The 144179-nt window shown below is 43.4% G+C and overlaps 2 protein-coding genes and 1 non-coding gene across 11 annotated transcripts; 2 read left to right on the forward strand and 1 right to left on the reverse strand.

The window, feature by feature from the left end:
• The first annotated feature begins 11959 nt into the window (after nt 1–11959).
• Rprd1a (regulation of nuclear pre-mRNA domain containing 1A) lies at nt 11960–63055 on the forward strand. Of its 8 annotated transcripts, XR_004768372.1 has the most exons (9): nt 11962–12205; nt 34872–35001; nt 39379–39485; nt 39565–39662; nt 41041–41167; nt 41275–41450; nt 59627–59822; nt 61485–61573; nt 62381–63055. XR_004768372.1 is itself a non-coding variant. In XM_027400582.2 (8 exons), exons 1-7 carry the CDS (start codon nt 12055–12057, stop codon nt 59774–59776), a joined length of 939 nt encoding a protein of 312 aa, XP_027256383.1. In that variant the 5' UTR covers nt 11962–12054; the 3' UTR covers nt 59777–59822; nt 60120–63055. The 8 variants fall into 8 exon arrangements, 6 of the variants coding, with proteins under 6 accessions (XP_027256387.1, XP_027256386.1, XP_027256383.1 ...); XR_003482274.2 differs by having other exon boundaries at nt 59627–61573; XM_027400582.2 differs by having other exon boundaries at nt 60120–63055.
• A 5145-nt stretch (nt 63056–68200) lies between these two features.
• C2H18orf21 (chromosome 2 C18orf21 homolog) lies at nt 68201–75344 on the reverse strand. 2 transcript variants are annotated; one of them, XM_027400579.2, is made up of 5 exons: nt 75203–75340; nt 75092–75114; nt 73508–73707; nt 70367–70566; nt 68201–68780 (listed from the first exon to the last, which is right to left on the reverse strand). In XM_027400579.2, exons 1-5 carry the CDS (start codon nt 75277–75279, stop codon nt 68627–68629), a joined length of 654 nt encoding a protein of 217 aa, XP_027256380.1. In that variant the 5' UTR covers nt 75280–75340; the 3' UTR covers nt 68201–68626. The 2 variants fall into 2 exon arrangements, with proteins under 2 accessions (XP_027256380.1, XP_027256381.1); XM_027400580.2 differs by lacking the exon at nt 70367–70566 and having other exon boundaries at nt 75203–75344.
• Nucleotides 75345–110696: 35352 nt separating this feature from the next.
• Mir187 (microRNA mir-187) lies at nt 110697–110776 on the forward strand. The gene has a single exon (NR_105148.1). It is a non-coding gene; the product is annotated as a microRNA mir-187 (primary transcript).
• The last annotated feature ends 33403 nt before the right edge of the window (nt 110777–144179 follow it).

A 144179-nucleotide genomic window follows, 5' to 3' on the forward strand; every position in this document is an offset into this window, starting at 1 on the left:
ATAGAAATTCAATCTTTCTGCAATGAGGAAGTATGTACAGTAGGGGGAGCCATAGAAAAGTGACTATGAAGGCCACTCATAGGCTCTGAATACTCTGTATAGATGATTCTTGTGGGGACATTCTAGGAAGTGGGCCTTTGTTGTTTATATACTGACACGGCTTGCATGTGTTCTTTCTTAGATAAGACCTAGTGAAATTATCATCTTAAAAATATTTATTTGGGGGCTGAAGAGATAGCTCAGCAATTAAGAGCATGTGTTGCTCTTGCAAAGGATCCCATTCAGTTCTCAGCACTCACACAGTGGCTCACAACTGTCTGAAGCTCCAGTTCCAGCGGGTCTGATGCCTTCTTCTGGCCTTCAGGGGCACTGTACTAATGTAAGACACATATATCCAGGTGAAAAGCCCATGTGTGTAAAGTTACTAATTTATGCATGTGCTTTGCCTGCATGAACATGGGTAAACCACGTGCATACCTGGTGTTAGGAATTGAACCTGGGTCCTCTGCAAGAACAACAAGTGCTCTTACAGCTGAACTATCTCTCAAGACCTTTGTATTTTTTTTTTTTTTTTGTATCGCTTTTTGAAGATCATGGTATGGTCTTGTCTGGTGTAGGCGTTCTATGAAAGGGTTTTCATCAGGAAAATGCCGTGGTCTCTCTGAATACAAGGGCAACTTTTTCTCTGGTGGAGATGGATTCCTTACTTATTCAACACTGTGACTAAATACCTGACAAGCTACTAAGAGAGGAGGGATTTTTTTTCTGACTCATAGTTGGGAGGAATGCTGTCCATTACCATGGGAAATGCCAGCCAGAGCCCCACCGTCAGTGGGGGTCAATCAGAGGGTATGTCAGAGTCTCCTTTTTAGTCTTTTTTCTCCCTTTGTAGCGACAAGGCATAGACTTTTTTTCCTTTTGGTATTGTATTTTTTTCTTTTGTATTGTGGTAAATTATGGCTAACATAAAATTTGTTAGTCCTTTTTAAATGTAGAACTCAGTGGCAATAAATACACTTCAATGTTGCACAACCTCCACTACTGTTTATGGGGAGAGCTCTTCTGTCATCCCAAACAGAAACTCTGCACCTATTAATTATAAGTCCTTCTTTCCCTCCCATTTTTTCTGTCTCTGTTACGTGATATCTGACTTATTTCACTTAGTGTGATGTTTTCAAGGTTCATCCGTGTTGTAACATCAAGCCATTTTCTTTAATGTGTACATTCTTCATTTAGCTTATCCTCTCGTGTGCCAACAACACGGCTCTTTTAATTACTTTATTTATTTATTTAGGGTGTGGGTATGCATGCATGGCACAGCACTCATTGGAGGACAACTTGTTGGATTGTCAGTTCTCTGCTTCCACCATGTAGAGTCTAGGATTGAATTCAGGACCTCAGGCTTAGCATCAGGAGCCTTTACTCACCAAGCCATCTCACCAACCCAAATAAATATAAAAGAGAAGTCTCTTGGGATGAAAGAGGTGGCTCAGTGATAAGCGTCCATTGTGAAAATGTAAGGATTTAGATCTCCGAAACCTGTGTACATTGAGACACAGTGAAGAACTTCTGTAATCACAACACTTCTACAGTGAGATGAGAGGTGGAGACAGGATAGTCTCTGGAAGCTGGAGGGAAACTTAAACCGGACTATGCAGCAACAAGCCGGAGATCCTGTCTCAAGGTGGAAGGTGAGGTAGCAGCACTTGAGGTTGTCCCCCTGACCTCTGTATGTGTGACATAGTGCCTGTGTATACACAAGAGAAACATACACCCACTCACACACTCACACATACATTCTCTCTCACACACACCCTCTCTCTCACACAACACACCCTCATATACACTCTCATACACTCACACATATACCCTCACATACACACATACTCTCTCTTTCACTTTCTCTCTCTCTCTCTCTCTCTCTCTCTCTCACACACACACACACACACACACACACACACCACACACACACACACAGAGAGAGAGAGAGAGAGAGAGAGAGAGAATTATAAAAGGAAACTCTGAGTATGTGAGCTGTATCAATATTCTTTGAATAATTGTGTTAGTCTTTACATATTTTCAAGGTAGATATGCACTACTGCTGTCCCTTCAGTCACCTAGTCAGGCTCTCCAGATTTCAGCCTTGGAACTTTTAAGACCTAGAGATAAGAGAAGGGGCTTCATACATATTGTTTGGATATTTTATGGATGGAAGAAGTGGAAAGGGGTTTGGGGAAATGGAGAAATGGGTTGCTGCTAGAGGCTCAGGAATGGCTTCTGGAGCTGTGGGCTGTAGAATTATGAGAACTACATGCTTTTAGGGACAACTGTATCAGTTCTGTCATAAGCAGGGGCGGGTGACTGGGGAGAGAATTGGTCACTTTTGTGTACAAAACTAGAAGGTAAAAGTTGGTGTAAGGAAGTCCAGGTAAAGGAGTTGCAACCATTCCTACTTGGGTTAGGATGATGTTACCAGTTTCTGTTTTGAAAGCTGAGTTCAGAACAGTTGCAGAATGAACTTGCCTACTGTTTATATCCTTCAAGGACACATTTTGTTAGGGGTACTCCAGCCTGGCTGGGGCAACCAGTGCTAATTTTTTGCTCCCTCAGATCATTGTCAGGGGTCCAATTGTCAGAAGTTTGTGTAGAAAACATGTTACTCAACTAAAGTCTCGTGCCATGATCCTTTTGTTGGCATGTGGACTGTCAGTCACCTAGTATCACCCTGGGTGTGCCACAGCATTTGTACAAACAGGGGACCCAACCAAAGGACCTCATCTCCATTTTCTGTTTCCTGGGACTTAGTAATACTGAAGACTCTGGAGACACTTTGGAGATAGAAAGCACTGCAGATTTCTTTCTTTTTCTTTGTGGGGGTGGTTTTTGAGACGGGGTTTCTCTTCATAGCCCTAGCTGTCCTGGAAGACCATCTGTAGACCAGGCTGGCCTTGAATTCATAGAGATCCACTTGCCTCTGCTTCCCAAGTACTGGGATTAAAGGCATGCACCATCAATGCCCCATGCGATTTTTTTTTAATACAATGGCACCTGTTTCATCTTTTTTTAAAAAAAAAAGAAGATTTATTGGCTGGGTGTTGGTGGCACACACCTTTAATCCCAGCACTCGGGAGGCAGAGGCAGAGGCAGGCAGATCTCTGTGAGTTCGAGGCCAGCCTGGTCTCCAGAGCAAGCACCAGGATAGGCTCCAAAGCTACACAGAGAAACTCTATCTTGAAAAACCAAAAAAAAAAAAAAAGATTTATTTGTAATATTTACTGTGTGTAAGTATGTGTGTGGATATGTGATACGTGCTTGTGCTTGGGCATGCAGGTGCCTGAGAAGATCTGAAGAGGGTATCAGATCATTTCCTGGAGCCAGAAATAAAAGCTGGTTATGAGCTTGTTGCTGGGGGTTCTGGGAACTGAACTCACCTTCTGCAAGAGCAGTATGCACGCTTGGCTGATTGGTTATTTCTCCTGCCTCATTCACAAGCCCCATCTTTAGACACCAATATTTTATCAACACCCTGGAATCCTCCATCATTTAAGTGTATAGCCACACTTGCTGACATACTTTCCGCTGTGGCTCCACTCTGATCCCCTCTAGAAGTAGAGGCTCCTGGTTTAAGGGCCTGATTAAATGACTGGTGATGACCTTGACAGTGCATACCTACTGATGCTCAGGCTAAACTGCTTTCTCCAATTTATTGTATCAGTGCATTATCAAAACAGAGGAGAGCCAAAGACTTAAAGACCAATTTATTCTTAGAATATTGCTATATTGAAAATAGTAAGATTATTTTTTTAATTTCAAGTCTCTCTCTCTTTCTTTTGGTTTTTTGAGAACAGGGTTTCTCTGTGTAGCTTTGTAGACCAAGCTGGCCTTGAACTCACAGAGATCTGCCAGCCTCTGCCTCCCAACTGCTGGGATTAAAGGTGTGCGCCACTGCTGCCCGGGTAATTCCAAGTTTTTAATTTAAATTTAATTCATAAAATATACAACATATGATATCATCTGACAAGGATATTTAAACCTGGAAACCTGTAATTGTATCTCCTATGGGTTCTTAACTTGTAGTGTTTGTTGATGGGGATGTCCTTCTGTATATATGTTTCTCTTATTGGTTGATGAATAAAACACTGTTTGGCTAACAGCCAGGCAGAAAGCATAGGCAGGGCTACCAGACTAGGAGAAGGCTGGGGAGAGTAAGGAGTAACAGGTCCGGACCCTTCTCCGGTAAGATAAGACCATGCAGAAATACTTAGATTAATAGAAATGGGTTAATAATTAAGAGAGAGCTAGCCAATAAGAAGCCTAAGCCATCAGCTAACAGCTTTATAATTAATATAGCATCTGTGTTTATTTGGGGTGAAGGGTGGTGGTACCTGCCTGGACAGAAACCTCCATCTTCAGTTTGTAAATGAACATTTGTGTGATTCTTTAACTCTAGAAAGTACAAAATCACTGAAGCATTTGTTTTTTAATGAAAAGAAACATTTACTGTGTGTATGAGTGTGTGAGTGTTAAGTGTAATGTGTGTTAGTGTAGTGTGTGTGAAAACCCTTTCCGTGGGTTTCAGAGAGTAAGCTCAGGCTCGCATCGTCTGTTAGCAAGCACTTTTACCTGCGAAGCCATCTCACCAGTTCCAGGGACTGAACTGCAGTTCAGGGGCAAATGTCTTTACTAGATGAGGCATCTCATTGCCCACCCCCAAGCCTGAATTTATACATTACTTAATTTGAAAATATTGAACTTACTTTGGCTTACCAGTTTCTTTTTTCGTCTCCTTTCTTATTTTTGTTATTTATATGAATAGCTTCTCATGTGTCCCAAGTCATCCTTCAACTCTCTATGGAGCCAAAGCTGACCTTGAAAGATTCTCCTACCTCCATTTTCTAGCGCTGGAATTACAAACATGTACCACCATGCCCAGCATATGTGTTGCTGGGGGTTGAACCCAGGGCTTCTTGCATGCTAGGTACAGTACCTTGTGTTTATTTAAATGAAAATGGCCCCCCATGGGCCATAGGGAGTGGCCGTATTAGAAGGTGTGGACTTGTTGGAGGAAGTGTATCACTAGGAGTGGGTTTTGGAGTTTCAGAAGTCCAAGCCAGGACCAATGGCTCTCTTTCTTCCTGCTGACTGCTAATCCAAATATAGAACTCTCAGCTCCTTCTCTAGCACCCTGTCTTCCTGTGTTCTGCCATGCTTCCTGTCATACCAATAATGGACTAAACCTCTGAACTGTAAGCCAGCCCCAGTTAAACGTTTTCCTTTATAAGAGTTGCCTTGGCCATGGTATCTCTTCACAGCAATAGAAACCCTAAGACATACCTCTCTTCTCTTTTATTTATATTAGTAAAAAAAGATTCCTCATAGTAATTTTGGATTAATGAAAATTTGAAGAATGTGGCTGGAGATACAGCTCAGCGATCTATACTATAACATGCATGAAGCCCTGTGTTCAAAACCCAGCACCCAATAAATAAATAAGTATAACTGATAACATTGGAAATAAACTTACTTTTCCTATTAACTTCTTTCTCCTGATTTGTACTGAGGCAAAATTCACATAATGGGGAATTACTCATTTCACTTTAATTTTTAATTTTTTTCCCTGAGACAGGGTTTCTCTGTGTAGCTTTGGAATTTTTAATTTTTGAGTTAACCATCTGTATACATACAAGCCACTGGTTTTAGTACATCAATACTCCAATGCCGTCATCAACTCTATCTAGTTTTAGAATATTTCCATCACTCCAAAATGAAACATCCATAAAATAGTCACCCATTCCCCAATCCCTATGGCAACCTCTTTCTATTTCTGGCCTAGCCTTTCTGGATATTTCATATAAATGGAATCACAAAATATACAGTCTTTTGTATCTGCATTCTTTTAGTTGGAATTATGTTTTTTGTTTTGTTTTGAAACAAAGTCCATCAGTGGTGGTGCATGTCTTTGATCCCAGCACTCAGGAGGCAGAGGCAGGCAGATCTCTGTGAGTTCGAGGTCAGCCTGGTCTACAAAGTGAGTTTCAGGACAGCCAGAACTGTTTGACAGAGAAACCCTGTCTCGAAAAACCAAAAAAAAAAAAAAAAAAAAAAAAAAAAAAAGTCTGAAGGTTGACTTGCTAAGGTGTTGCACGCCTTTAATCCCAGCACTCAGGAGGTAGAGGCAGGAGGATCTCTGTGAGTTTGAGGCCTGCCTGGTTTATAGAGCTAGTTCCAGGACATCCAGGGTTGTTACACAGAGAAATCCTGTCTCGAAAAACAAAACAAACAAAGAAAAAATCCTAACAAAACAAATAAACAAAAAAGCAAAACAAAAACAAAACAAAAAACCCCACATACACACAAAACAAAAACAACAACAACAAAACGGTGCCTGAGTAATCTTCTCTGGGATACCCTACAACACCAGAGAGATCATTTTACTTCTTCCTTTCTAATTGTGATTAAGAGACAAAAATATAGCACACCCCTTTAATCTCAGCACTCAGAGGGCAGAGAGGCAGGCAGATCTCTGTGAGTTCAAGACCACCCTGGACTACATAGAGTTCTAGAACAGTCAGGGAGAGAAAGGAGAGAGGGGGGAATAAAAATAAATAATTAAGTATGGGATACATATAATTATTATAACAGATTTTGTAAAAACAGAAGTAAGTAACGATGTTTCTAAGTATGGCTCCAGCAGACTGCAGCAGAAGCAGGTACTTCTTTGCAGAATACACTGGGAGTTTAGGGCAGTCACAGATGAGTCAGACTTAGGACCAAGAGAGACAGAAGGTTCAAAGACAGCAAAATCCAGCTGGCAAGAAAGCATGCACCAGTACCTAACAAGGCATACAAGTCACTGGACAACACAGGTAGAAAAGAAATTGTACATGTTAGGTCAGAAGGGAAGAAAAGAAGGTGGAGTAAGATGGTTTGCAAAGTTGAGGAAGGTCTGCAGTAAGAAAAGAGAGATATGGAGTCCCCAGTGAACACAGGGATTGAGAGATGCAAAGAGAGTAGCATTAAAGATCCATGAAGGTCTCTGAAGGTCTATAGGTTTAAACTCAGACTATGTTAAGGACTAAAAACTAGGTCAAAGGAACTGGATGAAGAGAAGGGCATGCCAGGAAGACAATGAAGACTGTGGATATAGGAGAGGACACAGCAAAATAGGTGGAAGGAGAATCCCCTCTTAAGCTCTTGCAAAGCTGCAAGATGTCATACTATGAAAAATGGGATAACTGTGCTTATAACTAATCAGATTTAAAACATTTATGTTGTTCTTCTTGACACAGAGTCTTACTCTAAATCCCAGGCCAGCCTTGAACTCTCCATGTTGCTTATGCTGGCCTTGAACTTTCAGTAGTCTCTAAGCCTGAGCCTGCCAAGTGCCAAGAGAACAACCACACCTGGCTACCAAACAGATTATAAACAACATGTTGAGCACATGGTTCTTTGTTGTTGGTTTATTTGAGACAGGAATTCTTGCAGTTCAGGCTGGCCTCCAACCATCTATTTAGCCACAATGACCTTGAACTCTAATCCTCCTGATTTCATTTCCTGAATGCAAGGATATAGGCATGCACGACTATACTACATTTAGCTTTGTTAGAGTTCTAGAGCCACTGTGATTCTCAAAAGATGCTTTAGGAATTTCTATGTTCTTTTTGTTTGTTTGTTTGTTTTGAGACAGGGTTTCTCTGTAGCTTTTGGAGCCTGTCCTGCAACTTGCTCTGTAGACCAGGCTGACCTCAAATTCACAGAGATCCACCTCCCTCTACCTCCTGAGTGCTGGGATTAAAGACTCACAGTACTACCACCCAGATGAAAGTTTATTATATCAATGTTCAGAACATGGCAATGCCCTCTTTTGTTTCCTATGCTACTAAAATGTCCTGGATTGAGTCTGAGATCACCAAAGAAAACAGAAAAAAATGAAGTTCTGGAGATTGAACTCAGAGTCTAGTGCATTACAAAGCATACCTGGGGCTGGGGATATAGCTTAGTTGGTAGAGTGCTAGCCTAGTTTTCACAAAGCCCTGGGTTTAATCCTAAGCACTATACCCATATCAAGTTCAAGACCACCCTAAGAGACAAGAGAGTCTGTGTCTTGGTTAGGGTTTCTATCACAGTGAAGAGACACCATGACCACAGCAACTCTTATAAAGGAAAACATTTAATTGAGGTGGTAGATTACAATTCAGAGGTTCAGCCCACTACCATCATAGTAAGGAGTATGGCAGCATGCAGGCAGACATGGTGCTAGAGCTGAGAGTCCTTACATATTGTTTCAAAGACAACAGGAAGAGAACTGTCTCACTGGGTGTAGCTTGAGCATAGGAGACCTCAAAGCCCACCCCTACAGTGACACACTTCCTCTATTGAGGCCACACCTATTCAAACAGGGTCACACCTCCCATTAATGCCACTCCCTTTGAGGACCATTTTCTTTCAAACCACAACACTCTGTTTTCAGAAACAACATCAAACCACCAGTCTAGTGAGATGGCTCAGCAGGTAAGGGCACATCCTATATAAGCTGGATAACCCAACTTCAATCTCTGGAACTCAGATAAAGGTGTCAGAAGAAAACCAACACCACAGAGTTGTTTTCTGACCACCACCTATCTGTGCATGCTCCCCACATCATACACACATACTGTAGAAATAATACAAACCCCACATCTTACTGAGCCAGATCTATATACAGACCCACTTAAATTAATAATACCATGTAAGTAATGCATAAACCTATTAGTGTGGTAAGGATGAAACTATAAAAGCGGGTTAAGGGTCCAACTTGGATCCTTTCTAAATTCAACTGTGGAATATGTTGTTTTTTCTTACAGACCATCTGTTACATTTAAGTACTTCTCAATTCATATAAAATACGTACTAAAAAAAACAAACAAACCAGGGTGTGGGGGTGTGTTTTTTTTTTTTTTTTCTGTCAGCTTAGCAGCCACAGCTGAGCCTACTAATAACTTTAACTACCATCTGCATCCTGTGGTTCTGAAGTCAGCACCCTGCTGGCACTGGCTCATCTGCCAAAGGTAGGTTTTAACTAAGTCTCTATTGTTTTGTTTACCAATAGAGACTTGGTAGTCAGATGTTGGGGTGAAAACCTTCTAGATCAGAGAAATGGAGAAGCAACCAGCTGACTTTCCTTTTTGGCCAGAGACCCAGCAAGAGAATCATCTCTCCACTTGTCCCAAGGCCTTGAATTCCTACTCCTTCCTCTGTGAATCTCTATCCATATTCTTGGCCACTCCATCCACTCTGTGGCCAATTCCTGTTAACTAGTTGCTACTCTGCCCACTGGTCCAAGGTTAATTTTATTAACACAGTCTTGAAGTTTCACGGTGCAATCAAATAACCCAAAACAGTGGTTCACACCTTTGATCTAGCTCCCAGAAGGCAGAGACAGATGGAATCAAAGCTAGTCTGTTCTAGGTAGCACGTTTCAGGATAGCCAGGGATTCATAATGAGATCCTATCTCAAAAAAGAAAACAATAAAAAAGTGTTAAATTGTGATTTTGTTTTCATAACTTAAAAGAAACAAAAAGATCCACTCTCTCAGTCTTTCAAATTGTTATGTGTACGTTGCTATGTGTACACTTCACAGTTTAGTGATTTACCTACTGTGCCAAAGTTCAACTGTTCCGAGGAACAGAAGGGCTTGAACATTTGGCTCTTGGTGATGATCACTGTTGCTCTGGCTGCTCTGCTGTTGGCAACAGTCATTAAAAGCACTGAGGATGTATTTTTTCGATAGTTGTCACATTTCCAGTGAATTGTCTTTCTCTTTTTTTAAAAAATGGAATTCTCGGTCTTAAATCTGATATAAAACAGCTGATAATAAACTTTGCTGCTGAGGCTGAAGATGTTGCACAGAAATGTTGGCCACCTTTCTGAAGGTAAGAAAAGTGCTAGCACCCATTCCTTCTTCAGAGAGTTTTGCAGAAGCATGGATCCCACCTGCATGCATGTGGCCAGGCTACATACACACCCCATACAGCATACACACAACGCCCATATATACAACATACACAAAGCACACACACACACACACACACACACACACACACACACACACACACACAAACATGGGAACAGGGGCCAGGCATGGTGGCACAGGCCTTTAATCCCAGCACTTGGGAGGCAGAGGAAGGTGCATCTCTGGGAGTTCGAGGCCAGCCTGGTCGACAAAGTGAATTCCAAGACAGCCTGGGCTGTTACACAGAAACCCTTTCTCAAACACTTCCACAAAAAACAAAACACCCCCCACCCTACAAACACATGGTGAACAGCTTGGTGACTATAACTCATGTAGTCATAGCCTTCAGAGTTTGAGTGCTCTTACATCAGGAAGGTCATGACCCTCTGCTTCTGGTGGCACACTGTGGCCTCCTTTTGCACACTCTTCCCTGGGAACAGGAATAATTTTTAGGAGATGGGCAGTTACCATTGAGGACACAAAGTACCTTTCAGTTCCTAGGCTTCTGGAATTCAAAACACACCTGAAGTAGCAGGAAAAGCAAGTACTGATGATGGGGCTTGGCCTAGGCAGGTCTCACAACAATGATGACTGGTGTACACAGTCTTGAATGTTAACAACCACACTCAGTTGGCAACAGCTGAGTTTGGAAAAGAAAAACAGCCAAACCTTGTTGACCCCTTGGGTGAGTTATATTAGCTGTTGTTTTGATTTTTTTAAAGTATTTATTTTATTTTTATGTATTGAGCATATATGCATGCATACAGATGTCTAGGCAGCCAGAAAAGGGTGCAGGGTTCCCTGAAGTTGGGGTTACAAGTGGTTGTGACTCGCCCTATGTGGGTGCTGGAAATTGAAATCAGGTCCTCTGAAAGAGCAATAAACAATCTTAATACTGAGTCATCTCTCCAGTCCCCTGCCCCTGCCCCCGGTTTTAAGACAGGGTCTCACTATCCAAAGTTTCAAATTTGCCTGGTGGTCAAAGCTGAGCTTCATTTCTGATTCTTCTGCTCCCAGTTTCCAAGCCTTGAGATTGCAGCAGCAGCCCAGGTTGGTTTTTTGTTGTTGTTGTTTTGTTTTGTTTTGTTTTTTCTTTTTTCGAGATAGGGTTTCTCTGTAGTTTTGGAGCCTGTCCTGGAACTGGCTCTCTAGACTAGGCTGGCCTCATTGAACTCACAGAGATCCACCGGTCTCTGCCTCCCGGGTGCTGGGATTAAAGGAGTGTGCCACCACCGCCCCGGCCAGGTGTTTTTAATGTTGTGTTGGGGAAGAAGCACAGGAAGAACTTACTGCAAGCACCTGCCAGGCTGTGAGTTCTAGGTCAGCCTGGTCTACAAAGCTACACAAAGAAACCCAGTCTTGAAAAAGAACTTCCCGCATGCTAGGCTGCTAGGCCTATATAATTACCGAACTGAGGTTTGAGCCCAAGCCTCATGTACGCTGGGCAAGCAGTGTACCGCTGAGATGCACCCCCAGTTTGTTTTTAGACAGGGTCACACTATAGTACCTACGCGGAACCCCAACACTTGGCTGTTGTTACCACCAGGACTATGCGATATTTAATGTAATCTATCGTGCAAATTGTCCTCTAAAGTGGCTGCACCAATTTACATCAATGTATAAGCCTACTCAGAGATCTGTCATCACTGTTAGAGCAGCAGAGCAGTTTCCCCTAGAAACAAGGACTCAGAAAGCCAGAACGGCTGGCCAGAGGCCTGGCCACGCCCCAGGAGGCCCGCCCCGCCCCGCCCCGCTCCGCCCCGCCCCCTTCCCCCTCACTCGCATAGTTCCTGTCTCTTCCGCTCGGTTCCTCCCTTCCACTCCCGCCTCCGGGTGGCGTCTCCTTTCCCAGGGTGAGCAGCGCGAGGGGCGGGGCCGACGCATGACGTCACTGCCGGCCGGGCGCCATCTTGCTAGTTTGCGGCCGGCCTCGGACTCGGGGGTGGCGGTGGTGAGGGCGTGGGGAAGGGTGGGGTGTGGGGGCGAGGCGGCGACGAGGGCGGCGACACTCTCCTCCCCTCGGCTCCACGGCGTGGGACGGCGCGAACGTGGTTTCGGAGGGATGTCCGCCTTCTCTGAGGCGGCGCTGGAGAAGAAGCTGTCCGAGTTGAGCAACTCGCAGCAGAGCGTGCAGACCCTGTCCCTGTGGCTCATCCACCATCGCAAACACTCGCGGCCCATCGTCACGGTGTGGGAGCGGGAGCTACGCAAAGGTGAGCGGCCGGTCCTGTGCTGGGCTACCTACCGGTCCAGGGTCCTAGCTTCCCACCCCGAACTCCCCGCGCCGGCTTCCTCAGTTCCGCCCAGGCTCCCTAGTTTTTACTGGCAATTCGGTCCGGGCTCCCTGGTTCCCCGCGCCGCCTGCCTGCCTGCCTGCCTGCCTGCCTGCCTGCCTGCCTGCCTGCCTGCGACCTACCCCAGGTTCCCGGTGATCCAGTCCGGGCTTCCCTGATTCCGCGCCCTGTCCCAGGCTCCCCGCTTTCCACTCCGGGCTCCTAGCATCTCGCGCCGAACCCCAGCTTCCCGGATCCCGCATCCTTTCCCGCGCTCCCGGCCTCTTGCCCCCGGCACTCCGTGAACCATTCCGACTCCCTGGTACTCCGCTTTTAGCCCTGGCTCTGTGCGTCCCACCCGCGCTCTCCTGAGTCCCCGCCGCGGCTCGCGAGTACTTTCCCGGGGTCTGCGGGCCGGGGGAGTAGTGTGTCCCGCTCTTCGTTCACCACGCCTCCTGCAGAACCTGCGCTTGGTCCGCAGTGACAGATTAGAAAGTGTAAATTATCAGAAAGTCCCACAACCAAGCATTCGATCAGTATCTGAGAGGTTTGGGCCCAGCACCCGGTTAGTGCCTGAAACTCACGCAGTCGGCGTTTTTCTCACCCTGTAGTTTTTCATGGAGGATAGAAGGAAAAATTCAGTAAGTTGAAAGGAAAAAAAAAAAAAGTAGGGTTGGGAGTTGTACGCTTTCTATGGTATATCAGTTTGCTCATGTCTAATAGAGGTATAGCAGTTTTTGAACCGCGCGTTTAAAGACAGGAGATGCCAAGTAAAGAGCCTTGGTAGAAAAGAGAATCTCGGCCGGCAAATTTCTTTTAGGTTTTGGATTTTAGATGCCTTACCTGAAAAATGACAGTAACCTAAGGACTCTTTAGTTCAGCATCTTTATTTTACAAAATATTTAATAGTGATACCAAAAGCCAAGTCATCTTTTTCCGCTCTCTGACACTCGAAAATTTAGTTCATTCCTGCTGAGTAACTTTATCTGTAAAGACCTATTTTGTGTTAGATCCACAGAAAATAAAATATTGGTGGCCCAGTGTGGTGCCACACACCTTTAATCTTAGCACATGGGAAGCAGAGGAAGTTCCATGTCATCCTGGTCTACCTAAGAGAGTTCCAAGTCAGCCAGGGCTACATAACATAGTGAGATACTGTCTTTTTTCTTTTCTTTCTTTGTTTTTCAAAACAGGGTTTCTCTGTGTAGCTTTGGATCCTCTCCTGGCACTCAGTTTGTAGACCAGACTGGCCTGGAACTCAGGGAGATCTGCCTGCCTCTGCCTCCCAAATGCTGGGGCATCAAAGGCATGCGCCACCACTACCTGGCTGAGATCCTGTCTTTTTTATTGGCTTAATCTGAATTGTACCTTAATTCTCTTTTTTTTTTTTTTTTTTTTTTTTGGTTTTTCGAGACAGGGTTTCTCTGTGTAGGTTTGGAACCTATCCTGGCACTCGCTCTGGAGACCAGGCTGGCCTCGAACTCACACAGATCCGCCTGCCTCTGCCTCCTGAGTGCTGGGATTAAAGGCATGTGCCACCAACGCCTGGCCTCTACCTTAATTCTTAAGTCATTGAATAGAGTAGCACTGCTCTTTATTGTTTCAGACATCTGCATAGATTTCATATAAAGTGTCTGGGCTTTCACTTTTTTTGTGTGTGTGTGGGTTGTGTGTGTGTTTTTCCAGACAAGGTTTCTCTGAGTATCCTTGCTGTCTTGGAACTCTGTAGACTAGGCTGGCCCTCACATTCAGAGATCAGCCTGCCTCTGTCTCGAGAGTGGTGTTATTAAAAGTGTGCAACGCGGCCCCCCTCCCCCCCCCCCGTAACTTTTCTTCATTAATTAATAAAATTAGTTTTATGTGCATGATTGTTTGCCTTAGTTATGTATGTTCTCTTCTTGCTGTGCCTGGTACCCACAGATGCCAAAAGAGGTCCTGTGTTCAATTCCCTGCAATTACATGGTGGCTCACAACTAGCTATAATGGTGCCCTATGCAGGCAGAATACTGTATACATAATAAATAATAAATCTTTAAAAAAAAAAAAAAGAGGGCATTGTGTTCCCTGGAACTGTAGTTAACAAGTAGATATGGCTAGACATTGGTATTGGGAACTGAACCCAGGCCCTCTGTGGGAGCAGCAAGTACTCTTAACATAACCATCTCTTCAGCTCCCTTTCTTGTTAAACTTAGTGTGGGGAGAACCCCTACAGAGCTGTATCTGGCTTGAATCTGGAATATTGACACCTAGCTTTAATCTGCCTTTTGTCTTCAGTGCCTTCTGTTTGAAATATGTAAATCATGTCAGAGAGTTTCCCAGAGGTGCAAAGCCTATACAAAACTTGGTTGGGAAATACCCGACAAACAATGATAGTCCTTGATCCAGAATTTGCATTTGACATTGTCCCATTGAAAGATTTAGATAAGATGTTTGGGTATATGGAAATGGACTTGCGAAAGCTGTGAATTGGATAATAATAATAATAAAAAATCCCTGGGCTAAGGCAGAGTGTCTCAGCCTGGGAGAGGCAGAGTCCCCCTGCTACTGGAAAGGCTAAAATCATCCTCAAGGTTCCTCTGCATCTTCTTTCCACAGAGTGAACCCACACCCGTTCTACAACACATACTGTCTGTGTGTTTGTGTGTACTTACTTGCACATGGGTGCCTGTGGAGGTCAGATTGTATTCTGTGTTTGCTGTGGTTAAGAAGATAGCAATTCTTAAAAGAAATTGAGCTACTACTCTGATTTTCAGTGTGATTATTTGGATTGGCTTTCAGTGAGGGTTTCAGCTCAGGGGATCAAAAGCTTTGAGAAGCTCAGCAGTGGTGGCACATGGCTTTAGTTCCAGCACTTGGGAGGCAGAGGATCTCCATGAGTTTGAGACCAGCCTGGTCTACATACTGAGTTCCAGAACAGTCAGGACTCTGCAGAGGGACCCTATCTCAAAAAAAAAAAAACAAAAACAAAAACAAAACAAAAAAACAAAACAAAAAAACCCAAAAAGTCTTGAGAAACACTAATAGTGGGAACTTGGAAAGTAGCTGTGAATTTTGAGAAGTCAGAAATGTCAAAGTCAGCAATGAACTTATGGACAGGCAGGAAAGCATTTACAAACACATGCAACTAATACAGTGTCAAACAACGGTTGGGCACTCCTGATACAGAGCTATGTGAAACAGCATAACTGAATTAAGGAACAACCAAATCTTCAGTAAAACAGTTAGGGTACACACAGACCAATTTGCCATTTAGAAAAGTTAGAAAACTCTCAAGCCTAGTGTTTACACAACTTACAGTTACAACAAATGCATATATATCTCTGGTTCTGGTGATTCTTACCTATAATTCCAACTTGGAGGCTAAGGCAGGCGAATTAAAGTTCAACTCTAGTCTGGGCTATATAGATAGATCTTGCCTCAAAACAACCACCTCAACAAAACAAAAGTTATGTGAAAAGCAGTGGTTGAACACTGTATTCTAGGATAATGATTACCATAGGCAAAAAAGGAAGGAATGAGATCTGTGCTAGGTAATGTTCAGTTTATAAAGAAGACAGTGGTGCAGGTGTGTGGGCAGGTGCTAAGATTGTAAGGAGTAGAGCTCAGGAATGCCCCTACATGATGAAATGCTTTATATATACTTAGAAAAAAAAATGACATGTAGATAGATGTTCTGAATGGCAGTGAAGACAGTACTGGTGGTGGTAAGCTTTTGCTTCTGCACGGATCTCACAGTGGTTTGGATCACAGGTGATTTAGTAGGGCCTCAACTGAGTACTCTTCCACTTCCCTGTGGATTTTGCTCATCAGCTTTAGGATCTTTATCCCTCTCACACCATGATCATGTACTAGGAAACTCACTCTATATTGGTTGTAAGTGGGGTGTGGTGGTGAGATATGTATGATAATGGGCTCCTTTGCATTTTCTTATTTCAGTTTTTGTTTGTTTTAGCTCAACTGATTGCCTTTTGATGAAAGTTCTTACGTATTTGTTGAATTTGTATTCATTGATAATGTTTTGGATTAGTAAGAAATAGCATAATATAAAATAAGTACTGCATATTACCTGCTCTAATATGTTTGGTTTTAAAACATTTGCTTTGAAAACAACAAAATAATATATAGGCCTTGAAGAGATTCTGTTATAATTGACAGTTTTCTATGTTGTGTGATACTGTCACTTATTTCTATTTTGGAGTTAGGAATGAACAACTTTTCACTGAAGTTTCATAGTTAAAAAGAATTGATGGGCCAGATTGTGGTCGCACTTGCCTCTAATACTGGGGAAGCAGGAAGATCTCCGAAGTATGAGGCCAGTCTGGTCTACAGATGGAGTTCCAGGACAGCCAGGGCTACTTAGAGAAACTATGTTTCAAACAAACAAAACAACAACAAAAAAGAATTGATGTTCTCAAATCAATACAAATTGTATCTTTGAAGATAATTGTTGAATTGTAGCTGCCTAACTTTTTCCCCATTTTCATAGATTTTTTTTTCACATCCCCTTTGAGGGATTTTTTTTGGATGGAAAATTTAAATTATCAGTTGGTAGGCCAATCAAGAAAAACAAATCATGAAACATGTCAAATAAATATAAATATGTAGTTGTCTCCCAGCTTTAGCAGATAATCTTTGCTAACACCTAAAACATGTTAGCTTCTTTTTTCTTCATCTTTTAAACTACATTTATTAAGTATTTAAAATTACTAAATTGATATCATGCTAAATGATTTTCATAAAATGTTTTGATGAAAGTATGGTTCCTGAAAGGATATTAGGAAGAGGAGTGACTGTGATGCTGTGAGTAGAGTTCAGGCCTTTTAATTGTAAATGAGTGAGCACTCTACCTCTGAACTAGCTCAGCCCCTGCAGATCTTTAAATGCCTTAATGGGAAATGAATTCTCATGTTTGTTTCTGAATTCATCCTGTTACATCACACATCTCACACTGAATGTGTGTGAGAGGAGGAGGAAAAGCTACAGGACTGAATGTGTGTGAGAGGAGGAGGAAAAGCTACAGGATAATTGCATTATTGTAGCGGTAGTTCTGGTTACATGGACCCTCAGGAGATGGTTTTAAGGATCCCAGGGGATCCGCAGACTATTTTCTGAGGAATATTTATATTTCCTGTAAATTGGTAGTCAGATAAGGAGCAGAAGATGCGTCACTATAGTAAGCAGACGTGCTTCTTCTGAAATACCAGTTCATTCCTCTACTTTGTAATATAATCTTTAGGTTTTCTTCCCTGTGATGTACATTTTTTAAGAATGGCGATTTCTGTTGTTATTGTTCCTAGTTGAGCAAGTTACCTTTAATTTCTAATAAAAATAAATGTACTCTTACATTGAACAAGCATTTATAGGTTTAAAAAAATCAGAGGAAAGGGCCTGTAAAATGGTCAGTGTATAAAAAAGTGTTGCCAAGCCTGATGATTAGAGTTCTATTCCTGCTACCTACATGGTGCTACCTCCGACCTCCCTATGCAAACCGAAGAATACACATGCCATGTAGGTACACACTTACTATGTGTAAAAATATAAAGGAAATTTCATATGTTTGTATGCATGGATGTGAGTGCAACCTATATTCATGTACATTTCGATGCCAGAGGTTGTGGATGGTGTCTTTCCTCAGAAACCAGCTACCTTGTTTTTTGAGATAGTGTCCCTTATCCAGGGCTTACTTATTAGGCTAAATTGGCTACCCAGTGTGCCCCAGGGGTCTCCTGGCTGTGCCTCCTCATCACTGTGATGATTGCCTGACTTTTATGGGTTGAATTCAGATTATGCACCAGGTATAAGCCATTTTGCAGCACAAGATGTTTTTGTTTGTTGTTTTAGTAAAATGAATATTCATTTGATATGTACAAGTAGATCTGATGCTTTATTCAGGAAAAAGTTATTGCATTCCTCTTAATGAACTAAGATGATTTAGCAGTTAAAATGCCACAACTGTTGTGGATGTAAGTTTCTGTACTTCTTGGTCCCACACAGTTTAGTTCACACACAGAGGCTTTTTATTAATTATAAACTGTTTGGCCTAGTACTGTTCTCTGTCCCTGTTTTGATTTCCTGCTAAATCCTGTCTGTGCATTGGCAGAAACAGCTTTATTCATCAACCAATAAGAGAAACATGTATTCACAGCATATAGAAGGACATCCCCCATTAACCTTTCTTTTCATGGAACTTACATGGAAGCCAGGGAAGTGGATTCTGCTACTGAGTAACTGCACAGTGGACCTAACTTAGTTTAAGAAATTGGGAAGACTTTTAAAGTTTATTATTACTTTACAGTTTGTTGGCGAGTATAATTTGCTAGAAACTGTACTAAGAATACAATTTTTTCTAATGCAATTATCTTTTTATTTTAGAAATAATCTTGTTTTACATATCAATCCCCCCATTCCCTCGACTTTCTATCCTCCCATGTCCCCACTGACCCCCCCCAACCCACTCCCACCTACTCCCCAAGGATAGTGAGGCCTTCCACATGAGATCATCAAAGTCTGTCACATCATTTGGGGGAGGGCCAAGAATACAGATTTTTATAGCTGATTTAATTATTTGTTTTCTTAAGTTGCCAGGAGTCAAACTCAGAGCTTTGCATGTACTAGGCAAGTGCTTTGCCTCTGAGCTGTGGCTTCAGCTGCTCTGATTATTTGAATGTGGGTATTTGCTATGCCATTTTCATGGGACATTTCTAATTCTTAATTTCTGTTTTGGAGATAGGAAGGGAAGTAGATTCTTAGATAACCTTTCTTGGCTTCTCACTGTTCTGCCCTGTGGGTCAGTGTTCTCAAGAACTGCTGTACACTCTGATTCCATGGCTACAGGGCATCTGTCATGCACTGCTCCAGCTCCACAGCTCTTTTTTTTTTTTCAGCATTTTCTTGTGTGTTCTTGTTTTTCTGTATTAACCATTGAATTATCTTACTAGTTGCAAGAAAAAAACATTTTGGTATTTGGGAGGGCATCATTTCAGTCTACTACTGTCTTAAAGACAGTTAACATCTTTGTGATGGCAATTTTACTCTGATAACTGTAGTCTTATTCTACATGTATGGTTATTACACATGGTTGTCAAACTTGTTCACTATCCTCCCTCCCTCACTGTCTTCCTTGTGAAAAAAAGACTTAACTGAAAAACACAACTGATTTTTTTTTTCAGTTAAGAAAATGGTCTATATTGTTAAATGTTTGTCCTATGGCACTTTGGTCCAGTTTAGGGAACATAGTTCTGATGTAGAGACAGTTTAAGTAAAACTCAGCATTTCACCCTTCATCTTTAGTGTTTGCAAGCATCATAAGTAATACTAGCTTTGGTCCTACATTGTGATTTTAAGTTTACTTACTTCTTAATTACTTATAGTAGGGTGTTAGGTAACTAGGCCAGCTTTGACTTACTTGCTGAGTAACTGAGGAAGACCTTGGCTTCTTGATTCTCCTGTCTTCCTCTCCAGCAATTTTATAGATTATTCTTCAAAACAAATTTAGTTTGAGTAGTCAAGAACTGTATTCCAGCCAAACTACCAGATCATCCAGTTTTCTTAGCAGTATATTGTAAAGTATTTTGTTGTTGTTTGGCTGGTTTTTTGAGGTAAGAGTCTTGCTGAAATGTGGCCCTGTGTATGTAGCTCATGGTGGCACCTGACTTCTGAGTTTTGCCCATCCTTATGCTACAGTCTTCCCAGCACCTGGTACAAGGTAGTATCTTTTTCGTTTTTGGTGGAAGGAGGTCTCCTTACATTTTTTTTTTTTTTTAAAGATTTACTTATATGTGAGTATTTTGCCTGCATGTATCTATGCATCACGTGTGTGCTTGGTGCCCATGAAGAGGGTGTTTGATCCCCTGGAACTGGAGTTATGAATGGTTGTGAAGCCACCATGTGGGTTCAGGGAACAGATCCCCAGTCCTGCAAGAGCATATGCTCTTACCCACTGAGACATCCTTCAAGTCCCTAGGTAGTGCTTTCCCCCACTTTTCAACTCTAATAGAAATATCTGCTGCTCAACCTGAGTCTACAGCCTACAGCTTTCAGAACACTGTTGGCACTCCTGATTCTCAGGGATTCAACTAGAGTTATGATTTTGGCGATCTGGGGGAAGTAACAGCCTTTGTAATCCCATGAGCTGATTTCTCATAATAAATATCTATGTCTTTCTCTGAACACATACTATGTGTTGGGTCTGTATTCCTTAGTGTTACTCTGACTCAGTTGCCTGGGCATTTTACATAAATTAGAGAAAATCATAGAATAGAAAGTGGTGGTGGTTCAGATGTGAGGGGAGGAAGGAAATGGGGAATGAATGCTTAATGGATGTGACGGGAGGAACTGAAAATGTATTGGAACTACATAGGTAATGGTTATATAATCTCATAAATATGCTAAGTGCTCCTGAATAATTGTCTGCCTTAATATGATTATTTTGTTAAGTGAGTTTCATCTTAACAAAAATAATACTACCACTTTGCACATTTTGTGTATACTTGTATGTTCTTTCTCTTTCCTGTTTCTTCTGTTTCCCAGCTTTCATTCTCTGTTGACATCTCCTCTCTGCAGTTTGCAGTTTTCCTCTGTAACAGCCAGCTTTGTTTTGATACCAGTTTTCTTCAGTAGCATCTAAAAATAAATCTGTTGTTGTACAACTATCCCTCCCTTTATGTAGTTGTCTTTACAATTTACATCTTTCTGTATTGGGTATTATCTTAGATAGCATTTCTATTCCTAAGAAGAGACCCCATGACTGGCAATTCTTAAAAAGGAAAGCATTTGATTGGGCTGGCTTACAGTTCAGAGGTTTAGTTCATTATCATCATTTTGAGACATGGTGTCATGTCCGAAGACATGGTGCTGGAGAAGGAGCTGAGAGTTCTACATCTTGATCCAAAGGGCAGTGGAAGTGAAGTGAGACACTGGACATTACTTCAATATATATAATATATATATATATATATATATATATATATATATATACATACAGTGACACACTTCCTCCAACAAGGCCACACCTACTCCAACAAAGCCACACCTCCTGATAGTGCCACTGCCTATGAGCTTATGGGGGGCAATTGTATTCAAACTACCCCAGGCACCAATGAATAAATGTCTACTTTTTTCTTGTATTTTGATGTTTTCAAGTATGATGTTGCTTGTAAAAGCATTCTGAAAGGAGAGACACAAGTTCAAGGTTAGCCTTGCCTACATGATGAGATGCACTCATACTTACCAACCAAGTAAAATACCCTCGGCAGCATGGTGCTTGGTCCACAGAACGAGTTCCAAGACAGTCAGAGCTACACAAAGAAACCGTGTCTTAAATAATAATTAAAAGAAGCCCATGGTTTCAGAGGTCTCATCTGTGATCAGTAGCTCCATTGCTTTTGGACCCAACATAAGGCAGATTATCAGGGCAAGGACCATGTATGTAGTAGAGCAAAGATTGGTTCGTAGTGGCTGGAAGTAAAAAGAGCACATAAGTGACTGGCCAAGGGCAAAGTATACTCTCTAAGCCTAACCTGGTTCATCCAATTAGGCCTGTAAGTGTAAATCAGCGAGTGCACTGACCCTCTCTGTTCCATAGAGGGTGCTGTCCATTCTTAGTCTTAAAGACACACACAGTAAGAGGCCACTGAGAAAGCTCAATAGATAAAGGCACTTGCCCAGCCTGACAACCTCAGTTTGAGCCCTTGAACTCACATGATGCAAGGAGTAAACTGACTCCTCATTGTCCTGACCTCCAAACCTGTGCCTCTCTTTATCCCGCTCCTCCCCAAGCAAATAACTGGGAGCCAAGGTAACTGGAGAGGAGAAGGGTTGGAAAGAGATTACAGGAAGGGATTGGATGGATTTAGAAATAAAATTAAATTAGCTACGTCAGTGACTGGGCCATCTTGAGCCATGTAACAGTTACAAACCAAAAATACAGTAATACTGGCTTTTGTGTTTGCTTTCATACTTACCCTTACTGTTGAGTATTATTTCTTAGGACTTTCAATAGTATCTAGTGTTTTTCAGATCAGCCTTAAAGAGTCCTTTTAGTATTAATTATGAAAGCGTGTTCTTAGCTTAGGTTTGTCCCAATAGCTCTTACAACTTAAATTAAACCAAATTTTTTTTTCTTTTGATTTTTGAGATGGTTTCTCTGTGGCTTTGGAGGCAGTCCTGGAACTCACTCTGTAGACCAGGCTGGTCTTGAACTCACAGAGATCCACCTGCCTCTGCCTCCTGAGTGCTGGGATTAAAGGCGTGCACCACCACCACTGCCCAATCCAAATCTTTTGTTCTTTTACGTGGCTTGGTTACTTTTATTCTATACTTCCCATCCTGCTTCCTTTCCATCTGGCTTGCCGCTCTGTTTTTCTTCTTCCCCAAGACCTCTCTGTCCCCAGAAGTCCCACTTAACCTCTTCCTGCCTAGCTATTGGTCATTCATCTTTTTGTTAAACCAATTGCAGTGACACATCTTCACAGATTGTAAAGGAATATTCTGCAGCAGTCTTAGGCTTTCCTTCTACTTTAAGGGGCAGTCTTCTGGGGGCTGGAGAATGGCGAAGTACTCAAGACCACTGGCTATTCCTTCAGAGGATGGGGTTCAATTCTCAGCACCCATAGAGCAGCTCACAACTGTCTGTATCTCCAGTTCCAGGAGATTTGGTCTCCAGGCACTAGGCACCCAAGTGGTGTAGACATCCATGCAAACAAAACACCATACAAGCAAAAAATAAGATCTATTTTAAGGGTTGTTTCATAGATCAGGCTGTCCCTAAACTCATGGTAATCCGACCACAGGCTCCTATGTGCTGGGATTATAGGCAGGAACAACTGTGCCCAACCAAAATTGGTTAATAGAGTCACCATTCCAATCAGCTTCAGGACTTTGCTGAAACATGCCCATTGTTTCTGATGAGAAATTGGCTTTTAGTTGCCTTGTATAGAGAGCAGTCATTTCTCACTGCTTTTCAGACCTCACTCATTGTTGTCACCCCACAGTTTGAGTCTCTGTGTAGGTCTTTTTGAGTTTATCATAACTACTTTGAATTCACGAAGAGGGGTTTGTGGATTCTCATTTTTATTCACATTTCAGTTTTCAACCATTACAGCAGTCCCACTCACCCATGGGGCATGCGTTCCAACGCCTATCCCTTGGCTCCCCAAATCACAGGTAGCACTGAATCCTGTGCTCAATAATGTTTCCCCCTTAAACATAAACACACACAGATTTAATGGATTTTCCATCTTAGCAAAGTAGATGTAAGGAACTGTGCTCATAATTTACCCTTTAAGGTGTCACAGCAAAACTAGCACAAGTTTCTTTTTTCCTTAATAGCTCAGGAGTAGAAGATTTGTCCTTACTGCTAACTATAGTAATTTGAGGATTTTTTTTTCTTATTAAGTGGAGGGTATCATTTTCCTAGTTCTTTTTTTTTTTTTTTTTTTTTTTTTTTTTTTGGTGTTTGAGACAGGGTTTCTCTGTGTAGCTTTGGAGCCTATCCTGCCACTCTCTGGAGACCAGGCTGGCCTTGAACTCACAGAGATCTGCCTGCCTCTGCCTCCCGAGTGCTGGGATTAAAGGCGTGCGCCACCACTGCCCAGCTGTGTTGAATTTCTTATTGCTGGAAGACTGAGCCTTTTGCCAAATTTTTTTTTTATAATGGCTCAGTAGACATTTTATAAGTATGTATTAGATGAATTATTGATTGGATCACAGAAAATAAAAGGAGAGTGCACAGTATTTTGCTTTTCATTTTAAAAGTGAAGCCCCCACTAGGAACTTGTGACCTCTTCAGAGAATGACATCCTTGAATAGTTCCTAGTACTGATGGCCTTTCCTCCTTCTTGGCCACTCATGCTAGAGAATTTTCAGTTTGCTTCCATAGTAGTGCATACCTGTAATCCCATCACTAGGGAGGCAGAGTGAGGGGAATTTGTTCTGTCTAGCTCAGGGCTAGCCTGGTCTGCATTATGAGTTCTGGGCTAGCCAGAGCTAGGAGTTTTCAGTTGCATTGATCATTTCCAAGAGTGGGTTTAGTTTTAATCAGTCCCTTTCTCCTTTTCAATTTAATTGATCTCTTTACTATTTCTTCCCTTCTGCTTGCTTAGGTTTATTTTGTGGTGCCCCCATGCCTTCCTTGATTTTGGAACTCTGAGCTTGCATTATTGATCTGAGACATCTTTTCTGCAGTGTGCATTTATGGTGTTCAGTTTCCTTTTTGGCACTACTTCACTTGTGTCCCATAGGTTTGAAATGTATTTTTAAGCATATTTTCATGCATTTTTATGATGGCTGCTTTAAGGCTTTTTGTCAAATGATTCTCATATCTTCTTGGTGTTGGTATGTATTGATTATTGTGTTCCCCCCCCCCCCATTTGAGAGCTTGTGTCTAGTGTGGTGCATAGAAACTGATTCACTGCCAGTTGTCACCAGCATTTGGGAAACAGAAATACCACTCCAAGTTCAAAAGAACAATGAGAACCTGTCTCAGAAAACAAAAGATAAAAAACACCCCCTGCCCCAAGTTGATTCATATTTTGTTTTGTTTTTGAGACCCAGTTTCACTGTGTAGCCCTGGCTGTCCTGGAACTCATTGTATAGACCAGGCTGGCCCTGAATTCACAGAGATCTTCCCTGCCTTTGCCCCCCACTCCACTGGGTTTGAAGGTAAATGCCACTACATCTGGCTTTGATTCATAGATGGTACTTACTGCATGATGTTAGAAAACTCTCACTCTTACTCAGTCTTGTTTTAGTTGGATCTCAGACACAGCACATCTTAGGAGGGAGGTATGGTGTCTGTTGGCCAGTCACTAGGTCTTCACTGACCTCACAGGGAAGAAGGGAATGGATACATTGCTTGTTACTAGTGAGCTTTTGTGAGAGTCGGTCTCTAGTGACACACTCCTCCTGGCAAGTGCTGCTCTCTTGATAGGGAGGGGTGGGGGTTGTCCATCCAGTTCCCCATTTTGCCTTCTCTAATGCTGCTGTGACAGGGCTGCAGGACTTTGTGTTAGGGCCCTGTAAAGGCAGAAGTATTTCCCATTTGACCTTTGATGTTGGAATGTGGCTATGGGTTTGTTCTGTGGTGTTTGGCAGGAGTGTGGCAGTAATTGAGTCTGGAGAGATAGTTCAGTGATTCAGAGCACTGGCTGCTCTTCGAGGTCTTGTGCCATTCCCAGCACCTGCATGGTAGCTGGTAACTCCAGTTCCAGGAGATCCAGTGCCCTCTTCAGGCCTTTGTGGACACCAGGCATACATGTAGCATACACATGTACTTGCAAACACCCCTTCCCCACATATACACACACAAAGTTTTCTGTTTTGCTTGATGAGTTTGAGGCCAGCCTGGTCTACAGAGCAAGTTCCAGGACAGGCTCCAAAGCTACAGAGAAGCCCTGTCGTGAGAGGAGGGAGGGGGAGGGAGGAGAGGGGAGAGAGACAGAGACACAGATTTCTAAAAAGTTAATGTGGTTCACTAGGCAAAGCACCAAGGATAAGAGCATCTCCAAAGCCATAGAGAACCCTGCCTCGAATAAATAAATAAGTAAATAAATAAATAAATAAATATTAAATAAAGAGGTCAATATAGTGATTTCCAAATTAATTTGTAAATACAGAGAAATCTTTAAGAATTTTTTTTTTTACTATTTTTACTATTTTTTACTATTATTATTAAAGACAGGGTTTTTTTTTTATAGCCCAGACTGCCCTTGATTCTTGAGTTGTGGTTGTGTTGCCTAAGCCTCCTGGTTACTGGAATTATGGGATACAAGACTTGCTTAGGAATTGTGTGTGTGTGTGTGTGGGGGGGGTAATGTAGGTCAGAGGAACATGTGGAATCTGTTTTCTTTTGCCATGTAGGTTCTGTAATTGAATTCCAGTTGTCATATTCAGTGACCAGCACTCTTCCACATTGCTCCATCTTGTTGTTCTTTTAAGCAAGAAATTTAGAACTAATCCTAAAGATATTGGGAAAAGCAGACTTGGAAGCAAGAGCCTAGGTCATTTTGAAGGGAAGCCAGTGATGGAGGTAGTACCCATTGTAAGTTTCTGGGCAGACTATAAACAGGTCTACAGAATGGAACAGAACAGTGAAGAGAATACTTGTTGCACGGAAGGCTTTTGTCCCTGCATGAATTAAAAGCAGTTGTGCAAGCATGAAAGAATGTATACTACTTGGTGTGTCAAATGATTTTTCTAAATAGGCTATCAGCCAATATTCCTGTAGGAAATAGATTTAGCTGCATAAATCTCTTAAAGTTTATGTGTATAGAAAATGTCAAATTTCAATTTTAAACAACAGCTCCAGAGAAGATATCTAAATATAAATTAATAAGAAAAGCAAACATCGACATTTCACTTCCTGTTGCCTGCAAATCAAGATGTAGAATTTTCAACAACCTCTCTAGCATCTCTCCAGGCACCATGTCTGTCTGAGTCACTATGCCTCCCTCCATGACAATAAATGGACTAAACCTCTGAAACTGTAAAACAAAAAAAAGAAAGAAAGAAAAAAAGAAAAGCAAACAACTCAGCTGAAACCAAGGCAACATGATAGGAATAGGAAGTTCACCAAAAAGGGAATATAAACATTTTAAGAACTCAGCCTTGAAGGGTGGTAGTGGCACATACCTTTAATCCCAGCAGAGACAAATGGATCTCTGGGAGTTTGAGGCCAGCCAGGTCTATCTGCATAGCAAGTTAGGACAGCCAGGACTACATAGAGAGATTCTGTCTTAAAAAAAGCTGGGGGATGGGGGGTCGGGACGGGTTGCATACACAAAAAAGTTGTGGCTTGATACTTTGTGAACACCATACAGTTTCAGAAATACCTTTTTTTCTCCCCCCCTCCCTCCTCCCTCCTCCTCCCTCCCTCCCTCCCTCCTCCTTCTTTTTTTCTTGAGATAGGCTCTCATGTAATCAGGGCTGGCCTCCAACTCATTGTATAGTCAAGTATGACCTTGAACATAGATTCTCCTGCCCCTACCTCCAAAATGCTGGGATTACAGAGATTACAAGTGGGACCACTACTTCCTGGTTTATGGGGTGCTGGGGATTGAACCCAAAGTTTGTACCTGGTAGGCAAGTATGTCCAGCTGAGCAATAACTTCAGCTCAGCCCTGTAGAGCACAGCCTTGGTTTCAGCATTAGTGACATGTGTCTTCTCTATTTCATGCCTATGGCTTCTCCATTTTGCTATTTGCTTCTTCCCCCTGGTTATTTAAAGCAATTATCATTATCAGATGCAGAGCCATTTTATCATAAAGGGTATAAACATACATTACACTTTGAATGCAAACAACCATGGGGGGCAATCATATCTAACAAAATTAACCAGGATTCTTTGCGCTCGCTTGTGCGCTCTCTCTCTCTCTCTCTCTCTCTCTCTCTCTCTCTCTCTCTCTCTTGTGCCCCACTGAGCCATCATCATAATGATGAGCTCCATAACTGATAATCTTAACTTAGTCTATGCTTAGTATCTCAGGTTCCCCTTGGGGATATCTTGAAAGTAGAAACCACACATGGATTTTGGTTGACATATCTTTTCTTCACTTTACTGCCCCCCCCCTTTAATTTTGAAACAGGATTTCACTATATAGCCCTAGCTAATCTGGAACTTGCTACATACATCAGTCTAACTTCAAACTCAAAAGATCTGCCTGCTTGCGCCTCTTCAGTGCTGTGGGTTTTAAGGCATGCAACCACCATGCCTGGCATCCTTCCCTTGTTTGTTTTAAATTCCATGCTGTTTATGTGCTGAAAAGATTGTGCCCTGTGTGCTGTAGAAGAATTTCTCTCATGACTGTCTTTGGCTAGTCATGTAGATATGTGTTTGTAATTCCTTCACTTTTGAGACAGGCAGTAGAGTCAGAGGGTGTTCTAGGCATACCCCACATAAGGGCTCTATCTAAGCTAGCTAGGGCTACATAGTGAGACCTTGCCTTAAAAGAAGGTATAGGCCTCAGACTGGTGGTGCGTCAGTATCATATGAGAACTGTGGAAATGGATATTTTTGGGATTTACCCCAGACAGAAGCTAGGTAGGACCAACAGTTTGTATATAGTAAGCCTTCTAGGTGACTCTGGGTATACTTATGTTTGGATACCTGATCTGCAAAATACTTACTCTTCATCAACCATTGGTTCTCTGAAATATAATTCATACGGGGGGGGGGGTGTGTGTGTGACCACAACAGGAGCTGGAGAGATGATGGCTCAGTGGCTAAGAGTACTGACTGCTTTTCCAGAGGACCTGGGTTCAATTCGAAGCACCTACATGGCAGGTCACAACTGTAACTCCAGTTCCAGTGAATCTGAAACCCTTATGCAGACATACTGCAGGCAAAACACCAATGCATATGAAATAAAAATATATCATAAAAAGAAAAACCAAATAATAAATTTAAAAAACAACAGAATAAATAGTATTTTGGCAGCCCCCCAACCCCAGTATTGGGGCCCAGTCTGTGACAGTTGCCTTTCTTATTACTGCCATAGAATTCCTCATATTAGCAATACTTGAGGAAAGTTGTTTTTGTCTGTGGTGCTTTGTCCCATTGTTTTGGCCCTCAGATGAAGCAGAACATCATGGCAGTGAAGAGAAGACCTTTTCTTCTGTGTAAGCACCGCTCTGGAGAGCAAAGGAATTGCTACAGGTGGTTAAGGTAGGCAATTAGAGTGAAGGAGAGAAACCCCAGCTCCAGCTTGAATGTCCTCTTCTTTTGTGGCCTTTTGCAGTATTCTTAGTGTCCAGTTGTAACCCGCAACTACTGTGACATGAGACTGTAGAAAATCCACTTAAAAGGAAAGGCACAACACTTGGCAAGTGGAGGCAAGAAACTTCAAGTTTCAGGTCGACCTGATATGCATAGCAAGGCCTTGTCTCATAACACCAAAACCAAAAGTGGAGGAGGGATTTTCTTTTACTCATGGTTCAGTCCATGGTTGGGTGGCTCCTTTGGTTTTGGAACTGTGGAGAAGCAGTCTTGTGGTGAATGTGAGGTAGCAAACTTGCTTGCCTCATAGCTGTTAGGAAGCAAGGAGGGGGAAGGAAGGAAGCTTGCCTCCAGTGACCTTCTTCCATTGAGACCTCTGCCTTCTGAAGTTTCTACCACCTCCAAGCCGTACCACCATTTCTATACCTGAGCCTTTGAGCAGTATAGCAGATGCAAGTGATAATACCAACCTTTCCTGTTTAAGCTTTCCTTAAGAAAGGTGTATCTGTGTGCACTGCCCACCACCCACTTGCTGTGGAGCTTAGACTTTTATTAGTCTGGTATTTTCTTTTTAAAATGGCACAGCATTTTTATTTATTTTCATGTGTGTGTGTGGTGCGAGTGCATGCATGTGGGTTTGTGCAAGTCAGATTTGAAAGTCTTTTATTCCTAGGGCCTGGTGCAAAATGGTATGTGAATATGCCTGTGAATATGGTAAATACTAAATAATTACCTGAGTTAATGAAGGAAGAAATGGCATGAAATCATCATCATTTATAATTAATCCTTTAGCAAAATTCATTCAGAAACCTAATTAAATTGAACTTAAGATTAGAAGATTTGAATTAGGAGTAGTGGCATGCAGATCTCTGTAAGTGCTAGTTCTGGGTTAGCCAGAGCTGCACAGTGAGACCCTGTCTCCGAAAACAAACAAACTAAGATTTAAAGTATACCTATGTAATCTTATTCTTGTCCGTAGCAGTTCAGTTTGTCAGGGAGAAAAATATTGGAGATTAAACCCAGGGCTTCAGCATGTGGATTTGTGCTAGACAAATGCTTACCTTGAGTCACTCACTCCCTTAACTCTAGTAGTGGTTGTTAATGTTTTTTGTTTGTTCTGTTTTTTTTGAGACAGGTTTCTATAGCTCAGATTGGTCTCACTCTTGCTGTTTAGTGGACAGGTCTTGAATTGCAGATGGTTGTGCCATCTACTGCCTAACAACTAGGGTTATAGGTCCACATTACCTCACTTGACTTAATAGAACTTTAAAAAAAATAATCACTACGTTTATGTACTGGGCATATCCCACCTGTGGAGGTCCAGGGATAACTGAAAGATGTCAACTTACTCCTTTACCACGAGGGTCCTGGGGAATCAAACTTGGGTAGTCAGGCTTGTCAGCAGTTGTCTTTACCTGTTGACCAGTCCTGCTAAAGGGTCCAGTCTTACCTGTTGACCTAGTATAGTTTTTTTTTTTTTTTTTTTTTTTTCCTGTTGCCTCAAACTTTTTGACTGTGAGATTACAAAGCATGGCAATGGCAAACCTTTCTTTGTGATAATGACTTTTCTCCTGATCTTCTCTAAGACCTAAAGTGTGCACTCTGTGTGTGTGTTTGTGTGTGTGTACAGACTCTAAGAAGAGTCTATACTTCTATATATATCCAGTGCAGCCTAAGATATACCTCAGGGAAATAAGTGGAGTGTACACTGATAGTACTTCATGATAGGAATATTAAAAGGCACTTACTTGGCTTAGACTTTATTGATAGAAATGTAACAATACATAGATACAATGGGGTTGTAATGTTTATGATTGCTTTCATGTTGGTGTGATTGTATTTATGGAGAGAAGAAATAAAGGAAAGAATAGCTTGCATTTTATTGTTGGGTTTATAATCTGCCAGTGTGTGTAGTTTGCAAAAACTCGTAACTGATGAATAGGGCAGGAAAGGTGGTTTTTGTTTTGGTGTCAGTCATGGTCCCTGGCACACAGCAAACATTAAATAAAAATTGTTTAAATTGAATGGAAGATGTGGAAACTAGGTATTTATCATCAGGGAATTTTGTGAACCCCAGGAGCTTAGGAACTGACTAGGTCAGACTCATGGCCTAACCTGAAGATCCACCTTAGAGGTGTTTCTTTAGGGAGTTAGGAATTTGAGACTGAAACCCAGGTACTAATGCATGCTAGACAAGTTGTCTACTATTGAGCTGAACCCCTAGTCTTTTTGCAGCAGCCTTCCAAGTGTTACTAGGCCTGTGTGAAAGTGTTAATGGCTGTTATTTTAAAAACTGTCTGAATTAATCTGTAAATAATTTTTGTGGATTTCTCCCAGTATTGCATTGTTGTGATTTTTGTTTTTGTGTCGTTGTCCCCTGCCCCCTTGGAGACAGGATTTCTCTGTGACAGCTCTGGCTGTCTTTGAATTCAGTTTGTAGACTAGGCTGGCCTAGAACTCAAGTAGATCTGCCTGCCTCTGCCTCCCAGGTGCTGGGATTAAAGGCGTGCGCCACCACTGACTCATTTCTTTCTTAGTTCTTTAATTGTTTTGGAAACGAGGGGGTCTATGCATTCATTCCAAAGGATTTTTAATCTGTTAGTCATAGGATATTAGATCTGGAACAGAGGTGGGCAAGAAGTGGCTATTTAGGGAGTTAAAGATAGCTAAAAGATAACATGTCATTGTTAGTCTCTGGACCTGCAACTTTCCAACCCCTACATAGCACCCCTTCGTAGACAGCTTCTATCCAGGATTTTTTTTTTTTTTTTTTTTTTTTTTTTTTTTTTTTTTTTTTTTTTTTTTTGGCTTTTCGAGACAGGGTTTCTCTGTGGCTTTGGAGGCTGTCCTGGAACTAGCTCTTGTAGACCAGGCTGGTCTCGAACTCACAGAGATCCATCTGGCTCTGCCTCCAAGTGCTGGAATTAAAGGTATGCAGTGCACGGCCACCGCCCAGCACCTTTCCAGGAATTCTTGTTCTCAGTTATCCAACCAATTCATACTCTTTCTCTCTCTTTGTCTCTGTCTCTCTTTCCCTCCTTTCTCTTCCCTCTTTCTGTATCCCTCTACTTTTCTCTTTACCTGTCTCCCTACAAGTTCTCATGCATACCAAGTAAGTGTTCCTCCATGGAGCTGTATTCCCAGTCCTTGAACTCTTCAGCTTGTGAACCTGGAATATCTCACTGTAAATGATACCCTTTGATTCTGAGCCTTAGCAACTTTGCCCTCTATCTGTCTCTGTGGCTGACTTTGGTACTGCACATAAGGAGAAGAAGAGTACTTATCTGTTTATGACTGAATGCTTCCACTTGGCATGATGTCCTCAGAGTTTATCTATGTTGTAGATTGTCAAGAGTTTTCTTCCTTTGTCAGGGTGAATAGCATTCAGAAGGGGTGAACAGCACATTTCGTCTGTTAAGGAACTTGTAGGATGTTAGATCGTGGCTGTTTTCATGCCTACCTCTTTCACTATGAGTAAATGGTCTTTTTTTTATATTTCTTTGCTCATTTAATAAATAGCTATAACAATTCCTTACATTATTTGGATTAAATTAAATAACATACATTAAAAGTTCAAAGAATGTTGTCATAGCTAAGAAAAGAAGGCCTGGGGGTGTGGCTCAGTGGTTAAGAGTGCTGGCTGTTCTTCTGAAGGTTCTGAGTTCAATTTTCAGCACTCACATGGTGGCTCACAACCATCTATAACTGGAATTTGATGTCCTCTTGGTGTGCAAATACCCATGTATATAAAATACATAAATAAATAAGAAAGGACCCCATTTATTGGCTCAAGCTCCCATTCAAAAGTACTCTAGGCAGTCTCTCATTTAGATAAGAAAAAAAAATAGTTTTGATTTGGTGGGGGGTACTGGGAGGAGAGGAGAGAGAGGACTGAAAAAATAAAAATAAATAAATAAATTGGTGGGGATTGGACATGGTAGTACATGTCTTTAATCTGAATGCTCGGGAAGCAGAGGCAGGAGGATCTCTGAATTCAAAGTCAGCCTGGTCTACATAGCAGAATCCAGGACTGCCAGGATTATATAGAGAGACACTGTCAATTTGGGCTGGAGAGGTAGCTCAGTGGTTAAGAACACTTGTTGTTCTCCGGGAGGACCTGAGCTCACTTGGGGCAACTCACAACTAACTGTAACTCCAGCCCCAGGGTATCTGACCTCTATATGCCTGCACACACATCACATGCACTCATACAGATAACATGCATATATATATATATATATATATACACACATAAATAAAACAAAACCTTCAAAAATAATTTGATGGGAGAAAAAGTGAATTTGATAACTACCAGCCTTTTACATGAGTGGGACTGAGAGAATGCCCATAACTAAAAGGAGAAGGCAGAATACTGGGAATTATGTTCCCTTATGCCCTTATGTTCCTCCTTGCAGAGGGGGTCTTGATGTATTCACTGGCCATATCATGTAACCAGACAAGAAACTCAATGAACTAGATATTGGTAATTGTTAGTGCTATTTTTACCTTGGTCCACACCAGCAATCTTTTCTTTTTTAAAGTATGAACTGTTTGGCCTATTGCTTGGGCCTATTACTAACAAGCTCTTACAACTTATATTAACCCATAATTCTTATCTATGGGTAGCCATGTGGCCTGGTACATTTTCCTAGTGAGGCATTCTTATCTTGCTTCATCTGCATCTGCTGCAACTCACTCTCCCCCCAGCAACTTTTAAAATCAGGAAAAAGTGCATGCAGCAATTAGAACAGGTAGAAGGCTGAAGAATGGTGTGACTCAGCTTAGAGTCTAACCTTCCATCTCTGTATTTTATTGTGTAGTAGTAGAAGGCTGGATTTCCAGTTCTGTCTTAAAGGTGTGAATTGAAAAGTGGTGTTTGAATATGACTGCTTAAATTTACAGAACTAGTCAGTGTAGTTTGAAGATATTGCCTGAAATCTGGTGTTCCATAGCCATCACAGGTGTGCTGCTTTTGAGTGTACTTGTGTTACACTTAGTGCTTCACACTAAATTCTGGTGGAACCATACTTGAACACTAAATTTTCCTTCTGCTTGTAATTCTTTTCATTGCTGAGGATTGAATCACATGCCAGAGCCTGTTTCTGAACCTAGCTACCCTGTATGAATTTTGAGTCATGTTTAATACCACTATGCAGTGATATAGTAAATGGTAAAAACAGACTGTGACCACAGTCAGTAATTGAAATCTTGGGGCTTCCCTAGAAGGATGAGTCTACCACAGAGTATAGCAAGTAGGAGGATATTTAATCAAGATAGACTCAGTGATTCAAGGTCTTGTAATATAAAGAAGAAAAATCTAACCTTTTGGTCTTCCCAATGTTTAAATGGCAAATACTGATTACATAAGGTGAACATACATAATTGAGTGCTGTGTCTTGCAACCTATATTATAATTTGAATTTTGCTGTTTTACAATAACTTAATGGTTTTGAGTCCATTTAAACAATTAAATTCAACTCAAGATTTAAAATACTATCTTAGTAATGTGAATCTTCACCATCTTATTAAATAGCCATATTCAGGTTTTTGTAAAGCTTAATACATGATAGATTCTCAGAGATGTAGTTTTGTGTATGTATGAGGATTTCTATACATAAAATTTATTTAGCTTGGTGAGACCAGGATTGAAGGATACAAGTGGCCCAGGTGCCATGATAAGCCTGCAAGTGGACAGCAAGATCCATCCCTGACTTCTGTGTGCCTTAGATTCTATTTTTCCCAAACATGACTGACCTTCAGAAGTGGTAGAGTGACTGCCCTGGTGTGGCAGGTGAATTTGTGAGAGAAGCTGGAGCTGTTCCGTGGGAAGAAAGTTTGTCTACGTTCAGTGAGGATTTTAGGTGTCTTAATTTTTTTCCTTTTCTAATTTTTTAGCCAAACCCAACAGGAAGCTTACTTTTCTCTACCTGGCCAATGATGTCATTCAGAACAGCAAAAGGAAGGGACCAGAGTTCACAAAAGATTTTGCACCAGTCATAGTGGAGGCATTCAAGCATGTTTCAAGGTAGGATCTGTACATAAGGTAAGGCTTAGAATCAGCAAGAAAAAAGGGGATGCATTTGTTTGAAGCTTTCCTTTACAATTTGATGGTTCTTTGCTTCTGTGAGAATTTGAGTTGCCACTGAGGGGCATTTGAAATATTTGAATCAGGGCTTTTCTGTAAGAGACCAGAAGGCCTGCTGTATTAGGATGAACATCACTGAGAGTAAAGGAAGGAACTGAACTGAAGATGCATACTTGTAGAACTCCATCTTATGTTTTATATTTCTGGGTTTATTTAGTATCACAATGTTGTTATGGTTTTCGCGTGCGTGCGTGCGTGCGTTTCCTAACATTTTTAATGTTAGAAATATGCTTTAGAAATCAAGAATATGGGGCTGGAGAGATGGCTCAGCAGTTAAGGGCACTAGCTGCTCTTCCAGAGGACCTAGGTTCAATTCCCAGCACCTACTTGGCGGCTCACAACTGCCTATAACTGAAGTTTCAGTGGATCTGACACCTCCATACAGGTATACATGCAGACAAAACACCAATGCACATAAAAAAAAATCAAAGAAAAGAAATAAAGAATATGTAAGACAATCATAAACTTTTCATGCCTTTTCTTTAGGTACTTTTGTGTGTGGAATCTTAGCTTATGTACTCTAAATATTTCTATTTCATTTATTTCTGTGTATGTACATATGAAGATAAAGTTAGTTCTTTGCTCTATAAAGTCGGGTCCTGGGGATTGGACTCAAGTCCCTAAGTTTGTGAGACAAATAAACGCCTATATCTACTGAGTCATCTGGCTGGCCTATCTAATATCCTTATTTTCAAATGTTATATTCTGGTATGCAGTAGATTTACTGGGCAAGCAGTGCTGAATAGGGTAGTAAACCAGACTGAACTTTGGCTTACGATGGTACGTGGTGATCACATACATTAAGAGCTTTAGGGTGAAAGACTCCATGTCAGGTGTTGCTGTTAAATATCTTGTGCCCTGCACACCTTGCTGTCTACCCTGTACCAGGTGTGCTGCTTAGAGCTAAGTGCTGCACTTTCTTCTGTGGCCACATTCTTTTCTTGCCTTTGTTGGTTTTGTTTCTGCACTAAGTTTGATTGTTGTCCATACTAGAACAACTTAGGTTCCTACTTTTTTTTTTTTTTAAGACAGGATGTCACTATGTAGCCCTGGCTGGCCTGGAATTCACTGTGTAGACTGACTAGCCTTGAACTCAGAGATCTCTTCATCTCTGCCTCTGCCTTCTGACTGTGAAGAACAAAGGCCTGGCTCAGTCGAGACTTTTTTCTCTATTTTAGAGCCATATGCCCAGTTACTTATTTCTACTTAAGTGTCTCAGACTCACTGTCTAATTTGTACTATGTCTTTGTTCCTTCTCTCAGTGAATAGCAGATCCATCTGTCTTGATCCCATGCAAGAGATGGGTGTCATTTACACTTCCTTCTCCCTCACTGCATACTCCATGGAGGACATGGCCTGCTGGGTGCCATTTTCCTGTCTAGTTACTATAATATCTTTTCTTGATAATTGCAGGAGCCACTCCCCTAGTGTGACTTACTCCTCTGGGGAAGCTGTAGGCAGAGTGGCTGAGTACTCACACCACCACTTGTGTGAGCAAGACTTAGGGTGCTCCTTTCTGGTACTGCCATCTGCCTCTCTAGACTCCTGTATGTTTTCCAGCCTGTAGTTTGCATTGTAAACCAATAGACATTTTTTTTATGTTCTTTGTACTTTGGTTGGTTGGTTGGTTGTTTTTTTTTTTTTTTTTTTTTTTTTTCCCCCCAAGACAGGGTTTCTTTGTGTATCTTTGGCTTTCCTGAAACTACCTCTGTAGAGCAGGCTGGCCTTGAACTCACAGAGATCCACCTGCCTCTGCCTTACAAGTGCTGAGATTAAAGGCTTGCACCACCACAGCCCAACAAAATAAATAAATGTTTTGTTTTTCAAGACAGGGCCTCTCTTTGTAGTCCTGTCTGTTCTAAAACTCCCACTGTAGATACTTTTATTTTTCAGATAGGATCTCATATATCCCAATCATGCCCTGAACTTGATATGTAGCCAAGAAGGACTGAATTTGTCTTTATTTTCATTTTTGATGGCGAATTTCTTATCCTCCTGCCTGTCGCTCCCAAGTGCTGCTGGAATTACAGGCATGTACCAGCACGCCTGGTTTATGTGGTGCTGAGATCAAGCCCAAGGTTTCATGCATACTAGGCAAGTACTCTACTGACTGAGCTACACTCCCAGCCCCTATTTTATGCTTTTATATATATTCCTTTCTAGAATTTAATAGACTCTATATTAACCCCATACTGTGTGGTAAACTCTGAATATACAGTAATAAGAAACATGGTGTCTGTTTAATTGGTCTTTGATTTGGAGTATATTAAAAGTTATAATAGCTAGACAGATGAATGGGTGTATATTGTAATGACAGATGGCAGGTGGACTAAAGAAACAGGAAGTAAAGAAAGAATAAGAGGGTATGGAGATGTTGAGCTATATGAAGGGGCAAAGAACTCTTTGGGAGGATAGTTCTGAACCAATGCCTAAAGCAGGGGTTCTAAGCCCTTGGGTTGTGACCCCTTTGGCAAACCTCTTGTCTCTGAAAATATAAACACTGTGGTTCATAATAGTAGCAAAATTACAGTTATGAAGTAGCAACGAAAATAACTATGGTTGGGGTCACTGCAACATGAGAAACTATATTAAAGGTTTGCAGTGTTAGGAGGGTTGAAAGCCATTGGCTTAAAAGATGAAATGGATCATTTGTCTAAGGGGAAAAGTATTAAGCAGTATTCCTTTACCCTGTGAGAGTGTGTCACCCAATAGCTAGGCAGGAGGTATAGAAGGGACTTCTGGACAGAGAGAGCTCTGGGAAGAAGAAGGTGGAGACACCAGGAGATGCAGAGCAAGCAGGTTGGGTAGTACAAAGATGAGGTAATAAAAGCCATGAGGCAGAAAGTAAATTAGTAGAAAAAGGTTAATTTAAGTTCTAAGAGCTAGTTAGAAACAAGCCTAAGCTGAGACTGAGCTTCATAATTAATAATAAATCTGTGTGTCATTTTTTTGTGAGCTTGTCGCCCCAAAAGAAAAATTTGCCCCCAAAAAAGATTTTAGGAAGAGTGGACAGTAGTGTTCTGGGAAAGTTTGAAGATCACCAAGGAGATTAGAATGAGAGAAAGTGTTGGGGCATGTGGAGAGTTTGCCAGAAGCAGAGGCTGTGGGACTATGGCTCAGGCTGAGGATTTGGGTTTCAGAAAGGGTTGAGAAGAACTTGCTAATTTGGCATAGAGTGGGTTACTTTTTAAAGTGAAGGAGTTGAATGAACTCCTTCATTGGCAATGAATGAACAATATTATGAAAACTAGGCAAGGGGCTAGAGTGATGGCTCAGTAGTTAGGATCATGTACAGTTCTTGTGGAGGACCTGGGCTAGTTTCTCAACTCTCACATGGGACGCTCACAACTGTCCGTACCTTCAATTCCAGGTTATTACACACACACACACACACACACACACACACACACACACACACACACACACACACACACACACACCCCCAAAACCAACCAAACAAAAAAACCCCAACAAAACCCAGGTGCAGAAGAAAGTGGCTAATGGTTGAAAGTCACCCATGTCCCATTTCCCTGTAAGGCCAAGCCAGTCTTTAGATTTTTTTTTTTTTTTTAAAGATTTTATTTATTTATTTATTTATTTATTTATTTATTTATTTATATGTGCAGTCTTCTTCCTGCAGGCCAGCAGAGGGCACCAGATCTCATTCAAGGTGGTTGTGAGCCACCATGTCGTTGCTGGGAATTGAACTCAGGACCTCTGGAAGAACAGTCAGTGCTCTTAACTGCTGAGCCATCTCTCCAGCCCTAGATTTGCTTTTATTTCTCAGTTAGTACTCTAATCTCTAACTGGACTGTATCTCTAAGGGTGCTTTCTGCAGCACCATGTTCTCATTCATAGAGCTGTAAAAACTTCTGAGCCAAAGTGAGTGGTAGGGTCAGCAAATTTAAAAAGTGCCCTGGAACCATCTTCGTTCAGCTCCTTTCACTTGGGAGCATCATTATTGTAAGCCCCTAGTGTCTGCTCCTAAAACTGTGGCAGTTAAAACCATTTTGATTTACTATTCTATTACTGAGTGCCTCCCCTCCCAGGGTTTCTCTGTAGTTGTTACTGAGTTCTTAAGGGAAGCAAGGACAGTTTCTCCATCGCACCTTGGCTGAGATGCTGGTATTGGTGCCCAGCATGCCTGAATAGGTAGCTCTTCCCCAGGGGCCGGGATCTGGTCCTGTTACTTTGTGGTAACACTCACTATATATTTTTATTGCCAGTGTTTCATTAATTATCATTTTTTTAATTTAGTGAAACTGATGAAAGTTGTAAGAAGCACCTTGGCAGAGTACTGTCTATTTGGGAAGAGCGATCTGTGTATGAAAACGATGTGTTAGAACAACTTAAGCACGCTCTCTGTAAGTACAGGGTCTTGGTCTCTTTCTTTGGTCCTTCAGGAAAACACATCTTTCCTAAAACTTCATGTTTTTAAATCAGATGGAGATAAGAAGACGAGGAAGCGGACTTATGAACAAATAAAGGTGGATGAGAATGAAAATTGTTCCTCTCTAGGGTCCCCAAGTGAACCACCGCAGGTAAAAATCCAAGATAGCTGTGGGATTTTTACTCCATGTGACCTCCAGGCTTTGATAATTTCAGTGTCTGGGGTACAAGAAAGACATTAATCTTTCTCACATTGCTGGTTAGCAAATTGCTTTTGTTTGAAGGGGTGTGTGTGTATGTGTGAGTGTGAGTGATTTTTGTTATTTTAGTTGTGCATGTGTCTGTAGCATGAATACATAAATGACCCAGAGATTGATATTGGAGTTCAAGCTTCAAGCTGAATATCAGAAAAGCAAAGCAGCTGGGCACTAGCTTCTTACCTCTACCTCTGGCTGAATGGGCTGTTTCTGTCTCCAGGAGCTCTCACCAAGCCTTAGACTGTAACTTTTCCTCAGCATGGCTGGAGAATTAATGCCTATCTTTGACCGTGCTTCTGTCTTGCATACTTCCCTAATGTTGGGAATAAAGGTGTGAGCTATAATTCTTTTAGACTGATTTACTCTTGTGTAGATCTGGATGGCCTTGGACTCACAGAGATCTGTGTATCTCTTAATCCTGAGTTCTAGGATTAAAGGGGTGTACCACCTTCCATTTTCTGGCTGCTGAGATTAAAGGTGTGTGCCTGGCTTCTATGGTCAGTGGCTGACTTTACTTTTCTGAATCATCAGTCAAGCTTTAATAAATCATAAATAATATATCACTACATGTGTCTGTGGTTACGTGTGTATATGAGTACCCATGGAGTCCGGATGTGTTTGTTTCCCTGGGCTGGAGTTAGAGCAGTTATAGGCTACCTACCCATCATGGTCCTGAGAACTGAACTCTTCTGCAAGAGCAGTTTGTGCTCTTAACTGCTGAATTGTATTTCTTGTATAGGGAATGAATTTCTAATAGCTGAGGATGATTAGACGCAGTAAAACATCAACTACTTAAAGAGTTTATTTTTGAAATAAAACGCGACCAACACATTTGTTACATGACTTGAACTAAAATTCTGTCCTTAGATATGAGCATTGTTTCCTTTAAATATTTTTTATTTTCAAACATGTAAAAATGATTGTTAAGACTTATCCACAGTTAAGCTCTTAACCTGAGAACCCAGGTTTGATTTGGTCCCAGCACCTATTAGGTGACTTACTACTATCTGTAACTCCAGTTCCATGGGGATCCGGCACCCTTTTCTGACCTCTGGGACACCAAGTGAGATCATGTTGCAGACAGACATACATGGAAACACATGAAAAATCTAGTCTCAAATATATTTTTTAAAAAGATGTCTTGAGAAATGAATGTTGCAGAACTTTTGCTAGTGAATACTTTATAAGGACTAGGCATATGAAAAAGGTGTCAAGTTCTCTATATTTGTTAGAACTTTATTTCTTTTTGTTCTGAATTGTGTAATTTTTTTAGACTCTCGACCTTGTTAGAGCATTACAAGATTTAGAAAATGCAGCCTCAGGTGATGCAGCAGTTCATCAAAGGATAGCTTCCTTGCCTGTTGAAGTTCAAGAAGTGTCCCTGCTTGAGAAAATAACAGGTAAGAAAAGAAAGTGAGGTCTACGGTATTGTTTGGGAGGCAGGGCGTGGGAGTGGCTTGTTATGGTTTTGTTGTGTATTAATTGTATTACCCTGTGCTCTTCCTAGATAAAGAATCTGGAGAAAGGCTTTCTAAAATGGTAGAGGATGCTTGTATGTTGCTGGCAGATTATAATGGCAGACTGGCGGCAGAAATAGATGATAGAAAACAACTCACTCGAATGTTAGCAGATTTTCTTCGCTGTCAAAAGGAAGCCCTTGCAGAGAAAGAACATAAATTGGAAGTGCGTAACCTTTTCCTTCTTTAGTGCATATTTATTTAATTTACTAAACTTTAATGTATCTGTGAATCTTAGAGTTCTTGCATCATGGACTATTTTAGGCCCAGGTAAGCTGCTTCTTACTGTCAGTTTTCCCCTGCAGACTGTTGAAGTAAACCTGGAATTTTGGTCTTAGCAGAATTTGTTACATTCTAAATTATGTATGTGAAATTTTCATGTATAGTAGAAATTTAAATCCTTTAAGCACAAACATAATAGGAAAGTAACAATTCTAATAAGTCTTGTGTTAGTGGAAACAAATTATTTGATTTATTGAATTCCTATTCTTAGCGCATACTGTCTTTTAAGTCTATCATTAAGTATTCAAGTTATTCTCTCCACCTCTAATTCTCACACTTAACATATTCCACCACATCCACACTCTCTGGTCTTACACAACACTGTTCTGGAAAAGGTTGTTGATGGGTTAGGTATGGTTGTTACTGTTGGTGATGATTCTGGGCCCCAGGAGATAATAAAGAAGCAATCTCATTTATTTTAAGCAGAGTAGCCATTGTCAGCATAGGAGAGAGCTGTGTTTGGCTTTAAAAGACTATTCCATCAGCTAGTTCTTATTTGGGTTGTCCTTAATTTCAGTACCATGTGAAGATATCCTGTTTGAGTCCCTTTAGTTACAGTCACTCTAAATTTGTGTGTCATAGTACTGCCTCTTAAGTTTATTTATTATTATTAAATTCTTGGCTCAGGAGTTTCTCAATAAGTCCCAGGTGGTGCTATTGGAGTTCTGAGTGAGCTCCTTGATTATTCCGAATCCCAAATTCTTAGCTCTTAATTTTACACTGTCCTTTTTCAGTTTGCTCTCTCTCTGTTCACATAAATTTGCTCAGTTATTGGTTCTTTGTTCTGTCCTTGAAGAGGTTGCCCACTTGAAATGGAAAAGATCAGTGGAATTTCTTAGAACATGAATTTGGTAGTTCACTTAACCTGTTTGTGATGTTGTAGTGGTCTTCAGTCTTAATATATCCTTACTTGTTTCATGTTTGCAGCACTAAGGGTGAGTATGTCAACAGTTTTTGTCTCCAGCCTTTTGGTACAGTTTCTTTAACTTCTGTCGAGCTTCTATTGCAGGTATTGGACATGGCGTATCTTCTAAAGATGTCATCATCATTAGCATATTCTTCCGGCTAAAAATAAACATCAAACTCCAAAGCCTGTATTGTCTCATGTTTTTGAAAATTGAAGAACAAAGCTTTATTATTCTATTTATACCTGCTTTCTCACTTTTGGTGTTGACTATCATTGGTTTCAAAAATAGAATTTATATTTGACATATAACTGTTGAAAATAGATCACTGCCCCTGCCCCATTTGCTGATGCTTTCTAGCCATATTTCCTAGTTAATAGTCATACACAGAGCTGATGATGGTAATGGTAACATTTGCCGTGTCTCGGGGGTACTGTTCTAGGCACTTCACATAATCACTTCATTCAATCTTACTCAGCAGGGTACATTATTATCCATACTTTATATTCATGGAAGTAAGATGCAGGGAGATAAAGTAGTTCCCATGTTTTCACAAAGCACTATTGGATTGTTTAGAACCCCGACAATGCCTCCAGCATCAGTGTGTTCACTCCAGAGCCATGTTGGCTTCCTGTTCTTATAGAAATATGATGCCTCTTTGGCAAAATCAAAAGTCCTTTTCTCCAACTCTTTGTAATCCTTCCCTTTCCAATTAATCACTGGCTTGAAATAAAGGGAGCTTGATTGGTGTTCATCACGACTGAATTTTATATTGAAAAAGCCACCTCAATTATGAGAACATTTTTTGTTTGTTTTGTTTTGTTTTAATCTTTTTTTTTTCTTTTTTTTTTTTCAAGACCTGGTTTCTCTGTGTAGCCCTGGTTGTCCTAGAACTCACTTTGTAAACCAGGCTGGCCTTGAACTTAGAAATACTTCTGCCTCTGCATCCTGAGTTCTGGGATTAAAGATGTATGCCATCATGCCCAGCTCATGATCATACTTTTAAACATTGTTTTCCTAAACTAGGAAGTTATATAGCAAGAACTTACTGGAAATTGTCATTGAGAAGTAAGCCCTTTTTTTGTCATATGATGTAACAATATTTAGACAAGCTTTGTATTAGTATGTAGCATCATCACCTTGAAATAGAGACTGAGGACTGAAAGTTTGTTTTGTATCAGCTGTACTGTCTCTTAAACTGGTTTAAGTATTGATGTCACTAATCACCTTTGTTAGAAAATGGAACCAAAGTATCAGTTTAAGAAGTGCTCGTTTAGTGCCTTGAAAGGCACTATTAAAACATTGAAATCAGTGAAATCATGAAGTGCGTCTAACAGTTTTGGTAAGCCCTTTTGATTAGTAAACAGATAATAGACTATTAATCTAGGCTGTTGCACTTGCCCGTAATCCTAGTACTAGTGAGGCTGAGGCAAGGAGATCTGAGATTAAGGGCAGCTTGGGCTATATAGCAATAATCTGACAGGTGGGAAATGGACTGATGGTTAGATGGATAGATAGATTAGATAGATAGGGGCAGGAGAGATGGCTCAGCGATTAAGAGCACTGGTTGTCTTTCAGAGCACCTGGGTTCAATTCCCAGCACCCACATGGCAGCTCACAACTGTAACTCCAGTTTTAGGGAATCTGAAACCCTCACAGACAAAACACCAATGCACATAAGAAAAAATTAGATTTATTTGATCTGGAACCTTGAACCTCCTGCCTCAGCCTTCCTAGTGCTGGGATTGCATGTGTCTGCCACCATAGGATGACTGAAAGTGACACTTCCATTTGATGTGTTGGAGAGGAAGCAATGCACAGATGAGAAATTCTTCTACATCAACCCCGATTGCTTAGTTTCTATGGGATATAATATAGTTATGGAAAGAATCATGCTTTTATAAAGTCAGTGCTTGCTGCCTTTAGTCTGAGCACTCTAGAGGCAGAAGCAAGCAAATCTCCCAGTTCGAGGCCATTCTGGTTTACAGAGCAAGTTCCAGTACACCACCAGTACAGCTAGGGCTACACGGAGTCTAAAAGAGAACCAGAATAAACAAATACATAATGTCAGTGTTTGGTAATCTTTTCAGACAAAAGTGCTTATTTGTTAAGTGAGGTAGACAAAAGCCATCAATCAGGCTTGCTGGCAGTAAGTCTAGCTGAGTGAATCTTGAATTCCGGGTTCAGTGAGAGACCCTTTCTTAAAGTAGAGAGCAATGGAGGAATACACCTGACTGTTGACCTTTGTTTTTTCACATGCATTTGCTTTGTATGTGTAGAACAGTGGGTCCAGATTTGAGTAGTGTCTTTGAAGGATTGGTGTTCAGTAGGATAGAGTGGGGTTCACACTGAAGGTCTCATTCATGCTAGGCATGTGTTCTCCCACTGAGCTACTTTCCAAGCCAGGCTCTTAAAGCCCACAATGTGAGGGTATCTTTTTGTGATTTCACCCATACTGAGTTTTTAGTGATTGCTTTATTTTTCCTACAATTCTTTGTATCTTTTGACCAGTCTTAAGTTCTGATTTTATGTCTTTACTTGTCTTTGCCTATGTAGATATAGACATGTTTAAAATAGCTTTCTCTATATATAACCATAACGATCCTTTGATGTTTTATATTATTTCTGAATAATTTTATTGGAATTTGTTTTGCATGTAATATAGAGATGTAATAAATTGAAATTGATAATTAATTGTCCCTTTACAGGATAGGACATATATAGTGGCTCATGTCTTAATCTTAGTACACTGTAGACTGAAGCAGGAAAAGCATGAGTTTGAGGCCATACTGGTCTGTGCTACATAGTGAGATTCTGCCCCAACCTCCCCTAAAACCCCAGATTAATGACTTCTTTACTAGTGTTGTGAAATGTCATTTACGCCTAGCTTAATTGCATACTGACCTGTAAGTTTTACATTTAATTATGCAGATTATGACTTTGATTGCTTTCTAATACTGTTCATGTTTGTCATTTCAACTAATGGTTATTGTGTGTATGAAATTTTATTTTTTCTCATTATTTTCATAGTTTGTATTTTAATTGCGAGTGCTCGTTCCTTTGTCATGTTATGGGTAATTTTTCCCCTGTCATTTATACCTAAGATAAAGTTTAACTTACAAGGTAGATATAGTAAGGAATTAATAATAGTATAATAATAGGCATATGAAATGTGGTTTCTCTCCTCATGTCTCGGTTTGCTATAAGTAAAACTGGTGGGCCATGGTGACTGAGGATGGCTGACACTGGAGAAAAGCCAGAACAAGACTTCTTACTAGAAAGACCTCAGTTCAGGCTATACAGTGGCTAGAAGTTTGGCTTAGTAATTTGAACAAAGGAGAAAATGGACACTTTTTTTTATATTGTGTTCCTATTTTGTCTGTGATGGCAGGAGTAGAGTGAGCAGTGCTGAGGCTGAAAAGAAGACAGTGCCAAGTGCCCAATGGGCTGGAATTCCCCTCTGTCCCTTACTGACGGAGTGGAGAGCTTGTGCTGTCTGCAGAGACAAGGGACAAGAGTCCTTAGTTGGTCAGCTCTACCTAGAGTTTGTTAACTGTAGCAGCTGAGGGCTCTTAGGAGTAAGATGAATTCAAAGTAGGTTGGAACCACAATGAAGAAGACACCTGAATTTCCATGAAGAGAGGATTACAAAAGTTCAAAGCATGGGAAGGAGCCCTGGTGCTGGCTGTACTCTTGGTTGCTGAGTGAACTAGAGAAGGAAGGTGGGCAGGACTTCTAAATAGTATGCTGACCGTGGTGGTCTTGAGTTGCCCCGGTAGGAACAGTGAAGTGTTGGATGGATTCTTTCTTGCTCTGATGTACAGGCTGGCCTCCCTGTTGCTGGTCTTACAAGTATGCAGCACCATGCCTGCTCGAGGTGAAGTTTTGTTAATACTGTAAAGGTAGTTTGTGTTCATAGTTTTGCACTCATTGCTAAAGGCATAGATGTTACCCACATTCCATTATTCCTTAACTTTTAACAAGTTTTGAAGGATGAGATTGTTATACCCACAGCTTTTTTGTATGCTGTCTTCTTTTGTACATTTACTGCAAACATTTCCATATAATTATTACCCCCCCCCCCTTGCCTTTTGGTTTTTGGGATGACAGCCTAAACTTTGTCCATGCCAACTAAGCTCTCTGCCTCTACTCTTAACTTGATTACCAAGTTGTAGCCTGTTACAGAATAATACTTAACTATCTACCTACTTGTTTCTTTTGTTTTTTGAGACAAGGTTTTTCTGTGTAACCTTGACTATTATAGAACTAGCTCTAACCGGGCTGGCCTTGAATTCACAGAGATCTGCCTGCCTCTGCCTCTGCCTCTGCCTCCTGAGTGCTAGGATTAAAGGTGTTCACCACTACCGCCTGTTTTTTTCAGTTTCTTACTGTTGAAAACTTAGCTTAAATAACATTTTTGCATGTCTATTACGTTTAACTTCTTGCTGTTGGAAAATATTGCTATGAATCCCTTCCAAGTTAAATCTTTGCTTCTTTGCGATAGTTTTAAGTTCTTATGAGGAAAAAAAGGCCAGCAGGTACATGTTTTTTACATGTGTGCATACCATGGGGCAAAATCAGCTGCTGTTTGCCAAGCACTGTTGACCTGGTGTTTTTGAGACAGACAGGGTCATTCAATAGCCTTGTACTCGCCATGTAGGCTAGGCTGGTTGGTGCTTCTGGAACTCTTCCTTTTGCAGAGCTGATGCTCTTCACCCAGGAAATAAATTTTCTGTGTTTTCCTTTTATTTAGATACCAGGGCCATGGTCTGTGACCTTGACTACTAGAATATTGAAATGTTTGTCTAATTTGCATTACAACGTCTAGGTCCATCCTTGCTATACTTTCTGTCAAAAACAATCTGGTTCTTTTTATTGTTCTTTAAAGGATCAGTTTTCAAATTTTCTATTGTTTCATTGGTTGTCTTGAAAAGTTATTCTGGGCAGAGCCAGGCAGATCTCTGAGTTGAAGGCCAGTCGTGGTCTACATAAGAAAGGGAGAGGTTGGGGAGAAGAAGAAAGAAGAGTTATTCTGAGCGAGGCAGGTGGGTCTCTCTGAGTTTCAGGCCAACCTGGTCTACAGATCGAGTGCCAGGATAGGCTCCAAAGCTACACAGAGAAACCCAGTTATTCTGGTTAACTATGTCAAAATTCTCTTCAGTAAAGAGTAGCTTTCTTGAGCAGCGCTTTCCACCCTGCATCAGAGGCTGGAGTTTTTATTGTGCACACACCAGGATGTGGGACCTGTGTTGGTTTTGAAGGCTTGTTCTTTTTGCAGGAAGACCTTGGTTGAATTTTAGTGTTTCTTCTGATTTACTTAGAGTTTTTCATTATATTTATATTACATACATTAAATGTTCTGAATTGTTACTCCACCTTGCTCATCTTTTCTCCTGTTTTAAGCATTTCTAGAATGTTTTTCCTCAATATTCTGTCGCTGTTGCTTTTTTGTTTGCTTTGTTCTTCTCGAATGCAGTCTTTGCTTGTCTAATGTTGTTAGTGGTGGTGGCTGTGTCATCATCCACACTTTGTTGTTCATTGAGGTAAGATTTCCCTCTATAGTACAGGCTGGCCTGAAACCTAAGGGCTTCCTGTCTCAGTCTTCTAAGTACTGGAATTGCAGGCATTTCCCAACATGCCCACATTAGAATTGAGTAGAGATGGTTTTATCTGATTGTTTTAGATCTTTGTTGAAGAAAGGGATTAACTATCACAGGTGCTTAACTGGTTTGCAAATTGTTACTTAGGATGAGTGGAGAGGGAATCAGAAGCCAGGAGATCCATTTCAAGACTGGATTTCTGGACTCACTTAGACCTGGCTAGAAGTGGATTTTCCCAGTGCTTGTTGACTGTTGTCTAGTATGTCTGTTGTTATGGTCTGTGATTTTTTTTTTTTTAACCTTGCTTTGGGAAGCCCCAGGAAACACAAGCTTCTTTTTAAAATGACTTGAAAGTAAGTTAGCAAAGATTATGAATGTTTGCAATGACTGAATGTTCATGCCGTCAGAGCGTGGCAAAGACCACAGCATTGTTAGACTTGTTCAGCCTGAATATAAAATACTGTTTAATTCTCTTCTGTGTATTTCTATGAATGTCAATATGTGCTTCTTGCTTAAAGCCTTACCTCCCCTTCTCTCCCCTTCCTTCCCTCCCCTCCCATTCTTGATTTTCCTGGAACTCACTATGTATACCAAGCTGGCCTTGAATTCATAGAGATCCATCTGCCTCTGTCTCCTAAGTACCACTTTTACTTTACTAATCCATGGATTGAAGGATTAGGGAATTCAACCTCTTATCCTTTTATTTATTTATTTATTTATTTATTTATTTATTTATTTATTTTAGACAGGGTTTCTCTGTAGCTTTGGAGCCTATCCTGGTACTCTATAGACCAGGCTGGCCTCAAACTCACAGAGATCCGCCTGCCTCTGCCTCCGAGTGATGGCATTAAAGGCGTGCACCATCAACGCCTGGCTGGAATTCAACCTTTTAAAGTATATGGTTGATAGACAAGTTATGACCTTTGAGGAAAAAAAATCTGAGGATAATTTAAGTAAGCAAAGTAAATTTACAAAATATGTAATGAATCTTTCTGTTCTTTAGAGAATATTCAGACAAATTCCAATTAACAAACAAATCTTTTTTGTGATATAAATAATTTACACCAATTTTTTCTCCTAGGCACTGATACTTTTTAAAAAAAGTTTTGTTAAGAGTTTTATAACAATTTTTCATACATGTATATAGTTATTCTGATTATACTCATCCCTGTTACCCCTCTTTTCCCTTCTCACACTAAAGAATGTATGTCTCCCCTGGCAGCAATTAACTGGGCACTGAGTTGGTTGTAGCATGTATGAGGCCTTGGGATTGGTCAATGGGTTATATAAGGGTGTGTGGGGAGAAAAAAATGTTATGCCCTAACTAGTTAGTGTTCATCACAAAACACCATAGGTGCTATGTCTGAGAAATCTCTCTCTCTCTCTCTCTTTTTTAATTATCAAAAGAGTATTGAAGAATTCTAGACAAGGCAAGAAAGAATAAAAGCAACAGCATTGAAGTCATAATGTCTATTATATAAGGTCATGAAGCAACAAAGTGAGACACTTGGTTGGGGTTGTAGTTTAAATTTAATGTGTTAAGCCAGTGCTTTACCTGTTAACAGGATACAGTTGTAAAAAATGTTTAGAAATAGCTGGCAAGATGGCTTAGTGGGTGAGGTGATTGCTGTCAGACCTCATGACCTGGTGGAAAGGAGAGAACTGACTCCTCAAATTGTCTTCTAATCTCCAGAAGTGTATATACACAATACAGTAAAGAAAATACTTAACCAGCTGGGTGGTGGTGGCACACACCTTTAATCCCAGCACTTGGGAGGCAGAGACAGGCGGATCTCTGTGAGCTGTAGGCCAGCCTGGTCTACAAAGTGAGTTCCAGGACAGCCTCCAAAGCCACAGAGAAACCCTTGCTCGAACCCCCCCCCCAAAAAAAATGTGTATAAAACAGAATTGGGAGACCAATGAGATGACTCAGCAAGTAAAGATAACTTGCTTCCACTCCTGACCTGAGTTTGATCCCCAGAACCCATGTGGAGGAAGGCAAGAGTCAATTCCTTCAAGTTGTCCTATGACCTCTGTACTCATGCCTGGTACACACATGCCCCCATGGATGGATGGATGGATGGATGGATGGTTAGATGGATGGATGGTTAGATGGATGGATGGTTAGATAGATGGATGGTTAGATGGATGGATGGTTAGATGATGGTTAGATGATTGGGCTGGGAGTGTAGTGTAGCTTGTTAGAGTGGCTGGCATGGATGAAGCCTTGAGTTTGATCCCCAACATCAATATCTGTAATCCCAGCACTAAGGAGGCAGAGGCAGGAGGATCAGAAGCTCCAGGCCATGCTTAGCTACATAATGAGTTGGAGGCCAGCCTGAAGTGTATGAGACCACTCTAAATATGGTGTGCCAGCATTTGTGGTACACAGGATTGCATGGGGGAGGGGAGACTTAAACTACAGATTTCTTTACAACTTGGCTTTTAAGTCCTTAAGTATTTAAGGTATAAATTTAAGGTATAATAAGTAAATTACAAAATCTAGATAATGTAGTTTAAATGTGTCCCCTTGGAGCTAAAGAAGAGTAAAATTTAACAGGGAGAAGGTCAGGTTTGGAAGGATTTTTTAAATGTTTCTGGGTGCTGATATTGATGGCCATGCCGATTCTTGAGTCTGCCAAACAGAAGATGTGTAGATATCATTTCTTGATTCTCTTTGAATCCATGAAACCTTGCATTTGTATTACTAGAATTTTTTTGTTTCTGAATCCCATCCATTTCATTCTACATCTACCTTATTTTCCTGTAGTGTGGTACGTAGTATCAGCAGCTGAAAGTCAGTGTGAAGGGGCCAGCCTTTGCCACTGACGGTGTTGGCTTTCTGTCTTTCACAAGTGTCAGCACTTGAATCACTCAATAGAGCCCGTTGTACCAAACTGAAATGGGGATTGTAGAATGCAGACTTGAGAGGAACAGGAAGCTGTTTGATTTACTGTAGTAAAGTGAGCTTGTGCAGAAGTGGGGCGTGGTCATTTTGAAGTTTGGTAGTAGAACTAGGATGAGGCAAGGGAACAAAACAATGACAGTGATAACAGACAGTGTAGTTTCTTCTGTAGACATGTTGTGTCTTTAGCAGTAGGGTTTTACAATCTGGTTCTAGTGGACAACCAAAGGTGATGGCAATAGTTTTTGGTTTTTGAGGTGCTCTCGGCCAAAATTCATGGGGAGGTATCACAGGGCTGGCTGAGATAAAGTGTGAACCACTTAAACAGTAATGATTAGACACTTAAGGCCAGCCTAATGATGTTGAGAGTAATATAATCTCATAGATAGAATTTGGTCAGACTTACTGGCCTATAGTCTCTGTAGAACAGCCCAATAATCTCATGTTTCAGGTCATGGTGAGGAGACCTAACTGCTGTGGAATGAAGTCTGTTCCAAGCATCTGTGAGTCTTATTCCAACATAGGTAATATGTGTAGGAGTCTGTAGGCGTAATCAGAATTTATATGTCACAATGCAGAACTAAGGAGAAGCTGATTGTGATAGAACTTCAGTGTTTATTGTGCCACAGTGTTAATTCCATCTCCAAGCAACATCAGAAGGATATTATCAAATAATTAGAAAAAGGAGATAAGTAGTTTTTGTTATTACCAACAGTTTTGAAAAATGCATGTATGCATACATGTTTGCTTACAGGTAAGTTGCTTAGAACTGCCTCTGAAAACTTACCCAAGATTAATTAATTTGACCCATGTTTAAGATGTGCTATTTAGGGGCTGGAGAGATGGCTCAGTGGTTAAGAGCACTGGCTGTTCTTCCAGAGGTCCTGAGTTGGATTCCCAGCAACCATATGGTGACTCACAACCATCTGTAATGAGATCTGGTCCCCTCTTCTGGCCTTCAGGGGTACATGCAGACAGAACACCGTATACATAATCTTTTAAAACAAGATTTGTTATGTAGTACGAATATCAAGTAAGGGAAAGCTGTGATCAAATGTAACTATTAGATGTAGCTAGGATGGTGTTGAGCTGAACTATTAAACATAGTATACTACATTAGCAACATGAATAAACTGTCCACAGTTTATCTGGAGACAGGGCCAGGTCACCAGAGGAAGTATAAACAGTGCCTTAGAGTAAAGCACTAGGAGAGAGAGTTGGGGACTGAAGAGGGCATGTATGGGTACTTTATGGGAAGAGTAGAGTTTGGTTTATTTCCATGGGCAATACTATTAGTGTTAGGTTTTTGTTGTAACACTTACATCTCCTTCAACCTTAAATAGCCTAATTCCCATGAGGTTAACATAGTACTTAACACCCAAGTGTGTTTGCTTCAGTGTTGCCTAGTACATCGTTTCAATGTCAATTAAAAGAAAAACAAAAAAGCAAAACACACTAATCACTAAAAGACAAAGCAAGCATCATAACCAAACTCAGCCTGTGACCACTCTTTCAGTGACTTGGCCAGGAATTTAACAAATGATTGATATGCTAAGGGTTCTAAGGGGTAAAGCAGACACCATGGCAAATAGGGCAGGCAATGTAAGAGAGGTGAAAATGCCCCATAGAAAAACATGATAAAAGAAAAAGTTTACCTAGTTCTTTCAACGGGCACCTAACTCAGGAGAAGATAGCCATGGGTAATTGGGAGCTTGTGATAGGACGGTGAGAATTTCCTAAAGAAGCAGAGTAGGAAATGAACAGGAAGACAAAATAAAACCCATAAATATTATGTCCAAGGATAGAGACTTGTTTTTTCCCTGGAATCCCAGAAGAGAGAAGCAGAAGAAATGTGAAGCCATATAATGTTTCCCAGAATTGAGTGGTAGAAACCACACTCCCGATCTAGGGAAACTAGAAGGTCATGTGAGATTAAGGAAACAAAATGGAGTCTAAACCTAGGAAATCCTGCTCACATCACAGAATACAACCAGAGGGGAAAACACCTGCAGTGCAAGAAAGAGTTGTAATGGACTTAAGAGTTGTGCAGGCAAGACGGTGGAATCTAATGAGTAATGATGCCCAGTCAGGAAAGCGTTGTTGCAACAAGTGTTGAAAAACTCACTAACCAGGGACTTTATACCAAAAGACATGTGAAAGCAAAGACAAGTTTGCTTTTAGAGGTGATGGAACGATGGGATTAAGTAGCAAGGACGTGGGAAAAGTGGGGTTTAGTGTTGACATAAGTGGAATCTATATGACTGACTCTAAGGACAGCTTTATGCAAAAATTCCCTCTTCATGATTATCTCTGGTATCAACCTATGGAGGATACAACAGAGATGTAGTATAGAGCATTATACAAAATTTTTATTCCAGACATGAGCCCAGACTTCCCTTTCTGACATCCTTGTTAAAATCTGTGGAACAAGATTCCATAGGACATCCCATTTAGATGTCATACTATATGACAGAAAATGTACTAAGGGAGAGGCTAAAGAGACACAAAAATAAAAGAAAGCTAACAAATGTCAGCTTCATTTAGTCATCGGTATGTGTAGAAGCAGGCCATTTCTTTAAGTTGCATCTTGCTTTTGAGGATGCCTGGATACTGAAGAAGTGTCAGTATGCTGCCTGTCAGCTCCTGGAATGCCAGCACCTGTATCCTCTACCCTAAGGGTAAAACTGACTTCCCAATAGATTGGGCTTTCTAGAGCCCTAGACACCATTTCTGGGTGAACTAGCCCCTGGCCACCCTTTTTATTCATTTTTTTTTTCTGTTACTTTATGTCTATATAGCAGAAACTGGTGACCGTACTACTGAAAAAAGCCAAAGGTATTTAATGACAGGCTTATTGGTCCAAGTCACAGTTGTCTCCTTGGATCTTGAATTGGGAATCATGACTGCTTATCCCTTTTGAGTGATCCTGTAGATGGTTTTCAGTTTGATTAACATTCAGAATATCCATCAAATTAATTCCAGGATTCAAGAAACAGGTCGGCATAGTGGGCAAGCCTAAGTTCTGAACCAGTCTATAGGTTTGAACCTTTCTTTCTTTCTTTTTTTTTTTTTTTTCCTTTCCATTTTTCTGGTGACTTTGGTTTTTAATGGTTGTGAACATTCCCCATCAGGTTGTGGCTTAGTTTTATCATCTGTAATATGTAGTCTCTACCCTAGAGATTAAATAGACTGTTTAGAATAATGACTGGCATTTTTGGTTTGTGTTAGAGTGTGCTAGATGAAATATCTTGAATTCACAAAATTTAAGTGATCAGATATCAGTTTAATGCATACACAGAAACTTACAGAGATGAACTGCTTGGATATTTATGTAGATGTAACTTGTGAAATTCTGTGGAAATACTATTACAGTTTCTCCATTTTTTTTGACAGTAATGCTAGGATGCCACTGTTCTCAAAGAGGATAGATGTTGATGTTGGCTATTGCCTATCTAGTCATGTATACTTAGAGAACCCTGGAGAGAGCTGTAGCAAAAGGGAGGGAGGGACTTATCTAAGCCTGTTTTCATAGCATTCTAAAATCAGCTTAAGTTGCTACCAACAAGTCATAAAACCAGCTTACAGGAATCAGTCTTGGAGGTTCCTGGTTTGGTGTACTATTTTTTATGACACAGCAGAACGGTCCCAAGAAGTGAGTGGGACTTTTAATAGGCAGGTCCTTCTAGTTTCTGAGACTTCTTGGAGTCTGGCAGATGCAGTGGAAACTCTCCACCTTTTGTTTTTATATTTATTTATTTATTTATTTATTTTGGTTTTTTTTTCGAGACAGGGTTTCTCTGTGGCTTTGGAGGCTAGCCTGGAACTAGCTCTTGTAGACCAGGCTGGTCTCGAACTCACAGAGATCCCTCTGCCTCCCAAGTGCTGGTATTAAAGGCGTGCGCCACCACCGCCCGGCAAGAGAACAGCGTGCTATTTTTACAAAATTATAATTTCACATGTCAATCCCTTCTCCCTCTTTAGTTTTTTTTTTTTTTTTTTGGTTTTTCGAGACAGGGTTTCTCTGTGGCTTTGGAGGCTGTCCTGGAACTAGCTCTTGTAGACCAGGCTGGTCTTGAACTCACAGAGATCCACCTGCCTCTGCCTCCCGAGTGCTGGGATTAAAGGCGTGAGCCATCAACACCCGGCTTGGTTTTTGTTTTTTTAAGATGTTTTTTATATAGTTAGGTTTTGAAACCAGATATCACTAGTTCAGGCCAGCTTCAACTGACAGTCCTGCCTCATTCCTCCCAAGTTCTGAAAGCACAGGCATGTGCCACTATACCCAGTTCTCTTCTGGGTTTTTTTGCTTGTTTTTTGTCACAATTGTGTATGAAGAGGGAGGGCAGGAGTAGGAGCATCTTCAAGAAAAAAATTAATAAATGTAGAAGTTTAAAAATATTTAAAGCTTCCTGGCAGTGGTGGTGCACACCTTTAATCCCAGTGTTGGGAGACAGAGGCAGGCAGATCTCTGAGTTTGAGGCCGGCTTGGTCCACAGATTTAGTTCCAAGACAGCCAAGGCTACAGAGAAACCCTGTCTTAAACAACAACAACAACAAAACCCTTTAAATCAGTAAGAGTTTTAAAACAACTATATGAGGCCTAAAATAACATCTTTATTTCCCTCTTAAGGTAGGGTCTCCAGAACTCTGTAGCTTAGACTGGCCTGGTACTCACTGATAGACCAGGCTAATTTTGAATTTTAGACTCCTTTGCCTTGCCTTCCTAGTGCTAGGATTATAGTGTGCATGACCACACCCAGTCTGGGAAGTTTAGTCTCCTAGATCAGTGGTTCTCAGCCTGGGGGTGCCCTAAGTAAGACCATTGGAAAACAGATATTTACATTGTAATTCATAACAATAGCAAAATTATAGCTATGAAGTAGCAGTGAAAATTTTATGGCTGGGATCACCATAGCAAGGGGAACTGTATTAAAGGGTCTAACTGCTTGTTTCAAGCTAGTTCAGTTGCTACTGCAGAATGATAATAGCACTTCATGATTTGACAGTTGAAGGCTATTAAGCATCATGGATCTTTATAAGAGGTGCCCTTATTTTCTAAAGAAAGCATGGGTAATCAGAGGTAGCCCTTGTTCAAAGTCATGCAGGCAGAAGATGAAGGAGGCAGCAGTTTATCCCAAGTCTCTTGGCTTCATGACGCAATGCTCTGCTTGTTACCATAAGAAAACTGTCCTCCCAGTACAGATATGAAGCTTAGAAACAGCCCTGTAGTATTTAGGGTTAAATGAATGAGCTTTGAAAAGTGAACACAACACATAGGAAGTCAGCTGAGGCTGGAGTAAGCAATGTTGGTGGCGGTATTTGATCAAAGATCTAGTTAAGGCTGACCGAATCATCTAAGGTACGGGTGTTTCCCCACCACCACCTTTAGCACTAGGCTTGAGTTTAGGCCTTCAGCATGATAGAAACTGTTCTAAACCTGAACCCTAACTCAGTGTTAAAGCATTGCAAGGTGAGGGCTCCTGCTGTCAAAGATGACAGACATATTTAATTGCATGGGTGGAAGGATCGTCCAGCCCTCAGCCCTTTGTTTGAGATGGAGACTATGTAGCTCTGTCTATCCTGGAACTCTACATAGACCAGGCAGTCCTCAAACTCAGATCCTACTGCCTCTACCTATTTGCTGGGATTAAAGGTGTGTACCATACCTGGTTTATGGGTAAGATTTTTAAGGCTGGAGGACATGGATTGAATCAGTGCACATGAGCTTTGTATGAAAGTGGAACTGAAAGGACTGCAAGCTCAAAGGTTGTGGGGATGAGTAGGCTGGGGTGGGAAACGTGGGCCTTTGTGAATGAGCAGACCGGTGGAGACTGAGAGATTAAGTTAGGAGTACCCATTGTATGGGCTGCCTGAGGTTTCAACCCTGTTCATCTTACTATGGGCTGAAACCCAGATTAGCACACGATTGCTTAGGTTTTATTTCTTACAGTGGAGCTTTTTTAGTGAGTTAGATAGGTGAAGTAAATAGTGGTATATGCTGTTTTTGATAAAGACATAAAGGATGGCACAGTCAATTTGACAGATAGTGATTTAAAATTGGGAAAAATGTTATGAGGAAGTTGCCTAAGGTTCTGAAAAAGCCAGTATCTTTTCAAAACTAAATGTCTTGTGTGTATGCACGAATTTGTGTGCCATGTTGCATGTGTGAGGTCGAAGAACAATGTGAAACAAACTGGTTATGTTAGTAGGTAGAGGATTATTTTCAGTTTTGATTAAAGATTTAAATGCCCGGGGTTACAAAAACCTCAGAATGTCAAATGCAAAAGTGTCAGCATTATTGCCTGTCTCATCCTTAACCCTTATTTTCACACACACATCTTATGTGAAACATGTATACTAGTTTATAGTGTTATGTTATACTCAGTCTTCCTGCCTATCTATCTGAGACAGTGTTCTTACTTTATTGCTCATTGTGTACACCAGGTTGGTCTTGAATTCACAGATATCACCTGCTATCACTTCCTGGGTTCAGGGACTAAACATGCCACTATACCTGCCAGGTGGTAGTGGCTCACCCCTTAATCCCAGCACTCGGGAGGCAGAGACAGGCACAGGTGGATCTTTATGAGTGGTCTACAAAGTAAGTTCCAGGATAGACTCTAACGCTACAGAGAAACCCTGTCTCAAAACAAACAAACAAATAAGGAAAACTACCCCCCCAAAAAAACTAGCTACCTAATAAATAAAATAGGATAAAGTGGAAAAGAGTAGCATTTGTAGAGAAAAGGATTTAAATTCTTTTTCTTAGGTTGAGGTCACTCCGCGGGTTGGAGCCTAGGCTTCACAGTGAAATTATCTTAGAAACAGCAAGGTGTTTTGTTCACTGTACTTCTCTCCTTTTTCAGATGTTTTACCTGTTACTGATGAGTGAACCCAGGGCTTTGTACATGCTAGGCAAGCACTCTACCACTGAGGTATACCCTCAATAACCTCCAAAATTGATGTATAAAAGTACAGTTAGAAATCTATACCCCTACTTCTTAATGTTTTGTGTACCATGGTGAGATGCACCTTTGATATTGTAAGACTGCCCCTGACAAGTAAGGACTTAGCCCTTGAGACTGTAGGGCCCTTGAAATGTTTATTAGTGCAATTTGGCATCATAATTGGTTGGAAAGGCTGCAAAGTTGATACCTCTAGTGTTTGTGGCTATCTGGTGCTTTATAGCTCATGTGCCCAGTTCCCTTAGACCCTTGCTCACCTCATTTCCTTAGAACTGTGGCTTATAGTAATCTGACAACCCCTCTGCCCTTCCAGGTAATTCTACTTCTACAGAAGAGGCTTAGAAGTACCAAGACTGCTCCCTGGTTGATACTATTTTAGGCATCAGAATTACAAGGAAGTGACTCACAATTTGGGAGACTTATAAAATTCAAATGGGAGCTGGGTGTTGGGGGCACACGCCTTTAATCCCAGCACTCAGGAGGCAGAGGCAGGTGGATCTCTGTGAGTTTGAGACCAGCCTGTTCTACAAGAACTAGTTCCAGGACAGTCTCCAAAGCCACAGAGAAACCCTGTCTCAAAAAAACAGAAAAATAAAAGAAAAGTCAATTTCTCTTTAGAAATCCCTAATGAGATTGAGGTGTGCAGCCTGCACTGAGATAAGCTGAAGAAGGAGGGTTCTACATACCCCCTGTGGCCTCATCTCTTTTGGCTAAAAGAATGTGGAAATTTCCACATGCTCTCCTGCAGGGGCATTTAACCGATGGTCTTGAGCATTCAGAGAAATACCGTCTGCAGACAGTGGGCTCTTCCTGCTAAACTAGAGATGATCTTGATTGACTTTTGGTCTCTCATTCCTTGGGGTATTGGTTGCCAGACTTTTTAAACCTGTTTTTTTTTTTTTGTGCTTTTGGTGCCCCCATTTGGTAAACTCTATAACCCGTTTGAAGTTAAATGTTTTGAAATACAAAGAAGGAAATGCATACCATTACAAATGTTGTAAGTTGCATTCAAATGTGGCTATCAGAATTTCAAAGTGTGTATAATAATGTATTACTTATTAGTAACAGTGGGAATATGGTCATGACCTTAATTTTAAAGCAGTAATAAATGAAGATAGTAAGAAAAGATGCTAGGGGTTAGGATTGTAGCTCTATTAGTAGAGTGTTTGCCTAGTGTACACAACCCCAGATTCTTTCTCCAGTACCACATAAACTGGGTGTGGTCATGCATGACTATCATCCCAGTACTCAGGAGGTAGAGACAGCAAACTCAGAGATGCAAGGTCATCATCCTCAGCTACATACTGGATCAAGGCCAGCCTTGTTTACATGAAATTACTTCAAACCTACCATCACCGACAGAACTATAATGTATTATGAAGCAGCTAGTTTGTGTTGGAGAAAAAGTCCCAGCAGTAACAAAAACCACTGAAATTTCAGTTTACGAAAACATACCTATTATTTAATACAAAGTAGCATGTTTCATTATGATGTTTTCATGCATGTATAGAATATACTTTTATTCAACCCCTCTACTACTTATGTAGCTCTTTTGACGAAAACTCAAAGTGTAATGATCTTTTATTTGGAATTAACTGAATAATACATTCTCTCTGCAGGGAATCAGTAGAAGACTAGATTGCCTTTTCAACATGAAAGCTAACAAGAGTGGTTTGTTATTGCAGGAATATAAGCGCAAGTTAGCCAGAGTTTCCCTGGTTCGCAAAGAACTCAGAGCCCGGATCCAGAGCCTGCCAGACTTATCTCGATTGCCCAATGTCACTGGCAGTCACATGCACCTGCCCTTTGCTGGGGACATCTACAGTGAAGATTGACGGCCAGTCTCCTCCAAGGCCAGGACTTTACCAGACATGGAGACAGGTTAGGTGAATAGTCCTGTAGAGTTATTTTTGTACATTGTTGAGAGAATGGTACTAACACAAGAAGTAACAAGGAATTATAAAAAGGTTTAAATGTTGGTTTGTTTACTATTTTATTAGTGAGTTAACATGACTTAGTTAAAAATAAGTAATTTCTGTGTATTAATGAGCTTAAAATTGTGATTATTTTCAAAAGATCTTTTTGTAAGTTTTGTTGTTTGATCCAAGGCCATGTGAAAAATTCCATGTTTCTATTTCTTCATGTATTTTCAATTGTTTTTCTTTATTTTTTTTTCAGTATCTAATCACTGTACACTATCTAATTCCTAATGAGAAGAACCGATCAAGAGCTGATGTGAAACTATTATGGTATCGCTAGGACTTGATTATAGCAGAGACTAAATGTTGCAGCCTCACCTTTACCGTTCTTACCACCCAAACATTGGTTCTGTGTGTCCTCATGCCTTTGAGTTTTTATTCCCTAGAGGTCAGTAACTTAACAATAGACATGGATGCCATGTGGAAGGTCAAATTAAAACCTATAGAGTGTTTCCCCATAGCACCTCAGTAATTCCATCCCAAATGCCAATCCAGAAGAAAAGGCCTGTTAAATAGACTCCCTTGAATACACTGTAGAACTAAGTGCATCTAATGCTTTGAGAGTGTTGTAAGTTTTGACACCCTACTCAGAGGCCAAGTACAGCTGACTGCTTCTGTCAGGTCAGTCATCTTACATCATTGGTTCCTTTAACAAAACACCAGCTGTGGGGAGTAAAGGAAACGTCAGACAGTGACATGCTTATTCCCTCCTCCATATAACATAAAATAGCACTTAGCTTGAGTAGCTCAAGAACTCAGTATACATAATGTTCAGTTAAGTAGCCTGGAACATTTTATTTCCTTAAAGTTTTTGAATAACTGTATATTTGGGAATTAAGCAATGCTATACTACAGGGTAGATCTGGTGAATTTCATACCTGTATGTTTACAGATGTAAATACAAATCAAATGTACCTTTACTTGATCCTGGTGTATTAGAGCAGGTGCATGCTCTCTATCCAGCATTCTTTTAAGTTACATTGTGAACCTGCAGGTTTGTATTTGATAATGACAGGGGGATTATTTTTCTCCTTCATTGCTTTGCATTTCTCATTGTAATCAGAATCAAACTAGTTAGTTAATAGAACACCTTTTCAATTTTACGAGCCAATTATATATTGCTACTCTGAATGGCTACTCTGTTTCTCATATTAACAAATTACAGTTGAAATGAATTATATATGAAGGAATGGCAGGTAATTTGTCTTTAATAACAGTAGATTGGGAAACAGTGCTCTTAACAATATGACCTCTCTCCAAAACAGTTCCATGTATAGCATCATCCATCCCCTGCATGTCCTATCTTCTAGTGCTTTAGACAACTTTTGGGAGTTAGGGCACATTTCCTCATTGAACCATAGCAGGTTTTCTGTGCACACCGCTAAAGCTCAGCTGGGGGCCAAAACCCCTTGACCACGGATGTACTTAACTAGAACCATGGCTGAGGAGTGGCTCATGGCACATCCTTAGCAGCATTTGTCTGTCACAGTAAGGGGTTTGTGTGCAGCAGCCAGACCCTCCCTTGACACTGGGGTGTCTGCCAGTACTGCTATCTTCTCCCTAGGTGTAGGGATGGAAGCAAGGATTCAGCCAAGGCGGGTGGACAGATGCACATTACACACCCTGGTTGTGCCTGTTTTCAAAGTATGCCAAGTAAGTTAGTTTTTGTTGTTGTTGTTGTTTTTGAAAGCAAAAGTTTTGTGTGTTAACTTATTTTCAGTATCTTGAACTTATTTATGATTGCTGACATGGTGATATATCCAACTAAAATAGATACTTTTTTTTTCCCATTTAAAGCTAATTTATAAATGGTGTACTCTTGGGAAGATATAAAATCTTTTAGAAGTTTGCTGAAATATTTTCACCATGAAGACAGACTTAGATACTCTTTTGATGCCAGTATCTGATCTAAATATTTATGATAAAATGTATTATTTTTTTAAGGAGCTTGATGAGATCTGTGATAAATGCTAGTACTCAAAATCCAAATCCCCAAACCTCAGTTGTTAACTCACTAACTGAACACAAACTCTACAGTCTGTTTTAGAAGTAAGTCTTGCAGCCTTACAGTAGTTAACATGGTAAACCTTAGGAGATAGTCAAAGTGGGGTGTGGTGGTGCACGCCTTTATCTCTGTGAGTTTAGCCCAGCCTATTCTCCAGAGTTCTATGGAGTGAGATTCGTGCCATTAGTTTCATGGTGAGACCCTGCCTTAAAAAAGAAAAAAAAAAGAAAAAAAAGAAAAAAAAGAAAAGAAAAGAAAAAAAAAAGAAACGGGCTTAAGTAAGGGGTATAAAATACCGAACTCTAAATCATGCACATTTTCTCAACCTTGTACCTGAGGCAAATTATGAGTGTGAGAGCAGCCTGTCCTGGCCCTCAGGGGAAAGTGTGTCACATTTGCAGCAAGGTCCTGTGCTGTGTGTGAATGGACACCATTCCTCTTTTCTCCACAAACAGTGCAGAGAGCTGTCTGCAGTGACAATTTGAACAGATTTCCCGGTACCCCCTCTGCTCCTGCAACACTACAGTAAGTAAAAGAACCACAGGGGGAGCTGGGAGCCTGGAAAGGAGCTGTGCTCTGTGCCAGCCTTCCCTGAGGAAAATCACCCCTGCAGCTGTGAGAGAGCTCTCCACAGGGCTTCTCCATAAGAAATCCCCTAGAATCAACAAAAACTAGGATGATCCGGCCATCATGATTTTCAGAGTTCAAAGAATGTTTGCTGTCACTGTCGTGAGCAGTGTCATCACCGTGTGTGTTCATGGACTGGTCTGAGAAGTCTGGAGAGGAGGACAGTTTATGGGAGGCAGGAGGCCTTCCTGAATTTCCACCCTGATTGACCACAAAGCCCTGCTTTACTGGCTGGTAGGAGTTACTCCTAAAGATGAGCCTTGCTTCCCAGGTGTGCTCTACAAAGCTGTTAACAGTGTGAATTCAGCTCTCCTCTGTACAGAAAGGGAACCTTGTGTCACTTAATGGATTTGTTTATACAGAGCTTTTGTTGCCATCCACAGTTTCGGAGGTGGCAGGAGCACATGGGAAGAGGATTCTCCCTGTCTTTTACAAACCCTTTTCTTTAGTTGTATCTGATGACAGTATAAGATCTTAATAAAGTTTTATGTTCTTTTTGAAGAGTTTTTGTGTGTGCTTTCTTTTTGTGAATTCAGTTCATTGGATAAAGGACAGGAAGGCATGGGTCTAAGTGGAGGAGGGAGTCCAGACTTGCAGGACTGTCGGTATCACCCTGACATTTATTAAACTGCAGATGGCTAAGCACCAAATTCTTGTCTCAGATATTTAAGGCAGGGGCTGGGGAAATAACTTAGTGGGTAAGGACCTGAGTTTGATTCTCCAGAATCTGCATCAAAAGCAGGGCATGGCTACAAGTGTCAGTACTGGGGGTGGGAGACAGACAGGTCCCAGGGACTCCCTGGTAGCTAGGATAGCCAGAATAGCTTCAGGTTTAGTGGGAGACCCTGTCTCAAGGCTGTGAGGCAGAGAGCAATAGAGGAAGAAATCCAACATCCTATTCTAGCCTTGGCTTGGGCACATATTCAGTGCATACACATTAAAATATTTAAACAATTATAGGTAATGATAAAATACAGGTTTTGCAGTTCATTACATAGTGGGGTGGGGGGAAGTAGGCATTTGTTACATGCTTAGCATTAACTAAGTACTTGCAGATGGACAGATCAATTAATACCTGAAGTTTCCTGGAGTATAGGCTTCCTTGTGACACCCTGAATTAATTTTTGTGGTGCTAGGGATCAATCAGGACCCTATATAATAGGAAAGTGTTGTAGTGCTAGCTAAACCATGCCCTAGTTCCCATGCTTTGGATAAGGATAAATCTTTTCGCCAGCTGCCACAAGCTCCGCCGCCCCGTGGGCACCCAAAATAACACACAGAGATTATGGGAAATGCAGTGAAGAGAAGTTTTGTGATCCAGGCAGGAAGTGACATAGCAGGCAGACTCAATATAAGCAGGGACAAGCAAGAAATCGCTGTCTTCCTCCTCTCTTCTCTGGAGTCGCCATGTGATCCCAGGAAAAGGACTCATTCCGCTGGCATCCTCAATAAGGTAAGTCTTTATAAAATATATAGATTAATAGTTATGGTTGATAATTAAAACTGAACTAGCATATTAAGAAATCCTAGTCATTGGCCAGCAGCATTGCACCTAATACTAATCTCTGTGTGTTATTTTGGATGCCCATGTGGCGGAAAGACTTATCGTTACAGCCTAAGGCTTTGGTTAGATCTCTGACATCGCACGCACGCACGCACGCACGCACGCACACACTCACACCCTTAATTAAAGTTAATGAAAAAGATCAAAATGTCCTGATTCTTGCAATCTGGAAAGGCTGGGAGATACAGTCCTCTAGCGAGTGTTCCTTTCCCCCATTCTTAAATGGCATTTGGCCACTCATCTGAGTTCATATGCTTCCTATTCTAATTACTCTAGTAGAGCGTAGGTTTTATAAGCTACAGACTCTGCAGAGTCCCATGGTAGAAATTGCAAAGAGGCAGGCCCAGTGTACATGTGAGGGACCCCCAAGGGTCTGCATGCCAACTGTGCACCTTCCCAGTTCTTCCTATTTGTACTTCCCTTATTAATATCTAACCTTCAGTTCACCAAACTGGCTTTGCCATGCCTTGTTCTTTTTCCCTTTGGTTTTGTTTGTTTGTATGTTTGATAAGCTTTCTCAAAGAACATAGGCTGGCCTGGGGGTAGGGTCTCCCTGCCTCAGCCTGCTCAGTGCTGGTATTGATTGCACCTGTTTGTTCTGCTTTTAGCTGGAGCTGTCTTGTCTCTTCCCTTTGTCTTAATTGTTTCCCCTTTCTATTCACTGTTCCTTCTCTGTTCTAATATTAATTGCTGGACTTGCTCTACTTGTTTCCTTTCTGTCCCCACCTTTAAATCTTAGATTACACGAGACTGTCCACATTCCTTTACTCCCTTCCAAGTTAGGGAAGTTGAAAAGCACTTTAAATATATATATAGTGGGATTATGGATGTGTAACAGCACAGCAGCTAGAATGAACCGCTAGAGTGAATGATTGGAGATTATTTCAAGTGATGTTTGGTGGAGCATCTTTTGAGGCAGACCAAGATTACTACTCAGCTAAACATATATCTCCAAATGTCCAAAAGCTAGTGTGAGTAGAATAATACAATTTTCAGAATTTTTTTCTAAGCCAGAGGCATATTAAATCAGAACATTAGCCTTGTCCAAGCATTTGTTCTTAATGCAAATTATTGGGCCCAGTTTTACAGGGTCACAATATCCAGGTTTAGGGATATGTACCTCTTAAGTGAATCCTAGATAATTAAGATTTAAAACACACACACACACACACACACACACACACACACACACACAATTTTTAAAAGAGTACTTTGTTCTTTTACCTCATGTGTGTGTGTGCGTTTGTGTGTGTGCGTGTACCTGTATGTCAGAGGTTTTGGATACACCTAGAGCTGAAGTTATAGGCAGTGTGAATTGTCTGAAGTTGGTGCTCAGATCACATTTCAGGTCCTTTGCAAGACCAGTACACCTTAGTTGTTTAGCCATCTCTCCAGCCCCTGAACATTCAACTAAGCATCCAACAGTGATCCTGTCACTTGCTAAAGTGGGATATGTAACAAATTTTAGAATTATCACATTTGAATTCTGTGCATCATGAAAAAATACAAAACTGGAATTTTGAATTAATTTGAATAATAATGTGATCCAGAACCACTAGCTAATCCAAATAAATCTAGATGTTATATTCAGTTAAATCTGTCTTGCTGTTGAGTGGAAGCCAGTACTTTGTCCATGATAGTCACTCACTCTACCACCAAGCTAAATTAGTTTCTTTGTTCCGTGAATAAAACTTTACTTACAGAAGTACAAGTTGAGGGGTGGGGAGGAATTTAGGAATCATACATTAATATATGGCTTTCCCCAAATAATACTATCATCAGTTGTCTCCCATCAGTGATCTCTTTTTACTATTGCTGTTGGCACAGTGTGTCACTATACTTAGTTCTGGTTGGCCTTGAACTCACAGTCTTTCTGAGTTTTGAGATTATGGTCAGGCATCACCATGTCCAGCAAAATCTTTCTGGGACTAAGCTATTACATCATTCACAGTGCTATTTGTTGTGTAATTTCCCTATATTCACTCTACTGCCGTAAGTAGAAGAGTTGTGGTTCTCAGATTTGAGCTGCAGTTAACATTCTTCATCTTGTTTTTGAGCTGGTAATTGAGTGTTATAGGGCTTCAGGCGAGCCTCATGATCAATTCATTGTGTCGCTGTCTATTGGCGTAGATGCCCAAGTTATCGTTCTTATGGTGTGAGGTGCTAGTCTAATGTCTTCACTAGTATTAAGGAAGGCCTCTGATTCTTTGCTTCCTTTCTTGCCCATTAATGGCACAGAACAATTATAGTTGCAGTAAAATTTTAAATCAGTAGCATAAAACAATGTCCTTCCCAGTTATCTAGTTCCCCATTATGAACTGATAGGAAGCTAACATCCAGTGACTGGGCTTAATGGTTCATTAACATGGTTTTTCTCTTAAGCAGCACTTTTATAATATGGTGTGGTGCTTGAGTTAAAAAAACATTTTTAAATAGTATATACTTCAAAGCATACCACTTAGAAATGGCTTACAATTTAGGGAAAGTATTTTCATTGTGGATTTTTTGATGTATTTACATATTAGTGTTTTGCCTGCATGTATGTATGTATGTGTGTGTCCTAGGTACATGCCTGGTGCCCATGGAGATAGAAGAGGGCATCTGATTCCTGGAACTGGAGTCCTGGATGGTTGTGAGCTACCATATGTGCTGGCAAACCTGGGTCCTCTGCAAGAGCAGTAAATGCTCTTAATCACTGCACTGTCTCTCCAGGCCTCATGTGGTTATGCACATACCACAGTGCATGTGTGGAGGTCAGAGTACAACTTGTAGGAGTTGGTCTTCTCCTTTCACCATGTGAGTCCTAGGGATTAAACTCAGATCGTCAGGTCTGGTGTTAAGTGCTTACTGCTCATCCTTCCAGCCCTTGTGGAATATTTTTAGCATTTTTATAGTCAGTGAAATAATTGCTTTTTCAAATAAGCCAGTGAAAGGCATGCAATTTTAGGTTTAGATGTTACTCTCAGTCATATATGAAATACTTATGAGGTCTATTTTTGGCAGTTAATGACCTCTGAATACTCCAGTGCTTTGTTATGCCATTTCAAGTTTGTAAACATTTGTCAAACATTTGCTTAAAATACTTGGTTTTTGCTTTCTTTGTTCTCTTGGTGCACCTTGTGGATCTAGACAGTGAGTGTTTATGATACCACATTGCACTGGAGATCTTTTAAAGTTTTGAAAATATTTTTTGAATGTGGGCTTTTTTTTTTTGTATGCTGCTGAAATTGTCATTCATATTTTATCTTCTCTAAAACTCCCTCTGGCAAGTGCACTTTCATTGGCAAAAGGAAAAATTGAAACATTTCTTTAGTAATTATTTGCAAGTGTTGGAATTTTTTTTTTAAGTCTTCCTAAGAAGACATCCTATCATTATCCTAAAGATCCAGCAAAATTAATGCTCAAAATTTTATTACCCCAAGCTCTTTTGAAACCAGAAAATAATGCATTGAAAGACTCCCCAGTTGCTCATTTTGTCTCAACTCCCACCATGTTCCCCTTCGAAGGACCAAGTCATGTCCCTTGTCATGTCCCTCATAAACAGTGCTTCTGGCAGCACTGTTAGCTATGTGGGGCTGCAACAGAATCGGTGTGTTTCTTTACTATCTATCTTTCTGGGTGAAAGGCTTGAGGGGTTGCTCACAATCTTCAGGCAGTGCCAATTAATCTGTAGTGACCAGTAAGGAGGTACATGTTACCTAAGACACACTGCAGAATTTCAGATCTAAGTCACGAGGGGCTCCATAGTGACAGCATGGGTGCTGCAGACACAGCTGGCTTAGCACTGCTGCAGTGCTTATACTTGTTAGCCTAATTCTTAATTTCATACACCACTTGCCTAGCATGCAAAGTCCTGAGCTCAGTCTCCAGAAGGGGTGTGGAAGGGGCAGATATTTATTTTTGCTTTCAAAATGTGAAAATGCTCATAGTTTACTAGTATTGTTATGCATCTGACTGACTGAGGAAATAGACTTGACTCTTTTTCTACATTAGCAATAAAGTTATTGACAATGGAAGAAACCTTCATGAGTGAAGATCTCTGTTTCCTTCTGAAATAAAAGACAATAAAAACTGAAGGAAATGCTACCATTGAGTATCCACTATACCTTTATTATAAGAACTGTCATAGCTTTTAGTGCCCTTTATTACGTTTACTCTTTTGTGTGTGGGGGGTGGGGCGGGGCACTCATGTGCAGGCCAGAAAACACCTTGTAGAGTGGCTTCTGTCTGCCCTGTGGTTCCTGGAGATTGAATACAGTTCAGGCATGTGGCAGTGCCTTTACCCTTGAGCCATCTCTTCAATCTGGCCATTTGTTTTTTCTTCACATTCACCCAGGGAAGCCCCAGTCACTTGGTTTAATGAGGCATTTTCTGCATAAGCACCGAAGGATGCCCAGAAGAGCTTGCTTTTGGATCTAGTCTCCCTGTGCTCAGACATCCAGTGAGGACCAAAGCTGTTAACTTGAGTCTCAGAAAGTGCACTAGGCAGTCCTTTCAAAGGCCTGTCTTTTCACAGAGAGGAAAGGAAGTGCCTGAAGTCCAGCTTTGGGCTCTTCTCAGATGCGTTCTGACTAAGCAGCGCTTTTAGTTGAGAGAAGTGTTTTTTTCTTTTGCTCCCGTTCCTTGAGGAGCAAATGGGTGTTGACTGTCCAGATGCAGGTGTTCTGAAACGAGAGAACAACTACTGTTAACACATCACCAAAGGACAAAACATTCTTCACTGAGAGCACTGCTCCCAGCATCTTCTACTCACTAGAAGGTCTTCTACCACACTCTGCATTGCAGTTCTGTGTGGGCACTGGCTGTCCTCATCAAGGTAACTCTCGTTAACAGCAAAAAACTCATGGAATATTGGATTCTGGCACCACTGAGGTGCCGCCCTGGATCGTTTGGAAAGTATCTATGATACCTGAAGGATAAACCTAGAGGTAATGTTATTAGGCAGAGTTCTTTACACTTGACTGCAGCATTCATGACAATCCTAAATGAGAACTTTAAAAACATTACATCCTTACAACTGAAGACCACTTCATTCTTCTACAGTGAAAGGCCTTGGGGAGGCACCATTCCACCATGTCTTCCCGCTAAGCATGGCAGGGCCACAGGACAGGCACTAGCCTATTAAGTCTGTATTCTGGTGCTTTCAGGTAGTGCCAGGTACACAGGAAACATTCCACAAACATCTACATTCCATTCAACATCTAGTACGAGTTTTCATGTGGGTGCTGGGGATCTGAACTTGGGTCTTCATGCTTGCAAAGCAAGGACTACCAACTTCATGAACCCTTTCCCCAGTGCCCCAAATGTAACTAAACTGTAAATATACCAAATTTTTATTCACATTTGCACAAAAAGTAAAATACTCTGTTGAATTCTTACACCAAATATTGACTAAAATCAATAATATACATAAAACTAGATTTAACATTTTAACCCAGTATCATAAACTTCAAGGTCAATAGAATTCAAACATTAAACAGAAATAATCCAGTCCTTGCAAGATTTTGTTTATGCTCAAGACATTGATCACATTCAGTTCCTTTTGTAACAATGTATTCTAAATTCTTCACACAGTATCTGGAATTGCATTTAAATGTATGACTACCACAATGACAAAAGACTGAGGAGTCCTAAAATGAAAACTTGGCATATCTGGCAAATCTCTATTCAGTTATATTTCAGCAAGAATTTGTGACAAAGGAAAGAGTAACAGTTTGAAAACATTGTGTGAGGATATCAGGTTTGGTGGCAGAGAGTAAGCTGAGAGCACACTCGACAGGCAGGTGCAGGGCTGGGAAGCCATGATCACATATTTGACCTAAGCCACAGAGTCGGGGCTAAAGGCTGCACGTTAACCAGATCACTGTCCTAGCCCTCACAAAAGGTAACGGAGGACCTGGCCCAGGACAGCAGCAGCAGGAAAGAACAGGTACAAACTGGCAACAAAGACTAAAGTGTAGAAGCTGCCGATCCTCCTGCCCATTTTAAGTAGATTTGCATAGAAGGGCATTTTGTTCAGAGCTCAACAGAAGGAAGGGAAAACTTGGTAGTTGGCTGTGGTGGATATATGTCAGGTGCTGGGAAGGACTGCATAGGAGCCATATGCATTGACTTAAGAGTTGAAGATTAGAAGTATTAGATAGCCAAAGGACACAGAAGAAAATTTGCCAAGGCTAGTACCACATAGAGTACTCAGCATTGCATATTAAGCAGTATTTCATACTTCACAGAAGCTAACAAATTAAGGTACCTGATGGTCAAGGAGGGGCTCTTGCCTTTGGAACTAGACACATTATGACTTGGGTTTGTGGAGCCTGGAGTCTTTCTCTGTGGTGTTTTCAGGTTGGCTTTGTTTGTAGCAGTGGCAGTATTACTCTTCAAGGCGGACAGGAAACTTCTACTCTTCCCATGGTGTTTCATTGTTCTGTTGCATGTTCTACAGGTAACCAGCTACCACAAAAAGAAGTTGGTCCCATGAGTTCTCTGGTAATATAACTCAATAAACCACGGGTTCCCTCAAGTCCTATATCAGCGTGACAGAGGCAAGTTAGCACAGAGGCTACCCCTGGGAGCTTGCAATCTACTAGGAGGATCAGACAAGACAATTAAAAACAGCAGAATTGCCAATAAGGTACTGGCTAAATGTTTATATTTAAATGCTTTAAAAATCCTAAAGAAAAGAACCATAGGCAACTAAGGAATATGGAAAGCAGGAGAAATAGTCTTCCTCAGGGAAGAGCATACCAATCGACTATCTAATACTAAATGGCCAGCCCTGAAAACATAGCCTTATACAGATTGAGCAGGTTATATCTAAGAATATATATGTACATATACATCTGTGCATGTAACAAAGAGGCCATGAATTTGAAAGAGCAATGAGGGGAGGGGGAAATGGCATATTCATATTATGATGTCAAAAATAAAATAATTTTTAAAAATGTAATGAACTGAACTTCCTCAGCATGAAACTGGTTTGTGTGGGAGCTGGGGAGGTGAGACCAGACACTAACATTTGGATATACTTTGTAACAGTGGTAGGGACTGACTATTTTCTGGCTGGTATACTTAGGTTTTTTTCCTCAATAAAACATGGCAGATCCCTGACATTTTAAGTAGTGCCTTCAGATCCACAGTGATTCTATAAATGTTGGTGTGACTAATAAAACCTTTCAGTTTTCGTCATTGTCTCTAGAAGTTAGCTCTCTTCATAGGGTTCAGATTTAATATTTTTTTATATGTATGGATGTTTCCCTGCACGAATATATGTGCACTATGTACATGACTGGTCCCCTTGACGAGACTGGAGGAGGGCACAGAAGGTTGTGTTGGTTAGGAATGGCGGCTGGGAACCAAACAAGCAGCAAATACTTTGAGCGGCTCAGTCATCTCTCCAGCCCCAATAGGATGCATTGTTAAGACATGCTCTACTAACCAGAAAGACAAATATAGTATGTACTCACTCATAAGTGATACCAGACATAAAGCAAAAGATACCCAGCCTTCAATCCACAACTCCAGAGAAGCTAGAACCCTCTTCCATAAACAGATGGAAGCAGATGCAGAAATTCACAACTAATCAATGGGTCAAGCTCCTGGAGTACAATTGAAGTGAGAGAGAACGATAATATGAACAAAGGAGTCAAGACCATGATGGGGAAACCCACAGAATCAGCTCACCCGAGCTAGTGAGAGGTCACTGACTCCAGTCTGACAAATGGGAAAACTACCTAAGACCAAACTAGACTCCCTTAATATAGGTGACAATGGAGCTTGACTGGAACAATATATGATGGCACTGGCAGTGGGTCTAAGATCTAACTTTAATGAACAAACTGACTTAGTGGAGCACATTCTATATGGAGAGATACCTTGCCCAGCCTAGACCAGGGGTGTCGGGATGGAGAGATGCCTTGGTCCTGCCTCCCACGAGATGATGGGACAGACTTAGTAGACTTCCTAGGGGAGGCTTTACCCTTTCAGAGGAGGGAGGGAGAACTGGGATTGGAGTGTAAAAAATAAAGTAAAAATTTTTTAAAAAAAGACACAGTCCACTTGGTACTTAATGCCTTTTCTACATAGCTCATTCACAGACTAGTTAGGCAAGAGGTACTCAGATTTCAAACACAAAAATGCAAATGAAGATCAGTGTGACGGTTTGAATGAGAATGGCCCCATAGACACAGATGCTTGAACACTTGGTATCCAGTTGGTGTAACTGTTTGGGAAGGATTAGGAGGTATATATAGCCTTGGTGGAGGAGATAGGTGTCTTACCAGGGTGGTGGGCTTTGAGGTTTGAAAAGACAGTGACTCCCAGTGTCTCTCTCTCTCTGCTTCAAGGTTGTGGATCAAAATGTGAGCCCTCAACTATTACTTCACTCAGCCTCGGTCGAGTCTAGCTCTTGGGAACTGTAAGCCTAATTAAACACTTTCTTTTATAAATTGCCTTAGTCTTGGTGTTTCATCACCAGCAACAGAAAAGTAACTATAGCAATCTGCATAAAGGCCTGCTGCCTTATAGTTTTGGGGAAAAGGCTACATCTAGATTAAATCAGCAAAACATCCCCGGCACCTTTCTAGTGATCTCTAACTAAAGTACAATAGAGTATAAACTTCAACAAGTAAGACATCATGAAACTTATCTTCCTGTAGGAACGTTTTCCAAGTATGTTACAGTGATGTTTCTAACAATTTCCTATGGCAGAAGGCTCATAACTTGAGGTCAGCCTAGGCTACACAATGGGTTTAAGGCTACATAGTAAGATCCTGTCTTATGGTAACGTCCAGTGCCTACATGCACTTAGGATGATAATGTTCACACAGTACATGCAAGATATAAAATGTATCTGCTATTGGGCTCCATCTAGAAGCCCTAGGGAATTTTTGTTTTATTACATTTTATACCCTGATACTAAACGTTTGCTGGGTGGACAAGTACTACATGCTGAGTTCATACACAGGAGGAAAGTATTGGTCACAACATCCTGTGAGTGACACTGGCAAACACAAGGAATTCTCAAAACTGAAAATCCTGTGCTCAACAGTGAAATGAGTGATGGTAAAACTGTCCATCAATCTTTGGTTTTTTGGTAGTTAATCAAAAATAAAAATAGACTAGCTGGTGTGGTGTCCTGAGCCTTTAACTCCAGGCAGAGACCAGCCTGATCTACAAAGCAAGTTCTAGGGCTATACAGAGAAACCCTGTCAATAAATAAATAAAATAAATGTGAACCATCTCTTTGTTGAATTACTATCACAGAAACATTACAGGTGTACTCTTGACAGTCCAAATGTACTGTTATAACACTCTGCTGGTGGGCCAGTTTCCAACCTAAGGGAAAGAAGACAAAATTACAGCATTTTTTTATGTTCTAGAGCTGCAACCTTACCAGCACACTTGCGGAGTCTTTGTACTTTCTCAACAGCTTTGCTTCTTTAAAACTCAGTGTATGATTTCTTGCTTCTCGATTAAGGAGTTTTTGTATCTTGGGTGTCAGTTTGGCCTTGGGTTTGAGGCGCACTCTAGAGTTATCCAGAACCAACAACTGGAAGCAGTTTGGACATGTTTCTTGAAAAGTGCTGTGTTCTTCTACAATTACATAAGTCAAATTCACAAGTCAGCAAGTCAGAATGTTTTGTTACCTCAAACAACTGGCATCATAAATGGGAAAAAGAAAAATATACTGATGGCATCAGCAGATATAGTCTCTTGAAGCAAAATCTAGATACGAAAAATTTATAAAAGCAAACTAACAATAATGTACTTTACAAAATTCTCTAATTCCTTCCTTCAGCAACAGATAGGCCTCTGGCCTTTATTACTTTGCTCATTTGTTGCTTAGTTATCAATACATTTACCACACTTAAGCTCTACAGAGTTTTCCTTTCCTTCCCTCTCTCTTTCCTTTCACAGTTAGTACAGCCAGTACTTCTTGGGTATTGTAAATAAAGGACAACCAGATGACATGCAACATCAAAGTGCTGGGCCAGGGTGTGGGACTAAGGAAGAGGTTGGTCTGGTTATTGTAATTAAAGCAGGGTGGCTAGGAAAGGCTTCATCAAATGGCATTTGCAGAGAGAAATGACAGCAGGCAGGAAGTAAAGAGTTCATGCATGATAAGGCATTTGGAAAAGCCCTGGAACCATCAAAGTACACTGAGGTACAGGACAAGTAGATGATGCCTGGAAGATGGGTGGAAACTACTGAAATATTGATCCATGTGGTGCCGTTGAGATGGCTCCGAGGGTCAAGGCACTTATCATCCCCAGAAAACCATCTAGTAGAAGGATAGAGTCTATTCCCCAAAGATGTTCTCTGATTTCTAAACGTTCACTCTCTCGGGCACACAAACACACACAAAAATGTGTGGACTAGAGAGATAGATTGCTCAACAGTTAAGAATGGTGGCTGCTCTTCCAGAGGACCCAGGTTCGACTCCCAGAATCCACTTTGCAGAGCTCACACTTGTCTGTAACTCCAGTTCCAGGGAATTCATCACCCTCTTCTGGTGACCAGGCTCTCAAGTGGTACAGACATGTAGGCAAAATTTATACTTAACAGAATAAAATTTTAAAATAAAAGCTCTTTAAGAGACTGGGGAGATGGCTCAGGGGTTAGGAGTATTTGCTCCTCTAGCAAAAGACTCGGGTTTAATTCCCAGCACCCACATGGTGGCTCACAACCGGTTTTAACTCGAGTTCCAGAAGGATCCGACGCTCTCTTCTAGCTTCTGTACGCAAGCAAAGCACAAAACCACATTTTAAAGTAAAGATTAGTCAATGTGTCAAATGCTGAGGGTTAAGACATATTAAAGACTTTGGGTTTTTCATGCAACTGGGAAGCCTAAAACTTTTTTCTTTTCTTTTTTAAATGAGACAAGTCGGACAGGCTTTTCTTTTGGGTTACTGGAGCACTGGAATGGCGCTGAGCTGGGCGACAAGGGCCGAAGTCACCGCTGCCGGAGTTCTCTTACCGTGTGTCGAACTGTAGGCCCAGCTGGAAAAGAGAGCGAGGCGTGAGGCCGGGGCACCGTAGCCGCCCTCCCACACTCCCCACCCCCGCCTGCCCTCTGTCCCTCTCTTACAGGAGGTAGCGGGCCTGGCCAGGGCAGCTTTCCACCAGGCCGCGAGCCGCCGCTTCAAGGTAGTACTTCTGACGCATAGCTAAGCACGTCCGGCCGCCGAAACGCCGCGAAAGAGCTCTGTGCCGGAAGTTGGCTTTCTTAGTGTAACTACCGTGGGCATCCGCCCTCAAACTCCCTCCGGAAACTTGCATTCGCGACTCAGAAGTTCCGATCTCTATATCAGTTAACCATCATCCAGGTGTTTTACTTTACTCCGCTAGTTTGCTTTCTTCTTTTTAAAGATGTATTTATTCTGTGTATGAGTGCTTGCCTGAGTGTATGTTTGTGCGTTACTTGCATGTACCTGGAGAAGTCAGAAGAAGGTATCGATCCCCTGGAACTGGGATTGCAGATATTTGAGAGCTGCCATGTGGGTGCTCGGAAAGAACCGGGACCTCTGTAAGAACAATCAGTGCTCCTAAATGCTAAGCCACCAAGTGCTCTAAGCGGCTGAGCCATCTCTCCAGCCCTAGTTTATTTCATGCACAATTTTCTTAATGAATACACCTTACTTACATTTATGTATTTTTGAGGCAGAGTCTTTCTATATAGCTCTGGCTGTCCTGGAACTCACTATGTAGACAAACCAGGCTGGCCTCCTACTCAAAGAGATCTGCTTGCCAACTGAGTTCTGGGATTAAAGACATGTACCACCATGCCAGGCTGGCACGCAATTCTTTAACTGCTAAATATGATTTTTTTTTTCCCGAGACTGGGTTTTTCTGTATAACAGCCCTAGCTATCTTGGAACTAGCTCAGTAGATCAGGCTGGCCTTGAACTCACAGAGATCTGCCTGCCTCGATCCTGAGTTCTGGGATTAAAGGCTTGGGCCACCACCGCCCAGCTATGTGATTTTTTAAAAAATGTAAAATAGGACATCCGGTATTTTTTCAAGATGAACAGCAAGTTAGCAAGTTATGTTAAGGCCGTTTCCCATTTGAAATAGAATGGAAATAGTAATGACTACAGGTGCTTTTCTTAACACACTAACATGCATTGTTCACTCATTAATTCTCATAACAAACCCAGAGCATAAATGCAATGCCACTTCATCTTAAAGACTTTTTTCCTTTGTAGTAGAGACACACCGTGTAGTCTAGGGTAGCCTCAAACTCATTCTGTTGCCCAAGCTGTCCTCGATCTTATCCTGCCTGTTGCATCAGCCTGAATCCTGGGATGATAAGTGTGAGCCACCACACCACATCTATTTCCAGACTCTGATCTGTTTCACCAACCCATAAAGCAGGAAAGAAGGGAAATTCACACTTCCTCTACCTTCCACCATACAGTCCTTCACCTGCCTGTTTTCTCTCTGAGCATGGCACTCCTGTATGCAGATGCCTACCTGTCTTCTCCTGTGTTCAGATGCTTACTCAGCATCCCTGCTTGACTTGTTACCTATCTTCTCAGAGGCAAAGTTGTTGAAATAACTCCTGTTTGTCCACACAGACTTGCCCAGGTGCCCATTATACTTACCCCCTCGGATCCTGAGCCTGGCTCCTGATTCCTCTTTCCACCACTAGCCACGGCTCTGTCGTCAGGTCAACAGCTCTCTTCAGGAGCCACAGGCAAGGACTTTGCATGCCAGGCTCAAAGTTTCCGGAGATGGTTATCTCACACTTTATGAGTCCAGGAAGGGATAAAATCCAAAAGTCAAAATATGGCTTCTCCAGAAATGTCCTTGGTTCTCTGACCAAAAATGCCAGAAGGGAGCTCTAGATTTTTGTTTTGTTTGTTTTTCGAGACAGGATTTCTCAGTTTAGCCATATATGTCCTGGAACTCGCAATGTAGAGCAGCAGCTCACAACCATCTGTAATTCCAGGTCCAAGGGATCCGATGTCCTCTCTGGACTCCTTGAGCACCAGGCATGCATGTAGCTCGCAGACAAACATGTAGACAAAACACCCCTACACATAAAAAATTAAATAAATAAATAAATAAATAAAGCTTTAAAATAAAATAAGGTGGAGAAATGACTTGCATTTTCTTAATGAGGCACATAAGACAAAACACAGTACAATAAAATAAACTGTTTACAAGTAGTGCGCTTTACAAAGCCTATTTTGGAGAGAAGACCCCCAAGCTGAGAGAAGCTAGTAGGGAAGCAAACCTTTCTGCGTTTCTTCGCTCGCTTGCAGTTCCCATCAGTCACCAGCAGAGGGAAAAGTAGTTTTGTTTCTCGTGGATCCCCGAGTAGCGCAAATTCTCTCGCTAAAGAGAAGCAACCGAGAGCTCCAGGGAGACCCCGGTCTGTGGGCGGTTAAGCTGGCCTGGAGGAGTCTCTCGGGCCTCACAGCCTCCTCCAGGTGGATGCACAGACTCTCGGTAGCTCCCCTCAAACGAGCTAAGAGGGATAACTTGGTCGGGACGCCCTGCTGGCCGCCCAGTCCTGGACTTCTTCGCTGCCGCCTCGCAAAGCATTCTCTCGAGCCGGCGGACTCGGGAGGCGAGTCCGAGTGCAACCCGGGGAGCTCAAGCCCTGGTCCTATGGCACTCCTGGGGAACCGAACCCGGGTCCTAGTGCAGTCCTGGGGAACCGAGACCATGTTCTAGTGCAGTCCTGGGAGCCCGAGTTCCGAGCCGAGTGCGAACCAGGTAAGCATCCTCTGGGGTCCCAGCGCGATCCTGGCGAGCCCGCGACTGCTTCGCCGCGCATCCCCGGATCCCAGTCCATCTACCCCAAGTCGTGACTAGGGCCGGGGGAGGACTCGGGCAGTGCTGAAGGGTCCCGGCTGCAGCCCTGCGCACAGATCACGGAAACGACCTTCTACCAAAGGGCTGCGGTATATAAATGGTAAAAACAGTCGCGTTAGTAAACGCTCAGTAAGGAGTCAGCTGGGAGAGGCTATTTATTAGAACAGGCGTGAAGAATTACGTCGAGGACCTCGGCTGAACGGTGGTGAGCAGTGCAGAGCCTGGGTCAGGGAGCTACGGGAAGAGAGACACGGAGCCGCCCTAGGGACGTTTCCAGCACAGCGGATGGGAGCAGAAACCGACGGAGAGACTGCACACGAGAAGAAAACAGGCAGCGGGGTGGGAGGTTAGACCAGGAAACAGCCCGAGAGCAGCAGGCTAGATCCGTGGCTCTGCAGGCGCGGGCCGGGAGAGCGGGAGTCCGCGCACGTCCCGAGTTCACCTGTTACCACCGACGCTGTCAGCCGGTCACCCGGCCAACCGGCCAATCGGCCACCGGGCCACCCGGCCACCCGGCCTGGGGAGGAAGCCCCACGCGCTGGCAACAGGTTTGCTCCGGGCGGGATCGCAAGGGAAGACGCGGGATGTGAAGACCGGCTGCCAAGTGCTGTTTTTCTGTGCCCCGAGGTATTTAAAACAAAACAAAACAAAACCCATTAGTGTTAAAAATTAGGCTTCAGGACCCCAAGATCATGCCAAAACAGCGCAATGAATAATTTGTTTACGCGAAGTCTCAGTAATACTGTGTGCGGCAGCCGTACCTCTCTAATTATATTCAAATATATTCAGAAATGGTCCATTTGTTTTTAGATAGCTAACTGCTCTTTGAAAATAGATAGGGGCAATACATTATTTCAATAACTTGAAATATATGCAAAAGTTTTGCCAACCTTTACAAGAAAACGAGTGAAATAATAGCGGAACCAAGTTCAGCTACCACAAAAGAAATCTGTTCTGCTGGGCATCCACCCTTCTCCCAGAACTGCTGTTGGGGGGGGGCATGGCAGACCCCCTCCGTGTGCTCCACGCTCATCTGCAATCCCCAGCTTGTTTCCCTTGCTTGACTTGGCAGTTGTGGGGTCCCCAGGGCACACCTGTTCTTGCTTCCAATATTTGCCTGTTGTGTGAATTTTTGGAAGAAGTCAAGTTACTCAGACGGTGGCAGTAGAGCTCAGTGATGGGAGGGGGTTGTTGACAGTGAGAAAGCTCTGGGAGGTGGGTGTGGGTTTGATTACCCCAGTTGAACTTACCTTGCTGTTTCCCCCTAAGTGCCATGCAGGAGCCGGGCTTCGAAGCTCCTTCCGCTGTGCTTGAAGGGCTGGAAGGGAGCCTCCTTGAGCAGCACCTGTAGGAAAGAATAGGCGCTGCCTGGCATCTTCTCCTATAGCCCGAGTTCCCCAAACCTTAGCACCAAACCTTTGGCTTGGAATGTGCTTTACCGTAGTGAAAATTCACAATTACTCAGGATTAGAGCTAATATATATTATACATATATCATTCATGTGGCCCAGGCTAGCCTTGAACTTGCTAAGTAGCTGAGAATGACCTTGTCCTTATGAGTGTGTGTGATGCCTGTGTGTATGTGTATACACCTGCACATCTGCAGGCCAGAGGCTAAGGTCAGAACGTCTCCCTTAACCACTCCACCTCATTTTATTGTAAAGATTATTTTTTATGTGTAGGGTGTTTTTCGTACATATTTGTCTGCACTACATGCATGCTGTCTGTGCACTACCTGAATGTTCAAAAGAGGACATTGGGTCCCCCTGGACCTGGAGTTACAGATGGTTGTGAGCTACTATGTGGTGTTAGAGGGTCAAAGGCTGAGTCCTCTGGAAGAGCAGCTAGGGCTCTTAACCACTAAGCCATCTCTCATACACTGTTTCACCTTGACTAGGCCGTTTGGTCAGCAAGCGTGGGACCCACCTGTTCTTATCCCCATGGCACACACTCAACATTTTTTGGTGCATGTCACAGCACTCAGCTTTTTGTGGGTGCCGGGAAATCCAAACTCAGATCCGCATGTTTGCACAGCAGTTGCTCTTAAGCCGTTTCTCGGGAAACAGGGTCTCTTGTAGATCAGGCTAGGCCTCAAATTCTGTATGTTGCTGAGGAGAATGGCTGATGATCCTGATCTTCCTGTCTCTACCTGGACTACGGATGTGCACCACGTCCATTTTTATGCGGTGCTTGGGTCAAGCCTGGGGCTTCTTGTGAGCGAGGTAAGCACCGTGCCACCTGGACAGCCCCAGTCCCTAAGGACATATTTTTAAACTGGGAAATGCTGCAATGTAGGCCATCTGTGTCATTCCTTCTGTTGCTGTCCACAGTTGCATTTGAGCACACTGTGCTTTGTATAAAGGAGAAACCAAACAACCGTTGTGTGTGTCAGGTAGCTCTGGAAGGAGTCATACCTGGTGTGACAGGTCCTCTAGAGAAAACCGTCTTCCTTCTCTCCTTTCCTCAGTGGGCAGCTCTCATGCCTCAGGTTGCCTCATGGACACAAGATGATTGCTGAAATTCCAGTCATCACACTTACATTGCAGGCAGGGATATGGAGAAATAAAGGCAGGAAGGTCTGTGCAACTGGTCTGCTTGTATTTTTTGTGGCAGATTGTCTGCAAAACAGCTACTGAAAACCCCTATAGGCATATGTCACTTTTCCTATCAAGAAGTGCAACCTACTTTTCATTTAAGTCAGCACTGGTTCTATGATCCATTTTGTTGTTGTTGTTGCTTGTTTTGTTTTGTATTTTGAGACGGGGTCTCCCTACATAGCCCTGGCTGTCCTGGAACAATACTATGCAGCCCACTTTGACCAATAGAATGTTTTGAAAGGCCCACTAAGGCCTTGCTGTTTCTGTGTCCCCTTCTTGGTATCCAGCTGCTGAGTAGGGCAGTTTCGTCCTTGTTGCTGGGTAATGGACAGTATTGGTGACAGAGGCCCGACCTTCTCTAACTCCTCTAGCCACTCGTGCCAAGGCATCTGTCATGGTGTGAAACAGTTCTGGGTATGCCAGCCTCAAGTCCCAGTTGCTCCCACATAGAATGTAAGACTCACCCTGAGCCAACTCGGAATTGTCACAAGTGGCAAATCATTTCTGAATTATGCAGACACATAGATGGTCATAACCCCCAAATGCCGGGACCTTTAACTGTGAGGTTTATGGAGTGGGCCCTTGGCTTCACTAGCCTTGATATAAGTCTGTTAATCACAGAGGAAGGGTGGGCATCTTCTCCACATGGGCAAGAGGTAGCAGAAACCTCAGCTGCCAGGCACCAGGTGGCAGGTTGGGGCAGAAGTCCCACTGAGACCTTGGGACCATCTTCTTTGATGGTCACCCTGCTTTTGCATCAGTGCGTCATCCTCTGGCTTCTGCCACAGCTCTACTGTGCTGGCCAGGCCCTGGCCTACCATAAGCATATGGCATGCTTACAGCTCTGGTCAGTATCTGGCCACCCTGCTCCTGTTCCCAGGAGGACAGGCTCTGTGTCACGGCCACACTGCATTGTCTGCTCAGCCCTCTGCAACCAGGTATGGGAGGAGGGGACACAGCTCTGTGGGTTTTGCCAATAATGGGACTGTGGGAGGTCAGATGTAGGCCCCCACTGAAGAGCATGGTCAAAGTGGTCACCAAGGTTTTATGAGCATGCCTGAGCAGAAGCGATGTCTCTTTGGTATGGTGGATTTGGCCTTGAGTTTTAAGAGAACTGGATAGGCTTCGTGGCCATGTGAGCTTGAGCGTGTATTGTTGCATGTAGCCTCAGTTTCCACATTTGTAAAATGAGGCCTCCAGTCTCCATTTCAGAGGATTATTGTGAGAGTGTGTGTAGTATGTGCTCATAAAATGGTGACTGTCACCTTACTCTTTTGTTTTACCTAATGCAAGCAACTGAGTGGTTTGGTTGTAGGACCAATGTTTCTTGAACAATGAGCTGTTCTTCCTCAAGAGCCATTGGAAGTTAATGGCTGCTGGGGAAAGGGAGTAGTTTTTCATTAGTGGTGTAAATTGCTTATGTCCCTATAAATAACTCCACCATGCTCATGCAAGCAACCCTAATTAGGCTCACTGGTTTTCACTCTTCTTCCTGCTTCAACAGCAACAAAGAGAGACATGAAGGCTGTAGCTGGGTTGTTGTGGTCACACTGTTAATTATCAAAATGACAACCCAGAATCACTAGGGAGATGAGCCTTAAGGAGTCCCTTCTCTTTTCACCTGGTTGGACTTGGGGGTCTGATTTAGGCTGCTCCTTTATCTGTTGAGCCTTCTGACTTTCCCTCCTTTATTGTGGGTGGGGTCCGCCCCTGCCCCTGGCTGGGATCCTGGATGGTATAAACAGAGAAAGGAAGCTGAGCCGCAGCGTGGATTCATCGCCCGCTATCTCCTGCCTGTAGATGTGATTGGACAGGTGCTTGCTGCTTTGGCTTCATACTCTTGAACCATGAACTGGAATAGGCCCTTTCTCCCTTAAGTTGCTTCCGTCGGGTGTCTTCTCATCACAACAGGAAAAGGGACAAACGGACTTACTGGGCAGAATGAGGGACTCAGCAGTAGTGAGGGGGGAAGAGGATAATGGGTGGATGTGATCAAGATGGATTATGTGCATTTATGAAATGGTCAAAGACTAGATTGAAGCATTTTAAAGAGTTATATGTATGAGCCTGCTGTGTGGAAGTATGGGGCCTTGAGCACCGATGCCCATAGAAGCCAGAAGAGGGCATCGGATCCCCTGAAACTGGCGTCACAGGTGACTATCAGCTGCTTAATGTGCTGATATGGGTGTTAGGAACTGAACTCAGGTCCTCTGGAAGAGCAGTATGTGCTCTTAACCACTGAGACATCTCTCCAGCCCCTAAAAATATTTGTTAAGGCATTACCTGTCAATCAAAAGGCATTTTCCATAGATGTCCATTATAAAATTGAGAGTTCCTACTGAGAGTGTTACAGCCAATATTGTTACTACCTTTAACGAGTTAAAGTACTGTAAATGTTATTTTTAATTACTTTAAAAAAGCTGGGTATGGTGGCACATGCCCTTAATCCCAGCACTTGGGAGGCAGAGGCAGGTGGATCTCTGAGCTGGAGGCCAGTCTGATCCACAGAGTTTCAGAACGGCCAATGCTACACAGAGAAACCCTGTCTTGAAAAGCAACAACAACAACAAAAATCATGAACTCAGGAGAAAATCATCTGGTCATGTCTCCTCATTCTGTGTTCCTCCTTTTCACTGTCTGGAGTGGGTTAGAAGTTGGGAGTAGGTGTGAGGATGCCCTTTACTGAACAGGTCATGTGGCCACTCCATGCCCCTCTTGGAAGATGGAGACTGCTCCCTTGGGGCCAGAGGAACCTGAGAGAAACATCTGTGAGACTGGGGCATATGAACAACTCATTTCCAGCTCACTCTGGCTTAGACTTAGTCCTAGGTGCAATAACACCCCTCCTGGTGTGTGTGTGTGTGTGTGTGTGTGTGTGTGTGTGTGTGTGTTGCACACGGGTATACCATAGAGTGAAATGCCATGACGCACATGTGGAGGCTGATGGACAGCTTTCTGGAGTTGGTTCTGTCCTTCCACCATATGGACTCTGAAGGTGAAACTCAGGCCTTCAGACAGCGGCAAGTTCCTTTGCTCACTGAGCCATCTTGTCACCACCCGTCCCCCAGTTGCTTATTTAACAGCTACTGAAGCTTATAACATTGGAATATGAAAATAGAATCAATAGAGTCATTTTTTCTGTCTAAGGGAAATCAGAATCAACACTCACCAGACACATCATCTCCCTGGCCTCCTGTAATTGCCCCAGAGCTACAGAATGCTTTGAAATACATTTTTCTGAGACCTCTACATGTTGTCGGACAACTCCAGGGTGTGGTGACTCCTGTCATGATTCCCTTTGGAATGAATGCACAGTTGTCCTTCAGAAGCTATGTAGCTTGTCCGTGGAAATCTTTGCCTTTGGCTGAGTCTGGAGGCATTCCTTCTATAGCCTGCCCCTCTGTGGCTTCTCTCTTCTTAGCAGGTAACAGTTGATTTCAGTAACAAAGGTCAGAACCTGCCAGGGCTCTGATACCATGTTTGCTTTGCAATGTTCTTCAATGACGATGCCTTCTCTTAGTTTATGTCTTAGTCAGTGCTCTATTGCTGTGAGGAGTCACCATGACCATGACAACTCTCATAAAGGGAAACATTTAATTGGGGCTGGCTCACAGTTTCAGATGTTTAGTCCATCGTTATTATGGCAGGAAGCAAGGCAGCATGCGTACAGACATGGTGCTGGGGAAGCAGCTGAGAGTTCTACATCCAGATCTGCATACAGCAGGAAGAGAGAGATCCACTGGGTCTGGTTTAGGCTTCTGAAACCTCACAGCCCACCCCCAGTGACATACTTCCTCCAGGAAGGCTATGCTTCCTAATCTTCACAAGTAGTGCCACTCTCCGATGGCCAAACACTCAAATATATAAGCCTATGGGGGCCATTCTTATTCAAACCATCACAGTTTAAGTTTCCAGCAGAGGTTCTGCTACACATGGTCTATGTGGAGATCGAGAATGAGTTGGAGAAGGAGTAAGGTTCCCCGTGTGAGTCAGACTGTGTGCAGGACTGCAGGGTTGCAGGGCTGCAGGGGTGTCAGAACCCTCTGGGGAAGGCTGAGATTTCTCAACAGCTTTGTGGTGCCCACGGGCTGTAGCTACCTGGGGCAGCTCATTAGTTTGCACTTATGGAGCATTGTAGATGGGTCATGTGATGATGTGGGAAGGCTCAGCGTACGCCCAGGGGTGGAGCAGCTTACAGGGAACTGCCCCCTAGAAGGGTAGATAGGAAGGATGTGTCCACAGGGCTGAGCAGGTGGCTTTTGGACCAGTCCCCTAGCTATGAGAGCTCAGGCTAATAGGCAATCAGCACTTTTCTCATCAATGTAATAGGGTAAAAATAGCATCAGACTTACCTTGTGGTAAGATTAGCCATGGTTATGCAAGGGCTTCCTGTTAGCAGTTGTGTGTCGCTTGCCCTACTTCTCCTGAGGTAGCCACAGCTCCTGACTTCTCCACGGTTCTTGAGGGAAGCATGATGACCCCTGGCAGCATGTACTGATGAAGCCCACTTTCTCTCTTTCACTGCTGCATCATTGGGGCTAGGAGTTTAGTCGTCCTGCCGAGAGCACCCCCCACACCATCCCCTCCCCTTCATCTCCTGCTTCCCTGCCTCTTTACCCTGACTGCAGAGGGGCTTCACAGGCCAAAACCTCAGTGCAACCCTGTGCCGCTGCTGGCGGCCTGTGCTTCCTTTGAAAGTCTCACTGCTGCCCACTGTGCATTCTTGCAAGTGCTGATGTGAACATTTCTCGGCCGGGATCGGTGACATTCGAACACTGCCAGCACTTAAATTAATGTTGACATTTTTGGTGTTGCTTGAAATACAGATAAGCTGAAGTGTGGTTCTGCTAATGTCAGCATTCAGGAGCCTAAACTTCACAAACGGCTACCAGGGAAAAGCGTCCTTTCTTTTTCAGATAGTAAGATCATAATTTTTCCTTAGCTGGCAGGACGTGCCCACCTAACTGTGTGTATAACAACTAAACGTCATTGATGTTTCATGCCCTATCAGCCTTTCTCCTGGATAATTGTCTTAGTTACCATTCTATTGCTGTGAAGAAACACTATGACCAAGGCAACTCTTATGAAAGAAAGCATTCATCGGGGGCTTGGTTACAGTTTCAGAGGGTTAGTCCATGACCGTCATGGAGGGAGTCAGACAGGCATGGTGCTGGAGCAGCAGCTGGGAGCTTTATATCCTCATCTGCAGGCAGAGAGAGAGAGAGAGAGGGACACACACACACACACACACACACACACACACACACACACACACACACACACAGACAGAGAGAGAGAGAGAGAGAGAGAGAGAGAGAGAGAGAGAGAGAGAGAGAGAGACTGGGCCTGGTGTGAGCTTTTGAAACCTCAAAGCCCATCCCCAGGGACACACCTCCTCCAACAAGGTCATATCTCCTAATCCTTCTCAAACAGTTCAACTAACTGGGGACCTAGCATTAAAATATATGAACCTATGGGGGCCATTCTCATTCACGCCACCACAATAATTAATTATTATTTTAATTTCCTCCCCCAAAATAAGCCAGTTCTTGTAAACTGATTAAAATGCTCTGAGGAGCAAGCTGTGTGTGAGCTGAAAACAATGCTTGAATGATCCGAGGTTAATCAAGGGTCCACAGAATAGCCTGTGTAGCTTATTGGGTCAGTCTTGAGAATAACCTCTCTCAAAGCCGGGGTTTCCGGAGTGTATCACCTGGGATGGGTGTCTGTGTATGTTTCTGTGTGTGTGTGTGTACACATATGTTCATGTATGTGTACATGTGTATTTGTGTACATGTGTGTACATGTGTTTATGTGTATGTGCATGTGTGTATGCATGCATGCAGAGGCATCAGGTGTCTTTCTCAACTGCTCACCGTATTTTTTGAGGCAGGGTCTCTCTCTGAACTTGGAGCTCACTGATTTAGTTAGACTGTCTGGCCAGCAGGCCCTATGCTTCTTCCTGTCTCCACCTTCCACACTGGGATGACAGGTATGTGCCCCTGCACCCAGCTTTTTTTGTGGGTGCTGGAGATTCAGACTCTGGTCCCCATGCTTTCATAGCAAGCACTTTATAGACTCCCTGGCCTGTTTCTGTCTCACGGTTGTTAAAATCAGAGTGTATGCAGCATTTTAGTTGGGTTGTTTCTGGTTTCCATTATGAGAAACACACTTGAGCATAGACCCAGATTTTGTGGCACAGATGTTTGTTGTGCTCTAGGTGTGGCTGCATTTGGGGGTCTGGATTCGTGTTTTCTTTCTCCTTCTTTGGCTCTGTTCCGTGCTGACTTTCCTTCAGGCCTGCAATAGAGAGGGCCGCTGGCTGTCTCTGATCATGACCCTGTGTGTCTGCCTGGGTCAATCCCTCTCTGCAGGAATGTATCCCTGTAACAAACACCTCAGCAAAAGGAACAGAGATGCCTCAACTGAACTAGACTGGTCAGGCCCACGTGAAGCTGGGCGGCCACAGTGGTCACTCCACACACAAAGCCCAGTGTTACACAGTTAGGTGGCTAGAGTGGGAGACAGGGAGGAGGTCTGTCACACCCCTCCTCCAATAAGCTGGTAAAGAGAGAACAAGAGGACTATTCCCAGGTGTGCTCCTCCAAGACTGTGTGCATCTATCTGTCTGCTAGAATTCAGTATAGATTGTGGGGAAGCTCTCGTTCTGCCAGGACTCCAGAAAGAATAAGCCTTGGGATCCCTCTGGAATGAGGCAGGTGGAAGGAAAGTTTCCTGGATACGTTCTTTGTGTATTTCCCCCTTAGAGCTTTGCACTTCTATGGGCCCCTCAACCACTGTTACTCCCTTGAGATCTGCACTCAAGGGCATTTAGAAGTAGGAGATGAGCTGGGCACGGAGGCTTACACCTTGAATCCTGGCATTTGGACTGTGGCAGAGGACGGGGGGGGGGCAGCTCAGTCTCAACTACAAAAAACCCTGTCTCAAAACAGGCCAGTGAAGTGGTTGGTGCCTCCTTAGCCCACCAGAGGCCCTGCTTTGAATCCCATAAACCTAGGTGGCACACAGGCCTGAAATCTCTGTACCTATGGAAGTGTGAGCAGGAGGATCAGAAGGAATTAAAGGTCATTCCTGTTTCAGTCTGGCCCTCATGGGCTCTGTGAGACCTTGTCTCGAAACAACAGCAGGAGAGTTAGGTCTTGGCTCCTCCTCAGGCTGGCAAGATGGCCCAGTGGGTAAAATGCTTACTGCCAAGCCTGGCAGCTTGAGTTTGACCCCCTGTCACCTCTGTAAGTGTGTGTCAGCATGTCCACCTTCTTCCCCAACCCCCATACAGTCCGTAAAGAGAGCTGTGGAAATGGGTCTGGATGAATCAGTGAATATTCCAATTTGTTTTAGAGAATAGCCCTTTTCTTTCCCACCACCAACAGTATTTTCTTTTATCTAGTTACAGTCTACGCCTAAAAACGATGACTAGTAGAGACCATCAGGCTTCATGGGAAAGGAAACCCTGGAAATGTGCATTTGACATAAACACTTAGAAGCCCTATACCCCACCCCTGGACTCAGAAACTGTCCAGGTCAAAACCTCATTTTCGATGTTGGACATTGCAGCTGGGGCAGAAGGCATCAGTGTGGGTGCTGTGCTCCGAGGAAGGAGCATGCGGGCTGAGGGCATTGTGCTGTTGAGAAGGACCAGGCCACTGCTGTGAGGCTATAGTGCTTCCATCACCCCAGAACTGAGAACTTGGAGACTCTGCTCTAATAAGGGAAACCAGGCCAAGATGGCCCAGGCTGATTGTATACTGGGGAAGGTGGCGGGGGCATCAGGAGGTATAGCACCTTCTCAGGAATTCCTGCTGACTGATTAACACATCCTCTTCTTGGCACCACTGCTGCATTTGTTGGACCCGGTGTGCTTTTGGTGAGGGCACAAGGTAAGTGAGGTCACCAAGATTGTGTCCTGCCTGAAGACATTGCTGCACATCTGTGACAGTGAGTGTGAACCGTCTGTCTGGGCTTGAGGTGGGGAGCGAGGGCTGATGAGCTCAGTGGAGAGATGCTCTGGGGAGGACACACAGGGACAAGGCTACAAAGAGCACGGCTGGGCTGGGGAAGCTGCTCAGACAGAGGGATGACCCTCAGAGGATGCTAGGCCCTGAGGATTGTCTTGTCAGCAGTGGCAAGGGCACAACCCAGCACTACTGCAGCCACAGCCAGAGGATCCCACTGACAGGCGTCCATCAGGTAAACTTGCATAATTGACTACACCCGAAAAAGAATCTCAGGACGAGCCAGAGAGATCAAAGTTAGTAAGTTTATTAAGTAGAAATAAAAATATATTTCAGACTAATACACAGATTAAAGAAGAAAGATGGAGGGGTAGAAAGGGACGAGAGAAATTACAGGGAGAGGGAGAGAGAGAATGAGAGGGTGAGAGAGAATGAGAGTTAGGAAAAGAACAGTACACATCCAGGAAAATAGCTATGGGCTTTTCAGGAGCAACTATGTGACTTTCTAAGCCATGTTACTCAAAGAATATAATTTGTGAAAAGATGGAAAGATTAAGCAAAGCTTGAAATTTAAGTATAGTGTAAAAGTAAGCAAATGCATATGAGCTAGCATACTGACTTCTTTAAGAATTCCCTTTTTAATGTGGTTCTTTGCATCACTTGGGTTTAGAGATGAGAAGGGAGTGGTGATATAACCCAAGGTCACAACATCCTGGCCTTAAGCTAGTGTGGCTCATTTGTTGCTTTGAACATTTTTACTTAAAATAGTCTTGGAAAGGGGATGCTGTCTCTGGAGACAGGCTGGGCTTTATCAGTGGTGAAGTTTCTGACTCCCAGCCAGGTGCTGGGGCGAGGGACTTCTTTTCCCTGTAGCTTTTCTACCCTGCTTGGCTGAGAATCCCTGGATTCATGTGCCTGGGACACAGACAGAGGCTGGATTGAGGCTCCAGTTCTTGGGTCCAGCCTGTGGGTTGGGGCTTGAGACAGAAGCTCTGGCTTATGAGCAATGTACATGGTGGGGGTTCCAGACTCACACTAAGCATGCAGACTGCTGTTCTGAGTCCCTATTCTGTTTTCAGGCCTTGCTTGATAATGAAGAGAGGGCAGGGCTGCAAACCCAGATAATGCAGAAACCACAAGTTCAGCTTGACACAGCAGTATAGTTCCTACTTTGCAGAAAAGCCCAGGGGGGTAAGTGGGGATAATGTCCAGCCAACATTATTCATCCAAGTTGCATCCCTCAGTACAGGTCTGGGTCTATTTAAGAGAGAGTCCTCTTTATAATTCATGTATATAGGCAGTATGGGTTAGTGGCAGCCCTGAGAACAGTCGCCCAGGAACTCCCACAGGGCACGAACAGTTCTCCTATCACTAGGACCCAACACAGTGCTGGGGTCACAGTTCTCCCAGGCTTAGGGCATGGAGGATGAGCCACTTATTCCTTGGGTACCACTCTTCTGCTAGGCATTGGGGTATCACTCTTAAAAACTATTTTATTTTGTATGTGTGAGTGTTTTGTTTGTATATATGTCTGTGCACCACATGTATGCCTGATGCCTTTGGAGACGAGAAGAGCATTGGTTCCCTTGGAACTGGAGTTAGGGAAGATTGCAAGTCATCATGTGAGCTCTCAAAACCCAACCCAGGTCCTCTGCAATAGCAGCCAGGCTCTTACTGCTGAGCCATCTCCAACCCAAGCACCTTACTGTCTTAAAGGTAGAGGCTTTAGTGGATATTTTAGTATACTATAGGGTTAGCCCTGCCTCGATGTTTTCTTATTTCTGCTGTCTACCCTTGTCCCTGCTTAAGCAGTCATTGACAGTTCTGTGGCTATGATCTGCCTTTTCTTTCTTTTGGACATTTCCTATAAATGTATTCATACAGTACATGGCCTTTGTTGACTGATCAACTTATACAGCTTGATGAAAGTGCTCAATGGTGCTTTGGTGGGTGTCTAGCTACTCTTCTATTGGTGTGAAGAAACACCATGTCCAAAGCAACTTATAGAGGAAAGCATTTAATTGTGTGTGGGGGGGTTTCTTACTGTTTCAGAGGGTTAGTCCACTATCAACATGGTGGGGAGCTTGGCTACAGGCAGGCAGGCAGGCAGGCAGGCAGGCAGGCAGGCAGGGTATTGTAGCAACATCCTGATATTCAGCAGCAGGCAGAGAGAGACACTGAGCCTGGGTGGGCTTTTGAAACCACAGAGCCACCCTGAGTGCCACATCTCCTCCAAAGAGGCCACACCTCCTAATCATTCTGGAACAGTTCTACTAACTGGGTACTAAGCATGCAAACATATGAACCTACGGGGGTGTTCTCCTTCAAATCACTACAGTTGGCATTTCAGTAAACTTGTACATTAGTTAGATGAGAGCTGCCATGTTGGGGTGTAGAATTTCCTGCCTAAGAGCAGACACTCAGCCCCCCACCTTGTCCCAAGATCCTTTCCTGCTATTGAGAGCTTTGATGAGTTTCTTATTTAAGTTTAGACATTTCTAACCACCTGGTCCTACACGTTTCACTTTGTTTCTTACTGCTGGCTGTCTGTGGGTGGGATTCGCTCTTGCCTCTTGTCTTTTGACATATGAAGGCTATTGCTTCAAAAGGTTTACATTATCTTCTTTTGCCTTGAAAGTTGTTTTTTGGAGTTAATCACATTGATTCTCCAGGTTTTTACAGGTGTTAGCCCATGTCATCTACAGATAGACATAAGCTGATTTCCTCTTTTGCTTGTCTCTAAGACAATCTCTACATGCTTTCCCTAATCTATATGTGTTGGCTGCTATCTGCAATACAGCATTGAACAATAGACTGGCGGAGAGCATCTGTCCCTGTTTCTTAAACTAGAAATGCCAGTAACAAGGACAAACCCTGTCATGCTCACACACTGCCTGAATGGCTTATTTTTGTTTGTTTAGTAAACGAATGAATATTTATTCCTCTCCATTTTGGACTACTAACCTAAAATCTTCATTTTGAGTCAGCAGATCTCTTCATTTCAGTGCCCTGTGATATTAGATTGTAGGGAGCTGTTACAGCTGCACATCAGAGCACCAGATCTGCCAGCTTCCTCAATGCAGATCATCACACTGTAAAATCATTCTATTTATTTAACTGAATGAAGCAATGCAATATGACATAGGTATTGTACAGTGTATACATATCCCAAAGATACACACGCGCGCGCGCGCACACACACACACACACACACACACACACACACACACACACACACACACACACATCCAAAACATGTGTGCTAGAATGGCAATAAAAGCTTTATTCGTAGTAGCTGAAAAAAATTTGTATACACTGGGATATATTCAAGCGGCAAAACACTCAGTTTACATACAGCAGTGATAGTGAATATTCAGGATCTACTTGTAACTGTATAGCTGAATCTCACAAGCATGAGTAAAAGTAACCCAAAGCACTAGTGTAGGGGGTTAGCAGTAGTTGGTGGGCAGTCACCCTTTAGAACAGAGTAGAACAGTTCATTGACTAAACTGCAAGCTGGGCAGTAATCTTACCTGTGGCTTAGGTTAATGGGCTACATTAGCCTAAGTGGGAGGGGTGTCTCCATTTCTGTTCAGTGTCTTGACATGTAATTTGTGCCATGTGAAAGGAGACAGTACAGACTGGCTAGTGTTCAGTTCTAGGAAATTATTGTGAGCCACTGTGCATTTCCAGGTATGCAATCTATGCCATCAAAATAAAAGCCATATAACTAAAGGCAGTCCTGGTTGATCTAAGTTCACCCCCAGTCAGTGAGTCTCAGGGAGTGGAGCTGAGGCTCTGTGGAGTCAGGCGACAGTGGTCCCAGCGAACAGTTGGAGATTTCCGGACCCAGCTTCTAAAAACTCTGTAACAGGGACCTGCTCCATCTTCTGGTTTTGCATTAATGGCCTTTCCCCCTCCACACTCACTATATGTGTTCATTAGCCAGTGCCCCGTTAGTCAAAGGTGTCAGTGGTTGTGGAAGAGTGACTGGCAAGAGGCATAAGGGGCGCACTGGGGACTGGCCATACCCTGTAAAGAGACAGGGCTGTGGATGTCCTGACTCTTTTTATGTGCTTTCTGAACCCTTCCGTATATTACACTGCAACAAACCTTACTTCTGTGCATGTGCTTTGAACCTGCATGTGTGTTTCCATAGAGGCACCAGTCTACCAGATGCCTACTTTCTGTGGGAGCTCTGACTGAGGTGAACATAGCAGCTCTCAGGTCACATGTCACACCCTGGATATGTCTCCATATGTATGTATGTAGATTGCAGAGCTGTAAAGGCCGTGAGAGGCCACAGCAGAGTTCAGGAGGGTTCAGAGGCCCGAGAGGCAGTCAGGCAGATAGATGAAAGGAATGAAAGGCATCTCTGTCAGAGCAGCTGGAGAGGCTGCTGTGTGGGCCAGGCCACTGTGGGCCACGGATCTGGGGAGAAAGTTGCGAAGTGGAGCTCAGATATAGAAGCAAAAATGCAGGACTTTGGAGTTGAGATGGACAAATGGGTAGATGGACTCAAGGCTAGATGAGTGAACAAGAGGATAGGCCGATGTCAGTTGGTCACATCAGCAGTGGGGACCAAATTGAGATGAATCCCCTGGGACAGACAGAAATTCTCTGGCTGTTGGTCCTTGACACTGGGTGACCAGATGACAGGTCCGTGGGGATTGTCACCATCATGATGCTAGGTGTCCACCTCTTTGTGGGACTGGGTGAAGGAGTTATATATACCCTTTCCTTCGTCTGGTAGGTTCTTAGGCCTGGATTTTCTGTTATGATCTTTTTAAAAAATATTTGTTTTTACTTTATCTGCATGCATGTCAGTGTGAGGATGCCTCGGAATAGGAGTGACAAACAGTTAGTTGTGGGCTGTCATGTGGGTACTGGGAATTGAACCCATTTCCTCTGGAAGAGCCACCAGTGCTCTTAACAGCTGAGCTATCTCTCCAGTTTGCTCTGTTATGATCTTAATAGCCTATGTGTTCCTACAGTCTCAACTCACCCCAATAAATTTGTGGGGCACTCCCAGGAATAAGTCATTTATCAGTCTATGGTGCCTGACAGTATCATTCCCATGTCCTCCTAAGTGTGGAGTCATTCTTCCAGACTCAAAATGGAGCCAAAAGCTGCTAGCAAAATGAAGTCTTCCAGGGCAACACACAGCCCAAAAAACCTGTGTTTTGTACAATGTGGAGTAGCTTAGAGCAGGGCACAGCCTGATTCCAGTGTGGGATCAGTGTGTGTGTGTGTGTGTGTGTGTGTGTGTGTGTGTAGAAAGCCTTGCTGTGTAGTACTGGCTGTCTGGTACTTACTCATTGTGCAGTTTGGCTAGTCTTTAGCTTGTAGAAATCTTTCTGCCTCAACTTCTCAAGTTTTGGGATTATAGGCATAAATCATCATGCCCAGTTATAAAAGTACAAGTTTTGTTTGTTTGTTTGTTTTGGGTTTCCAAGATAGGGTTTCTCTTTTTAGTCCTGGCTGTCCTGGAACTCTCAATGTAGATCAGGCCAGCCTCAAACTCACTGAGACCCACAAAAGTGTAAGTTTTTAAAGTGCAAGTTTCCCACACAGTATCACGTGTTTGAGGGTAAGGAGGCCTGATGGCCAAGCCAGCAGTTGTGCTTCAGAAGGGAGAGAAATTTCAAACTTTCCAGGTCTGGTCCTTGGTGTAGGCATGGATGACTCCTCCAAGGCTGTGGCATGGCATTCACCTCAGTTCCACCCTGCAAGGCAAAGCAGGAGGGGGACACTGTGCCCCATACTCCTGCGTCCCTGGCCTGTGGCTACCCTGCTCTTAATCTCAGACCCAAGGTCAGAGCACCAAGCTGATGCTGAGAGCAGCGCTGAAGGGCTCACAGTTGCTGCTTCACAGGCCCCCGGGGGTGGGGGGTGTGGAGGTGGAGGAACATGACCTACTTGCAGAAGGGGAAAGTGGCACTTCTCAGCATGGGACTTGAGTCTTCAGAACATGGTGGGCCAGGTAAGTGTTTCCTTACAGTGCTGGGGGAGCTTTAAAGACAAATGTGAGTATTCAGATGTGTCTTGGGCTCCATGGTGTTCATCTTTCTGTTGTTTTAAGACAAGGTTTAAGACTCTATCTCCTGCCTCAGCATCCTGTGTGCTGGGATTATGGGAGGGTGCTACCATGCCTGGCAATGCATGCTTTTATTGACAAATGCCTGGATCCATTGCCTCTGTATGTGTGTATGTGCATATGTGTGTGTGTGTGTGTGTGTGTGTGAGAGAGAGAGAGAGAGAGAGAGAGAGAGAGAGAGAGAGAGAGAGAGAGAGGAGGCCAGAGAACAACCCCAAGTGTCAATCCTCAGTCGTTGTCCACTTAAAAACAGAAAAAAAAAGTCGTGTCCTAGACACTCTCAGTCCCATCCATAGGACCTTGAAATATTTTTTCTTTATTATTGTATATGTTCGATGTCAAAGGACAACACTATGGAGTCAGGTCTCTCATTCCACCTTTTGTGGGTTCTGGGGAGTAAACTCAGACCACCAGGCTTACGCTGCCACTGCTTTTACCCAATGGGTCATCTTGCTGGTCCCACTCTTTATTTATGAGACAAGATTTCTCACTGGCCTGGAGCTCACCAAATGGCCTAGGCAGGCTGGCCAGTCTCAAGGATCTGCTTCCCCAGCACTGGGATTACAAACGCACCCCACAATGTCTAGCCTTTTCCCATGGGTTCTTGGGATTGGACTCAGGTCCCCAACTATGAGAGGCTTCTGCTAACTGAGCTACTCCACCCCCAGCCATCCTGGCTCTATTTTTAACCTCTGTCCTTGCTTCATTCCTTTGTTTCCCATACTTTCTGTTCTGTTGCTGCTTTTGTTATCTGCTTTGTTGGCTTTCAGCAATCTGCAGAACTTTGAGCTCTTCTCACACAGTCCATAGCTTGAAATCATCATGGTAGAAGCATTTATCTCATGAATATAAGAAACACTACAAATTTGACCTTCAGTTTTTTCTCCCAGAGAACTAGTCTCCCAGCATAGTAGTGTTAAGTTTCTTTTCTGGGAAAAGTGGAATCTAGCTAAATGTAATTATTTTAAAGAGATATTATTATTACTATTATTATTTGATTTTTTGAGACAGGGTTTCTCTTTGTGGCTGTTTCTATCCTGAAACTCACTCTATAATCCAGGCTAGCCTTGAATTCAGAGATCTACTTGCCTCTGCTTCCCAAGTGTTGGAATTAAAGGTGTGCATCACCACTACCCAGCTTTTAAAAAGGATATTATAAATTATCTAAATTCCTTAAATATTATACATTGTTTAAAGTTTTTCCTTTATTCTTTTCAAAATTAAATGCAAATCCTTTTAAACTGATACATTAGACATAAACATCCGGGTTAGTGGTGTTCTGTGTAGTAGTTACTTCAGCTCACCTATGCTGTTTAAATCTGTCCCTTCAAACCCATCTCTTGGGAGATAATATTGTATTATCCACAGTCACCCTGTTGTTTAATACTCACCTGAACCTCTAACTTCTGTGCAGCTGCTCTGTAGGGCTTACTGGTCAACCTCACCCCATATCTTCCTCCCTGCTATTCTCCCAGCTTCCAGTAACTATTGCTTTCCTCCCAACTTCTTGCAAATCAATGTTTTCATAATGTACAAATGATTTATACCATGTGTTATTTGTCTTCCAGTGTCTGGCTCACATGCTCTCTAGTTCCAGCAAAGGTTGTCTCAAATGTCAGGATTCTATTCTGTGGATTCTGAGTGAATAGTATTCTGTTGTGTATATGTATGACATTTCACTATCCATTTACCAGTTGATGGACACTTAAGTTGCTTCCCTCCCTCTCTCCTTCCTTTCCTTCCTCCCTCCCTCCACCGCTCCCCCTTTTTCTTTTTCTTTCTCTTTCTTCTTCCTCTGTCTCTGTGTGTCTCTATCTCTCTGTCTCTGACCCCCTCTTTCTCTCTCTGTCCCATTGTCCTCAACCTATGTAACCAAGGACAGCCTTGAACTTCTGATTCTCCTGCCTCCGCCAGCTGAGAGCTGGATTGCCGGCATATGCCACCTCCCTACCTTTATGCCCTGCTGGGATCAAACCTAAGCCGTTATGCATGCTAGGCAAGCATTCTACCTACTGGGCCACACCCCTAGCCCATTTGTGTCCATTTTATAGCGATGGTGAACAGTGCAGGAGGGAACAGGGTGTCAGGGTAATTTCATTTACTTTTCATATATACGCAGTGGTGGTTCCGAAATCACATGGTAGTTCTGAGTTGCTTTTTTTTTTTTTGCTTGTTTATTTTTTTTAATTAGTTTTTTGTTTTGTTTTGTTTTTTGACAGATTCTCATTCTGTAGCCCTGGCTGGCCTAGAACTTGCTTTATAGACCCGGGTGGCCTCAAACTCACATAGCTCCTCCTGCATCTACCTCCTGAGTGCTAAGATGTAAAGTGTGCACCACTCCACCGGCTGTCAGTTCTTTTTCAGTTTTGGAAAGGATCTTCATACTCTTGTTCATGATGACTATACGAGCTCATGTTCCCATCAGCATGCAAAGCTTCTCTTTTCTTCTAATTCCTCCAGCACGTGTCATTTTGTTTATTTGTGTAATAACTGCTTTACTGTCGAGAGGAAGAGTCTTACTGTGGCTTTGATCGCCATTTTCCTGGTTAGCATTCACACTGGACATTTTCATGCACATACTACTTAGTGTCTGGACATCTCCCACTCCAAGTCCATTCTACCAGGAGTAGCTCTGTCTCAGGTCTAATAGTGTTGCAAGGGTAGTAAACTGTTAAGATTGGTTTTTTTTTCTCCCTTTAATGGCCAAGGAACAGCGTGCTCCACCCCAGATGTGTCTTCTGAGCAGCTTGGTTCTGTGCAGTTAGGTATTTGGTAGAGGGAGTGTGAGTATCTGGATGTAGTGAAAACTATTGGTGTCTCTTTTTATCACATGTTAAATTGTACTCTGGAAGAACTTCGATTCTGGTGAATCTAGCAGGATTAGGAGCAAGTTGGTATCCAAAGCAGTGTGTGATGGTTGCTAAGGGGCCATTCAATGCAAATTAGAAGCAATAATAGCTGGGTCTAAAAGGGCAAAGAATTAGGACTGGAGATGGAAATGAGTCCCAACAGAGGCCAAGGGTTTTGTGCCGACAAATGGAGATGCACTTGCTGCTTCTAGGATGGGGGTGGGGGAGTCACAGAGAACCAAGGAGCTAGGGACGAGCAGGAGCAAAGAAATGCTGGCAGGAGTTCAGGCCACTCTGCTATCAGAGAAACTGGAGCTTGCTACAAATAAGTAGTAGAAAAGAAGTTTGCTATTTGGAGTCAATAGCCCAGCGATCTTGAACTTGGGTGGTGTGGGAGAGAAGAGAGTGAGGTTCCTGGCAATAAATTGGCATCCCTGAGTCACAAGCCACAAGATTGAAAGCAGCTGGAAAGTGCCGAGACCTGCAGGTTCCCAAAGGCATTGCAGCGGATGGCATGGCTCATTGGCCACAGGAAGAGCTCGCTAGCTACAAATGTGCTAATAAACACCTCACTCTGCATTAGCCATTTAATCTCACAGCAGAGGAAGACACCCAGCATGGTTCCCCAAGGTGCCCAGAGAATAGGAGGAGTGATTTCAGTCTCTGCACCCAGCTGCTTAGATTAGACAGGAAAGATTTGCATTGATGAGGAGGGACAAGGCACCAATGAAGAAAGGATGAGCAGATTGGTGAGGAAAGAATGGCTGTGTGAACAGGAGAGAGCAGTCAAGGAGGGATGCAGAAAAGCAGCCTTGAATGAGAGGGAGGTAAACCCCACCTGGGAACCTAGATAGATTGCAGCACATACTTCAGCCACCCAGGCGGCTTTGCTGCTGTTAGAGACAGCCTCAGTGCTGGAATCACAGAGGTGGAGGGAAGCAGTGGGTAAAATGTCCGGCCAAGGCTTCCTTAATTCTTTCCTGGGTAGTACAGAGGACACAGTGGCTTTCAGCGGGAACCTGTGCCAATTCAGGGTGGTTTTCACAGAGGGACATGCTGAACTGTGTGCCACATGCATAGCCCTGTAAGACAGATCCACCTGAGACACAGAGACCCGGAGACAGTCAGGAGCAAGGCCCAACAGGCACAGAGCTAGACTCATTCAGGGAAATGGGAGTAAAAGTGAACAAAGAAAATTTGGCTGGCTGGGCACTATGGTGTGGGGATGGCAAGAATGTGTCCACAGGGCTCCTATGTCAAAAGCTCCACCCCAATATGGTAATGAACCTTTAAGAGGTGGGGCCTGTTGGGAGTTGAGAAGGTCATGGGCCCTGGCTTTAGGTAGCTATAGGGACCCTAGCTAACCCTCTTCAGGAGGTTGTGGGTGGATATGATGGCTGTCTTGTTTCTCCCTGGCTCCCTGTGTCACCGTGTGATTTCTCACTTTCCCACATACTTCTTCCCCGATGCCATCTACCATGAGGACGACACCAGACACACCTCACGCTGGCACCATGGCCTTGATCTCTAAAACTGAGCCAAAGGATCCTCTTTTCTTTATACCCAGCCTCAGGTATTTTGTTATAACAGCAAAAAATGGATAACTACAATGAGCAAGCACTGGTTCTTCCTGTGAATTCCATCTGTCCTTCTCTGAGGACTGCTGTGGCTGTGAAACAGTGCCCAATGCTGAGTTCTTCACTGCCTAATAAATGTCTTTGTAAGCTGCTGATCAAGTCATTGTAGATTAACTAGCTAACCAAACATTCCCAGGACTTCCCTTTGTTATGTTATATCCAAGGAACTCTTGGTTGCTATGCATGGCTTTGGAGTTTTCCAGTCAAGCAGCATGGAAGACAAGCCGTGGTTTCTGAGTAGTGAGTATGACATCCTGGAGATAGAGGTAGGTGGCCCCTTCCCAGAGGACCCATATCTTCTGTGCTCAGTGTTCTCCTTTTATAAGTTTATTAAGATAAAAATTTTATATACATCCCAGTACTTACCTGTATAAAGCATACACACAACTGGGTGGAATTTAAATGTATCCTTAGAGTTGTAGGTATATTACAGGACTTGGTTTCAGAAGTGTCCATCACCTCAAGATGAATCTTCTGGCATTTTTTGCATCCATATCCTGTGGCTGTCTCAGGCCTGGGTGAGCATGGATGTGCTATCTCTGAGGACACAGGATATGCTTTTCAGGCGCAGCTACCCTGCACCTGGAAACATAGCTAAGTTAACTATTTTTTTTAGGGGGGGTTCAAGACAGGGTTTCTCTGTGTAGCTTTGTAGACCCAGGTGGCCTGCCCCTGCTTCCCAAGGGCTGGGATTAAAAGCATGTTACACCACCACTCGGCTAAGTTAACTATTTTTGCATAAGACAAAGTTTAGTCTTAAAATAAAAGGTTTGGAAATTTGAGTGTGCCAAAGATGCAACTCCTTGCTCACACTGTCTCCCATCACTCCCTGCAGGGAAGTTCTGTTCAGTCCTTGGCTGACTTGAAGGTCCCAGCGTTCATTTTTGCTTATTCTTTTATTTTCCTCTGAAGTTCTGTGTCATTGGTTTAACTTTACCCCTGGGTACTCCTCAGAGTATGGGCTGCTCTTCCAAAGTATGAGAAAGTGGTCTCAACATTGGAATTTCCCAGATGGCTTTCATCCCGCTTGTTTTCTGCAGTGTTAGGTGGTGGAGTGTGACATTTCCTCCCCTCTCTCCCAGCCCTCTGCTTTGGCATTGTTCCCTCCTCTTCTGTGTAGTTGAGTTGTGCCCTTTCTTCTAGACTGTTCACAGAGCCACAGCTTGCTGCAGAGTCTTCCATTTACACAATTCTTCCCTTTGACTCAATTCCCCACCACATATTACTTATTATCACTGATTCTCTTTCCAGACAGTTCTGGGATTAGAATTGCCTGTGGGATGTCCCAGTTGCTGCTCCACCAATTCCTTCAGGGATGTACCTAGGCAGAGCTTTGCACCAGAATAACCCAGAGCTTAGCTGCTAAGGTCCCCGTGGCCAATCCAATAGGTAATCCTTAGACCCCATTGGCTTATCATTTCCCTGCCACACTTTCAGTTAGCTTCCTTCTAGAAACCCACTTGTCCCTTAGTTCTTTGTAGCTGTACTGGGTACTGCCCATGAGTGCAGCCAAGGCCTGGTGGAGACTTGCTCCCTGGGGGTGGGGAGGCCTTGGTTCTTTAGCTTTCTCCTCTGTTGGGACACTCCTAGGTGAGCTCATGCAGACAGGCCAATTCTTTAAATACATTCCACACTGACTTCCATGTTTGTATCTCCAACCGCGTTAGTCATTTTCCTCTCTGTGACGTGACATCTGAGTATTATAATGTGAGAATGGAAAGATTTATTGTGGCTCCTGGTTTTGAAGATTTCTGTCATTCTGTGGGAAAGATGTGGTGGGGCAGATTAGTCCCCTTTTGTGTGTAAGAAGTCACTGGTGAGATTTCTCCCTTCTCCTGTTTATTGCATGCAGACCCCTGGCATGTAGATTGTACTACCCACTCTCATGGCCAGTCTCCCCTTTCTCTGAGTGTGAATGTGAACTGTCCCCACACATTCTGATGTTTAAACACCTGGTGTCAAGCTCTTTTGGGGGAGGTTTTGGGCACTGGCTGGTGGAAGGGATCATGGAAGTGAGGTTGAGAATTACAGCCCAGCCTTACTTCGGGACCCACCCTCCTGCCTCCTGGTCTATTAGATTGTGAAAAAAATGCTTCAAGCTCCCTCTGCCATAGACCAAGCATGTCCATGCTTTCCACCATGATAGACCACATCCTTAGAAACTGTGCCCTTAAGTAAACTCTCCTCTATCTTTTTTAGGGTTATTTATTTTATTGGACATGTATTTTGCCTGCATGTGTGTATATATGTGCACCATGTATGTGCCTGGTGCCTTTGGTGGTCAGGGGATGGTGTTGGATTCCCTTTGACTGGAGTTACACATGGTTGTGGGCTTCCAGGTAGGTGCAGGAAATTGAACCTGGGTCTTCTGCAAGAGCAGCAAGAGTTCATGACCACAGAGCCATCTCTCCAGCCCCAAACCTCTCCTCTCTTAAGTTCTCTCAGGTATTTTGTCAGCAAGGAGAAAAGCAGCTAACACAAGGTGTGCCTTATTAAACTCCCAGGCACTTCCCATCTCAGTGAAGCTGACAAGGTTAGCCATCACACCGATCGTAAGGCAGGGGTTCCGAGGGCGGTTTCTGGAGAGGCTGAAAGTGTTAGAACTCCCCTCCTTTCGCTGCTTTGCTTCCTTTATGTTCTCCTGTCCAGTCTCATGGCTTTTTTTTTTTTGAATAAGGTTAACTATTTCTTTATGTCCCTTTAAAAAAATCTTCTGTTTCTGGTGTTACATCTAACAACTTGCCACTCAGCCCTGGGTTGCCTAGATTGTCTCCTGTATCATCCACAGCCTTGTGGTTTTATGGTTTGCATCTCTGCCCCTGACCTGTGATGAGCCACTTTTTAGGAAAAGCCTAAGGCAGTCCGTGTCAATTTCATTTTTTCCTATCAGTATCTGATTGCCTCAGTGCTGTTTGTTGAAAAGTCTTTCTCTACTTAATTGCCTCTGCTCCTACGTCAAAGATTAGTTGGTTGTTCTCGTGTGGCTCTATTTCTGGTTTTTTTATTTGTCCATGTCATGGCTTTAACTCTATTAGGTGCTGATGACTCTCAGTTTATACATCCAGCCTGGACTTGTCTCCTGAAGAGGACCATGCCTACTGATGTCTCCTCTCGGATGCCTAACAGCCAGGGATCCGAGCACATCCAAGCTCAAGCAGCTCCATCACCCACTTCTATCTCTCATGCTGCTCAGGCCCCAAATCATGATCTCTGTCCATCATCTCTCAAGCCCTTATCAAATATGGCAGCAAACGACGACTCTTCTTCAGAACAGATCAGGAACTTAACCACTTCTCACCAGGAGCTTAACCATTTCTCCCCATGGACCCTGCTGGTCCCGACCTCTGTCACCTCTTTGCTCCTGTTACTCAGGCCTCATGAATGGTTGAGATACTTGTGCTCTTGCTTTCTGTTGTCTGTTGGCCACTGAGCAGCTAGAGGTTCCTGCCACAACATGCCATTCTTCTGCCCATTGTATCTCCCGCTTGGGTTCTGGAGGGATTTCAGAGATCTTATATGGATACAGCCACAGGGGCCCCCAAATTTGAGGTATAAGGACTCAAGTGACTTCCTTTGACATTTAGAAGTGAACCTACAGAAAGGGAATTGTACTAGATAAGGTTCTCAGGATGTTGTATCCATGATTGGATACTAGTGGCTTTTTGAGAACACACACACACACACACACACACACACACACACAAACGCTCACACAATCTCTTGCCATGTGATACCATCACTAGATTAGGTCCCTGGAACTTGTATCTTGAGCTTATGAGCCTTTTCTTTATAAAGTAGTATGCCTCAGGTTATTTCATTATAGTAACAAAACCAAACCACTATAGTAGCCTTTGAAGTTTTTTGCTGTTGGCTCCACCCACTTACCCCTTTAAACCCAGCTCCTGATACTCCAACCTTGTTCTTTCTGCCCCAGCATACCCCTCCTCTTGGTTCTTGGTTTCCTCAGTCTTCACTCAACTGTTTCCTCTTAAACGCCCCCTCTTCACTGGTCCTCTTCACTGGTATACTTTGCTTAACCTCATTTTCCCCCTGTTAGCATATAAATTACTTGTGGGAATGTTCCACCAGGTGGAGTTCATGTCACTCAGTGCCTTCAGTGGTGCCTGCCCATCTCTGGCTTGGGTCTGGGCAGAGGACCAAGAGTCTCTGAGTGCTGCAGTGAGAACTAAGGCTGCTTCTGGTGAGGCAGCCCTGGGCCTGCTCTTTCTTATGGTTGAGATGGTGACGGTTCACGTGGCTGTTGTATGGTTGGCTGAACTGGGATATGGGGTGGAGGAGCTACTGGGGGCTAGATCCAGGGCATGCCAGAATGAGGAGAGTGGGGCAGCTCTTCTGGGTTCCTTAGTGAAGGAAAGGTATGGAAAAGATACTGCAGGCATTGGGAGAAACCTCCTCTGGCTTGGGTCTGCAGCATTTAGATGCCCCCTCTCTAGAGGACAGCACAGCTAGCAGGTAGCCTATGAGGCACCAAAAAAAAGGAAGCCACATTTCCAGATCCTTCCTGCTCATCTTTCTGCCCTCTTTCTGCCTTTGTGCTAAGTGGGGAGAAAAGGGCGATTGTTTGCACCACATAGAGTCCTTCTTACTGGCTCTCAGGTGGGCTTGACCACAATTAGAAAAAGGGCCAGTTGTGAGCTGAGATTTGAAGTGGACAGCCGGGGGAGGGGAAGGCCTGAGTTCTACCAGAATACCTGAGGGAGGGAAGACATGTTCCCCTGAGCACACTGGGGAAGGTGGAAAAGGGAGGCCAGCAAATGTAGGAAACAGACATGTGTTATGTTAATTAAGTAAAGCATCCATGGGAAGATAAAGTGTTCTGAGGAGAAAGTCTGCACATCTAAATCCACACAGAACAGCAGACACCTTCGCCTTTCCAGACAGCTGTACAGAGATAAAAAGCAGAGGAGGACTTCTGAGAACGGCTTTTATATTATTCCAAGTCTTCAGAACAGAATTTAACACACTAAAGCATGAGTCCCCATCTCATCTCCTTGCTGTGCGGCTTCCTTAGGGACCCATAGGCAGAGAAACGGCACTTAGCTTGTTTTCACATCTCACCAAAGTGTGCCATTGTGTTTTGTTACAGAATCATAGAAGTTTAGAAATACATGACAGGGTTTAGTCTAATTCTTCATTATGTATAAGATGAGGCAGGACCAAGAGGATCACTAGTGGGGGTTACTGTAGACAGAATAATGTCCCAGAACAGTGTCCATATCCGTATCCAGGAAGTATGTGAATGTGTCCCTTAGAGGGTGAACGAGTCTTGAGGTCAGCTTTTCCTGGAGCGGTCAGGTATAATCACAAGTGTTATTGTGAGAGCAAGGCAGGGGTGGCAAAAGGGACGTGTGACAAGAGAAACAGAGGTCAGGCATCAAGCTCAAGCAGCTTCAAGAAGCGGGACCCCTAGGGCCTACGAAAACCTCAGCAGCTGATGGTGTTTGACCTACGACGGCATAGTCTCCTCAGTGGTGGAGGAGAACATTCATGGGTTAGTCTCTCACAAGCAGGCTTCCTCACTGAGCTCTCACACCCTCTGGCTGGAGAGAGCCAGGCCCTCTGCTGACTACTGTACACATCTATAGGTTTAAGACTGTCCATAGCCAGGGCGTTCGCTTGCATCCTCCCGGGGCTGAATGACTGGAGTTAGAGATGAGCATTTGCCCTTCGTTGTCATCATGATGGGTTTTAGAATCTCCTAGGATACACACCTCTGGATGCACCTTTGAGGGAGTTCAGAGGGTGGTCTAACTAAGGAGAGGAGACCCACCCTGCATGGTTCCCAGACCAAAAGGAAAAGGGAGAAAGCAAGCTGAACACCAGTTACAGCAATGTGTGCCAGCCAAGACAAGGCAAGGACAAGTGCCCCTGCTGAGGGAGGGCAAATGTCAGGTAGAATGGAGGAAAATTCTTGTGGCTTCTCAGGGCTGACTGTTATTGTAGAACTGCTTCCGCTCAAGCAAGCTCACCAACAGTTATAAAGCTAACACAGATTCCTAAATGAGATGCCATAAAAGCTGTAAACCCAATACACTTCAAATTAGCGATACAATTCACTTAATTTGGTGAATATTGGTGTATTGAAATTAAATTGCCACTCATGGAGTGGACAAAGCTCTCCTATTAACCTCATTCTGCACCAAGTCGCTTTACATACTGCTTGAACTTGCCAAGATTCTGGCATGGTGGTACCTCAGCACCAGCTGAGGCAGGAGGACTGAAATGGATTTAGGTGAGCCTGGACTACACAGCAAGAGGCACCAGCTTTTCCAGAATAAATGAACTGGGACACCGGCTCTCTGCATTAGCAGCATCCATCATGCCGGGTCACTATTGGCCAACCTGCTCATCTTCCTGGGCCTTTTTATACATATTGATATGTTGGGGGCTTGGGACCATTCTGCAGTCCGCCCCTCATAACAACAGAGAATTGGGCAAGACTGAACAGTGACAGACACAGAAACTGAATGTTTTAGCAGCTGAGAAGAAAAAGACACGGAGCTGCTGGGGAAGTCGCAGATGCAGGATGCCATGAATAATGCTCATGACAGTGACCCTGAGTGAAGGGGAACAGCTGGGTGATGCCAACAATCTCATGCTTAGGAAAGCAAGACAGTCCCATGTGGATCCTTATGCAATGCAGTTATCTCCATGCTTCTGTGTCTGTAGATATTCCTTCATGAGAGGGTGAAGGGTGTGTGTGTGGGGGGGGAGAGGACCGAATTCTGTGACATTCAGAACAACCTCAGATGATTAATGGTGCCCCTCCCCGCCCCAGCACTTAAGGCAGCTGCTAATTGCCCCGTCTCAGGATTCTGTAGTGACACACTGGACCCACTGAGCTTTCATCTTCATACCTCTTCACTCCTCTTGTGACAGATAATTATGGTTGAGTGTGAGCATCAACAGGAAAGCAGACCTCTTATCTCTGCGTTGGACACTTAAATGAGCATTTTAAGACAAATTATTAATAACTGTGCTTGAGAAAATGATCTCAGCTAAGCTTTTGAGATGCTGAATTGTGTTACATCCGCAAGGAAAAGAAGCCTTTTCAGTGGTAAAATGGGGGAGGGCTATGAAGTAATTTAATTTCTCTAACAAATATTTATTGCATACCTTTAATAGTTAATATTCTTTGTTAGAGACCGTGGGATATAGGATTCAGTTGCTGGCAGGACAGAATTTTCCAACCCAGAGCTTCTAACTGCGTTTACTATTTCCATAGATGTATAAAGAAATCTCAGAGGCTCAATACAGTCAAAACAAATGAGAAGATGAAATGTGAGGACCTTCCCCACCCCCGCTGGCCCAGGGGAGGCATGGGCAGGAGGGGGCTGCCCTGTGGGATGTGGTTGGAGGCAAAGGCAAAGACGAGGGAGACAGGAGAAAATCTGGATGTGAAGTGCCTGTGGGGAGAGCAGCTGGCGAGGGGCAGAAGACAAGGAAATGTGGGCTAAGGTCTTGAACTACACCCTAGAAAACGCAGAGACTAACAGATGACATGCAGGGGCAATCAGCAATCAGAAGGAAGGCTGATTAGGGCAGTAGGGAAGGAAGTCGGATCTGGGGAGGGGACATTTTTATTATTGTGTGTATATGGCAGTGTGGGCACAGCAGGGAGGGTCAGGGAAAGGCTGAGGAAGTCAAGCCTCACTTAGTCTAAGGGGTAGCAGACTGGAGGTTATGGGTGAATATAATGGCTAGCTTGTCCCGTTTCTCCCTGGCTTCCTGTCTCACCGTGTGGTCTCTCCTTCTTCCGCATACAGTCCCAGTAGGTAGGGCTAGGAGTTCAACAGGTGAACTGAACACATTTAGTGCATTTCGCTGCCACATATGACAACAAAAACATTGAGTTCCGGGGTCTCACGTCTTCACCAGCTGCAAACAAGCCCTTTATGACAGACAATACACTGTAGCCCTCCTGCTGTCATTCTGTATCTGTGACATCATCATCACCCTCCCATGTTTCAGTTATAAACACTTGTTTCTAGAGAGACAGTCTTCTAGTCACATAGCTCACTGGCCATATTTGAACTCAGAACAATCTGACTCCAAAGGTTAGGTCCTCAACTCTGCGCTGCTCCTTTGTGGTTGGCTGCGGACAGGAGTATCCAGCCTCAGCTCAAGCAGGCAAGGTCTACAGGCAAGGTCTACTGCCTTTTCAGTGTGTAGCATGGCTCTGGGATGCAAAAAAGGCTCAACATATTTGATGAATGAATTCAGAGTGAATTATTTCCCTCTAAGCATTTATTTCTGGGCTCACAGAGAAGATCCCCCCTATACTGTCTAAAAATACAAATGTGCAGAGGCCAGATCAGGGTTTTTGTCTCGGTGTGTGTGTATTCATATGTGGGTGGGTGAAGGGGTGCATGTGTGCCCATGCATGTAGATGCCAGAGGTCAATCCTAGGCATTTTCCTGAGTCAATCCCTGTCTTGTTTCTTTTGAGACAGTGTCTCTCACTTGACCTGGAACTCACTGATTCAGCTAGGCTGGCTGATCAAAAAGCTACACTGATCTGCTTGTCTCTGCCTCCCCAGCTCTGAGATGATAAGCACATGTCACTATGCCCAATTTTTTCACATAGGTTCTGGGAGCAAATTTAGGAACTTGTATCATGTGGTAAACAGTTTACCAACTGAAACTTATTCTTTACTATGATAATTATATAGTGGAGACTTACATTGCACCAGAGGGAGGGAATTGAAAGGTGATTGTTTAAGGTGCAGACTTCCCTTGCTTAGGGTGTAGAAACAGATAGAGGAATAGAATTCAAACAGAACCTGCTGCAAATGGAAGGCAAAGGGGCCTGTTTTGTGTGCTGTAACATCTGCTCCATGACAGCCATTTCTGCTGTCCCTGAGTAACCACCTTGCAAACAATGCTGTAGTGTCTCCAAGTTTCTTTGCAGGTCCTCAGGAGGTATCTGGAACTCTCAGGGCATGAGAAATGTCTTAGCCTGCTGTTGCCTCCCTTCCTCTGATGGTCTTGTCCTCACCATCTGCCTTGGCATGCAGGGATGGAGCAATGGCTGTCACAGAGACCCTCTTAGTTAATGTTGATCTAGTCTGTACATGCTGCAAGCCAGACATACATGCTTCAAAATCCTCCAACATCCTGCCTCTAGCTCAGTCTTTCCCTTGGCAAAGTACTGGGCAAGTCACCACGTGCCCTTCAGTTCCTGGGAACCCCCAGGGATCTGCACCCCAGCCTTGGCAGGAGCTCCACCGCTGCCCTCTCCTGCAGGCAGGCCTAAGTCCACCTGTGCCTCCTATCCCTGCTTGCTGGAGAAGCTACTAGGTCACTTGGTGCCTCCTAGTATGGCCCCGGAATCTGGTTGCATTCCAACAAGGCCAGGCTGCTATTCAATAAGGAACTTCTTTTGTCTCCCCCAATTCTACCCAACTCCAGGCTTCACCATCCTTAGGAAGCTCCTGACCCTCCACTTGTCACAGGCACTCTAATATAATCAGAGCCCCATCTCCTTGTCCTGTGCCTGATGTTCTCCTTCCCTTGTCCTCTCTAAGGGAGGAGTGCTGTGCTTCAAGCTCTGTACTTGGCTTCTCTCTGGTTTTCATTCTCTCTTCCTCTACCTCTCCTTGGAATGTGGAGCCAGGCAGCCCCTTCAGTCTGGGCAAGATGATATGGTTGGTTCTCTCCAGTACTCGGGAGGTGGACAGGAAGGTGGATGGTCCCTGGCAGCCAGCAGGGATAGGAGGCTGTCTTTTCCTTGGCTTGCTACATGCCCCACTTGCCACTGTCCCAGCCCATGAGTTTCCCTGCTGTCTAGGGCTTGCTTCTCCACTGTTCTAGTCCCGTGTGTAGTCTGGGAAGAGGACTCAGCCTATGGCACCTAGGAGGGCATGCCATGAGGCAGGTGCAGAGGCTCGCACAGGTTCACACAGCTCTACCCCTGCTGGTCCACACTTCAGTTGTCCCTGGCTCCTGGGGATGTGGGGATTCATCCTGACTTCCAAGTGGGACTTTCCCTAGGGAGATAAACAAGTCTATGGTGGTGAGCCAGGGAATTTGTTGGGGTTACTTACAGGAGCATGAGTGGCTCATGGCAGTTGCCTCACAAGAAGTCCTTTCCAGCAAAGTGATGACTCAGAAAAATCTGCATCTCTGGAGTTTCCTGCACAACATATAGGCAGTTCCACAGGAGAGTCTTATTTACTGCTTAGATAGTCCCTGGGAGGGGCTTGTGAATCCTAGACATGTCACCCAGCTGTGGTCACCAGCTCTGCTAGAGAGGAAGCATGCAGGGAGGGGGAGGGGAGGGCTGCCCGAGAGGCTGCACCACCTGCCATACACCCTCTGTTCCTCCCATCATGTCCTACAGGCCTGGGAGAGGATGGCTCAGCAGGCAGAACATGTCATGCCATGCCAGCTTGGAAGAGCTGTTCAGACAGCTTTTAGATACTCTGGGCAAGAGAAGGGATTTTATTTCCCCTCTAAATTGTTTAACTTTAAATCCGGGTACAAAGGTAGACGTGATGTGACATCGTCCTGCATCTTGCTTTGCAAGTCTTGAGATTCTTGTCTTCTTTCATTGGTAGAAAAATGTGAGCTCCCGAAGTTCTGCACTGAAGCACGATGTCTAATCTGGCCCCATCCTGACTTCTGCTGGAACCAATGGACATTGTTTTCCTGAAGATAGAAGCCGGGTGAGAGAGAGAGAGCTGGACCCGTCTACTCAAGAGGCTGATTGCTGAAGCCAGGGGTGGAGGGCTAGAGACTAGCCTGGGAAGCACAGTAAAAATGAAAGAGGGAAAGGAAAGGGGAGCAGATAGAGGAGAAAGGGAGAAACAGAGAAAAAAGAGAGGGAGAGAGAGAGCAGAAAGAAGGAAAGGAGAAAGGAGGGAGGGGGATACAGCACTTCACACCTCAGTCCTAAAGCCATGAGCTTCTCTGCAGGCTTTACCCGACAGTGAGTCTGGAGAAAAAATATCAGCATGCCACTTTGGGGGAATTCACTTAGGATACTGTCTTGATTCTAGACCTACTTCGTTTGATTTTTATAAGAAAGCGCCCAAGTCACACACCAAAAAGAACCCCCACAAAAATTATATGCAAGAGTTTTTGAATAAAAATAAGCCATAAATAAACAATAAATTCTCCATAGGCCCGGTGCAAGTGGGTAGCAATAATACTGTGTTTACTGCTGCTCTCCCAGTGAAGATATTTATAATCCAGGACAATTCATTGAATCAGCCTGGCGTTTATAAAATTCTCATCATGGTATTAGAGTAAGAGCTGCTTCCTAGGAAGTGTTATTGCAATAAACTATAATTAGTGGCTTGTAGACAGCCCTAATTCATTGGTTAGAGGAAGAGGGACATGGTCATGAATGTGTGCACAACCTCTGTCTCTCAGCATCAGCTGGGGGTCTAGGCAGCATCCTGCACCAGGCACAGACAGCCTCAACTCCATCTATTGGGCTTTCCCTTAACCATGGTAGAAGAGTGCCAGACCCAGATCTCACTACCCATGGTGCCCTCTGTTCTTTTACAGCTTCCTCATTGGGTGTTCAGCAGATGGGACGCACCAAACAGAAGACAGTAGCTCCCTGGGCTCACAGGACTCGATGCGGGTCCTCAGGCTACAACACAGGACCCGGGCGCTCCTCTGACCCCTCGTGTCTTGTGTTGCAGCCGGAGGGACGCAGGTCTGCAGCAGAGCCTGCCTAGTGGTCCCTGAAGGACTTGGCATAGAAAACAGAGGCAGGTACTTTGGGAAGGCTAGGGCAGAAGGGTGGTGTACTGCAGGTCTTGAACACAAGGTTCCTTCATCCATTCGGCCAGGCATGTAGAACCCAGACCTGCAGGAAGGTGAGGCTGTCTGTGTGTGCTGAACACAGCCAGGGATGCAGTCACACAGAAAAACGTAAACTTGGAACATGATGGGATTTGTTGTTGTTGTTGTTGTAACACCTCTTTAGTTTTTGACTTTGAATGATATAGATAGCAGCATAGCATAACATAGTGTTGCAATTTCAAAAGATTGGTACACATTTGCTAGCAAGGGGGTCAGGGCAGTCTTGAGGACACAAGGTACAGTAAGTGACCCTTGGCTTCCTACTTGAGGTCTATGGGTCATTTTCTGCAATTCCCCATCCCAAGGCATTGTCCTTCATTTGTCCAACACCTAGGACTGCCTGCTGTGACTCTCCATAACTACCCTGTATGCTGGGCAGAAAGTATCCAAATGCCTGCACTTTTAATAAACCTTGCACTGTCTATAGGGCATTCTTTTGACAAGAAATGGATTGGTTTTAAAATAGAATCAGTATTTTTCCTTCTCTTGAGTGGTATGGAGGGAAACTGAGTAACAAGAGAGGCCGTATTTAATCTGAACTAATGGGAAAGCCAGGAATTTGAGCCTCAGAATAGGTAACCGCCAGGTTAGGCAGCTATGCTGCATTGCATCCATAAACCTAGACACTGTGTTTGTGGTATTCTTCTTAGTCACGTCTAACAAGAAACTCAAACCAGATCAGGAAAAGCGTGGCTGACACCAGTTAGACAATCCAGAGGAAGGAAACAGACAGACGTGTGTAAACCTCTGTGCAGGTAAGGCATTCTGTAAGACGTTCCATGACTATGTTGGGGGACATTGTCAGGAAAATGAGCTACATGCAGTGGAGTACTCAGACATGTTAGGGACGGTATGAGCAATGTTGCTACAAAAATGCGATGTTTTAAAAAGTTGTTTAAAAATTAGATTTATTCATTCTATTTATGTGCAGCATTTTCCCTACACATAGTGTTATCACATGCATGCTTGGTGTCTATGGAGGTCAGAGAGGGCATTGGACACCCTGAACTGGGGTTATGGATGATTGTAAACCACTGTGTGGTTACTGAGAAGTGAAGCCAGGTTCTCTCCAAAAGCAACAAATGCACTTAATGCCTGAGCCACCTCTCCAGCCCTGAGAAGTCTTATAAGATGGAAGGAGATTGTGTTATAACTGGGAGAGGGCAAACACCAGAGTAAATGGCAGTGTTGGAGTAGAATCAGAGGTGCTATGATTCTATTCTAAACCGTCAGATTATGGTTTCATTGTAGATGGACACACACACACACACACACACACACACACACACACACACACACACACGGGAGGGGGGATGTGCACACACAGTTATCCCTTAACTCTTGTTCACAGAGCACACCTCACAACCAGGTCTTATGTGAATAGTGTCCAGAGCTCCTTAAAGAAGTGGCCAGTTCTGGGTCCGGGATAGCACATGCGAAATAAGCCTGGATCATCATAAAGAAAGGAATGCCTGATGAGGGGCTGGCAAGATGGCTCGCTAGGGCACCATGCTTGCCTTGCAAGCCTGATGGGAGAGAACTGACTATATTTTCCTCTGACTTCCACGTGTGCATCTGACTCCATCATCATACATGTATCATACACACTAATAATAATTTTTTTAAAAAATGATGAAGACTCATCAAAAGGATATAGAAGCCAGCTGAAGAGACTTCCATGACCATAGTTGGGACTATTTGATCACCAAAATACACATGTATATTTTGGGGTTTGATGGTGGGATAGTACAGGGTCTCACTATGTATGTAGATCAGGCTGGCCTTGAACTCATAGAGATCATCTCTGACTCCTGAGTGCTAGGATTAAAGGCATGTGCCACCGCATCCAGCATACCAAAATATACATTGATAGTAATGTTGAATTAAGTAAGAAACTATGAATCCATGCTGACCAAAATAAAATAAAATAAAATTGCAGAAGCCGAGTGCTCAACGAGGAGCAGGTTGATACCATTCACAGATGCAAAGGATGGCATTGCTCTCCTGGCAGGAACCTGGCAGGCTCACCCTCATCAATGACTGGGGTGGACATCACCCACAAAGAACAAACAGATGATGTGCAGTCTCTGTTAGCACCACAGACTCACAATCACTTCTGTGAGAGCCCTGCCAAAGTGGAATGACCTGAATCTAATCACAAGAAAAACATCAGATGAGCTGAAACTGAGATCCAGTCTAGAAAATAACTGACCTGTAATGTTCAAAAACTCAATGTCCTAAAAGCAAGTGGAGACTGAGAGAGGAGAGGAAGATTGTAGATGCCACCTCTGTTCTTTCAGTTAAAATTTTGATAGATTTATTTTATATTATATGTATGAGTGTTCTGCCTGCATGTATGTGCTTGCTGGCTATGTAGCTCAAAAGAGGGTGTCAGATCCCTGCAACTGGAGTTATCCACACTGTGAGCCACCATTAGTATGTATGATATACAATGTGGGGGTGTGTGGATGCACTATGGAGGTCAGAGGACAACTACAAGGCAAGTGGGGTTTTTTGCTGTTTTTGGTTTGGTTGGTTGTTTGCTTCTCTTTTTTTATTTTTTATTTATTTTTTGTGTCTTTCACATCATGAATCTCAATCCCATTCATTTCCCAGTCTTTTTGTACCTGCCCACTACCCTTGCAACGCCCCCCCCCCCGCAATAGAATAAAATTTAAGAGAAAAAAAGAAAAGAAAGAAAAAAGGGAAAAATCTCATCATGGAAGCTGTAGTGTGACACAGTGAGTTATGCAGTAAATCCTTTTCTCCATGTATCTTTGTAAGTGTCCATCTGGCTCAAAGCCTCTGGTTTCTGCTACACTGTCTACACTGCGCCCTCCTGGGTATCCTGTTGTTGCCCTGTGGATACAGCGTTGGGTCTGCAGGACAGGCCCCTTCACGTGCTCCCACAGATCACAGATGAGGTAGACGTTGGGATGGGCCAACTCATAGCCGTGGTTCTGGGCCTGGGTAGTTGCAGGGTTGGTGACCTGCCAGTTCTCCCATACCCTCACCACCAGGTGAGCTCTCCAGCATTGCCTTGGCTAGTTCACTCCTTGTAGCAATGAGCAAGAGTGGGGCCAGTTCTCTGGCTTTCATGTCCTCAGGGTCGATCTTCCATACCTGCACCATCAGGGCCAGCTGTACTGTGTTGCTCAGGCGAGGTACAGGGCCTGCTCTCCCAAGTGCTGCAGCTGGTGAGAGGCAGGGACAGCTCTCCCACTCTTATGACCTCAGGGCCAGCACTCCCACCCACCACAGGTGGTGAGGGGAGGGAGGAGGGCATCTCACCCAGGCCCACACCACAATATGGCAGATGAGGGGTGGGGGTCGACTCTCCCAAGCTCATGTTCTCAGGGCTGGTTCACCCCTACCCTTGTCAATAGGGTCAGTTCTGCTTTGCTGCTCAGGTGAGGTTCAGGGTCTGCTTTCTCAAGGGGGAGGGTCATCTCCCTCACCTACCACAGGCAGCAGGGGTAAGATTTCCTTGCCCTCACCACCACATGGCTGATAAGGAGGTGGCCAGTTATCCCACTCTCACACCCTCAGGGGTTGCTCACCTGCACCTATGCCAACAGGGTCAGCTCTACTGTGCTGCCCAAGTGAGGAACAGGGCTCGCTTTCCTGAGTACTACAGCTGGTAAGGGAGAGGGTCAAGTCCCCCACCTGTTGCAGGTGATGAGAATCAAGGAGAGGAGGGCATCTTTCTTCCCCACCCTTGCTACCACATGGCATATGAGAGGGGCCTGCCTGCTCTCCCATTCTCACGCCTTCAGGGCCAGCTTGCCCATGCCCTGAAAATAGCTGCCCAAATAAGGTACAGTACTCTCCCCTGAATGCTTCAGCTGGAGAAGGGCAGGACCAGTTCTCCCTAGTGTTGCAGCCAACTCTGCACAGTCCTCTCCTCTCAGCCTTTGGTGCTATCAGGAGCTACAGACATCAACACAGACCATGGCAGCATCAGAGCCATGAACATGGGGCCCAGCAGCAGCCCAGACCCAGACATCACCATGGACCTGGGTGGCAATTAAGCCACCCACCTTAGCCCACTTCTTACTTCTTTCATCTCTTCAGATATGTCACAGGACATGTCCACAGGACATGAACCATTCTCTCTCTCTTCTCTCCCACACCACACCATACATTTGCTCACCACAGTAGTGCCTGTCTGCCTGGCTCCGCTGGGTGCCGAGTGGGCCCATGTTTTCTCCTCAGAGCCTGGTAGGTCTCCTTGTCCCACTCAGTCTGTCATGGCGGTGGGCAGGACCATGCTTCCTCATTACAAAGAGATCATAGTAGTGCTCACCAAGGTGCCTGGAGGGCTCCTGGTTGTTGGGAAGATGTGGCTGGAGTCCTCTCACTGGCTAGGACATGCTTGTTTTGTCTGTTCAGTCATCTTGCCATTCCCCCTCATCATTTTTTATGCCATCTCTTTGTTTATGATACAGATGATATGTACTGGGGAATCGAACCTGGGTCCTCTGCAAAAGGAACAAGACCTCTTAACCACTGAGCCATCTCTCCATCACACCATTTTGTGTTTGTTTGTTTGTTTGGTTTTTTGAGACAGGGTTTCTCTATACAACCCTGGCTGTCCTGGAACTCAGTATGTAGACCAGGCTGGCCTGAAACTCACAGAGGTCTGGGACCATGCCTGGCTTCAGCCCTCATCTTTTGCTTCATGAGCTGTACACAAAGGAAGATTAGTCCGTGAGTATTTTTAAGGTTACTGTGTCTTGTTAAGGTGTTTGTTTCACTATTTATTATTATTATTATTATTATTATTATTATTAATTTTGATTCAGGGTCCCATGTATCCCAGGCTGTTATCAAGTTCACTGTGTAACCTAAGATGACCTTGAACTGTACATTGCAAATGCTGGAATTACAGACATATACCACCATACTTGGTTTATGCTAAGCTAGATGGGTAGGAAACGCAGAGCCTCTAGCACGCCAGGCAGACACTCCAGCCCTCATTTTGCCCTTTCCTCCCTTTATTTGCCTCCTTCTACTGTCAAAGCCCATCTTTCTAGCAACAGAGTTGTACTAACATTTTTGGACCTTTTGAACCTTTTACTTGCAATCTAGTGTGTACCTTCTGTAAGTAGCTGGTACTTGGAGATTCAAAAGAAAAAAAAAACCACAAATGATAATATATATCTTTTACCACATTATTTAGCCCATTTGGAGTCAACAGGGCTCCTGGCATGGTTAAGGCTTAATCTGCCATTTTGCTCTTTCTGTCCACCCCATATGTCCTGCCTTCCTTGTGGATTAGTCTTGAACTTGCAGTATTCTCTTATGCCTTGTTTGCTTTCTAGCTGCACCTGACATAGGTTTAGTCCTCCAGTCTGGCTTTCTATCACTTATCAATCTATGGAGAGAAGTAATTGCTGTGTGAATAGTCAGTATGCACTCTTTAATCACCACAATTGACCTTGAATTAATACTCTACTTCACAGTCAGAGACACAACAGTGTTTCATGCTATTTCCCTGCTGTGTTGTTTTGTTGTGCATTTTACCTTCTCTCTGTGTTACAATCCCTCTAAACACCGTTGTTGTGTTTGCCTTCAGCAGTGAGTAGTCTTTCAAAGTGTTTTGACTTAAAATTTTTATAGATTCATGTGAAGAAAACAACACGGAAAATCTGACTGTCCATCCCTCACTAAGCAGCACCACGATACCTAAGCACAAGCCCAGAAGCAGGAACCTGGTACTGGTACAGTACTGCAGACTGTTTCTTCCCCAGATGTTTCCAGTTTCCACAGATGAGTGCATATGTGTGCGTTCATGCAGTTTGCACTTGTATGGTTTATATAGTTACCTGGCAAGATAGAGAACTGTCCATCACTGCACAAGGGTGATCTTGAACTTTTGTTTTTACCATCACTGCTCTCGTCCCTCTAAAATCCAATCAACTGTATGTCACTGATCAATAGAGTTCCATTAGAGGAATCTATCACAGTTTGTTTATCTGTTTCCCTACTGCCTTAATTACTTTTCCATTGCTGTGACAAGGCCCTATGATAAAGGAAACATAGAAGAAAGAGTTTATGGGGCTCACAGTTTCAGAGGACGGGTCCATAACCATTATGGCAGGGAGCATGGCAGCTGAGAAGTTACATCTGAACCACAAGTAGGAGGCAGAGTAAAAGAGAGGAGCAGGGTGTGAGTGCAACTGGGGATGGCATGGGCTTTTGAAACCTCCAAGTCTACCACCAGTGACACACCTCCAACAAGGCCACACTTCCTAATTCTTCCCAAATAGTCCAAGAATTTAAACATAAAGGCTTTTGGGCCCAAACCACCACATGTTTAGGGCATTTGGACATTCCTATATTTTGACAGTTATGAATAAGTCTCTTAGAAGAGTTCATGCATAAGGTTTTATGTGAAACAATAGTTTTCATTCCTCAGATATAAATTCCCAAGGTCGAAGGTTCTGGGGCAGTGGTAGGTAGATGCTAAGCACCCAGTGTTTCCTAGAGTGGTGTCCACTGCACGCCCACGTCACCTGAGTGTGAGACCCGCTCTGGGTCTGAGCAGCCTTGCTTCCTGACTCATTCCGTTACACTTGTAACGCTACTTCAGTGTGGTCTCAATTTCCATCTCCCAAGTGGCCAGTGGTGTTGAGTCTTTTCTTCTGGTTATCTGCCACCTGCTTGTCTGTCCTGGTAAAAAATCCATTGATGACTTCAGCCAGTTTTCTGGAGACATGGTCTTGACATGTAGCCCAGTCTTGACTTAAACAAATACGAGAGAGAATGTGTAGATTTTGTCTTTCTGAGTTTGGGTCACCTCATTTAATATACTTCCCCAATCCATCCATTTTTCTGCAAATTTCACTTTTTCAAAATTCTGAATATTTTTAAGAGTTCCTTTCCCCTTGCTCACTCATTTTGCCCCTTTCACTTAAAATCATATAATATATTTATAACAATTATTTTATTTTATAAGTTTTTGTTTGGTGATTCTGATATCCTAGTCATGCATGGATCTTGTCAATTTGCTGTTTCTTGTTGATTACAGATTTCATTTTCTGTTCATTTCCCCTCCTGACTGTTAGGCGTTGTTAATGATATGTGGTATAGATTCTGAGCTCTGTTGCCTTTGACTAAGATTGGTTAGTTTTGTCTGCAGATGGCTAGATTACTATTAGTGGGTACACTTGATTTTACTTGATCATTTGAGCTTTGGCCAGGTTTTGTCTTTACCACTGAAAACTTTTAACAAATGGATTATAAATTTCAGCAAAAAGTCTTGCATATTTTCAGACTTACAGTAAATAACAGCCCATGATGTTGATACATTGGAAATAGTGGGATTCAAGCTTCCATTAATGTAAGTGAGAATTTTTTCAGATTCTAGACCAATTCCAATCATTTTAAATATCAAATTCCTCCTGGTGGGAGTCCTAAAAACTTTACCTGCTGTGACATGACTCATTTATCACTTCAAGTGATTTCATCATAATTCTTAAATCTTTGGATTATAGCCTTTAAAACTTTTATTACATCCGTGTGTGTGTGTGTGTGTGTGTGTGTGTGTGTGTGTGTGTGTGTGTGTATGATGTGGCATTCTTGTAGATATCAGAGGATAACTTATAGGAATTCACTCTTACCATCTTGTGGGTCCCAGGGATCAAACTCAGGTCATCAGACTTGACTGCAAGTGCCTTGATTTGCTGAGCCCACTAGCTGGCTCAGTATTACAATCCTTGCTATACAATAATTGCATTACATTTATACTACAGACAGTTAGAAAAGCTCACAAAGAGATTATCTGTGAGGGCGTTTACTGCAGCATTGTTTATAACACAAAGAACAGAGAAAAGCAGCCACATGTCTATTTGTAGATAATTGACCTCAACTTCTATACATTCTATACAGTAGAATGTCATGCAAATAACATCTCTGTATTTAGGGGCAGAGGAAAATATATCCACTGTGTATTAACTGAGGAAAGCTTGTTAAACAGAGAATAATCTGTTACACACACACACACACACACACACACACACACACACACACACACACACACACACAAACCCTTGAGTGCCTGTATGATCTCCATGTGTTTAACTTACCTTTAGGAAGTGTCAAATGGATACTTTTTCTTTTCTTTTATGTTTACACTGGGGGTCCCCAAGACAATCCTTGTTTTTGATGACTTATTGGAAGTCACATAGGATCCCCCAAAGATGACCCAGTTTAAGTATTACAGCAAAGTACTAGAGATTAATATCAGCAATAGGGAAAGGAACATAGGATAGGGTACAGGGACCAATTCTAACTGGTCACTACCTGAAGAATTACACATAGATTCTCCAAGCTGTGGTGTGACATGGCACAAGAACTGCTGCCATGCAGGGACACTTTGGCGCTTTGGAATTCTGGGGGCAGTCATGTGGACACAGGGTGCCCATGTAATGAGCCTCAGCTCCTTGCCCCAGAGTGGTGATTTTAATAAGAACAGCCCCTATAGGCACATATGTTTGAGTGTTTGGTCCCAGTTAGTTGAACTGTTTGAGAAGGATTAGAAATTGTAGCCTTGTTGGAGTAGGTATGGCCTTATTGGAGAACTTTGTCATTAATGATGGACTTTGAGGTTTCAAACCCCCCAACAGACCCAGTCTCTCTCTCTCTCTCTCTCTCTCTCTCTCTCTCTCTCTCTCTCTCTCTCTCTCTCCTATCTGCCTACATTTCAGGATGTAAAACTCTCAGCTACTGCTCCAGCACCATGCCTACCTATCTGCTTCCCATGATCATGGACTCACCCTCTGGAACTGTAAAGCCCTCCATTAAATGCTTTCATTTATAAGAGTTGCCTTGGTTGTGATATCTCTTCACAGCAATGGAACAGTAACTAAGACACCCAGCATTTCAGAGGTCAAAGCAGTGCACTGTGACCCAAATCTTAGCCTATGGCATTGTTCACCATAAATTTCATTGTTGGCATAAATTGTCTGATTCCAAGGCCTCAGGTATGCAGACACTATAAGCAAGGTATTCCCAAGAGCTGGGCCCTGGACCAGCCTTGGTGGGCAAGCATGGAAGGTTTGAACAACCCAAGACTGGTGAGTTTATTCTTTATTGTACAATGACTTTTCTCATTTGTAGTGCTTTGGCAATAACTGTGTTGCTTTTACCACCGCAAACCACAATTAAACTACTTCTTTCTTTCCCTCTCTCTTTTTTGGGGGGTTGGGTTGGGGGCAGGGTCTCATATATAACAGTCTGGCCTCAAAGTCACTATGTCACCAGGAGTGGTCTTGAATTTTTAATCTACCTCTATCTTTCTGGTGTGCACTGCTACACCCAGTTTATGCAGTGTTGGGGGCAGAACCACGGCCCTTGTGCATGGTAGGCAAACAATCTATCAACTGGGTGACCTCCCAGCACAATTAAACTCTTGATATTTCTATTCTGCAAAAATGTCAGTGCTTCAAACATATCTGTGTGGTGTCATTTTAGTATTGTGTCATCAAGCTACATCTCTATGTGTCAAGTCTCTGAACTACCAGAGTGACATTTCAATAACTGGTGACATGGTATCCTATGAAGCATGAATATTGGTAGGCATTCCCAAAGCCTGGCAAATAGCCTCATGAATTCACACTACACAAGGCCAGGAACAAAACTCTACTTCATTCTCAAGACAGAAATCTCAGTCCAGGGTGCTAAAGGACCTGAAAGCCCATAACAGCACGATAAGAAGGTGCCTGAATGAAGTATTTGTCACCCGACCACTTGAGAGCCAAGTAATTTCAAACCACTTGGTTCTGGTGCCTGTGTCTGAATTAAGCATTGGGAGTCATCTTAGAAGTCTGACCGGCATGGAGAAGAAAGGGCTGCTGTTCATTTGTAGGCAGTCCCTGTCCTGGCTCGCACAAGCCCAAATGCACAGTCTCTCATCTTCTCTAGCTGGTGCCACTGTGACCTTGTTGGCTGGCCCAGAATGAAAGTCAGAATTGCTTGCTTGCTGCCAAGCCCTTTGCCTAATGCTTAGATGATGCTCCACCACACAGTTCTGTCATCAACCACATTTTACAGATAAGGAGAGAGAGCCAGGGCAAGTCTTGGGACAGACCACAGGAGACAACGCCTCTTCATTTCGATGCTTGATGAAGCATGACAGTAGAGGAATACATTTCCAGTTCTCACAACCCAGTACTTGAAAGCTGTGCGTGATGCCTGGGAGCCATGCATCTCAATCTCCCAGAAAAGACATAAATATGTTAACATTTTAGGATAAAATCTTTTCCCTCTCAGCTACATAAAATAGCAGGCATCACAAAAAAAAGAGCAAATTTCTGGGAAATATGCAGCGCACAGTGATGATTCCCTAACATTTGGAGTTTAGATCTGATTATGAGTTATATTTCAAGTGGTAACAAATTCCGAACAAGTAGACTGAAACGAAATAAACAGTTGCTGCGCCTACTCTCCAGCAGTTAATTATAGTAAGGACTCTGCTTCTTGGGAAGTATTGTTATAATAAATTATAATTAGTGGTTTGAAACAGGGATACTTAAAAAAAGGGTGGTGAAGAGCCTTGTACGAGCTCAACCATTTGTGTTAAAGCTTCCCCTGAGAAACTCAGTATTCTTTGGCAGCCTAAGAACAAAACAAAACAAAAAACCTGTCAGTCAAAATTGCTAGTCAAGAGCCCTGGACATTATTCAAACAGGCTAGAATGAGCCCTGTAAATGTTCAGGTGTAGAGAGGCCTCGAGTGCCTTGGAAAATATCCTGCATTGCTTAATGCCGAGTGCTAATTGATGGATCTCTGCTGATTGCTGCTGGTTTCAAGCTGCATTTCCATCAGGATTTCTCTGCCTTGGAAGATGTGACAATTTAAAAAGTGCTTTAATATCCCGAGAATGGGCCCAGAAGCAGCATGAGAGCCACATGAGGACACCTAAGATAACGACAGATGCCAGGCTGTCGAGAGTGCTCCAGGTGAGTAAACAACTCTGGTTTTTAAGCAAAGGCTTGAAGCTCAGCCCTGTGATCTGTGCGAGCACAAAGCTCTGCCTCCCTCCACACACCCAACCCTGCCCTCCAGGGACATTGCTTCCTTCCTGTGCCTTCTCCTCTTGGGGTTTCTTTCCCTTGCCATCTGAGTTCTAGGCAAATGAAAGTGTGTGTGGCTGCCATCCTTGCAAAGGTTTCACCAAATCCAATTATTTCTAGAATCAGTAGGAAATGAGCAGGCAATGGCTGAATATTTCTACTTTCCCCTACCTTCTTGGGCCTCTTCTGTGCCCCCCCCAAGTCTGACTTCTATGAACCATGGCAACTGAGCAGAGTGGTCAGCGAGCAGGAGACAGCTGCTGTCCACACAGCATCCAGCCTCACCCAGCTCACAGCTCCCACAGTGAGCTACCTCTTGCCACCAACAACCTGAAGAGTATAACAAGACCACTCTAAGTCCTCAGGAGAGCCTCCTGGCTCTCTCAGGTCCCTCAGTCCTTAGCAGCCTATCTGTTAACAGTTCCCTCCTTGAGTGTTCCTCATTTGCCCTTTGGAGCTGCCATCTGTTACCTGGTGGGATCCCAACTGATGCCTGTAGCCACAGAGGTCCTCTCTGCAGGGTGACTAAGGCAAGTGTCACATCACAGGCATGCAGGAGAGCCAGTTGTCACCTGTGCAGCTGAAGGATTTCCATCATAAATGTGTCTCATGTGGGAGCGTCCCTAGGCTTTGACGAAATGCACTGTGGGGTGTAGCTCTTAAGAGACACCCTTAATCATTCTGTTTTTTTCTGTCTTTCCTTTGGCTATGAGAATGTAAATGGTGCTCACTGAGCCTCAGATTTCTTATATTCTTTTCAGTCCTCAGCTCTGCCATTTTACTGTCATCACTGGGTTTGCACCCATGAAGTCACTGGGTTCCAGGTCATACAATTGAGGTAAAGGCATCTCCTGAAAGCTCATCTTTGTGTGTGTGCATGTATGTGTGTTCGTGTGGAGGCCAGGGTCAGCCTTAGGGTTTTTCCTCAGGAGCCATCCAAATTGTTTATATGAGACAAAGACTCTCACTGGGACCTGGAGCCTTCCAATTCAGCTAAGCTGGCTGGCTAGTGAGCATCAAGAATCCTGCTGTCTCCCACCTCTCCAGAACTTGGGTTAAAAGCACACAATAGCAAGCACAGCTTTGTCTTTGGCTACTGGAGCCAAACTCAAGTCCTTGTGTAGGTGGAGTTTTCCTGTGGTGGTAGCTACTCTCAAATAGCCATTCAGAAACTTCATATTAATTGTAAATGCTCAGCCAATAGGTCAGGCTTGTTACTAGCTAACTCTTACATTTCTGTTAACCCATTTTTCTTAACTACACTTTGCCATGTGGCTTGGTATCTTTTCTTAGCATGGCATGCTCATCTCGCTTCTACCTGTGCCTGCTAGCGACTCCACCCTTCTTCCTGCATTCTAGTCTGGCTCTTCTCCCTAACCTTATTCTGTTTAGCTATTGGCTTTATTAAACCAATCCAAGTGACAAATCTTCACACTGCACAAAAGAATAATCCCACAGCATCCTTGTTCTTGAGTGGTGAACACTTTGCCCCCTGAACTATTTCACTGGTTCCCGAAGCTAGGCTTATACTCTCTGTGCACCCTGGAAACCCACTCCCTGATTCCTTGACCTGCTGTGAGTGTATGTGCGTGTGCATGTGTGTGTGTGTGTGTGTGTGTGTGTGTGTGTGTGTGTGTGTGTGTGCATGTGTGTGAGGGGGAATTTTATAGGTAGAGATAGGCTCATGTTGATGTATTTTCCATAGACCTGTGGTCTTTCCAGTCAAACTTTATTCATTTTGGGGCACAATAAAGCCTTATCATAGTTCCCAGCTGTAGTCAGATCTCAAAAGCTAGCTGAACTCTGCATAAGCCAATTAATAGGCTCCTAACAGTGTATGTGTGCTTATCCCAGGGACCAATCCATAAATGTGTCGTATCAAACAGCAAAGAACAGTTAGGTTGCTAATGAGCTGAGTTTAAGATAGAAAAAGGAAGCCTGACAGTAATAGCGCACACCTTTAGTCCCTACACATGGGAGGCAGAGGCAGGTGGATCTCCAAGTTCAAAGTCAGCCTGGTCTACAGAGTGAGTTCCAAGACAGCCTGGGCTACACAGAGAAACCCTGTTAAAAACAAACAAACAAACAAACAAAAAAACCCAAACAAACCAAAAAACAAAAATAAAAACAAAACCAACCAAAGAAGACAGAAAGAGGAGCCCAGTGTTCTGAGTGAGGCCAGTGTAACCACCTGTTATCTTAAGAGTGAATGAGGAGGCTTTATCCCATCATTATTAGAGAACACATAATATTCTCATGTTAGTTAGCCGATGCTTTGTTGAGATATACTAATATGATTTGATGTGGCTGTCCATGTGTCCTTGAGGAGGTAGTGCATTATCTTTATCAGGACCAAGGGCAGTCTCTTCTGTTACATATACCTCAGTAAGACTTCCCTTGCTGATTGGTTGTCACCCCTGTCTCTTTGTTGTTTGGAATTGATTGGTATTCCTTACTTCACAGTTACTTTTGAAAGTCTTGCATGTCTCTTGTAGAAGACACAGAGCTGGGTCTTGCTTTATGAGGCAAATAGAAAATTACTTCTTTAATTGTTGAATTTAAGTTCTTTGTGCATCTTTTTTTTAAAAGATTTATTATAAAGCGTCCTGCCTGCATGTATACTTTCATGCCAGAAGAGGGCGCCAGATCTCATTGTAGATGGTTGTGAGCTACCACATGGTTGCTGGGAATTGAATTTAGGACCTCTGCAAGAGTGGCCACTGCTCTTAACCTCTGAGCCGTCTCTCCAGCCCTGCCTTTGCGCATCTTACTATGACTGCTGTAGTTCGTTTCAGCTCCATAATATTTAGTTAAAACTACTACTTATGTTGAGCTATATTTTATGGGTTTTCTGAAGTCTGTTTTCTTTGTCTTTTTATTTAAATGATTCCTTTTAGTATTAAAGACTTGAATTTTTACTCGACTGGTTATATTTGTACTTGTTTGTTTTTGGTTTCCTGCTTTCTGCTTAATTTTCATCCACAGGTTCTTCTGCTTAACATTGTCTTCTTCCTGTGTGTATGATGTGTCACGAGCCCTTCAGACATGTTAATAACATCAGAGGAATTTGTGTTGTAAGTTGCCTAAGATAAACTATGGGATAGGACAGGTTGCTCTAGAATAACTGCAAATTGCTGTAGTTATTCTTAATAGTTTCCTTATTGGATCTGAAATCCCTGGTAATTGTGACCTGAGATGAAGCAGGAGTAAATAAAAGCAAAAGAGAAGCTTGTTAAATTAATACTAATTAAGAGAGTAAGCATTTAAATGTGTGTTTTAATTGAATAGCCACATGTAGAGAATGAAACTAGACCCTTATTTCTCACCTTGCACAAAAATAAACTCTAAATTGTTCAAAAGCCTTAATGTAAGAGCCGAAACACTTACAGGAAAACCACTTCAAGATGCAGACATGAAATGAAGCCTACTCTTGGTAAATAGGATCCTGTGAAATTAAAAACCTGGATCACAAACAGCGTGGGAGAGAAATCTTTGCTGGTCTTCTGTTTGTAAAGGATTAGTGTCTATACTGTAGAAAGAACAAGAACACAAAACTAAAGATATCAAACAAGCCAATCAATAAAGGCACTAATGAATGGAGGATACAGTTTTCAAGAGATGAAATATACCTGGGCATGGTGGTGTCCTGTCTCAAAAACAAGGACAAAATAACAACAAAAAGAGATGAAAAAAGGTATGGCCAATTGAAGGGATCAGACTCCCACCCAACCCCCTGCTTTAGCAGCCATGACAGGCTGCAGAAAAGACCCAGCAAGATTTAGGCCTCTGATTCAGCACATGTCTGACCTTGCCAGACCTGCCCCAGTCACTAGGAGGCCAGATACCCTCCACGTGGCAATGAACCAATCAGAAGTTAGATGGTGGGCTCTGGACGTGCTTTGTGGTAAAAGTGGCATAACAGTGTCTCACAGAGCATGGCAACCACCCTGGGAGGGCCTATAGGCCATAACAACCAGTGGACCAATCAACACAGGACAGTTCGTCCAACCCGAAAGTGCACCAATTCTGAGACTGTTACGGACCCCTAGACACTTCCTTTGCTTACCCCCAATAAATTCCCTGCCTCATGGTTCCCCTGGGTCCTTTTCACAACAACTCATTAAACAATAAAAGACTTGCTGGGCGTTGTTGGTGCACGCCTTTAATCCCAGCACTTGGGAGGCAGAGGTAGGGGGATCTCTGTGAGTTCGAGGCCAGCCTGGTCTCCAGAGCAAGTGCTAGGATAGGCTCCAAAGCTACACAGAGAAACCCTGTCTCGAAAAAAACAAAACAATCAAAAACAAAAAACAATAAAAGACGCTTTGCTTTTGCATCGGGATGGGTCTCTTGATGATTTTGGGATTCAGAATTCGGGCACAAAACAATAAACATGAAAAAAAAGTTCAGTCTTAACAGCTATCAGAGAAATGCAAATCAAAATTACAGTGAGATTCAATCTTACTCCAACATATGGAAGTTAGAATGAAGGTTTCTCAAAAAACTAAAAGTGACTCTACCACAGAACCCAGCTGTATAACTCCTGAGTATTTGTCTGAAAGACTCCAAGTTAGCACACTTGGAGACACTTGTGCATGATGTTTACTCTACTACTGGTCACAGTGGAGCCAACCTGGGTGTCCATCAGCAGAGGAATGGATTAAGAAAATGTAATATATATATAAATGTAATAATAATATATATATATATATATATATATATATATATAATGAATTTTTTTCATCCATAAAGAAGAAGGAAGTCAGGAAAATGAATGCAACTGAGAGGTGATTGTATTAAGCCAGTCTCAGAATGATAGATCTCATGTTTTCTCTCATTGTGGATTATAGATTTTATACAGATACATGAAGCCATGAATATATATGGCATAAAGCAGAGATAAAATTGTCTAGGGGACACAGGGGACCAACAGGAAGAGTTGGTTGAGTTGAAAAGTGTGGAGGTATGCTCAACATATATATTTGTATGAAGATTTAAAAAAGATTAATATTTTTTGTTTTTTATTTTTTATTTAATTTTTACAAATTATAATTTCACATGTCAATCCCTTCTCCCTCTCCCCCTCCCCCATCCCCCACCATCCCCTCCCCCCTCCACTCCCCATAGAGGGTAGAGCCCTCCCACGGGGGCTCCTCAAATTCCACAACATCATCCTGGGCCAGGCCTAGGCCCTCAAGATTAATATATTTTGAATCTTTAAAGAAAACCACTAAAAGGACAAAGCAGAGTAAGAAAAATTGAATCAACCTCACAAAACTCAGGAAATAAAAAAAATTACCAAAAAAACCTAGTAAATTTGAAGAGACAGTAAAATCTGTGGGTAGTGAAAATGAATATAAACTGTTTTGTGCTGCAATTAAGGGTGGTTACAGAAAATAAATAAGCAAATCAGCTCTCTGCTGGGAGTGACTGTCTCTAAAACAAAACTACTTATGAAAATATATACAAAACTAAAAACACTGATCAGAATGGCGTTTAAGGCAAAAAACACACTGTGAGAGAACATGGTTGTCTTGCTATCAATAAGAGTTAGGTTCCAGTAAAAAGTAATATTCATGTTTATGTATCTACACGAATATTTTCAATAAAAGTTGATAGACTGAAATTACAACTCAGAACCACAATGAAATATGGCTGTTGTCATCATTTAGGTGTCAACGCCCCCATAGGTGTGTGTGTTTGAACTCTGGATTGCCATCTGTTTTAGAAGGTTGTGGAACCTTTGAGAAGTGAGACCTAGCTGAATCCTATCAGCCACCATGATGTGAACAAGCTGTACACACCCACACGCCTCCCCTGCCTGCCGATACTGCTGATCCAGCTGCTGTGTCTTTCCCACCATACTGTGAGCCAAAGTTCACCTCATTTCCTCTAAGCTGTGTCTGTCAGATATTTTGTCAGAGTGATGAGAAAGGTAATGAATAAAGCTACAATTAAGACACAGAGAGATTGGAGTCTTCACAGTGCTAGACAGGCTATAAATGGCTCAACCACTTTGGAAAGCAGTTTGGTAGTTCCTCTAAAAGTTTATAAAAAGAAAAGTACTACATAACTTAGCAGTTGTTAGATAAGTATTTACACATGACCAAGGAAGACAGAAAGTGTGTACACAGATGCTCATAACATTATCCATCATAGCCAAAAAGCAAAGATGACTCAAATGTTCATCAGCGGATCCATTCAATGAAGTAACATTACTCACTTGAAATGTTATGCTGAGCGCAAGATGCCAATCAGAGAAAACATAGCTGGCACAATTTCATTAAATACAGTACCCAGAAATGACAAATCCATAGAGACAGAAAATAGACTAACAACTTCGTATGGCTGAAGGCGCTGCGGGGTAAGGAAGACTGGCTGGGCTGAAGACGCTCTGGAGGAATGAAGAGGGGCTGCCAATGGCTGTGCAGACAAGGACGATGGCAAAGTATTGTGCTTCTGGTCCCCCAACTCTCAACATTCTAAAACCTACAGAAATGGCTGGAGAGATGGCTTGGTGGTTGAGACCACTGGCTGCTCTTCCAGAGGACCCATGCACAGTTCCCAGCACCCACACGGCAGCTGACAATCCTAACTCCAGTGCCAGTGGATCTGATGACTCTGGCCAAGGTGGTTCACATGCCGACACACACTCTACATAATTAAAAATAAAAATAAATCTTTAAAAAATCTACTGACATGTACACTTTGAGTTAGTGAATTTGTTGTTGTTGTTGTTGTTGTTGTTGTTTGTTTTGTTTTTTGAGACAGGGCTTTTTTTTTTTTTTTTTTTTTTTTTTTTTTTTTTTTTTTTTTTTTTTTTTTTGTCAAGAGCCTGTCCTGGACCTCACACTGTAGACCAGGCTGGCCTTGAACTCACAGAGATCCACCTGTCTCTGCCTCCCAAGTGCTAGAATTAAAGGCATGTACCACCATGGCTGAGTTAGTGAATTGTATGGCATATGAATTATATCTTAGATAAGTTTTGTTATTAAAAACAAGCATAAAGCCATGTATACTGACACACACATTTAGTCCCAGCACTCTGGAGGTAGAGGCAGGCAAATGTCTGTGAGTTCGAGGGCAACATGGTCTACATAGCAAGTTCCAGACCCGTCAGGGCTATACAGTGAGAGCCTGTTTCAAAACAAAAACCAAAACAAACATAAAGACAGATAGAAATAAAAGATAATAGACTAGCAGAAGAAAACTATTGGTGAAAAGGACTACACCCCTATGAACTTTGGCAGCTGTGGTGTTCCGTACAAGCTCAGGCCAAACAATTCAGCAAGGTTAGGGAAGGGATTTGTGAGCCCCACCCCTAGCTGAGGATTGGCTGGCAAGTGATGGCTGCTGCGGGAGGGAGGTCCATTTCCTTTAGATGGCCTGGTAGTGCTCAGTGGAAGGCCTCATTATAAGGACTCAGGCATTATGCTGGCCTGCCCCTGTCACCTGGCAGAATGCACTCAGGCCTGGTCAGTAGCCTGGTCAGCCCAGGGTTCCAAGACTACATAGTCTTGCACGCAGGTGCAAAGGACCCCTTTAAAAGAAAGACCCCCGCCCACTTAAGCTCTCCTTCCCTCTCTCTTTCCCACTGTTCCCCTGGGGCAGACAGGACTTTCCCTGTGTCCATCTTCTCTTCTGTCTCCTCTCAGTCTCTGTGTCTCTTTACCTCTTTTCTCTCCTCCTCCCCTCCGCCCTCCCCTTTCTAATAAAACTTATCAGTAAGCTCTGTCTGCCTGGCGTGTTTGTCCCTCTGCCTCGGTCACCCTCGCTGTAATCAGCCAAAGTCCCCCACACGCTTTATCATAACACTCATACCAGTGTGTATATGGGCAGCAATAATTTCCCTCAGTAGATTATAAAATTAAAAAAAAAAAAGATAAACATTAAGAAGGGGACGTGTGGCGATCTGGGAGGAGTTTAGCGTGGGAGAAGAGAATGTCCGAAGTGTTTTGTGTGTAAGTATGAAACTTTCAGAAAATAATAACATATGGTATTTTAAAGAAAGATAATGGAAGCTGGGAGGTGGCAGTGCACGCCTTTAATCCCAGCACTCAGGAGGTAGAAGCAGAAGGCTCTCTGTGAGTCTGAAGCCAGCCTGGTCTACAGATCGAGGTCCAGGACAGCTAGGTCTACACAGAGAAACCCTGTCATAACAAACCAAAAAAAGAAAAAGAAAAAAGAAATAAAAAAAGATAATGGAGATGAAAAAGAGCTTCTGTAGTGCAATTGTTTCAGCCTGTGGGCACAGGGCGTTAACTCTGTAGAGCATTAAAAATGTCCGCATGTGCTCACCATTGCCGCAGCGAGACGCCCTTTTGGTTTAATAGAACTGGTACTGCTGTGGAGTGGAGGCCGCGCTTCTATTCCCAGTCTCCCACCACACTTCCTCTGGGCCTCGGGGAGAGTTGGTCTACCCTGGGGCCTCAATTTATTCATGTGTAAAATTGAAAGGAAGTAGAGTGTGTAATCACAAAGAACTTCCTGAAGTTATGTCCTCTGTCTGAAGACCTTGCTACAGTGTTCCAACCTAGAGAGGTACCTGGACATGGATCAGGGTTTATGTACCCCTGGTCAGCAGTTCCAGCCCCACTCAGTCACTGAGTGCCTGGATGGTGACTGACCATGCAAAAGAAGGGCAGAAGGGATTTTACCATATTTTGGCCTGTGGTGGTGGCGCAGGCCTTTAATCCCAGCACTCGGGTGGCAGAGGCAGGCGGGTCTCGTGAGGTTGGGGCTAGCCTGGTCTACAGAGTGAGTTCCAGGACAGGCTCGAAAGCTACACAGACAAACCCTGTCCGGAAAAAAACAAAACAAAAAAAAATTGTCTTCAGTTTAAAATACTTCCTTTGAAAAAAATTCATTTATATATCATAAGATTCATAAAACTATTTCTTTATTTGCATTTCCCTTCTGGCAGCTCTATGAGTTCCTTCAAAAAAGTCCTCAAAAAAGCAACATTGACCAGAGATACACAAAGTGACAAGGAGATGTGTTACACAAGACTTAGTTGTGACGAGTTGGGTGGACATAGAACGGTGGCGAGTGGAAATGATGGGAACAAAGGGACCTGTGAACTGGCAGGTTGGTGGCAGCATCAGGAGATGAACGTACAGTTCACAGGAAGAGCCACCTCTGAATCTTGGTTCATCAATGAACAGATACGCCACTGTGGTTCTGTAAAATCATCATTCTGAGCATTGCTTTTTTTTCTATCCATAAAATGAAGATAATGTGCTTTATTTTGTAGAGTTGTCTGATTTAGAGATTATAATACTAGCTGCCAATTTCTAATTGTTCCAGGAAGGAACTGTTGCATTCAGTGCAAAAATTATTGTCATTTTTCAGCTGCTTGCTCTGCCTCATGGTACTGAGCAGATACGCCACTGTGAGCCACAGTGAGCCACAACTGAGCGTTGTGGACCAGCATCAACTGAGACTGCAACAGATCTCTTCCTTTCACTGTGGTGTGACATATATCCCAGCAAAGCAGCCTCCACCCACTGCCCAGTTTTATGACAGACTTTAGACATTATATCACTTCACACCCATGGCTGAATTCCCCTCATTGCCTCAACACTTCTCAAGGACAAGGCGTCTAGACTCACTGCTATTCCAGATGTCAGCAAGGTGACAGCCATTGTGATTTGTAGATTAGAGCTGCGGTCCAAAAGTGATCTGATCAGCCCAGAAAACCGATGCTGTTTCTTCTCTAGATTCTCCCATGAGACTGGAGTGTCATTAGCTTCTTTAGCAGCCTCATCACATCTTAGTTTCTCTTGGATTTGTATTTCTCTAAAATGAAAACCACTACTATTTTCTTTATTTTTTTTAATTCCCAAGCCCTCACCAATATTTTCAAGTAAACATTTTTTTCAGAGCCAGGCCCTTGTTGCTCATTCTATATATGTATATTTGTGTGTTTGTCTGTGTGTGCCATATTGATATCTATACTTATATGTATACCATATATATACATATATATATTTCTAAACTTATTTATTTATAACTACATTCATATGTTAGATTTCTGAAACTGTGACAAAGATTCCTGAGGTAATCATTATATAAGGAAAAAAGGTTTCTTTTGGCTCATGGTTTTATAGGCTGCAGCCCATGATCATCTGGGCCCATTGACTTTGGGCCTGTGGTAAGTAAGGCAGAACACCATGGTAGCAGCGCACAGCAGAGAAAAGCTACTCACTTCCCAGCGGCAGGAGAACAGAATAGAAGGGGTCTGGGTCCCTTAAGCTCGCTAAGTTCACGCACTCAGTGCCTTTCTTCCATGAAGCACTCCTAAGTGCTCCACTGCCTCTCAATATCAACATAGGCTGGAGACCAAGCATTTGATACGTAGGCTTTTGGGAGCTATCCAAACTGTAGCAGTTTGTTTACACGAAGAGTCTCCCCAATACCATGCCTGGTATTACATACCTAACATCTTTTGATAGGATGCTATGAGTGTACACTGACTTTTTGCCACACTCACAAGAGCAATGTTAAGTAGTTCATTCAGATTTTCACAGCTAGCACATTCACAAACACTACTTCTACCAGAGTGGAGTGAGCAGGGAACTATAGGAGCCATTGGATCACTGTTTCTCCGGGTTCCAATGATTATACCTGTGCAGGGATTGGTTGGCCTAGATCATATCATATGTTTTTCCCAGCCCTAAGATTTTTGCCTAAATCTGCCAAGACTAAACTTCTGCTTTGCTTTTCTGGGGCCATGCTTACTCTTCACTCCCACCATCTCACTTTCATCCCTGTGTGTCTCCTCCACCCCTGAGATTAGCATTCTGTACTTGTCACACCCACTGTCACTCCTACTAGCAGCATGTGATACTCAGACCCTCTGGACCTTGTCAAGTCACTGGTCACATACCTTAGCCCACACTGGTCTGCAGATCCTTAGTCACTGGAATATTCCAGAGTGCTGCTGTCTCTAAAACCATTTTAAAGGTGGGTCCCCAAATGTCACCCATAGTGCAAATAAGATGACAGTAGTCACACGTGACTCTGAAGCAAGGCTTTAGCTTCCCTGGCCATCTGTAGCCAGCAGGTCAGGAATAAGGGGACTGTGATGGCTAATTTTAATTCTTAACTTGGCAAAATCCAGAATCTCCTGGGAAGGGGTCTTCAAGGAGGGATCACCTACATGGGGTTGACTAGTGAAGAGTTTTCTCAGTTGGGATAATTGACTTGGGAAGACCCAGGTTGAATGTGGACAACACCCATCAAGGGCTGGACCCTGAAAACAGTATGAGTTTTTGTGTTTTGCTTTTAAAGGAACTGAACCATGAGTGTGAGTCTCAATGTGTTTATCCTTTCTGCCCTTGGCTGAGGATGTGATGTGAGTGGCTGCTGTGCACTCCTATCTTGTCTACTCTGCAATGATAGATTGTAACCTGGAATTGTAAGCCACATAGACACTCTTTTCCCTAAGTTGATTTTGGAGTGGGAGTAGAGGTCAGGGTGTTTTTAATCACAGAAACAGATGTAGACCTTAAGTAGGGACCTTGTGAGCTCCTGGACAGGGTGGAATGGGGCACACTGAACTACTTGTCCACACCTCACATCATCTTTTATTGCCTACAAGATCAACCTCATTCTTTTGTTTTCCTTTCTTTTCTTTTCTTTTCTTTTCTTTTCTTTTCTTTTCTTTTCTTTCATTTTCTTCCTCTTCTTTTTTTTCTTGGCTTTTCCAGATAGGGTTTCTTTATATTGCTTTGGAGCCTGTCCTGTAGACCAGGCTGGCCTCGAACTCACAGAGATCAGCTTGCCTCTGCTTCTCGAGTGCTGGGATTAAAGGCTTGCGCCACCATGACCGGCTTCAACCTCCTTTCATTGTTAAACTTCTCAATATGGTAAAAATGAATGTGTATTTTTTGTTTGTTTGTTTTGATACAGGGTCCTGCTATATAGCCCAATCGAATCTTAAATCCCTGATCCTATTGCTTCAGCTTCCCAAGTGCTGGGATTAAAGGTACGTACCACCATGCCTGGTTATGAAAAGTTGTCTTTTTTTTTTTTTAAGCACACATACACCATGCTTGTAAGAAAAATACTCCCATTCATAACAAGGGATTCCCTCCTCCAATTGTGCTCTGGTCTCCAGAATATAAAGAGTGAACAAGCTGGAAAAACCCCAACACTATCTGGGCAACAGCTCTGTGTTGGCATTGGGTGATTTTCCTACTCTTTGCGGCAGATGGGATGAATAGAATAACTGGCTCTTTTTCCTAAGTGTGAGGCGCACTTGCCTGACAGCACCCCTTCCAGATCGGGCTGCGTATCTACAAGAAAAATATGCAAGTTAAAATTCCAAAAGATTCCCCCTTTTTGTTCAGACATTATGCTTTCTTGTTGAAAAATATTTCTAGTCAAGACTAGAGGAAAGTTTGTCTTGCTGTTCCCCTATGAAGTAAACATGTTATGATTAGATATTGACTTTACGCCTGAACTTTAACTCCAGAGGAAGAGTTACCAAGTCCCAAGCCCAGGGTAGTGTATATACCCACAAAGCTAGCACTCAGGAGCTGAGGTAGCAAGATTTCTAGTGTAAGGCCAGACTGGGCTATAGAGAAAGTTCTAAAGGCCATCTCAAAAAAAAAAAAAAAAAAAAAAAAAAAAAGGGCAGGAGAGGGTGGAGGGTGGGGGTGGGGCTGGCATAATATTGCACCTATTTCCCCAGTACTTGGGAGGCCAAGACAAGAGGATGCTGTGAGTTTCAGGCTAGCCTGGGCTATCGAGATCCTGACCTGGATTAAAAAATTAAAAAGAAGTAGAGCTGGCTGGAGAGATGGCTCAGTGTTTAAGGGAACTTGCTGCTTTTGGAGAGTACCTAAGCTCAGTTCCCAGATTGCATGGTGGCTCACAACCATGCAGAACTTCAGTTGCAGGGATCCAATTTCCTTTTGACTTCCCTGGCTCCCAGGCATCCACATGATGCACATACATACTTGCAAGCAAAACACTCATATACATAATCAAGATAAATAAATCTAAGTAGGATCCCAGTTTGTGGCAGTAGGAGGAATGACCAGATACAGATGGATTTTATAGGACTTATGAGTTAGTTACTTTTCTTGTTGCTTCAATAAAATACCTGACAAAAATAAGCTAAAGAAAGAGAAGTTTGTGTAGGCTCAAAGTTTGACAGTACAATCCATTGTGGTGGGAAAGGCATGGTGGCAGGAGTGCAAGGTAGCTGTTCACATTGTATCCACAATCAAGGAGAGAAAAATGGATTACCAAACTTTGTCCTTTTTATTCAATCTGGGACCCCAGCCCATGGCATAATGCCACCAACATGTAAGGTAGATTTTCCAACCTCAGATAAGCCAGTCTAGAAAATTCCTCACAAACATGTGCAGAGGTGTTTCCTAAGTGATTCTAGATCCTGTCTAGTGACCAGTTTTAATTGTCACAACTAGCTAATCATAAGGAGTAGGAGAATGAAACCCCTCCCAAGATAGCTGTTTCTTAGAGTCTTTGGTTTTACGTCACATTGCAATAAAAAGAATGAAAGTGCAATTGGCCTAGATATGACAGCATCCCTAAATTTGTCAGGTCATAAAATAACAATGGGAATTTAAGTTCCTTAGCTAGAGTCATTTGACACCAAGTCTCATGACTCTAAACCTAAAGTCCTGGTATACTACTAGTCTTGGAGGCCACTGGGGACACAGGGGCTCTGTTGAGGCTCATTGAGGGAAAGCTATTTCCTCCTGGACAAAAGAATGAAATCTACCTCTGGCCCTGGATGGAGACAGGACATTTTCTCTGCTCCAAAGATTAGAGCATTACATACCATTGTCTCCAAGAGTAAATCCAGCTGGGCCCCTCAATCACTTGGTCAATAAGTGACCCACCAAAAAGGATGCTTCTCATAAAGCCATGCTGAGGAGATGGGAGGAATAATTATCCCTTCTTCAGTGCATATGCTTGCAGAACTTCCCTCATGGAGCATTGCTTTCTTTTTTCTTCTTTCTGTCTCCTTCCCAAGGGTTTAACACTCATTCTCTGTTGCATTGGACTGTCTCAGAAGCTTCCTTCTCCCTCCTCTTTCTGTTGTGGCTGCTATAAACAACATGGCTTTCTCTTTCTTTTCTCCCCCTCCCCCAGGCTGTCAAAGTTTACATCTTACCTGTCCTGTTGTTTTTCTGTTAAACTCTAAAGAAACTATCATTGAGCTTCATTCCAGGCCCTTTTCTGAATTATTTTTGTTAATGAGACGAAAACCCCAAAGAAAAAAACATTCACCAGTAACATATGGGCCTCCCCAAAGTTCCTGGTAATAGTTCCTTCTACTTGGTCTCAAGGGCTGGTTTTCTCTCAGTTGAAATGAAAACAGATGCCACTCAGGCAGACCTTCCAGTGAGGCTTTTTTTTTTTTTTTTTTTTGGTTTTTTGAGACAGGGTTTCTCTGTGGCTTTGGAACTAGCTCTTGTAGACCAGGCTGGTCTCAAACTTACAGAGATCCACCTCCCCTGCCTCCTGAGTGCTGGGGTTAAAGGTGTGCGCCACCACCACCCAGCTCCAGTAGGGCTTTCACTGAGCTCACAGCTCTTCTCTCCCTTTGGAGTCCAGCTTCCAAGGTCCCAGAGAAGGAAGAGTGGAGGCTTTGTCTGTTTGAAATGTCAGTGGTTAGCCCTGTCTTGAGTGATATGGTTTCTTGCTTCAGAGAGAATAGAGTTCTTTTGGAAGGTCTGTTCCCTAGGACTAGTGACTACTGAGAACACTTATTTCATCTGCTATTTTGAGAGCTAAAAAATGATACCCCAAAGGCATGCTGAGTGCTTTGAAATGACTCCCTAAGCAGCCACAGAACTCATCTTTCTTTGACCTTTTCCCACCCCGCTGTCCCTCACCTTTATTCTACTCCCCCACCCACCCCAACCAGGTGAAACATTCTCTTTGCTAAGGCAGGTCAGAGAACTGAAATCTTTATCACCAAAGCAAGACACAAAGGCTTAAAGTATTCTAAGGATTCCCTGCCTTCCTTTTGTTCTGACTGAGACTAGAAGGTAAGGACAGTCACAGGAGACAGTCTTAAGACTGTTGACCCTGAGATGATGCAACCAAGAGACATCATCCGTTTGACTGCCCTGGACCCCCTCAAAGATCAAGAAACTAAGGAAACCAATCATCCATGACTGATGCTGTCACTAGACCCCCCTCCATCCCCAAGACCATAGAAACAATAATGACAACCGAGAATCACCCTCAGATAAGCCAAGCTGCAAAGACTCTAAGACCAAACCAGCTGTCTGGAAGTAACAGAAACCAACCAAGCTGCTTGGAAGGAGTTTAGACCAACTGCAGCACCTGGAAAGGACACTCTCCAACCTGTTGAGCTGCCTGCAGGGTGTGCAGTGTGATCCAGAATCCCAGTTTTTGTGAGATGTCACCGATGTTGGGTTGGGCTTTGGTGATGCAGCTGTCATTGAGTCATTTCTGCTCCTATAAGTAGCCCTCACCCATATTTCCACAAGTAACCCTAATAAATAACCTCATTGGTTCATCAAATTGGACTTTGGTGGTATCCATACTTTGGTCTGTCATGGGCTCCCAATCTGAAGTCAGAAGGGGTGTGTGTGTGTGTGTGTGTGTGTGTGTGTGTGTGTGTGTGTGTGTGTTGCATCTTCCCAGGAAAAGTCTGTCACAAAACATAGACACAAAGGCACAGAACAATGCCTGGATCTCTCTAGTAACATGACCAGAAAGGAATCATCTGGAGCTGGAGAGATAGCTTAGCAATTAAGAGCACTTGTTCTTGAAGAAGACCAGGGTTCAGTTTCTAGCACCCAAATGGTGGTTCACAACCATCCATATTTCTAGTTCTAGGGGACCTGTTGCCCTCTTCTGACCTTTATAGGCACCAAGCATATATGTGGTACACATACATACATGCAGGCAAATCATTCTTACAGTGTGTGTGTGTGTGTGTGTGTGTGTGTGTGTGTGTGTGTGTGTAAAGAAATCCTCTAACCTATCCTTGTCTGAATAAAGCCACCAAATCATTCCTTCAGAGAGGCCCTCTACCCAGAGTGTTCCTGCCCTGTAGCTGGGAAGAAATGCTACAACTGACAGGACCAGAAGAATCTGGACAGACAGCAGTGGGGAGGTCGGGGGTAGGAGGTACTGGGTTCCCCAGTTGGCCTATAGCCATTTGACAGGCAAACATATTCTGCTTTTCTCTAGCTAACCTGATTTCTGTTATAGAAATGCAGGCTGTAATGTGCTCTTCCTGGGTAGGAAATGTTGTGCTCACCTTTGTCCCATGGTGCTACTCAGAGCAGATTAGCTTATGTTCCAAACAGTCCCTATTCCAATTTAGGGATTTGTGTTGACAGTGGGATACCCTGGTTTCCCGGTTCTCCGTGGATCATGTATTCCATTGATCTGTTATGACTGAATGTCAACTGTGTTTCTACAATAGCCTAGGACCCGGGGCCTTTTCACCAGGTCAGTAGACCATACCCAGAGGCCACATGGCTGCTCGTCCTGATTCCTGGTCCTCAGACATGTTGTCCTTTCCTGACTCTGTGCACAGCCATCCAAATCAAATGTGCTAGTCTCCAGGTGGACCTTCCAGAGGCCTGGTGATTATGGAGGCCAGGAAAGGGTTGCCAAGACTTCAGCTAGGCAGATTCTGTGTAGCCTTGGTTAGCAGCCCCCTGAAGGTTTCACCTTCCCAGTGGTAATGTGGTCAAAGACTGGGGCTCCCCTGAGTGCCGTTTCTAAACTTGTTACCGTTTGTGCTCCAGACTGCAGAACACCCTCCAAGAATGTGTTGTTTCCTCTGCCTAATCTTAGTTTTTGTGACAAACAGAACCCTGGTGAGAAGCTGAGTGCACTAGCGGACAAAGGCTACACCACACAGAACAATGTAATTCTGACCCACAAAATCCATAGCAACCGGTCTGGGTAGCCAAACCCCACCCACTGCAGCACTCAGCCAAAGGGCCAGTGTTTGGCAGTGACGGAGGCGTCCCTACTTTCCATTTGGACCCCTCCTTCACTGAGAACCACAGAGATAAAGCCAAGCCCCCTGCAGACATTTAAAATGACCCCTCTGCTGATCGGCCTGCCTCCAGTTTTCCATGCCAACAGCCACCAGCCAGGGCAGCCAGAGTACAACTGAGCCATCGCTTTTCCTCTGCGAAGCTTCCCACCTCCGTGCCTGCCCTGAGATTCGGCCAACAGCGGGTGGTGGTTGGGTCTGGCGCTCTTGCTGGAGCCCCGGGCCTCTGCCTCTTCCCACTGACTGCTCTGTGTATTTCCTCACTAAGTCATCAGCCTCCTGCCCACTTCACTACTTCAGCTGCTCAAAGAGAAATCTCCCCAGTAGAGAGGGGTGATTTGACAATGAGTCGGTATAGATGGTTCTATTGCCTTTAAAAGACACAGCAAAGGGACAGCAGAGGGATAGAAATGAAATCTGCCCCCCCTTTCCCCTCAGCATTTGATATTGTCTCTGCGTTTCCCACACAGATAGCACAAATGCAGGTATCCTGAGGACAAGGTTCCACCTCGAATGGAAAATTCAAGACGTTCCATAGAGAACCAAGCTTTGGGGAATATGAAGTCCCCTGATGTCAATGCTGTTTTTCTACTAATGGCTGAAGCCATCTCTCTCTCTCTCGCGCTCTCTCTCTCTCTCTCTCTCTCTCTCTCTCTCTCTCTCTCTCTCTCTCTCTCTCTCTGTTCCCCTTTTTGGACACCTCTCCCCTGCATGGGATTCAAGATGTGCACCCACTGATAGCTCTTTGCTGCCTCTAGAACCTCTCTTCGGCAGTAATTAAGAAAAGGTCTTCCAGCAGGTTGACACTTTTTGAAATGCTAATTGATGCGAATCGGAGCCATCAGGCTGTCTTTCACACCTACTCAGTCCCTGCCTCGGGCTTTTCTGCATATTTGAATCAGTAAGTTGGAATCCAAACTAAGCAAGAGAGAGTTATGCAAATCAATTACTCCCACACCCTCCACTGAGATCCATACCTGTAGGGTCCCAGAACATCCCTTCCCCACCTGCTCAGGTTGACAGAGTTTTAACTCTTCTGGGGAGATGCTCCATCATCCCCAGAGTCACCATTGTTGGAATTTTATGTGGGTATTTGCATAAACTAGTAGAAAACCTCGACAAGTCCTTTGCTCAGGCAATGGCATGGTTTTAAAAGAAATGGTACTATCCTTGAAACAGGATGAAGCAAAGAGTTTCTGAATTATCTACAGAACTGATTTAATCCACAGGGTAAGAAAGCCACACCTACCGGACAGTGGTCATTTGCAGTTTGGGAATTGCAGATCCATGTCTAACACTGCAGTAGTACACTGTAGCCAGCAGTAGTCACGTGTGTGGTAACAACCAAGGTCAGGCTTTTCTGGAGTGCCCTGTGGCCCATTGGTTGTTATAAGCTGACCTCCAGAATGTGTTTCAAGCAGTTTTCTTCTGCTTTGGAGGAACCAGTCACATTTAAAGCCTGTTCCCACTGCCCCAGGGTAGCCTCGTGGCTTCCAGCGTGTCTTCACCCTGTCTCAATACTTATAAGTTGAAAGACCCGCTCGGAATGCCCCTGAGCCCCCTGCCCCGAAGCTGCCGGGGCCTCCCAAGCCTTCACCCCGGCAGGGCTCGCGCCCCCGGCCCGCCCCGCCTGGCACCTCGCCTCGGGGCTGGGGCCGAGCAACGAGCACCAGGTGGGCCGGCACGAGGGCGAGCACCAGGTGGGCCGGCACGAGAGCGAACACCAAGTGAGCCGGCCTAGCCCCCGCCCGATGAGAAACACTCCGTCCCAAGGTCTCCGCCCCCAAGGTCGTCCATCAGGACACGGAGGGGGGGAATTGAGTCTGTTGTACCAGACACCAGACCTTGAGAATATGCTGATCTGGAATGGCTCTGTGTCTCATTTGAACCATCCAATAGAAATGATTCTGTATTTCGCCTCATTTGAAAGACTCTGTGTTTCACCTCATTTGAATAACTCTATACTTCGCCTCATTTGAATAACCCTGCATAGTGCCTCATTTACATTGACCAATGGGAATAGCTCTGTACGATGCCTCATTAGAATTATCCAATAGAATCCCTGCTTCTAGCTTGCGCCTTTTTCCCTATATAAGGACCCCTCTCCCTTGGCTCGGGGCGCTTAGCCACACAGAAGCTAAGTCGCCCGGGTACCCGTATCTCCAATAAAGCCTCTTGCGGTTTTGCATCCAAGTTCGTGGTCTCGCTGATTCCTGGGTGCGGGTCTCCCTCTACGAAAGTACCTCTTCGGGGGTCTTTCAAGTGTTGTGCCCAAATTCTGAACTCCAAAATCACCAAGAGGCCCATTTTGATGCAAAAGCAATGAGTCTTTTATTGCAGTTGTTTAACGAGCTAACACCATGTTAGCTCAGGCCTTTCATCCATCCGCCATGGTGGATGACTGGAGAAAGACCTCCGAGAAACCAGGGATCTTATAGGGCAGCATAAGGGGAGTGTCTAGGGGTACGCACAGTCTCAGGATTGGTGCGCCTCCAGGCTTGGATGACCTGCCCTGTGTTGATTGGTCAACTGGTTGTTTTGGCCCATAGGCCCTCCCAGGGCGGTTGCTATGCTCTGCACATCACTGTTGTGCACTTGTCTATAAAGCACACCCAGAGACGTAAATGACAGCCCTGCCAGCTAACTTCTGATTGGTTCCTTGCCATGAGGAGGACACCTGACCTCCAAGTGACCAGGACAGGCCCAGCAAGGTCAGGCGAACACATGTTATCCTGTTATGGCTGCCAAATCAGGTGGCGGCGGCGGGGGGGGGGGGGGGTTGGTCCCTTTGTAAGACCCCTGGAAAGCTCAGGCCTCCAGGATCTCAGCCCAGGACCGAGGCCACCCCAATCACCAGGCAGAGTCGAAAGCTTGATGCAAACTGCATGAGGCTTTATTATAGTTGTTTAACGAGCTAACCCCATGTTAGCTAGGGCCTTTCATCCATCCACCATGGAGGATGGCTAGGAAAGACGTCTCGAATTGGCTGCATAGAGATCTTATAGGGCAGTGTAAGGGGAGTGTCTAGGGGTATGCACAGGCTCAGGGTTGGTGTGCCTCCAGGCTTGGAGGGTTTTCCCTTTGATTGGTCAACTGGTTGTTATGGCCCATAGGCCCTCCCAGGGTGGTTGCTATGCTCTGCGCCCTTGTCTGTAAAGCATACCCAGAGCTGTAAAGCATAGCACCACCAGCTAACTTCTGATTTGCCCTTGCCACGAGGTAGGCATCTGACTTCCTAGTGACCAAGGTGGTCAGGGCAAGCGTGTGTTCAGCTGTTATGGCTGCCAAAAGGGGCAGGTATCTGACCTTAGTGATTAAGACAAGGTCAGACAAGCACGCATTCGGTTGTTATGGCTGCTGAAATAGGGAGCTGGTCCCTTCATAAGGTTCAGGGTCTCAACTTTCCTAATGCTCTGTGACCCTTTTATACAGTTCCTCATGCTGTGGTGACCCCCAACTGTAAAGTTATTTCATTGCTGCTTCATAACTAATTTTTCTACTGCTGTGAATTATAACACAAATACCTGTGTTTTCCAATGTTCTTAGGTGACCCCTGTGAAAGGATTGACCCACAAAGGTCTCTCAAAGAGAGAGAGACAGAGACAGAGAGACAAAGACAGAGAAACAGAGACAGAGAGACAGAGAGAGACAGAGACAGAAAAGAAGAGGGAGACAGGAAAAGTCCTGTCTGCCCCAGGTGAACAGCGGGAAAGAGAGCGTAAGTTGGTGTGGGGGGGTCTGTTTTCTAAAGGGGTCCTTTGCACCTGTGTGCAGACTGTGTAGTCATGGAACCCTGGGCTGACAGGGTACTGCCTGAGTGCATTCTGCCAGGTGACAGAGGCAGGCCAGCATAATGCCTGAATCCTTACAAAGATACCTGGGAATTTTTGTTACTTATCCAGTGAAAGGTCCAATGCTTGAACATTTGACCTCTCTATCCACAATTCCCGAGACTCCTGCCTTCTTTGACAAATCTTTTGGCTTCATTACTTTTATCCCGTTATTGATTCCACATTCCTAAGCAGTGGGTTCCCATCAGCTTTGTGTAGAAAACACTTCTAACTTAGCATTTCCTAAGCTGTCTGCCTTGGATGCCTCTTCTGTCTCAAACCTGTTGGAGTCGCTGATCTTTGGCATGGCCAGTTGAAAACCTTTTGCTGTCAGAGGGCAGAAAACACCATAGCCTGTGAGTTGAAAGCTCCTCCTTACTGGACAGTTCTTTCTTTTTCTCTGTTCCTCACCATTTCTTCCTGCTTCCCTTTGCTTAATTCTGACCCAAGTACACATACATGACCAGTGTGGGCATTACGTATTAGCATTCAGGCATTATCCTGGTCTATCCCCTGTCACCTGGCTGTACTCAGGCAGTTCTCTGATCTTCTCAGGGTCCTGACAACGACATCAGCTATGTTGCTACAGCTATGCCCCCTTTAAAAGGGGGGGGCCTGCCACATGCCCCTCTCTCTCTCTCTATATATATATATATATATAATATATATATATATATATATATATTCTCTTTCTCTCTCTCTCTCTCTGCCTCTCTGCCTCTTTGTCCCTGTCTGTCTCTCTCTGGCTTCCTGGCTCTGTGCCTCTGTTTGTCTCTCTGCATCTCTGTATGTCTCTCTCTTCTCATAAGGCCATTATGTGCTGCCCGCCCCAATAAAGAAACCTTCCATTTGAGTGCTGTCTGTATGGCATGTCTTTCTCCCACCCACTATGGGGCCCCTTGGCTCCAACCTACCAAGGTCTCTCTCACACATTAAGAATGTCTGTTTTCAAGGAGAGACTACCTTAAATGTCCTCCCCTGATAATGAGATTGATGACTAACTTATACGCCATCCTATAGCCTTCATCCTGCAGCTGGTGGAAGTAGAAGCAGACACCCACAGCTAAACCTTGAACTAAACTGAAATCCAGTTAACAGAGAAGGAGGACTGATGAGCAAAGGGGTCCATACCAGGCTGGTGAAACCCACAGAAACAGCTGACCTGAACAAGGGAGAGCTCTTGGTACCCAGACTGATAGCTGGAAAACCAGCATGGGACTGATCCAGTCCCCCTGAATGTGGGTGTCGGTGAGGAGACCTTGGAAATCTATGGGGCCTCTTGTAGTGGATCAGTACTTATCCCTAGCATAGGAAT

The sequence above is a fragment of the Cricetulus griseus genome, chromosome 2, assembly GCF_003668045.3.
Source record: "Cricetulus griseus strain 17A/GY chromosome 2, alternate assembly CriGri-PICRH-1.0, whole genome shotgun sequence".
NCBI lineage: Eukaryota > Metazoa > Chordata > Mammalia > Rodentia > Cricetidae > Cricetulus > Cricetulus griseus.

Bases quoted from the DNA above. Each gene is read 5' to 3' on its own strand.
- Rprd1a (XM_027400586.2), top strand. From the start codon at position 12,055: ATGTCCGCCTTCTCTGAGGCGGCGCTGGAGAAGAAGCTGTCCGAGTTG. The intron at 41,168-41,274 runs GTAAGAAAAGAA...TGCTCTTCCTAG, and splicing joins CCTGCTTGAGAAAATAACAG to ATAAAGAATCTGGAGAAAGG. The intron at 41,455-42,575 runs GTAACCTTTTCC...CTTCTATTGCAG, and splicing joins AGAACATAAATTGGAAGTGC to GTATTGGACATGGCGTATCT.
- C2H18orf21 (XM_027400579.2), bottom strand. From the start codon at position 75,279: ATGCGTCAGAAGTACTACCTTGAAGCGGCGGCTCGCGGCCTGGTGGAA. The intron at 75,115-75,202 runs GTAAGAGAGGGA...TCTCTTTTCCAG, and splicing joins GGCCAGGCCCGCTACCTCCT to CTGGGCCTACAGTTCGACAC. The intron at 73,708-75,091 runs GTAAGAGAACTC...ATGTAATTGTAG, and splicing joins GGCCTACAGTTCGACACACG to AAGAACACAGCACTTTTCAA.